This window comes from Boleophthalmus pectinirostris, unplaced genomic scaffold, assembly GCF_026225935.1.
Source record: "Boleophthalmus pectinirostris isolate CB_2022bp ecotype Guang Dong unplaced genomic scaffold, ASM2622593v1 HiC_scaffold_9, whole genome shotgun sequence".
In the NCBI taxonomy this organism is placed as follows: Eukaryota; Metazoa; Chordata; class Actinopteri; order Gobiiformes; family Gobiidae; genus Boleophthalmus; species Boleophthalmus pectinirostris.
The window spans coordinates 19,714,630-19,836,525 of record NW_026571541.1 but is presented as its reverse complement, the minus strand read 5'-3'; the positions used below and the strand labels follow the sequence as shown (position 1 = coordinate 19,836,525).

General features: G+C 38.6%; 1 protein-coding gene across 1 annotated transcript; it reads right to left on the bottom strand.

Annotated features, from left to right (window-relative positions):
* Positions 1 to 8,726: 8,726 nt before the first annotated feature.
* On the bottom strand, positions 8,727 to 83,098 carry kirrel3b (kirre like nephrin family adhesion molecule 3b). The gene is made up of 16 exons (XM_055166686.1): positions 83,053 to 83,098; positions 75,140 to 75,289; positions 68,194 to 68,343; positions 52,119 to 52,276; positions 46,161 to 46,311; positions 36,441 to 36,546; positions 31,040 to 31,188; positions 30,732 to 30,859; positions 30,147 to 30,273; positions 19,033 to 19,133; positions 17,800 to 17,998; positions 15,939 to 16,046; positions 13,882 to 13,965; positions 13,507 to 13,616; positions 11,839 to 11,925; positions 8,727 to 9,188 (listed from the first exon to the last, which is right to left on the bottom strand). The coding sequence occupies exons 1-16, from the start codon at positions 83,096 to 83,098 to the stop codon at positions 8,727 to 8,729; spliced, it is 2,316 nt and encodes a 771-aa protein (XP_055022661.1).
* Between the last annotated feature and the right edge of the window lie 38,798 nt (positions 83,099 to 121,896).

The window sequence follows — 121,896 nt, the reverse complement described above, 5'->3', positions numbered from 1 at the left end:
AGAGTGTTTAAGAGCAGTACAATTTGCTTGGCTTTGTAGTAGGTAGATCATTTTGACTTGGTCATTTTATAAGCAGCAGCAGCTCGCATGCTGAAAAAGTGTGGGCACTCCTGGGTTAATGGTCAGGCAAGTCTTCACATGTTAAGAATGAATGTTTTTTAAGGTATGTTTGAACTCTAAAACACCAAATGTGAAGGAAAAATGCATTTAATGCCTTACTGTGAAGCAAGTACCGGAGTCTCCCCCTTAGAAGTTACATACTGCACCTTTAAGACCTCTGCAAACTATTTAAAGTGAACTAATTCTGTTTTGATAGATATTAACAATCATCTGTCAAAACCTCTAACAAACTTACTGTGCATGTTTTACGTTGTAATTCTGTGTAAGTCTGTAGCTCTTTAGTTTCGTGTTGTTTTTGAATAGTCCTTGCTTACTTGATCGACTTTACTCAGAAATGTCAAGGACGCCCAACAATTACGTGAGCGAAAACAGCTTTGCCATCACTTTGTATATACTGTCTATAGTGACGAGTGATAGACATAGACATGAGTGTGGAGACATGCTTAATAATAGGTGCCTAATCTCCAGACTGCTGCCTCTGTAATTAAGAGTCTAACAGTGAAGAGTGAAAGCTAATTGTCCGCAGTGTGTCCAGTCAACAGCTCTGAGACGAACAAGAGCAAACCTTAACACAAGAAAAGGTCAGTCAATCAATAATTTATTTAAGATGCTCCTTGGGATTGACTCAGCGACCGCCTCGTAATCAGGAGGGGGAGATGTATTTATCTTAACCTGCTTTAAATCCACATTCACAAGAAAAACACTTTTGCCACTACATTCGATTTCCAATGCCCTCACTGGAGCATCAAATTTTCTTGCTTTATTTATCCCCCAGGAGCTGGCAAGAAGACATCATTTCAACTGATGACTAAGCACACAAAGCTGTAATTTCTGCGAGTGGAGGTAAGGTAAAAGCAAGGACAAATCTGTATAATTTCTAAAGTTATAGGAACTGTACATGAGGACACGTTTATAATTGGAATGGTTGTAGTTACCATCTCTCATAAGCGTTTACAATATACTCATTATTTTTGGTTTGTTTATGTGCACCGAAATGAAAGTCAAAGTCTTATTTTTTTCTAAAGTGGAAAGATAAACATACACAGAACTACCAAAATTAAACTAATACTGAAGTAATTATTATTTCTTCCTTTATCCAAATCTATGTTGCATTTTAAAATATGCAGAAAAAAAAAAAAGAATTACGGATGTTAGCACGCTGTTTATGTGGTTTAAGTACTATGGCAGTTTCTTCAAATATTAGGAATTGTTGACCATGGAATGTTCTAAAGCATGTTTCAATTCACCAAACAAGGTTACGTTCGGATTTATTTGTGTGATGTCAGCTGCAGGGAAGGAATTGTAATTGAAAGAAGAACTATTAAGCAGTGGCCAAGGTGAGGAATGGACAAATAACTGCAACTTTTTGTACTTTTTTTTCCCATCAGGATCTTCACTCCATCATTGATTTCCTCTGAGTCTGTCCTGGTTCATCTCTCTGGACATCTTGGTTTGCGCATTCAGTCTTTACTTGAAGAGGGAGCACCTTTTCAGAGCATAAATGTTTAAATCATAAAAATTATAATTACCAAGGGGGTGTTTTTATGTGCTCTGCAATTACAGGTCTACTGAAGTCAGAAATAGAATGCTCTCTGAAGTTTTCACATGCTTTTGCACATTTATTTCATTAAACTCTGAGTGCTGTGTGATTTTGTGTCTGTATGTGGATGTTATTGTTGTGTCTGGAATGTTCCTCTGTAAGGCATAAGGTCCATGAGACAAGCAGGTGACTTCAATATGCAAAGTTACAGGTAAAGTCTGTGGAGAGGCAAGCCTGGTCACAGTTAAAATTTTAAGATATACATTTTTATTTTTGCAGTAAAACCCTTGTAACTGAATACGCGCAAAATGGAGTTTAAAGGGCCCATGTTACGTTATTTTCTGATCTATGTTATAATGTTGTTTCCTCATCACAAACATACCTGGAGTTTTGTTTGGTTTCATTTACACATGTTAAACACATAAACCCTGCATATCTTGACTGATTTCTTCTCTCAGACGGAAAATACTCACGATGTCATGTGGTAATACAAAAAGTGCTCCACTGTGTTTTTAAACTCACTAGAATAATTTTTATGGTCTCAAACCTGACATTGCTTATCTCTCCTGAAGGTTAAAGGTATAGCTGTTAATTTGTTGACATCACAAAGCAGTGGTAGGGACTTGCAAGTCGTGACTTGGACTAGTCAATATTTTTAGGACTTGAGCCTTTACTTGATAAAATGGACAAAGTCTTGGGACTTGACTTATACTTGAAGATCATTGACTTGGGTCTTGACTTGGACTTAACTCAGACGTGAGGCCAGTGACTTGAAAGACTCTATGATTCTCCTAAAAAAAGTATGTTTTTAGAAAATAATTTTCTCTTTTCAGTTGATACATGTGGTGCTTAATTTTACAGAAACAAACTCAACCGTGTCCCTCCCACTTCTCTGTTTGTTACTTTGGATGTAACTGAAGTACTGTGATATGGTATCCTCAAATGTACTACAGTAATATACAGTACAATACAGTTATATACAATACAATACAATACTGTAAAACAGAGGGGGTATGATCCGTCCATTTCAGTGTAGACTACATGACAAAATAACTGTTATTAAGCACTCTTAAATCTTAATTATTTCTATTCTGACTGTAATGATTCGCAATACAATCTTGACAAGACATTTAAAAAGGAAAACTTAGCCTTTATTCAGCTCTTATATAAATACTGATATAAATATACCATGACTTTTTAAGTAAAATTTAGCATAAAAGTCACATAAATTGCAAAAATCTAAAGACATGAAACAACTTAAAGCTCAAAGCAGATGACTTGGACTTGACTTAGAATTTCCTGTCTTTGACTTGGGACTGGACTAGGACTTGAGGTCAAAGACTTGAGACTTCTTTGAGACTTGCAAAACAACAACTTGATCCCACCTCTTACACAAGGTGGAAAAACACATTGTTTTGGACATGTAGGAGAATAATAATTATGAAATAATGTAATAATAAAGGTTTACTGTAAATAAAACAAAACACAACTCCAGGTATGTTTTTGATAAGGTTACATTATAACATGGCTTACAGCTCACAAGAGTCAATTTAGCTAATATAGGGCCCTAAATGACATACTGTGGAATATTCTATGTAAACCAATAACAGTTCCAACGCATCAAGCAAGTGGTAGACCCCCTCAAAAGCTACATGGTGCGCACATAAGTTGATCTGAATGAAGTGCAGATATCATGTGGTGGAAACTCCTTGGTGGAAATGCCCTTGGATGTTTGAATCTCATCTTCAGCCCAAATAAAATATTGGATTTTCTCACTCGTGCCCTGTGAGTCTGAAAATACTCAGTGAAGTGTCAGTCAGTCCAAAGCCTGGCAGAATGACGGATGTGTCTCTTTCACCCACAGCTCAACCTCTCTGATTTCAATAATGCAGATGTGCTGAGTGAGGCTATGTCTGTGCAAAGCTAGCTACAAAACTGCATAGTCTAGTCAAGGCCAGGCATCAGTAGGGTTCTCTCAAATATACTCCCCCAGTGCACATACTAATAAGAGTTGCCTGTTTATGCCACCTACATAGTTTAAGGATATGCTTAATATTCTGCTCAAACCAAAGACATATGCTACAAAATAATAAAAATACAATAAAAAGGCATTTCATAGGCAATTAATTCCAGAAAGCTGCAACAACATGTCACTCAACCACTTTTCAGCATGCCACCATATGGTTCACAGTTTGGGAATTAAAAATAAGTTTGAGTGACAGTGAAATAGCATGGATAATTTAACCCAAGCTAACAAACAACATGCACTGTCTGTGGAAGAGTAACACAATGGGTTGTTCAGCGTGTACCTGACATTAAGGTCCCTTACTCCTGGTAAATACCTGGTCATGGGTAATTTCACAACACAAAGACTACTGGGACTGTTCTGATGTTATTAATTTGCACTTGGAGAAAATTGCGAGCTGTGAGGTTCACATTTGTCAGATATTTCTGAACAAAAGTCTCTGGAAAGAGGTCAAAAACATGTGGAGAATTGTACTACTACTATTACTGTCATAGGGGGTACAGTGCAGCCATTATTGCTTCTTCTATGTAATTTCTAGTGGTGAAGTGATACAGTATTAAAAGTACTATAGCAAAGTGGGTGTGGTTTTGATTCTCAGGTCTGCTGTCATTCAGACTCATAGATGGGTGAATGGCAAAAGTGCAGAGGGTTTAGCAGTATTCTTATCAGAATATAGGAGATTTAGAAAACATATTTTCCTTTTTAATTGCACTAAAACCATCTTTCCAAAAACCACCCATGTGTCCGTATTCCTCACATAGTTGAAAACATGCTTGTGTTGTATTAATAGTAACTTTACACATATGGAGATGTTTGACCATCCTGGTCCATGGCTGATGGAAGTCTGGTCACTCATCTCAAACAGATGTTGAAAACTCACATTTTCTTCTGTTTAAACACACCCCTCACTGATTTTAAGGCAGAGCTCGGGAATTGTGGTTGGAAAAGTGATTCTGGAGACTGGGCTGTCAGTGCTGTTGGAGGCATCATGCACAGTTTGTCATGACTTTAGAGTAGACTTGAGTTTGTCTCTCCTCTCACACAAAGCTGCCGTGGGGGACTATAGACTTCAGTAATGCCACATTCCCATGCAGCCTGCAAGTGGATTAATCCTGCTCCAGAGTAATTGCTCTTGCAGAGCATGGGCTGTATGCATGACAGAATTCAAATCACTTTTCGGTTTCACTGGTGCACGAGTGTGGCTGCTGCTCCAGGCAGCCTGGCTCTTTTATTAACTTCATTTAATTTAGAGTAAGACTGCAAAGGTCCTATTAATGGATTAAAGGCTGGTAAATGTAATGGTGTGAATCTGCTGACTGCTGGAGAGCTATATCAGCCACTTGTGGACAAATAGCTTTGAACCATTTGGATGTATTCTGGGTTTCAGTGAAACTCTGTCTGTATGCACTGTGCACTCAGTCATGGAGTAATAAAGGGGGGTGTTTTTACGCGTTTCTCATAGCAACACATTTGATGTTTTAGGGTGGGATATACCATTAGAATAGTCACAAATATTCATAGTGAATAAGCATGGTCAGTGAAACAGTCTTTAATTTTTATCTTGGTCTTGCCAATTTATATGCAAAACCCAGGCATTTGAAACGTTGTAGAGGTCAGATCAAAAATAATAAGGTTAATGCATTGTCTATTGTTCTCCAGATTTGCAGTCATGTTTTGGGCTGTGTAAATGTGAAAGACAATATAAATGTATAGTTTGCATTATACAGGCTATGATAACCTGATACACAGTGTAAGTCTATATATGTACATAGTAAAGATATAAGTGTGAATTGACTGAAGATGGAGTCCCCACATACGCACTAAAGTGTGAATGGAGCCTCTGCGTCTCATTCCCATTTAGATGTGTGTTAAGCAGCCGCAATCATGTACACTCACACCATCTCAAACATGAGGTTTATTCTCCAAATATACAGAGTAAAAGCATCAGAGTTCCACAGACCACAGTTAAAATACAACCATTTCATTTAAGATACAGAGGGCCACTGACTGATGAGAGTGGATAATCCAGCAGAATTTACAAGTCATCTTTATTACAGTTAGGCTTATGTTGTCATAGAAATCAAATAAACCACAGTCCAACTTTAGTTTGAGATCTGAATTAGTGTTTGTAAAACAGAGACAGATTTGGTTTACAGAGAAATAAAGCCTCCTCAAAGACAGGTCCAGATTTGACTTCCTGTAACAGTGACTCTCATATTCTATGTGTGACGCACACATTGCCTTGAGGTGAAGCATTATGAAAGGGGTTAATTGTAACACTGTACGGTTAATAAGCATGTAGGAATCAAATGAGAAAAATAGATGAGTGGAGAGAGGGTGTTTCTGGAGAGACAGTTAAATGGCCACTTTAATGCTTATTGCAGCACAAAAAAAAAATTCAATAGAGCCTCCGGAAAGAGTTGCCACTACAAACATTTACAAATGAGCTCTTTTGCCACACTTGTGGGCCCTTTCTCTCACTTAAGAAATGTCCTTATCCAGCCTGCCACTGGCAAGTCTTTATGTCTGAATAATAGACTATGTTTGTGCTCCTCTGTGAGAGGCTGCTGTTTTATCAGCAAAGGCCAGCAACCTCTTGTAATTGTGTGGGCCTGTATGTTTATTCATCTGTTCTACTTTGGCGTGTGTGTGGCCCCCACAGCCAGACCAGCTCCAAAGGGACAGTGCCCACTGTCCACAGGTGAGAGGTCACTGTCATCTATGAGGACAGTGTCCCAGAGACACACTGGACCTGACGGTCATGTTGCCAGGCCCACAGTGGGGGATAGGCTAGGTGCAAATATTGATGTTTCATTTGACCTGTGCATGTTCTGAGCACTGGGATCTGAACTATGGGTGGGTGAGTTCCCATGACATGCTTTTGACTAGGAAAACAGACAATGAAGGAGTTATTTTTATTTCATGGAATATGAATAATAATCTTTTTTTTTGTTTAAATGCCAGAAGACATCAGACATGCAAAATAGATCTGAGTTTATGACCACTGCCAAGCCAAACAAAGAGATGTGAGTGAGACATACTTAAAAGAAGAAAAGATTCATCTGCTTTCTGACTCATATTGTTCTGCTTGAGTGCCACTGTGGAGATCTTTCACAAGAAGAGCCACTGTAGAAGAATGTTGAATTTCCGGTGTAAAGCTAAACCAGCTAAGCTCTGCACTTTACCAATCTAGTGTGAGAATCTGATTTCCCAGTGAGAAATGGGGGAATAAAACTGCACACATAAGCCCCTAATGTAATTTGTGTGAAACAAGCATGAATAGAATATGTTGATAAGATTTCTGGATGGAAAACAAAGAAAAAGCGATTGTCTGTTCACACAATGCTGATGCCACATGGATTTGTTAAGCTCTAATATATTGAAATCTGACTCACAGAGAAGCCTGGAACAGAACAAAATATGTACACAGAGAGATGCATAAGACATGTATATACAGTCTACAGGTGCCAAGATGGATTATCAGCTCCCAAACACAGCGTGGCATCTTAAGATCTACAATGGACTTCAATTCATTTGTAAAATAGGATTACATCAGAAACCACTTCTGCAGAAATGAAAAAAATAAATAAAGTGCATTACAATGTCTAGTTTTCAGTCTCCTGTTTCTGGCCTCTCCTTTTCCATTTTCATTTAGTGTAGCTTTTTATGACAATGTGTGACCACCAAACATACAACTGAAATTATAAAATATACAACAAAAAAAAAAGAGAAAGAAATTCAGTGTTTAAAACCAATAATTATAAGAACCATTTTAGTCAAAAAGTTTGCAGTGTGAGAATGCCCCTATGAACTACATAAGTACATTGTCAGTAGTTAAATACTTAGTGCATAAACTAATTGCATTTAAACAATATCATCTATGTCACAGCAGCAGAAATGAACAGTGGTTAACAGAAACAAAACAGTAAAATATGTACTGTCCCTTGATGACCATTACACAGGATGTCAGATAAAGGTCACTAGTGAGGTTAACAAAAGCTGTGAAAAAACTCAGCTGCCCGGGTTAAATACAATGTCCACTCCAGTTTGGAAAGAATATAGCTTTAAAATGGCAGGCAAACTATCTGTTACATTATGATGTGTAGGGTTCCCTGTCTAAGTGCTTTTTGGAGTTGGGCACAAAACCAGTGGAAGAGGAAGTTCTCGTAAACAAAAGAGCTGACACTGTCATTCAGTTTGAAAGTTTCAAACAGACCCTCAAGGCAAAGTATTCATCACAACAAGAGGCGCTGATGTCTCATTTTGAGTCCACCAAAGTGAAGTCAGAGGCAATTAGAGAAATTATAAAATGATACTCACATATGTACACTGATAGTCTCTTATCATGTCTGTGTGACAGGGCTGCTTGAGCCTTATCTGCTCTGCGCTGTGACCCACTCTGTTGTACACATTGTTTTAGGCTCAACATCTATGGGCACAGGGAGAAAGTTTTCTGTCACCTCCAGGCAAAAGCAATTTCAACTAGCCCAACTTGGCTCCAGTCTGTAAAGGGACGCGTGGAGGGCCAGTTAAACAAGCTAGGTGCACGCTTGTTTCTTGTGCTTCAAACTCCAACAGAGCAGCAGGACACTGGCTCCAGCTCATTATCATGATTTTCATGCTGAGTGCTTCGCCAATTCACAGAGTTTCTTTCTGAATGACAATCTTCAAAAGGCTAAACAGTCTCTGCCTGGGGAGTTGATTGTCACACAAATCCTTGTGGTATTGTTGCATTCTGATCCACAAACAGTCCCACTGTGGCGAGCACCTTTTTCATTTCAAATTCCAAACTTGGCAAATAAGCTTCATGTGGCACAGTTCTTGAGATGTTGTAGAAAAGAGGTGAGTGTTGTGTTAAGCGTGAGGGGGGTATAAGGCTTCTTGGTCCATATTTTGGGACATTTAGTCACATTTAAAGCCGACCATCCCCAGGTCTCCAGGCATCCACCAGACTCCCTCTGTCCTATAGTTTACATAAGAGTCCCGGGGTATTTGACAATCCTGTGTTTGCTTCTCCGGTTCCCCCTCCTGTCCTGGAGGTCAGACATGAGTCTGCATGCGTTTCTGCAGAGGCCTGGTCAGGTCTGAGTTCTGAGAGGACGACTGAGAGTAGTGTGAGGAAGAGGACGCTGACACTTTACTGTCTTTGTCAAACTGCACATACCCATCTGGTTTACTATAGCTGCTCACGCTGCTGTCACACTGTGTGTCGATGAAGGAGCTGGAGTCGCTGAGGGAGGCGCGTTGGAACTCGCGCTCACACAGCTCAATGGAACTGCTGCCCATGCCCAGCACGAAGCGCTGGCTGTAGTCGTACAGGCGGTTGGAGCCTGCCCCCAGAGTGGAGTAGATGTTGTTGAAGGACATGCCTGTGGGGACCCTCTGCTTCCCAAGAGTGCCAGTGCTGCTGGGATTCCTGACCTCGGCCGGCTGGCTGCCTGTCATCGTGGGCGTGTGGTGCTCTTTAAAGGTGTTCACGCTGTAGTATCCATTTGTAGGATCCTGGAAAAGGCATTGACATAGTGTTGTTACTTACAACATAAACCAGTGTGTATTTAGGGGCATTTATATATTCTCAAGTTGTCAGTGCTAAGGCATAATATGCATAAATGAAAATGTACTGAATAGGAAAGAAGCTTCTATGTGCCAAGAGAGAGAGAAAAACAACTAAAAACAAAAACTAAATTAAAATAGTGGCAAAACCTTGTGCTGGGACTTAAGCAGCCTCAACACTAACCTCCAAATCATGTATTTTTCTGTTAATTAAGGAGCCTTGATGAATCATAGTTTGGCATTCAAGATGTCACTGCAAAGTTCACTCACAAGCAGGCTCTAATTGGACCTAAATGGATGCGAGTGTCTGTAATTTCACGTATTCAGAGACGTCTTGAGCTGTGCCGCTTGTTTCGCTGCTTGGCTCCGGGCTGCAGGCTGTTGCTAAGGGTCCGGTGGGGGCGTGTGTGTATGTTTGACGCTCTTGTGTGAATAGATGTGAATGTCAAGCACGGTGGTGGCAAGTCCCCAAAGAAGAATGCTGGTAATGGGCAAATGAGAGCGACAACCTGAGAGCGTGCTTGTTATGTTCATCATTACCAGACAGCAGACAGAGACATCTTTTGCATCTGGCCTTTATCCCTGCCTCCACCGCGGCTCTACACTCGCTCGTCATTAAATAGGATCAAAAGCGCGGCCCCCAAGAGGAGAGTGGTAGCAGGTAACTTAGCACAAGTATACTCAAGTGAGCTTCCAGTGGCATCCCATTGGACAAACACGTAAATGAAGAGGCCAGATCTGAGAGGTGCTGTTAAGCTCTGACGCAGGTGCAGATGTATATAATCACCTGGCCATGTAAACGTACTGCTCTGATGTGATCGTTGTTAACACTGTTTTTCTCTCAAAGCAGACAAACAAACATGACAATAATGGGTTGACTTAGAAAAAGACTATTCAAGCCATTATATTGTGTTGTGACATTCCTATTTATTTAACTGCACCCACATGTAAATATAATACATATATTTTGGTACCAAGTTAATGTTGTTGCCTCCTCAAAAACATAAGCAGAGTTGTATTTTGTTTCACACATATATGAGTCTACATCTCTAAACCATGTGATGTTACCTTTTGTTCAGTGATGGGCTATTCCAGGTCTGAAATTATCCAAATGATTCTAGTGAAGGTGTATTACTGCATTACCACGTGCCATCACAGGGTATAAAATAGTGTTTTCTGTTTGAGAGTAGAACTAAGCCTAAATATGCAGAGTTTGTGTGGATGAAACATGTGTGAATGAAACAAAGCACACCTCCAGCAGCGTGTTTGATGAGGAAACAACATTATAACATAGATCACAAAACAGCATAATATGGGCCCTTTAATTTGCCCTAATAAAACATGAACAAAAACTTAATTAATAATGAACAATACTTTATTAAGAATGGTTCAGGTTTAGGATTAAGGCTATAGGGTGAATATAATTAAGGAGTTAGGGTTGGAAGTTAAGTAGCTAATGAGCCTGAATCATTCTTAATAAACTATATGTTAATTATGAATTTGTTAAGAATTTATTAAGGCCATTTAAAGTAATAGTAGTAGTAGTAGTAGTAGTAGTAGTCATAGTAGTTATTAAGTGTTTGCCACATTTTGAGTTAAAACCATGGTTTAAAAAAAAAAAAAGAATGAATCTGAGGCCTGCTCAGGGACAACATGATGGACAAAATTGATGGACCTTTCAATTATTGATTTTTTCTTCTTCTTTGGTTTCTTCTGTCATGTAGATATGGCTGATTGTAAAATTAATCAAATGTGCTACCCAATTATTAAAGATCTTTTATGCCAAAATACTGTGTTGGTGAATGTTGAATAAATTCCAAATTCTGAATTAAATATTTTCAGAATACTAATTTGGAAAAGGGCATAGGATTTGTTTAAACTTGAAATTAAAATCTTTGTGAAATGCTTTTCTAATCATGAAATAATTTAGATGGAGGATATTTGGCTACCGAAAATTCAATCAGGTGTTCAAAAGGGGCTTGTGAATAGAAGAACCTCTACAAATGTGCCAAAAATAATTGGCTATTCAATACTGCAAACAGTAGTCTAACATATTAAAGAATTTATCAATAAGAACATAGAAACAGTGCAATGTCTGCTAAAGTGTACTATGTGTGCAGTCCATGGTATTATTGATTATACTATACTATTGTTTCTGTATTGTCATTTACCAAATCTGCCCTTATGCTCCGTGCACATGACACTTCCAGAGAGATTCTGTGTAACTTAAATAAAGGCTTAGGGGATTGCCAGTCCTGGATTACTCCAGAGCACCTTTGATCAGGGACTAATTAATAAAAGCAGACCATTAAATGAAGTCATTTGGTCGGTGGACTTTGAGAATCACACCAGAAGAGGGATTAGTGTTTCTGCACTCCTTCAGTCCCACTGTTCAAGACCACCCTCTTAGCCTTGGTCCCTCTCTCTCACTTACTCTCTCTCTCCGTCTTTCTGTGTGTGTGTGTGGGTGTCTGTCTCTCTGTGTGTGTGTCTCTCTCTGTGGGTCTCTCTTGCTCTATTCCTTTCTCTCTCTACCTCTCTCTTCTTTCTCTCTGTCTCTCTCTCAGTGGATCCCTCTGCTCTTAGTTAAAAATTGTACCTTAATGTGCTGATACTCCTTCTCTTCCTCTTGTAACACTTCCAGCTGCTTCAGAACTGACTCCTGCTGAAACTCGCCCCTCTCAACCTGCAATAAGAATAACAACACACAAGCAGATGTTGTATTATACCAATCTGTAACAAAAACATTGACCCAAATAACTGGCTTTGCTATATGTACAAAGCCACCTTTAAAGTCCACCATGTAACTTTTCAGGTAGGAGGTAGGAGGTGGACATTAATAATAGATCAGGGAGTATGTTTTATTTATCTTAACAAATTTCTCAGATATGAAGCAGTTTGGATCATTTTACGGTGTTACCTAATCTGAAAGAAAACTCCAAAGCTTTTACTGCAAATAGTCTTTCCTTGCAGTAGACCAAATGGAACACTTTATTTAGATCCAAAAAGGAAGCAGTTATTTGTGTGTCCTACAGGCAGACATACACCCACTGTTGGATTACGCACCATGCATCAGCATCTCCATAGTTACACTGTGATAGGGCACATTTAGCAGGAAGAAGCACATCATATGGGTAAATATAGTCCGCTTGACTTCACCAAATGTGCTCTCATTATGTCTGCATGCTAGAGTATGTGTACACAGTGTTCAGAGCCATAGCCAACAGCACATTGCACTTGGTTTGATGTCCAGTACTACTACAAAACAAGAATGTCAGGATAGAGGAGTAACTGTGAGTGACTAATCTATCATAGTTATACAAATAATAACTATAGGGTGCACTATATAACTTAACGCCTTAAAAAACATGCATTATTACACCAAGCTGGCCTGCCTCTTCACAGATCAGACCTGTAACTTGTTGGCCTGGTGCTCTCACCTGTTTGTCACCCTTCAGATAAATACGTTAACTTACTACAATAATGTGGAACATTCTAGGCAAAGCAATAATATCTCCAGGGAGACAAAAATATAGTGCACATTAAAAAAGTGTAAATAATGTATGTATGCAGATGATCATAGTTTGTTAAAGAACTGAGTTGGCAGTGTCACACCAAAGCAGAGAAGACATTTTGCAAGAATAATTGGTATATGTCTTTTATAAAATGTAGACAGTTTTCACCTTGAGTAATACCATTGTACTCTTCTGTGTTTAAAGGCCCTATATTACACAAAATTGCCTATTGTGAGCTTTAAACCATGTTAAAATGTTGTTGCCTTCTCAAAAACATACCTGGAGTTGTGTCTTGTTTCATTCACACATGTCTGAGTAATCCTTTATTATTAATCTGTCTACATCTCCAAAGCTCAGAATGCTCTGTTCCACCTTGAGATGTCATATAGTGTTAGTTTTCCAATTTAACAGATAAATTGAACTATTCATTCAGTAGAGATTGGCAATTCCAGGGCTGAACTTATCCAAATGATACCAGTGAAGGCGTATAGTGTTTAAAAACACAGTGGAGCACTTCCTGTATTACCACATGACATCACAAAGTGCAGTGTTTTCTGTGCCTAAATATGCAGAAACAAAACATAACTCCAAGAAAACAACATTATATAACAGAAGCTGGAAAATAGCATAATGTGGGTCCTTGAACAACGACAACATATTTGCTCATGTATGTGGAGTCAACACACAAGATTAAGTTCAAACAATCTTAAACCATAGAATTGAAATAGAAAAGCATTGACACTCACACTCACCATCAGCTGTTTCATGGACGCCTGTTCTTCATTCTCTCGCGCTGCATTATGGTCTTTGTGTACAATCTCTACGCGGATGTCATTTTTGGCCGACACCACTCCTTTCAGATCTGTCAAACCGAAATTATGAAATACTTCAATAAATTGTCTTGGTTTGAGTGTGTATTTCTTAATATTTGAAACCCCCTATTCAATTCTCACAAATACAAACAGTAATTTATCCAGTTGCCAAAATCTGAATTGAGATTTATCTTTCCCATGCAATACCCAGCGTTATTAATCATTTATCAACCCAAGACTATAGTTGTTGCTGTACTGCTGCCTACGGTGACAGCCCGTTCTCAGTGGGACAATGCTGATGTATTAGAGTCTTACTTTCTGTCTTAATTTTGCTTGCAAGTTCTCTCTGGTGAGCACAGATGGAGGCGGGCAGTGAGGGCATAACCAGGTGCGCTTCCTCTGTAGTGCACAGACAACAGACATGCTGAGGGACCAGAGCACACTTTGGACCTTTGGAGAGGGGCAGGGGTGGAGGGCTGCCTGCCTCTCACCTGAGTTACTGAGTGGTACATGAGGGAAGGAGGAGGGGGTGGTGATGGCTGTGGTGGTGATGTTCATGGGCAGGGATGTCAAGATAATTAATGGTCTTATATTACTCAAATTTGACTTTTGACTCTTCTTCTAGCCATATTATAACTTTAATACCTCATCAAAAACATACCTGGAGTTGTTTTGTTTCAGTTGTGCATGTTTGAGTAACCCTTTATTATAAGTGTCTATATCTCCAAAGCTCAAAATGCTTTGTTTCACCTTGTGATGTCATGTCGTGGTAGTTTTGAAGTTAACACCTACCTTTTAGCTTTTGTTCAGAAGAGATTGTAAATTACAGGGCTGAAATTACCCAAATGATTCTGGTGTTGAAAAAAACACAGTGGTGCACTTCCGGTATTACCACATGACATCATAAGGTGCAACAGAGTGTTTTCAGTTTAAGACAAGAGCTCCAACAAAACACAACTCCAGTCATGTTTTTGAAAAGAAAGCTACATAGATCAGAAAATAGCTTAACACGGGCCCTTTAAGCAACAAGTGTAATTGCTGGTGTAAACTAAAAAATCTATACTTTAGTATTCAGTTTAGGGTTTACATGACATTACATACAGCATTAGAATCAAGAGAGTATTCAGAATTGCCAAATTGCAAAGGCTTTGAATATTTAGATAAAAGAATGTCCTCTGCAAAGAACAAAATAGAAGATATATACATTGTGCACTTGGATTTTTTATTTATATTTTTTCTCAAAATTGTGCAAGCTTAAATAAATGTATACTCAAAAACAATAAGCCTAAATGTAAAAAGCTTTTTCATCAGGCTATGCCACATAAACTTTACTTCATCATTTACATAGTTAGACTTCATAAAGCTGCTCTTAGATGAATGGTGATCTATTAAACATATTAGACACTGAATGAAAGAAAGTGAGTTCAGGATTTCACAGTTTGGGCCTGGTGCCAATATTCATGAATAAACATAAACTTGGGATCTTTCTTCTGACAATAATCCTGACGCTAACTTATATCATGACATCCCGAGCGGTGGGGGGACTGGGTAATGCAGGATGTAAATTTCCAAAGCGAATGCCGTCACACTGAGATTGCATGAAATGAGCCCTGACACAATCCCTTTATCTCAGCACCACCAAAAATGTCTATCTCAACGAATAGCGTGATCATATTTTGTGGGATGGAAAAAGGCTATTGTTTTAGTGCAGAATAAATCTTGGAAAAATGTTATGGTATTTCCGAAAGATTTATTTACGAGAATATTCTCCCTACAGTTACTTTGTAGATTTCCAATTGTGGTAGAACTCAGTATAGTGCACATTTAGTTTTATGCTGCCAAGTCAAGAAATAGAAACTTTAATGGAAAGATTTAGTCTCTATGTTCTATAGCCTAATATATTTGACAAATACTGGCCTCAAAGGAACTGTACCCGATTTCTTTCCATGTAGTTGAGCAAAATTTGTCTTTCCCCTGTACAGATATATTGTATAAGGAGCTCTCGTGTTCAAATTTAGTCCAGTTTGTGAATGAATCAGGACGAGTTCGGTTAACATGCTAGTTGTTGTTAGCTTTACAGTGATGACATAACAGTAAAAAGACAGTAAGACAGTAAAAATCAGGTACAGTGCCTTTAAGTGTATTTCAATGTTTGAGAATGATTAAAACTACATAGAAATAAAGAGATTTGTTGTATTCTTACTGGCAGCAGCAAAAATTGTGTAGCAGTATTATATCTGAAAATATAAAAATAATAAACCCAATCAATGAATCCCATACTCCATTAATAGACATTTTTGTGTGCTTGGAGATACCACAATACTATGCTACACTGTACATGCTCTTATGGATGTGACAGGAAATGGGCGTACTTCTCTGGGAGCGGGTGCAACAAAACGCGCCAATGGTTCCCAGGAGAACGATGAAGGCCACGAAGGCTCCCACTGCTATTCCAATGATCACTGCCACGGGGAGAGACTCTGCACAAAACAAACAAATAAAAAATATATATGTACTTGTATCATAATGTACAACCGGCATCTCATATACTCAGTAAAACACAAAAGAACCCAACTCTATTTGTGTCCCTGCTACTGCAAATTAAAGCCAGACATAATATTTTAATAGACGTGACATCAGTGCTACTAAAAATATGTTTTTGAAATTATGTGCAAAGTAATTACTTAGCCTTTTGTTATGCTCTGTGCAAACATTTTTACTGCGTACAATAAGCTCATTATCCAGCTCCCTTATAACTTTAATTTACTTCTGTGCAGGCCTATAAAAGTGTTTTACTAAGCGCTGTCATTGGGTAGAGTGCGAGTATATGTGCAATATCAAACCAGGCCAGATAGGTGCGTTCTGTGACTCCCTGGATTAAACCAGAAGTCATTTGTCTCTGCAGAATCAGCAACCTCATTAAATTCTACCTTTAATAAGGAAGACTCAAATTACGACATTTATGACCTTCTCACATTTTAAACAATTGCCAAACAACCTATCTCTCTTCTATGGCCATTAAAGGCTGTTTAATGTCCCCATTGATCAATGTCACTTTCACATAAGAAGCTTATAATTTATAGTTTGGTACAAGGGAACACCAAACAGAGCTTCCCCAACATTAGAGGACACAGGGTCAGTCGATAAAAAGGGCGTATTTCATTGTTCTGTGAAATATATAAATAAAGTTGGCTATTAAAATGCGCTGGGTGAGACTCCATGTTTAAAATTCTTCTCATAGCCGTGTTAAAGGGCTGCTCTTTCAATTTGAGATGAAGATATACTTTAGGTTAAACCAGGGAGCTAATTTGGACTGAATTTATTGCTACCGTGTTCTCAATAAAGACACATCAATCGTTTCACAATTTGGAGCGTGCACTCGGGCGGCTGTCAACTGTCACTCCTCACAAACTTCAAATGAAATCTGATGGGGCTTTTAAAGGGCTTCTGACAAAACCTCGCAAGTGATTTCATAGCGACATTAGACAGAATTTTAAGTGTGAATGCACCAGAGATGGAGTTTTCGATTGCTGGACTTGTGATATGAACCTAGAATTCAATATATTCTGAAAACAGGCAATGGGGAAATAAAAGTAAATAAAAAAATAAAACATTTTTAAAGGGAATATATTATATAAATAGGCTTTTAAGAACTTTTCACCATGTTTTCACTGACCCCCTATCAACGCCTATTGCTCTGTATTTACTTCTTTGCATTCAGACTCTGGGTCACAGGGTTCAAACACTTTATATTGGCATTTATTAATAATAAAACCAAGTAAATAAACATCTGCTCCTTGCTACGGGGAATTGCACTTTGAAGAGGCTGGGCCAATCATTTCTGAACAGGAAATTAATGGAGCAGTTTATTTTCTTTAGTGTTTTAGATCAATACTGTGGTTTATAATGGACAAAATGTAACATAATGATCTACACATGTTATGGTTAATACTAAATACATGACAAATAGCATAATATGTCTTCTTTAATGTGTAATGTGTTCTATGGATTACGCCTTGATTAAAAAAAAAAAAAACAAAAAAAAAAACAACCTGGAGTGATACTGACACAACACTTAACTGTCCTTCCATGAAATCACCCTTAATATTTGGTTAAAAGTATGAAGACAAAAGACACAAAGCAGCACATTTCAACATTTCTACATTTCTACTGCTATCTAAAGAACACAGATAGAAAAGAGAAAGGTGGAACGGCTCAAACCTTGGCTCCCACCTTGTTCCTTCAGGCGTATGATCTCGGTGTCAGAGCCAAAGCTGTTCCAGGCCGTGCAGTTGTAGATGGTCTGGAAGTCTGCTGGTACGATGTTACTCATGGTCAAAGTGGAAATGACCCCCTCCTCTGTGCTCACTGTCTCTACTGTGTAACGGCCAGATGTGCCCGACTCCAGAACGGTCTCCTTCCACGACCAGGCCTGCAGATAGAAAAGAATTACCTCATTAAATCAGATAATAGCACTGCACTGCTGAAAGAAACTACAGTGTTAAAAAACAAAACAAAAAAAAACAACAACAACAACTGAATACATGTCTGTATTGACAGTAGACAATGGTTCAGTTCAATATTGGAGTATTACAACACATCACTCTGCAGGAGTTTTTGCCATAATTTGTTTTCAGTTGTTCCAGTAAAACTAAACTCCTGACAGTTTTCAAAGTCCTCTGAATGATGTGATGTGTTCTGGATCAACCCTTGTTTTGCACTAACAATGATGTGGAGGGCGGATTACAGAAACCAGAGCATATTTGCATGTTTTATTTATGCAGTGCGAAGTTTATTTAGCAATTTTATTGGCCCACTTCACTTAGTGTGTCAAGCACAGTTGTTTGGAGATAATATGGTGCTAACTACATGAGGTATTAATGTGTGAGGAAAAGAAGACAGTACACAGATAAACAACACATCGTGCCTCAGGCTCCTGATAATAGACAGGTGGCTAAAGCTAGCTGTGAACGTACAGTGTTACTCTTTCATTTTCCCTCAGAGTGCATGTGGTAAAAAAACAACACGACCTATGGAGCGTATGCAGTCCAGTCTCAAAGGCTCTCCTGTCAAATAAACTTGGTATTAATTAGGCTGCCTGTTGAGGCTGCATGTATACCACTATAATAAAAACACATATTAGATGACAAAGTATGGTAATTAGCCATATGCATATGCATACACAGACTCACAAATTAATAATAGGAACAAAATGAGCTCAGAGACTAAGCTGTTTATAAAGGCTTCATAAATCTTAATGGGATCAGAACAAACAGAACAGAGGCACATTATTAAAAGAGGATAGGTCCACATCTTCCTCTGTAGAATTTGATGTTTTATTCAAAGATTAAAATGAAGTTCAGTGATATCTTTATATTACTGTGGCTTATAAAAAATATAATCTCACTTTCTTTAAATGAAATAAAGAGAAAAAGAAGGAGATAATAAAAGTGTTGTTGTACTCACAATGCGGTCTGGAGGAGGGGTGCTCCTAATAAAACACTTGATTTGTCCTTTTTCCCCATGCAGCGCCTGCTGAGTCTGTGTACTGGAGATAGTTGGGGGCCCTGAAACAAGAGAACAACAGTAATCAAATCGTTAAAGAGGATTTCTTTGAATAAAACATGAATGAGCCAAAACAACAAATAGAAAAGGTCATTGAACAATTGCATTCTGAGTAGACATTTATTATGTTCCAATCACTCTCCTATCAGCAATTTTACAGCTAAATCCATAACAAGACATTATTATTTTGTTGATACAGCAAGGTGCAGGTATGCCACGTCCAAGGACAAACAAGGGCAGAGCTGTACAGAAAATAGGGGTCAAAGCTTCCTGTGATTCAAGAGGGTGGATTTATTGCCCACTTGATTTCTCCCCCTGAGGTAAATGCACATGGAGAGTCACAACTACAGATAGCTTTAATACATTTGTACTTTCTTGTCTGAGATATCTGTTTTTATTGTATTTATTTATTTTTTTCTATGCACTTTCTTTACCTTGATTGTTAAGCTGCATTATATGATGAAGGCAGATTTTGACAGTTTGAAATAAACACATATCTCTATCTCTGTCTCTCTTAATAGATAAACCAACTACAAACATTGCAATTTCACCTTGTTACATGCAGTCGATTTTTGAACTGGGCTCAGATGTTTTTGATTTGCATTATGAGAATTTTAAAGTTTTTCATTAATATTTTATAGTTTTTTTCATGTGATCTTGAGTTAATCTTTGGTCAGATTTCATGTTTTTGACAAGGGCAGCGCTGTGTAAAATAGTGGTCGTGTTGCCATCTGCTTCAGACTCAGTTCCCATCAGGTGACAGGCTAATATGACAACAGGGTGCCACGCTTGACCCAAATCTGTCTTTCAAACGCTTTCCGATTGGTTCTTAAGTAAATAAAGATGATAGAGTTCAAGTGAAATGAGAAGTTCACTGATGTTGTAGCTTCCCCCTTTCAGCATGACACAAAAGCGTGTAAGTTTTTGTTTTTTTTCCCCATATATATGTTTTTCAAAGCTATAAGAAAATACATAAGAAGTGATGCTTATTTCAGTTTCAGTCTTTTCAAACTACATGTCTAGACAGGCTTATTATGTAGTTGATGAAACACCTTTTGAAACTGTATACATGCATTGAGCAGAATAACTTGGATGGAAAACAGTTAGCACCGGCTTTCAGAAGACTTCAAATACCAGAACTATTTACCTTGAGATTGAACAGGTAAATGTGTAATAGTCAAATTACACTGCTTTTATAGAAATTGACCAGTGAACTTTGTCAAAAACCTGAACTACAAGATATACCGCAATGAAGTATTTTATGCCACTGAATTAAAAACAGGTTTTTAAGGTTTTTACATATACAGTATCATTAAAAGGCATGAGTTGCGACAAATACATAGACAAATGAAGCAATAATTAGCCATTGTAGTGACTTATTCAACCCTCTATAGCTCCAATATCATGATACAAAACTAACAAAAATCTCTCAGACTTTGCAAAGAAAAAAAGTACCCATGATAAATATTGAGCCCTAAAATATATTGTTCCAGCTTTCATGTACTGAATGATGAGTCGATAATAGTCATTTGTGAAAGACCAGTTTGCACAATGACATTTTTAGTGAAGCAGTTGCCACTTTTGAAACCTAAGATTCTGCACCACCCCGTGATATCATTTTAAAAATTGTAATAAGCCATTTTTCACTCAGTCTTTCGTGATTTTAACCTATATTACACAAAATTGACTCTTTCCAGCTTTAAGCCATGTTAGAATGCTGTTACCTTATCAAAAACATAACTGGAGTTGTGTTTTGTTTTATTCACACAAGTTTGAGTAAACTTTTATTATTAGCCTATTTACAACGCAAAAGCTCAAAATGCACTTTTCCGTCTTGTGATGTCACGAAGAGGTAGTTTTCATGTTAACAACTACTTTTTACCTTATGTTCAGAGATTTACCACAAAAATAACACAAATCTCTTACATTTTGCAAATAAAAAGTACCCATGGAGCCCCAAAATATATTGGTGCAATTTTTATGTATTATATAGTAATTATCATGACAGGCCAAACTGCACAATGAGATTTTTAGTGAAGTAGTAAACGCTTTTGAAAATTAAGATTCTGCACCACCCCACTGTCATAATTTTAGATATTGTAGCAAGCCATCTCTCACTCCGTCTTTCATAATTTTAATCCAAAGTCATGTGCACGTTTTGGGTTAAGAATGTAGGTTTAAGGGGGTGGCAAACTAGGCAGCTTCTTGATTAGGGAGCCAGCTTCCCTCAAACTCCCCTCATCTCTCCTACGATACATAATTGCAGTTTATTACCTGTCTCTTATTAAAATGAATTAGCATTTTAATGAGACTTTGCCAGATGGTGGCTTGGTATGCTGGAGGAGACCGCTGGAAGCCTGTGCCTCCTACAGAATGAAGGCTTTAATCAGAGCTGTTCTTCTCCTTATAGGAATTGGTCAACATGTGGTGACAGTGTTACAATAGCATGCATGTACAAGACGGAGGGTCATCCAGGGACACTTGGCAAACAGGTGGTGATGGTCGAGTCAAGTCATTGAGTTTTCGAGTAAAAGCTGGAGCTGAATTGTATTTTTGTGTCAAAGGATACTTATCAAACAACGATAAGAGAAGAAGAATGAGTTCATGGTCGAATCTAACATTTAATAAATCAAATACTGGGCTGCGATGAATGTGCAATTTGATGGTAATGCCTTAAAGGAACTATATTACATAAAATTGACTCTTGTGAGTTTTAAGTCATGCTAGAATGTTCTTACCTTATCAAAACACACCTGGAGTTGTGTTTTGTTTCATTCGCACATCTTTAAGTAATCCTTTATTATTACTAGACTCTCTACATCTCCAAAGCTCAAAATGCTCTGTTCCACCTTGTGATGTCATGAAGCGGAAGTTTTCATGTTAACTGCTACCCTTTATTTTTGTTCAGTAGCAATTCCAGGGCTGAAATCATCCAAATGATTCTAGTGAAGGTGTTTGGAGTTTAAAAACACAGTGGAGCACTCAGCAACATGCAGGGATTGTGTGATAAACATGTGTGAATGAAACAACACACAACTCCAGGTATGTTTTTGATGAGAAAATATTATAATCAGATCAGAAAATAGGATAATTTGAACCTTTAAAAGTTCATCTAATCCATTTGTGGATCATAGCAATAAGACACTTGCCAGCCTGGCTCCACCTAGTGCCTCCACTCAATTTAATTTCTCTCCTGCGACTAGGTCAGGAATCGGAATACACTAGACGGTTTGCAAGAACCCCGAAAGTGCAAGTCTGGGCACCAGCCAATCAGCAAAGAGTCATACATTCTGTGTTGGCAACGATTCCTGAGATTAAGGATTTAAAGCCGGAACAAAGAGAATGTTTGGTGAATTTCATCAAAGGGAAAGATGTTATCGTCCTTCTTCCTACAGGATTTGGGAAAAGCTTAATATACCAGTTAGCCCCGTTAACGGCGCATTACATAAGTCACGACCAAATAGCAGCAATTGGTTAAATAAAAAAAAGTCCCACCTACCGCAGAGCAAACAAATTCTAATGCTGCGGGTCAGATGGCTTCCACAAAGTGAGGCTAATAAAGAACTATCAAGCAATGGAAAGCTGTAGGTCATATATTTGGTCAAGATCGGTTTGTACAAATAAGCCAGTCTAAACAAGATAGTTAGAGTGATAAAAACACCAGGTAATGATATGTATTGTTACAGCAGTCTGAATGACAGAAATAAAAGTATTCTCAACCAAAGTTTGTTTAAAATAAATACAAAAATGTGTGTACATAATTCCTAACTTTCACCTCTGCAACTAAGTGAGACACGCTGTTATTGTTTGTCCCTCTGTAAACAAGCTTTAGATCAAGGCTGCATAAGGCCGGTGGAATGGGTGGGGAGGATCTTGTCTGCTGTGTGGCTCCTAGCAGTAAATGAGGAATATAATTACACAGTTTTATCTCACCGGTTCAGCCCGGGTTGCAAAGTAGGTGCGCAACTCTTATTGTGTGATCAAGGTACAAACAAGGAGAGGAAGAGGAGGAGGGAGGAGGAGAGGAGGTGGGTGGCTCTAAACATCAATGCAAGCAGCAGGGGATGTAATCAAAATGCGCAGTGCAATGTTGGGGTTGTGCGTTTTGAGGAGGTGTTAAGTGAGGAGTGGACATTGCAATCTGATTACACAACATGTGAACCGACGTGGAAAAGGCCATGGCCCGCCTTGTGTATCCACTCCCCAACAGCTCCAATCGACTCGGAACAAAAGGCTGACATTTCGTTTTTTAGAAAGACTTTTTTGATTTCTTTGTTGATGAAAGGGGATGCTGGTAGCTGCAGGGTAACTATGTCAGCAGTGGAATGACTAGCATGGTAACAATGTGGAGTCGCTAATAGAGAGTCCGGTGAGACTTTTTTCTATACAAGAGCTTGTTTTGGAAATGGACAAAGATGAAACATGATTTTGGCACAGATTTTCTCTTCACCTGTGGCACCCACGAGTGGATGAGGCAACAAATGAACCATGTTACTTTAGCTGGAGCAAAAATATTGGGTCAGAGCACAACCAAAATTGCAACTGTGCCTGGTTTGCTGTAGTCAACATCTAACACGAAAGTATGACCCCAATTTCAATATTCTCATAATGTGATTTCGTACATTGGTCCCCCTTGGACTACAGTGGCGCTCCTAATGCATGTGTTTGCCCTTTTGCCCAAAGCAGACACAGAAGCACTTTAGATGCACTTAAATTCACAAATAATCCTGCCTTTACACCTATTTTCCCCAATAATCACAATAGGTTACAATAGAAAAACACATGCACTTAAAACGCTGACAGCCTTATTGTGCATTCCCCCTGTTCTCTCTGCACTGTGTGATCCATGATGCCAATTCACAAGGACACATTTATATCGCACTACAGCCTACTACAAGCTTTATTTTTGGCTTTTTGGCACAAGTAATTTAAGCTCCCAATGCTGCTTTAAAGGGTAGTTGTAAAGTAATCAGCCACCATAAATAAAACTGTAAGGAGATAAGTGTTTAATGCTAATCGTTTATCTTGTTTTAAGATGTCTTTTCTTGCCCTTTCCCCAATAAGCCAATATGCCTTTCAAATTTAACATGACAAATGATGAATGTTAAAGGTCCAATCTTATGCAAAATCGACTCTTTTAAGCTATATGTTATAATGTTGTTACCCCACTAAAAACATGGACAACCTGGAGTTGTGTTTTGTTTCATTCTCACATGTTTGAGTAACTCTTTATTATTATTAGTCTGTCTACATCTCCAAAGCTCAAAATGCTCTGTTCCACCTTGTGATGTCATGAAGCGGTTGTTTTCAAGACATAGAAACAGAAACCTTTTACATTTAGTTCAGAAAAGCTTAGCAATGCTAGGGCTGAAATTATTCAAACAATTCAAGCTCAAGGTGTATGGAGTTTAAAAACACAGTGGAGCACTCCCTCTATTATCACGTGACATCACAAGGTGGTGTGTTTTCTGTTTTCTGAGAAGAACTCGGCCTAAATATGCAGGGTTTATGTATTAAACTGTGTGAATGAAACAAAACAGAACTTCAGGTATACTCTTGATGAGGAATTAACATTATAACATACATCAAAAAAGAACCTAATATGGGCCCTTTAAAGGTGCTTTTCTGGTGGAGGGTTTTCTGGGGGAGCCTCTGCTACATGACCTTCTAATGAAGATGTTATTGTTTTGTCTGAAATATTCCTCAGTATGGCATTAAACTTTTTTCTGATCTGACCTTTTTTTTGACCTGGTGGCATTACCTGTTTTTTTTCCATGGAAAGGTATTAATTATGCTATGCTGAAGAAAATTTCATGAAGAAATCCCATCTCCATGGAGACAACCGGGTGGGGGACCCTCGACCAGAAAAGTTAAATAGTTCACCTTTAAAATAGAAAAAAGAAATGTCTCGCCAGGTTTGTTGTTTGTGTTCTATTGATTAGGTGTACTGATTTTAAAGTAACAAAAAGGTCAGCTTAGTTTAAACAAATTCCATCTTGATATGAGATATAGTATGTCTTAAATTCCACTTCATTAACTAACATTTCCTCTCATATACTGTGTCATTGCAAGTTTAAAGAGGAGCAGAATGCTAATTAACTAGCAACATAAAGGCTGCCCACAAAGAGGACTGGCTGAGAAAAGATCTATAACAAGCCGATGCACAGTGGGACACAGGGCCCTCTCTGTCCCTTCCCTTTATCCAGCTGTGGTAATGGGCTTCTTCACAGCGGGATGCACAAGTACTCCTGCCATTAAAACCAATGTGCATGTCCAACAAAAGTACAGTCCAACTCAACCTGTGGATGTAATTGTGAAAATTCATAGCATTAATATTGTGCCTGTACAGAAGCTGCAGGCATATTCTGCAACTGCTTCAAGAATAACAGGACAGACAGGTGACTCTCAAGGAGCTGGACCCATCTTTTAAAATCTTTTTTTTTTTTTTTTTTTTTTTTACACATTGATTTTCTGCATCTACAGCAGGTTATAATGTGAAAAGAGCTATTGGGGTCAAAATCAGACAACCTGTATCTTATTATAAACTGTTTTCTTTTTTTTATTATTGATTGTAAACCCGAAGTAAAGGGCTAGTTATTGACAATACCGTAGTGGCTTAAATATGCAGTGTGTTGTGTTTCTGATGGAGGGTCCATCACCAGCTTCTCTCCATGGAAATGTTGCCTGGAATGTTCCACAGTATGGCATTATCCCTACACAAACAGCAGATGATGCCAAGTTACATGTCAAATCTGTTGAGAGGTGAGACAACCCACAGTAAGAATGCAAGTTACTGAGTAAATGCAAGATGGATATTTTAATGCCATACTGGGACATTTCAGACAAAGCAACTCTGTATATATTTTTTTAAGATAATAAAAACTAGCCAGACTGGTGCCACCTAGTGCCTCCGCTCAATTTAATTTCTTTCCAGCGACTAGGTCAGAAATTAGAATACACTAGATGGTTCGCAAAAACCCCAGATGTGCAAGTCCAGGCACCAGCCACTCAGTGAAGAGCCATACATTGTGTGTTGGCAACGATTCCCAAGATCGAGGATTTAAAGCCGGAAGAAAGAGAATGTTCTTTTATCAAGGGGAAAGATGTTATTGCCCTTCTTCCCACGGAATTTGGGAAAAGCTGAATATACCAGTTAGCCCCATTTGCAGTGCATTACATACGTCATGACCACATAAGCGATTTGGTTAAATGAAAAAAAAGCACCCACCTACCATTGAGTGAATTCTAACACTGCAAGGTCGGACAGTTTCTACAAAGTGAAACTGGCTGATGAATCAGGCTAACTAAAAACGGGGAAACACCACCGTTAATAACATACAAAACTTGAAGTATGTCTTAGAAAATAAATCACTTAGTAACTAGAAATCATTATAAAGAACAATGGAAAACGTGCAGGATACCATAATCAAATCACTGTAAGTAGTATGGGTCAAACTGTACATTTACTTCTTTGTATGGATACTGACAGCTCCTGCTCTTGTTGCCAGTAGAAAATCTATACATGCATATTAATTTCCCATTCTGAAATAATCTGACTAGAGTAAGCAATATGTATCCATTAGTAACTTAAACACAAACTGCCTTCCCTGCTAGCTGTTTGATTATAATTAAAAGGAGGAATCCCTGGGGAAAAACAGAAATTCTAATGTCTGTAGTGCGCCAGCATGTAAGCCAGTGACACAGGAAGAGAGGCAGAGGCAATGACAAATTATAAACACATGTAATTTAAATGAGGGCGTTTAGGAGTGCAGGGATAACTGCGGGGAAGACAAATAAAAACAATCCTTCATGCGCACAGACACAATATTACAAATACTCAAGGCCAGTTCTGCTGCTACTGTATACTAATCATTTTGATAAAGGGCTAAACACGGAATTCTTGAAATTTTCACAACGCTTACACAAAATAGTAGTTTTCATGATCAGCTATGCAGAATTACTACTACTATAAAACAATATCAGGTTAAAATAAAATAGAGATAAAAATCAAATCACAACATTAAATACAATCTAAATCCAGACTATAGATCAGGGGTGTCAAACTCAAATTCACAGAGGGCCAAAATTAAAAACTGAAAACCTTTTTGCCACCTGGTCCTGAGTTTGACATGTCTGCTATAGATGGTTGTCAAAAAAAAAAAAAAAAAAAAAAAAAAAAGAAACAGCAACAACAATAGATTCAAATTGATCTTAACTGATACTAATAGAAACTAATGAGTACTCAAAACTAAATGCTCATTTGAAGTATGAGTAAGAGTTACTATAAACAACAAGGTAATATTTAAATCCCATTATTATTTTGTGGTGAAAATTACATGTTTTGTTTAGTTTTTATCATTGCATCATTGGTATCAAAATTAGTATTGAGTTTTCCTTTGTATCAAAATCAAATCAAAATAAACGGGCCGATAAAACTAGCTAACTAAACTAACTAACTAATGTTTAAGGTCTAGTCAGTCATCCCTGATAACCATGTGGTCGCCAATGTCAACAGCCTCTCTGAAAACCAATCATAAAGGTGGGTGAATAAGCTGTTACATTTGAACCTCTAATCATACCACTGGAGCCAAAATCGCAAAGCAAAATCCCACCACATGCCAATAGAGCTTGTTCTCTCTCCACTGTTTGAGCTCTTTGACAAAACATAAACAAAAGTCGACAGTTTCTGAGTCAGATGAAATGCACGATTTGACCTCTGGAGAAACAACCTCCCCTTCATCTGCTGCGTTTGCACTTCCAGTTTCAACTTTGACAATCAGATTCACCTCTGGGTAAGAAATTACTGCACAATCCTCAAGTGACTCAGAGGAGAAGAGCTGATCGTCAATAATTCAGAGAAAAAGCATAAAATGGAGGACGGATTTGGAATGTCAAGTACTCAATTTCCAAACGGGCTGTGCAGAAATTAAAGTATGCAAAACATGTGATTTGAATGTAGCTGGACTGCACCATGCGTCCACTCATATATTTATGTGTATTTGTTCTCTTGTTCAAACATGCGTCTTCAAAGTCTGAGAAAGGCGGATGGAAATAAACTGTGGAGTGGTTTATTATGTATTCTGTTTACACATTTAGGATCCCAGCGTGGATTGCTTTGAACAGAATACAAGACAAAAAGAATTATTTGCCTTCAGCCTCTTCTGCCATAATTCCAACTCCAGTCTTGGCTGAGGAGGCAGGGTTTTTCGCAGTTCATAGAAAGTCATGGTTGTGATCTTGTGCTGCAGGGAACATGCTCTCCCATTCTCTCTGATATGCAAAGCTAATGTGTGAATTTGGAGAAAAAAATGTTTGCTATCCTCCATCTATCCCTGGATCAGTGGGGATGTTGCTTACAGGCTTTTGTTGGTTTTCCAAATGTATAATAATAATACGCAGAGGAAGAAATTGAGACTATATTCCTTATATTTCTGAGGTTTTAATGCTTACAAATGGACACTGAGTAGAATAAAGTACAGTATTTTCTGCACTATTAGGAGCTCTGGATTATAAGGCGCACTGTCATAGAATGGTCTATTTTTGAACTTTTTCACGAATAAACCACACCGGACTTTAAACGAAACACAAGTTCGATGGGTCAGTCGGAATTTGTTTGGCGCATTCACGGTGACTCTTGGCTTTGTTCGGTTGTGGCGTGTAGGGAGGGTGCTGTCTGGGACCGCTGGATTGTTGGCGTGTTCACAGTGACTCAGTTGTTCAGTTGTGTCTAGAAGTGGCACATTGCACTCACTTTTTCGGTTTGTTCAACCATTCCGTTCCTCGTCCGTGTCGAGGGATGAGTGTGTCTGCGGGTGTTTTTCGTTGCGCGGTCGCTATCTGCTCCGTGCATGTTTGCGTGCGCTGCAGGTGATGCGGCTTTGTAGTTTACTGAAGTCGTGCTGGGACACCCAAGTGGATTCGTGTATAGGGTGCTCTGGATTGTCATTTTTTGATGGGGTTGGGGGCTTAAGAGCGCGCCCAATAGCCCGGAAAATACGTTAAGTGTAAATCTCACAATAAAGGAGGTAGAGGTGCGCTAGATAATTATCAAGCACAGATAATTAATTATGATACTAATTTATCCTAACTACGCATGAATTAGCCTTCGACTTACTCTGTAATGAGCAGTTTAATAAGACATTATAAAGGGGTTCAGCTTTGATCACTAAGAGTCGTTATGCTTTATTTTAATAGCGTATGCATTTTAAAGCGTTACTGTTACCTTAAGTTACTTGGTCCCTCACCATGGCAGCTATTCATTAGTCAGTCTGCATCTCCAAATAGCAACTAAGTTATGACAAGTACAAATGCAATAAAAGTACATTTCCTCTCTTAATGGAATATGCAGATCTCTCAAAGGATGAATGCTGATATTTGTGGCTTGATGCACTGGCAAACGGAAAAAGAGCTTTATTGCGGCCTGTTACTTTTGTTGAGTTGTAAATCATTTGTAATTTCATTTCCAAATATATCAAACTTTGGAGAGCACCACTATATAACAATGTGGTCACAAAGTTTTAATATAAGGTCACGACTGATACAGAAAGAATGAAGAAAACTGCTGGACTTGACTGTCTCTAAACTAACATGGCTGAACCAGGTCTAAACAGAAACCAAAGAATTCTGTGTGTACCTGATTTTTAGTGTCTTAAAATTATACTGCATTATGATTATTCACAGCGATGAGTATGTAAGCACTTTTAAGAGTTTTCCGCTGGGTACCACAATTTGAGAAGCACTGTCTTTTCCACGGATGTCAAGTTGATGGAGTTTGGATAAAAAAGCCACAAACTTCACACATTTCCTATAGACTGTGTCAGCTTTTACAGAGTACACTATAGCGCCGGGCTGACTGCTGTGACAAATGGCTTGCTTCTTGCTACCACTGACCCAAGACCTCTGGATCCACTTCTGTATGTGCATCTATTTGACCATATTGTCAGAGTGCACTGCATCCAGAACTTGTTTGTCACTGAATTTATTAATAAAATACATCTGCTACAACCACAGCTTACCATTGACAGTCAGTGAAACCTCCTTCTCGCCTGCTCCGACTCTTGGGACCACAGCACGGCATACATATTTCCCAGCATCCTCTTGTCTCACAGACTTCAATGTCAGGAGGTTCTCGTTGCTCAAAACCTACAGCAAAAAACAGTCTGAGCTCATCAAAGGGAATGAGAGTAAAGTCACCTCTGCATTTGCGATAACAACACAGCGGCTCCCAGGCACGAGCAGAGGTAGCACCATTTAATAACTTAAAGGGCACCTCTTCTCAATTATTAAAATCCAATTTGGGGTTGAGCTCAGAAGTGAAAAGAGGGTTGGCTTTGGCCTTTGGTTCTGACAAAAGTAGTGTGGGAATGGTGTGGATTTGAAGATCAAAATAACAGAAGCAGGTCGCGATGAGGTATATATATCACTGTGTTATATGCCGAGTCAATGACTTTTGATATTTTAGAGCATTAAATTTATTTCAGGAGTTCAATTTAAAGTGAAATATTTTGTTGATTCGGTATATTAAGTAAGGTTATATAGAATTTGGTTAGTGTGAGTGGTTCATGGATTATAAAGCAAAAATTTCAGTAAAAGAAACTCACCACCCCTGAGCCTCTCTTCATCCACACAATGGTGAGCGAGGGGTTTCCGGTCCACGCACAGTTGAACACAGCGTCGGAGCCCAGGTCCACCTGTAACGACTGAGGCTCAGCAGCCATGCGTGGCCCAACTGTTGGAATAAACATCATTAACACTCCATGATTCATTGATAATTAAGCTCCCACTGAGCAGGCAGCGCCACTTACGAGCCAGACACAAAATATAAAAGACAGCTAATCCATAATCATTTGCAGTCATGCTGCTGGCATAACTCAAAGTATGCAAAAGAGAGATGAGCTCGCCCACTCACAGTAGACGTCCACATTACGACTGATGTTGGTGTGGCCCAGTGCGTTGGTTACTTCGCAGGAGACCGGTTCAGTAAAGAAGGAATGGTCCACAATAACTTCATATGTGTCTCCAGAAACCTCTTTAATTATACTGCCGCCTTTGGCCCACCTGGAGAGCACATTAGACATTACGACAGGTTCTCAGCGCCTTTGTGTCAATAGTCTTCTTTTATGTGAATAAATCATCATTCTGGGGCAGGTATGGAGGTGCTGGCTTCAGCATATTTTGGTGGCAGCCCTCCACGCTGTGACAAGCTCCCTGGCAACTCCAGAGGCAGACAGCGCCTTGCTCATTACGGCGAGCGAGTGGTGAGTGCAGCTCTTGAGTGCCAGGCAAGAACAAACCAAACAAATCACGCTATGACAAATGAGCGGCTCTCTCACCTTTTGAAGCAGCAGCCTGACATGCTCTGTAATATACCCAACACCTGACGTTCACAAATGACATGGGACGCTGTAAGAACACCTGTTTGTGTTTTGTGACTGATGGATCCAGCATAACGACACAATGCTACCATTCCCCACATTATTTTTTTTTTTTGTCCTATTTTGATGATGTCACAGCACTCTGCATGTGTGGATAGATCTCCACAGCTGTAACAGACAAGGCCCATTTATAAAACTAAAGGCACTGGCTTCCCTGCGTGTCTATTTGGAGCATTCTGACAGCTATGGGACATCCAATACATCATACATCTAAACACTGCCATCCTGGCATTGAAAAAAGATGTTGCAGCAAGACGCAATTGAAAAATGACAGTAAAAGGCGAGACTGTCTCAATTTTTACTTTTGCAAGACATTTTCTGCAGGTTCAAAGTGAGCAATAGTTTTTCATGACTAACCAGGACCCCTACTTGACAAAAATAAAACCTTTCAAATGAATTAACTTCATCATTAAGCACTGTTCTAATTGGGATTCATAGAGGTTATTTCGGCTTGTGTCTTAGCTAAAGCTTGCATTCCCAATTTGTGTGCGACAGCAAGGGAAATGTAGAGGCACAGAGAAACACCTGTGTTTCCTGAAATATTCAAATTGGGGCAGACTGCTGTTTATGGCCCGTCTGACCTTTACACAAGTGACTCTGGAGCAGGAGTAGGAGTTGTAAAATGTCTGGGTGGTAGTGCAAAGGAACAAGACTCACTTTGCTGGAATAGCCTGAGGAAAGATGTCTGCACTTTCCATCTGCACAGTTTGGTAACACTATCACTATACTGTATTTAGAGAGCAAAATTGTGTGACAGAACTTAATTAGAAATTTAATTTATTTAAGAATAGAGCCAGATGGATTATTATGATTGGCCTGGCTACAACTTGTCTGGACACAAATATCTTTTGTTCAAAGTGTTTTAATTTTGCCACATACTGAAAACAGTACATGTTATTTTAGTGTAGTACAACTATTGCTATAGTTCAGCTCAAATGAACAACTCCACCAAAAGCCTAGAGCTCTTTGTCTTGTTCTTTGTGCTAATGATACTTGACTTGGAGATCAAATATATTATAGATTTATTATAATGCTATTCACAACCTACACAACTGTCCACTTTGAGTTACTTAGGCCTGAAGACTCACTCAGACGATGATAGACCACCATATGCGATTGCAACAAGACATTAAAATTGCTGCCTCCGATGTCTCTATAATGAAGGTTGTGCACAGTACACATGTTAGTATGAAACACTTCCCGCCCACACCGGGGTCTATCTCCTGCTGTAAAAGGTGTAATATGATAAGCGCAGATGCTAGGAGGCGGGTGGAGGTTAAAGCTAGTGGGTTTGGAGGAACCTGACAGTATTACGAGAGAGGAGCATAGATAGAATAAGGTGGTCCATTGGGAGAATCTGGCTCTTCGCTGCTTTGGGCTTGGGTCTTGTCCAACACTCATGTCTAAACATAACCGACCAGAGGTAACAAAAACACCTGCATACCCAATGGGAGGTCAGGAAGGCAGCGGTGAGCTTAGTCAATAGCTGATTCACTTTGCACCATTGTCTGCAATCCAGGGACTTGATTCGACCGATGGGTGCGAATGTTCAGGTATAAGCGTAAGTCTATGTGTGTCTGAGAGGAGTTAAACGGATAAACAGGCCGGTAATGGAAGCAGCAGTTGAAGGAGAGTGAGAAGACTGGGGTGTGTTGAGGGTTGGAGGGGGGAGCTTTGTATGCGCTGAATGTGATTAAGCCAATAAAAAGAGTGACAATTAAATTAGGCAGGTATCGGTGCCATCAGCATCCAGGCCCACAGTAAATCAGGCCCTACAGTTATTATCAGCATGGTTAAGCACAGCAAAGTCTGTTCCATTCGCACTTACAAGATTATTAGATGTGATGTGAGAAGTCATTAGTGGAATATATATACTACCATAATGAGCAGGTTCAAGGATGACATATTGAAAATCGGGAATCAAGAAAATGTAGACTGACAAGTGTTAAGCAACGTTTTGCAATATTTTCAACTGTGTGATCAATCCAAGGACATTTTGACATCCATTTGCATTGGGCTGTTGGCAGGCACTGGTAAATCTGTGGTGTAAATAAAAGAGCATTTTTCATATTTTTAACCAGGCATATGATTTTAAAAATATCTAAGCACAGACTGTCAAATAAGTAGTAACTATTCATTGTGCCATTGTGTCATTTTTTACTACTATTATTATTTATATTTTAACATTGCATTTCTACTTCTTTTTTGTATTTGTATTTTTCTATTGTATATTTTAGCTTTGGATAAGAAGGTGCAAAAACAGGGTGTTTAGAGGTTGTATCAAATTAATTAGATTTTCTTTCTGAATAAATAAATAAATAAATAACAGCCTGACTATAATAGCGACAGTACAAAAATAATAGTCTCCCTTTTGCTAGTATTTTATCAGTGAAAAAGAAAAACATAAATGCAGTATTTAACAACGTAATGTACCAATATAAGGTAGAAATGTACACATATACAGAAGACATTTTCACAGATCTAAGTAAATTGCCAAAACAAGAGCGGCCCACACAGCATCATTACCTACAGACGCATTTCAAAGGAAATCTACCCAACAGTTTGAGCCTGAGACCAAAACAAACAACTGGATCAAACAATAGTGAGAATAGTGCAGGAGGATTGGGTTATTTGTGGCAATGCCATAAGGAGCTGGTTCTGTTGTCGCCTGGTGGCTCCACGCGTAGACGAGGGACCTGATTGGCTTTGTTTATCTTTTTCCCCAAACTCTTTCTCTGTTTGTCTCTCTTTTTTCTTTATCTCTCTCTCTCCCTCTCTCTCTCCCATGCCCCTCTCTTTCTCTCTGGTAGTGTCTAGTTTGGATCAGCAAAATCCCTCTGTCTCTCGATCAGAGGCAGCCTGAGTGATGTTTGCCTGTTTTCCAGTTCTCCGCCATCACAAAGCACCCCACTTATCTGTTCTTGTGGCGTTTTTGATTCAGAGCGCAAACAAATGGCCATTACTACTCTTCATTCACTTTTAGCACCTCTTTTATGTGCTCTTCAAAAGTCTCAGCACAACTTTATTCTATACTTTGAACTAGCTATCCCTGTATCTCCAAAAATATATATCTTTCTTTCCAACTGGCACATTTTTAAGATCGTATTGAAGTTGAGAGACCAATCTGAAGCCTAGAGCAATACAGGCCTTTTTTACTAGTGCCCTGGCGTGTGTATCTGGAGTGTCCATTGAATTGGGTGGCTTGGAGTGGAGCAGAGCATGCTGGGAATAGATGACTCTCTTGGGGATAGAAAAAGAGTCCATCTGTCTAAGACTTACTCTGTCCTTGTGCCATATCTGATCTGGGGTAGACACTGAGTATTAGCACTGAATAATGGCCGCACACAGCGCCTGACCAGCTTCCTGCTCTCTGCTGTGATATTACTCTCTGGAGGGGGGGGGGGGATGAGTACCGGGCTTCTTCCCTAGTGGAAAACCTCTCTCCAAAGCTCTGAACTCCAATGGTCCATGGGAGCACTGGGGCTCTTGTGTAAATTGCAGATAAATCTTAACATGGCCTATAAAACGTAATAATGGGTAGCGAGGGTAACCTTGGAATATCAAAAGTTATTAGACTGTCGGCAGAATATTTAAACCTATCCTTGACAACTAGCAGGGAACTGGTGATTTTCCAAGTCTAGGATGTAATAATGTCATACTCACAGAATGGGTTTTCCTACTTGCTACGCTGTATTCCACTATGAGATATCCAAACGGTACGTTCATAGACTTTGAACCTGATCATTTCCACTTAATGACCAGACTCTAGAACTCTCTCTCTCTCTCTCTCTCTATCTATATATATATATATATATATATGTATATATATATATATATATATATATATATATATATATATATATATATATATATATATATAACAGAGGTCTGTGTTTAAACAATATCCATTTTAGCTGTTCCCATCTGTATTAAATATTATTGGCTTACAGAAAGCTTTGAGGTCATCTGAAACCCTGCAATAGAAGCGAAAGGAAGGGAACAAATATATTACGCCGCAGGTAAAGTGGCAGTTCTACCCTCTCTTAGCTCCCATTTGGACAACCTTATTTCATTCTGCACTCTGTCAAAGTAACCGAAAAAGTCATCTCGAAGTGCCATTGCGTCTTAGCTCCTTGAAACCCCAGGGAGGGAGTCTGATTGTAGCATTGATCCAGTCTCATAACAATAGAGGTGAAATCCCCTCCGCCACAGACGTCCTGTCTGCGCCGCGCACCCACACAATCAAATACAAACCTTGTTTTCCACAATATCAGCGCTCACCCTCCTCCTCTTTCTCCTCTTTCAAAAGGGCAGAATCCATCAGAAAAGGCTACATCTCTGTTTGGCCACCAGCGAGTCTGTACTACATCCATTTCATTTCCCAGTGCTGAAGGAATCGGAGCCACCCAATCCCATTTCTTATTGATTTCACACCATTTAATTTTTCACTTGTCGTTTCCATAAAAGTCTCACATAAAAACACTTCAGCCGACACTTGAGGTGACTGTACTTTGAAATTATCTTGTGGTGATTTTTATCTTGAGGTTCGTCTCGCATCACACAATTATATTGTTTCAAACAGTACTAGACAGACAGTTTGTTATCTATTTTTGAAGCCTTCTGCCTATAAGTTCTGTACTGTAAACACACAATGTAATTAAATCTTAATAAGCTTTAAAGATTTCACACTGAGAAAATAGCATATACATGATCTACAATGCATTCTAACCATGTTTTCAAGTGACTGGCCACACATGAACATTTCTGCAAATTAAGGTAATGTATTGTACAGTATAGAATGCACCAATGATTAACTTTGACATAGAATTTTTTGTGAGTTTTTTTTTTTTTTTTTTTAGTGCACTTTGTTCTTACCTGTATTGTGTGACAGGGGGGTTGGCCTTGGCTGAGCAGTGAAATCTCACCAGGTTGCCTTCCAACACAGGCTGTGGCTCCACTGAGAGGTTGACAAGAGGAAGATCTGAAAAGAGAGGATAGAGTTATGGTTGTGGCAGCCTCCTCGCACACAAACACTTACTACTGGTTTGTTTGTGCAGCTGAATGCCAAAGCAAATACACAAAAAGTCACCTCTCTGAAGTAAATAACTGTGAAATTGCATAGACTTTGTGCTTTATGTTATTTCATTTGACAACTTATGTTAATATATTATGTTCACTGTAGTGTAAGCAAATATTAAAAAGCCAGGTGCTGCCACATGCAAGCAGGCGCAGTGAAAAGTTATGACATCTCCTCACAGTTACCGCACAGTTTCCCACGAAATAATCTGTAATTACAAGAATAATTAGCGAATCCTTTTTTAATCTTTAATTCGTCAAGCAGCTGGGGTCTATCGCAGTATCACAACAGTTTGTAGCATTTTGTCCCATTCTCACAGGTGTAGTACAATGCATGCTATTTTGATCTTAGTTGATTAATTCCTGCTATTAGAGGATGAAAATCAAAGCTAAACCTGACTGAATAATTAGAGTTTGTAAATAGCAATTTGCAGGAAGTGGATTGTGGAATCTGCTATTAAAACAATGCAAAACCTCCGTGGTACAATTAAGTCGGATCTCAGAATAAGAAGCATGTGTATTATGCAAATTGAATAAACAACTTAATTTATCCTAATTGACAAAGGTGGGATTCTTTTTGAAGATACATGTTCATTTCCATATTAATCCTGTCCCATGTGAGACAAAAAGCTATTTACATGGCAGACTCTGAATTTCTAGTAGGTTAAGCACTTTCAGGTTTCTAAATAAGCTCAGGATGTTGCAGCGAGGACTTGAAAGCGGAAAAACATGACAATTTCGAGCAGGTGTAGTCAAAATGTTTACAAGGGGTTTAGCATTTTCTATGAGACACACTGCAAAATATTGGTCAAGACATCCCAGTCACTTTAGTTGTTGTTTTCATGTTTGATTTCTCTGCTCACCCACACGTTTGATGCCATCTGTTTGAAAGGTGTGCTAACTTTCTGAGTCGTGCTCAAATTTACAAATGTGGAAAGTTGGTAAAAACGATCACATCTTCAATACACTGTGAAACATTTAAGTGTCTGTGTGCTTTACAACAAATTCACTTAATGGTGCGCTATGTCAATTTTCTGAGGAAGGGTCGCCATCTGTTTGTCTCCATGGAGATGCATGGAGTGTTATATACTATATTTAACTATATTTAACAAGGCCAAGTTACAGGTCAGGTTGGCGACAAATTACAGTAAAAAATGCATGTACTGGATTTTTGAGGAATAAATTAGGAAGAGTTTATTTGCAAAAACAGCTAAGTGCCATTTGAAAAAAAAAAAAAAAAAAAAAAAAAAGACACCAGAAGCTTATAGTTTACTCTTAGTATAGTAATATTTTCAAAAGTCAAATTTATTTTAGTGTTATGAAAATATAATTCCATCCCTTCTTGATAAAATCCACTACACATTATTGTCATCACTATAGCTCTAGAGGATGAAAAAAAACAAAAAAAGAACAATTTTCAAAACTGAGATATCTGTTTTTGCTTTTGGGCTTTTAAAATACACTTCACATTCAATTAAATATATAAGTTTAATGCCATGCTGTGGTTCCATCCAAGAATCTCCAGGCAGATAAGCAGGTGGTGGACCCCTCATCAGAAAAGTTGCATCTTTAAGTAGTTCTTAGACTCACATTGGGAGCAGCTCGGGCAACTAAAGTCTTATCAGTGCAGTGTTGAGCCTCAAGCATGCTACATCCTGGAACTGGGCCAGTTAACGGCAAAACATTAAGATAAACAGACAGACAAGCCCAAAATAATCCACCAATGACAATAACAGTAATGGTACAGTAATAGTATTGAATGTTGGGTTACTCTAATAGTTCATGTTCATTGTATTTGGTGGAATTTGGGGCAGTTTTTTAGTTAATTCTGAGTCTGATTTGGTTCTAGAGCACCCTGAGCTTGTTTATAGTTGTAAATAGCCTGACTGTGGTGTGTGGGCATGAGGAGTGGGGAAAGTGCTTTTTATCGTGTTGCAGTGCAGATGCTCAGGGCTGGCTCAGCTGCCACAGAGCCCCAGAGAGGGAGGGTGGTCCAGGTGGCATATCCTTCCACACACACTCACATGAACACACACACACAGACACACACACATGCCCACATCAGTACCCTTTCTCCCCCAGGACCCCCCCCCACCCCCTCCCCCCTCCCCCCACCACACACCATCCATCCACTCAGGGCTGCTCTGTTCAACCTGTACCTGTTATCCCTGACTGGGCTTGCAAGAAAACAACAACAAGGGATGATCTGGTGTCTCTGAGCTGCTAACAACCCAGACACAACAATGCCATTAATCAAGTAATAAAAACGCACCTTATTGTAAAACTTTCTGTGAGGTTACAGTTAGAGCTATTGTCTAGTTTATTACTCATGTTTGTGAGTGAATATATACATTTATATTCAATCACCCCTAATTAACTAATGCTACATGTATTTATTAAATTTATGTATTTATTTTGGGTAAGAAGTAAGTAAGAAATTTACATTCTTTTACAACAGAGCATATAACATTAATGAAATCATAGCAGAAATAAAAATTAAGGACTTATAGGCTTTGACTTACTTAAAAACTTATTTAATCCCACCCGTCTCTTCTAATCGAACACAAGCTTTCTTTGAATTTTTCAGACATTTTACATTAAACTATATGAACTATTTACAACTGCAGACAAAGAGTCACTGTTATAGATTGGTAACATAACTGGATACCAACAATGGTAAGGAAAATTAAAGATACCAACAATGGTAATGAACAGCACATACTTGCAATAGTAAGGAAACAACAAACATAAACCAGTGCTACAATTGCTATAAAAAATTTGGGCTTTGTAATATTGACATTTGAGGATATGTATTCATGACCTAAACAGAACCACGTGGTCCTAAAATGAATAACTTTGGATCAGCTTTAAAGTAAATTTGACATGTTTTTCTGTATTTCTAATTATGACTTTGTTTGTTGGGAAAGCACCTGTGGTAAATAATGTATCACAATTTTAAGTTACGTGGTGGTTTGTTTGAATAAAAGTTGAGAAGAAAAATATAAAAAAACAGTTTATTGTTAGAGTTTTCTGACTGATTAAACATTGATTTAACAAAATTAAAGTGTTTGGCATCTATTTTTATTTGTCTGATTACATCTATTGTGTAATGTAGACAAGTTTTGGCCCTTGTTAACATTATGGTTGCTAGGTAACAGTTATGGAATCACCTCTACGTGTCTCATCTGCTGCCCGTGTCCAACCAGGGAGTTACATTATAAAATGAGACAATACTTGGCAACATTTGTATTAAATTCTTGAATATAATGATGTTAATGTATTTGTCATATGCTCTTCACATGAGTACATTATTATTTTTTTATTATATTACTCTTTTTTGGTGGTAAAAACACATGACAGCCTTCTAACTTTGACCGTGATTCAAATCTGATTACACCTTGGCATGACTGAAGCTAAAACTAAAGCAAGTGTTCGCAGGTATTGTGAAGCCTTGTTCTCCTTTGTGTTTACCACATAGATTCTTCAGCGTGGATATGAAAGGCCATGTGGGCGTGTGTCATAATAAAACGGGAAACCTCTCTGTGCCTCAAGCAGCAGGGCTACCTTTCCACTAGGTGTTTTTAGTATCACTGGTAGTTAATTGCACAGACAAAATGGTGGGCTGAGAAAACCTTTGGGGCAAAATGACAGATGTGGCAGTGGTGGAGGTGGTAATAAAATAGCGCGAGAAGCCGGGGAGCCGAGCAACAGACATAAAAAGTGAGAGAGAGGTGCGGAGGTGGCGTGACTGCTAATAGAAGCCATAATGTAGGGACTAATTCACACTGCTTTTAGACTCAGAAAAAAAGCCCTATACTGTATTTTCAATCACGACAAGCAATCTTCAAGTCCCACCTCGTGGAGACTTTAAAAGACAAAAATGCTCATTACTGTCAACCTCCTTGTAATTAATGCGCTTTTAAAATTGATTGAGGCACGCTAACTGACCCTCCCACTAAAATGCGCCTGCCCCACTCTGCGAGCTTGCGAGAGTTATGATGACTTTACAACCTGTTTTATATTAGAGGAAGCAATTTGCCGGATAGTTCCACCTCCCTGTAAAAATCACCAGCGGAAGACAGTCATGGGAGTGGAGCTTGTCAAAAGTTTCACCGCTAATGTCCACAGTGGGAATTAGGGCTATGTCATCCTTGTAAACTCTGATCCTCACATGCTGACAAGAATCAAGTTTATAAAGTAGTCATCAGCGTAATGAAATGCATTAGTTGAGGCGTTAAAATATAAATATGGAAGACATTAGCAAAAAGATTCTAGTGCTTAGCTTGCAAATTAGACTTGTGATTTATGTACAAAAAGTAGGATTGTGATCAGAGTTCTAGTTTCAGATACAGCCAGGAGAAATGACTGAAATATGAACTGCTGCACAAGAATCTCATGCATTCTACAGTGTGTTTGCAGAGGTCCAGAGTTAGTATTTTATGTCTAAATAACAGGATATTTTGTTGTTTACAGTGCACATAACCTGAATGATTGCCGTCTTTGTGATTTGATATTGCACATACTTAGATTTCTAAATACTGTGCAGCCGTACAAGATGTCTCTCCTTCAGAAATAAAAGATATAATACAACTCTGGTAGAAAAGCACATGATGAATTGGAGATACAGTTATTTGACAGCTTTTGATTGGCCGGTTCAAAGTGGAGACCAGATGGTAGTTTTGAAATAGGCCTTCAGTTTCTTTCCTTTCCAGTATAAATGGTTTTCTCTGTTTCCTAAAGCTCATTTGACCATTTCTTCAGGTCAAGGTGGGCAGCTGTTCTCCAGTAGGCCTAGAATGGAGGCTGCGCGGGAGGGACTGGGCTGATGCTTAGCGGGCCAAAGCCCCAGCAGCATGGGCTCACTATCTTATGGTTGGGTGAGTATGTTACTGGAGGGGAGTGAAGACTGACTGACGTGTTGATCGCGCAGTATTCAACCATGCGAGGAAAAACTCTCTAGTTAAATGAACGCAGATGTTTAGCTATTTGCTCAGACTAAATGAATAACTTGATTTGTGTTAAATGTGGATATAACTCAAACTGTAGGTATCGAATACATTACAATTCTATGAAGATACATTCTTCCAAAAATACTAAATAATTCAACAAAATTAAAAATCCTGTCTCTCAAATGAATTTGCTATTACGTGCTTGATTAAGTGAGAAGAGCTTGTTGGTGAAGCATCTCCCAAAAACAAATCCATCCCAATTGCACATCTGCATCTTCTTTATTAATTAGTCTCAACAAATGGCATTCATTTTCTCCCCACATGCTCGGCTTGTTTGCTATGCTAACACACGAGAGCCCTGTCCCTGGTGCATTCACTTCCCCCTTTTACTGCTGAAATCATGTTTGTGGAGCAATGCACATGTGCTGGAATATTAATATATTTCATATGTAAATCCCTGTTGTGTTGAATGTGGCCTGTACAAACTAAAACTAGAGAATACATAGCAAAATGTGTGGATTGTTCTCTAAATCAAATCTGTAACTTAGACCGGGGTATTTCATTTCATATGGAGTATTAACTGCTAACTATGTTACCTTTATTGTTTTGAAAATGCCATATTCTCTGAAAACTATGTATTAACATGCTTATAAGTTTTGCTTTCGTTTTTTATGCTCTAAGTCTCCCCTCCCTTTGCTCTCCACCTCTCCTCTTCTCAGTTGTTGTTGCATTGTTTTGTTTTATGCTTTTGTATATCTATGGAGATTTATCGTGGGAGCATGGATGCCATAGGCTTGGGGGCTGAGCCTTGCACAGAATCTTACAGGTAGCTATAAGGAGGGTTTAAATAGAGCCCGGGAGAGATAGCTAAAATCCTCAAACATGCACAGATGACATCTCAAACTTCTTCAGGCATGTTTTGATGATAGAACAACCTTAAACATAGTAAAAAGCAGTAAGAGAAACAAAAATCATTTATGTGACTGGTTTATCTGTATTTTATGTTTGTGGTTGTCTGCTAACAAACTAAGTCAGATTAGAAGTCTAGAGCATAACATTGTAAGTTATGGGGCCATATAAGAGAGAGAAGAGGACACTAGGACGCTGCTTCTCTTCTGCTATCAAATAATTAAAGTGGGCTAATGGACTGGTTTGGACAACTGAAGTCAGCAGTCTGTCCGCTCCCACAATCACCCCGTAGCTGTTAAAGCCCTCTTATTCTGCCTACATTGCCTCAACATATTGTATTTAGATGCTAATTTGTCTAACCCTGGGTCAGATAACACTATATGGAATGAAAAGCGCTGAGCTTGATGTAAATTGTGACCACTGAAGGAATGATAAAAAGAAAAATAGTGTCATAAAATGCATTGGATTTGAGTTCTAATTTGACTCTGCTGCGTACATTGGCTGTTTGCATAGGGATTACTCTCGTGTGGGTTGTTAGGTGAATCGAATACTAAATAATGAGAGGCGAAACACACAGACGATTTTAATTAGTTTTGTTCCCATTAATATTATCTTGTTAATAGGGTCATTCTAGTCAGAGAAGAGAAAATAAATTACTTTAAATGTATTTTTTACACAGAAAAGGGAACTAGGCAATTGTCGTTCATTGTCATTTTATTGTAATTTCTATTCAAACGCACAATGCTATAAAAAAAAAATACAGTTGTATACAATCATTGGTAGCCCTGTTGAAGCATAATGATAATTTAAAACTTATATATAAAGAGGTTGGAAAATGCAAACCTCTTCACACTATAGGCTTTAATAAAAGGTAATAACTAATGCTCCTTGCTTTAAAAGTATAAAATATAGCCAGCAATCAGTGAACCTCACTCGTGATTTGGCCTAGTCTATTCTAGTATAGTGCTCCATATGCAGCCCTCTTCCTATGTGCAAATATTGTGCTGAATATGTCAAAAAGACTAAGTTCTAAGTTCGTTCTATTTAGAAGTCTCTGCAGAAAAGTTGGTTTGAATAATTCACCAAAGTTTGTTATTGCAAAACATTCACTGTATATTTTACTCAATCAGACAGATTTATTTACTCAAAACAGTTTCCTTTTGTTGAGCAAATTGCTACAGTAGAGTTATGATATAGAGTCTCATTCTGATCCATACTTTAAATTCCTATTATTTTTTTTTTGTTTTTTTTTTTACTGTAGAAGACTGGGAAAACCCCTCATATTTTTGGATATCTTTCAACTCATTTAAAAGTTAAAAGTTTACTTGTGCAATTTCTTTCTTTTTTTTTTTTTTTTTTTTTCTGTGTCCGCCACTAAAATCTGCAATGGAATGGAACTATGTGTGTTTATGACTTTACCTGTCAGTATTCATAAAACTGGGGCAGATACATAACAGTCTATCTCCAGCAATAACCAAAGTTCTAACATGAAACAAGTGAACCTCTCCATAGAATCAGATGACAGAACATTTGAAAATTAAAAGATGACATGGATGAGTCAAAGTTGTATTTCTGCCTGTTATATTCGTGTGATGTCTAATTTGGCTGTGGTTGTCAGCCCCAGCTCTGAAGGCTCTGCCAGACTTACCTCCCTGTCCCGCTGAGGGGATCGAGGCTTTCATGTGAGGGGAGGGGCCATGAGCAGATCAGCCTTGTGGGAGACAGTTTAAATCTTGACAATTAGTCAGTGCTGTCGCCCGGTGAGATCTCACACTGTGACAAATGACTCCGGCAGCTTTAATTGTGTAAAAGGCACATTTTTGGGGATGCTAATTAGAAATATGCTGCTCTCATTTTTCAGGGTTAAATCATGTGTCCAGGAGCCAGACGCTGATATGATGATCAGACGTTTCTAAAGCTCTGTACAAAAATACTTAAATTGGCTGTACCCGCTTTTTTTTTATGTTATAAAGTCAATTCTGTTTTATCCCAGTACAGATATATTTTAAAAGCAGCTGTAGGGTCAAAGTAAGACAGATGTATCCAGTCTGTATCTAATAATGAAGTACTTTACTGGTTCAATTGCTAACATTTTCCTGGTGGCAAAAACACTTTTAAGAATTATTCTGTAATGGGTTTGTTTTTACTAAACCTTTGGTACAACATAACCATCCACAATGGACACATAAAATGTAAACAAATCATCAAAATCGCATCTGAAAATGTTTCAGACTTTTAAAAATCACAATTTGAAACTTGGTAAAAGTAAAATGAAAAAGTAGTTTAAATGAATGGATGTGTGCCCTATGTTTCACCCAAAGTGTTTGAGAAGAACACACTCATCAATATAGAGAGGGACTAATGAGTTTACATGTGGGCCGACTGGCTCGCTGACAGCGGGTGAAGACAGATGATGAGGACAAAATGCAAAGGTTGCAAACACTAACAACTGTTAATCACATTGCAACTCCTGTGTCTGTATGAGCCCAACAGCGCCGTGCCCACTCTCCAAAGCAAAGCGCTGCCTCTTGTGGTGAACATAATGAAAAGAATGTAGTCGTCACTCATAATGGCTCTCTAAATAGCATTTTCTGCTTTATTAGTCATAGTTAATGATGTTGAAGGGGCTGCGAGTGATGCAAAACCCTTTTGTGCAAAGCCTTTCTCTCACAGTGAACGCTCTGTGATCAAAAAAAGATTCCTTCACAATTGAGCTTGAATATGTTTTACACGCTGGGCTAACTTTGCCTATTTTAGAGGGGGAATTGTACATGCCCCACAGAAGAGATTGATGGCACAAGTCTGGGAATAAAACATAGCGACTGGATGCCACTTTAGACAGACAGCTGGACCAGAAAGGCAGTCTCACTTATTGAAGATTCTCTGCTCCAATGCAAAACCCAATAGAAAAATGTCAACACAGTATCTGCACCTGGAGAATGAAGGGGCAAAATAGCTCCAATTATAAATTCCCATCAGACCTTAAATCTTTCTGTGTTGTCAGACAATTTCCTGGACTGCATTTTCAAAGATGAAGAGGAAAGCTGTCAATTTGTTGCAAATAATAATTTCTTAGAACTTCGAACATCTATACAATTGATACCTACTTTCTTGGTTTTGCATGTCAGTTTCAATCATAGACTGAATACATAAATGAACATAACTAACCCGCTAATCTCTGCGTTCCAAATAGAAGGAGAGCATGGGAGTGCTTCCGGCTCCATCAGCCTGAAAAATTGTCACTCCTCTCTCTGTAACGGCTGCTGTGAGCCTCATAATGTTGGTCTTAAAATGTTTGTATTAAACCACTCTACATGATCCTGTTAGTTTTATTTCGCTATTTTGTCCGTAAATAACTTCCTATTCCTAATATGAAACTTGACTCTAAATTCACCCCTATAATTACTAGCCTTGTAAGTACTGGGTGACGTCACAATCCTTTAGTCTGGTACAACATACCACATACAGTCTGGTTTCAACATATTACTGCCTCGATCAGCAGGAAGTAAGGATTACATCTCTCGAGGTATTTTGTAAATTGACATTGCATGGACTCAGAATCATACTTCTGTAAGTTGTTATCACTTACAAAGCATGCGTATAAAGCATGCTTATACACTAAAAACTAAAAAGTAGTATAAGATGATAGAAGGTGTCTTACGCTGGATGTCGATGGTGACACTGGTCTCCTTGCCGTTGGGCACTGCCTTGTTGGAGGCCTTACAGATGATCTGCTGCCCAGTCTCGATGTTTGTTGGGGATAAGTACAGCGTGCTCACTGTGCTCTCTTTTCTGCCGTCTCTGAGTAACGTCTGAAAAACAAAGGAATCGTATAAGTCTTGTGTCTTTGTTCATGTTGGATAGGCATGCATTCATTAAGAGCAGTTGAACATGCTGCACAATCCTGTTAACTTTCTCTATGGACAATAAAACACATACAGTCAAATGATGTTAAATGAAATAGTAACTATATAAAAAGCCATATATAGATCTATATCTGTAAAGGAAGATAAATATGAATAGGAAACACATCACAGATTCTACTGAGAAGAACTGTAGAAAAGAATTCTTGACAAAACTATCGCATAATCAATATTGACAAGTGAATATCTAAAGTAACACAATTGTTGTGGTTCAAAACAACTCCAAACTAATCCGAAGAAAGGAAAGAGATGGAACAAAGTCTATTGGATAAGCTTTGAAGGTGGTGTAAAGTAGTAAAAAGACAGGAAATTCATGAATATAAACATGTTGTCCCCTGCGGCCAGTGCCAGTGGCGAAGCACGGCAGATTGATTAAAAAAAGAGAAGAAATATGTTTTTGAGCTCCCTTTTGTATGTCTGCCGAGGCGCGCTCCAGTGCATGGCTTGTCATACAGCACAAAGGAAATCAATCTTCTTTTCAGCGTTCATCCTCTGAGCCCTACATTGTGGAAGCCATCTGGAATCCGCTGGTACAGTGTGGAGGGAGCCGTGGTGGGGTGCTCTGGGAGGGCTGGCCGCTCCATGTGAACCAGAGCGGGACAGAACTTAAGGCAGCCACTAGAACAAATAGTGTGGGCAACAGGGCACACTGCGTCCAGCAACAGAGTCAGAGCACGTTTCCAGGGAACATCTTTAAACAAGGCTCACTGGGCTCTGGGCTCTGATATGGGATGTAACGGTAGGATTTTGGCGTCATGGTTTTGGTAATTGTGAAATGCACTTTAATAATTCTAAGGGATATTTAACTATAAAGAGATTTAAACTGTTTCGAGTTGCTAATGTTTCAGATCAGATCTAGTTCAGATTTATTTTTATTTTTTTAAATCTGCACTATAACTTATGGCAGGGATGGGCCTACTGATTTGCCTAGAAAGTTCCACAGTATACCATTTAACTTATCTATCTTGCATTAATTCCTAAAACATACCATGAAAATATGCATCGCCTGGAGCTGTCACCTGCTTGTCTTCATGGTTATATTGTATATATACTGTGTAAGATTCCAGTCAAAGCACTTTTTTTTTTGTATTAACACTGAAAAAGAAATAATAATAATAGTCTTAGATCAAGAGTTGAACTTGTATTGTTTCGAAAAGGTTACTGTTCTTATACTGTAAGAGCAGGACTCCCATCGAGAGGGTAGAGCCATTAAAATGTTTAACTTTTCAGATCAATACAAAGGTTCTGCAGGTGAAATAACTAACTCATATATGGAAACAATGATGGCTAAAATATATAGCTTGAGAATATGAATTGTATATAAAAAGCTCCACAATAACAGACCATTAATTACTGGATACCTCAGACATGGGCTCATTGTCAGTGTTCTAAGTGGTGCTAATTATCTCCTCATTTTGCTACATTAATGCATGCTATACTTATAAGTTATGTGCCTTCTCACAAAACCCATCTTTAAGTGTGCAGTTAACGACTGCATACTTAAAATTTCCAAATACATCACCTATTGACACTTTAAGTAAAGTTCGGATACATACCGGGTAGTGTAACCATAAGTATGCCATTAGTGTTTTTTGGATCATTATACGCTCTTTTCAGGTATAGTCAAGTAATAGCAATTTTCATGCCCTTTTAACTCTTTGTAAAAGACTAATGCTTCAGTTTCTTAAATTTTTGCACACACTTTCAAAGCTTCCCAACAGGATTACCTCATACTGTAATGGTACTTGAGAGACTTCTTGAGATCAAGTTCTGATTTGGTTTGAGGGTGAGATTTGTTTAGCGTCTTTGTGGCTAAACCTCTTTGTCAAAACCCGATCTCATCTCGGAAGCAGGGCTGGGCATGGTTGAATCTTGGATGGGAGAAAGGAATATCTGTGAATGTGTGAGTGATTGATTGGTGGTCGGAGGAACTTCACTTCTGTCAGTTTACCCCAGGGCAGCTGTGGCTACAGTACTACAGTAGCTTACCACCACTGAGTATGGAGTGAATGAATAATGTTTGGAATTAAAGAGACTTTGAGTGCCTGGGAAAGTGCTATATAAGAATTTAAAAACTAATGCATTATTCTAAGGCAATACTCATGGTTCAAACCTGTCATTAAATTCCGATATAGTTTCTATCTTCCTCTCGTTTTTTTGTTGTTTCCATTTTCTCAAAAGTAACCCAGCAATGTTTGTGTTTATCCTTCAAAAAAAAAAAATAATAATAAAATAAAAAAATGCAAATCTAGAGATAACTTGATTAAAGTCCGAAAACTTGCTGAACTTTTCTTTCATATTTCAACTGTATCACTTGAATATTGAAGTTTGATTTTATTGCATGTTCATTCCCCCATATCTCCTGAACACGATTGAATAAAAAAGCACATATAATGAAACCTAAACAAATAGATCCTCTCTCCTGCACTGTGACGGTATTACAGATGCTGGCCGTGTTTCTGTGAACTTCATTTCCATGTGATGAAATTCATAGTTGTGCATGAGTCACTTCTAAAGCAGGAGGCATTAGCTGTCAGAGGCGGGATGTGTCAATGTAATATCTCTTCTGACACAATCAGGATTGTTTCCCTCGTCGCTCCGGACCTGTCTCGAGTCATTAATCTTAGAAAAGAGGTTAGCTGCCTGGCACATTACATTCAACACCATGCTACATTACAAATTGATACATTTTCCTATCCTCGCCTGGAGCTTGTGAGGAGATTTAACCACGCTCTGAGATGAATGTTAACGGTAACGAGGCTGAGATGGAAATGATCACCTTTTTACAGCATTTAAAAACGCATTTGTCTGATTCTAGCTGCTGTGAAAAAAGAAGGAAGTCTAATTGTGCAGGTTTGGCCTTCACTGTCTGTATGAGTCAGGCATGTCTGAGAGAAATTACAAAACTAAATTATATATTTGGCTTTTCTATGGTAAAAAAATTAAAATAAATAAATAAATATTATGTTAACACAATAAGATGAGCTACTCTGCATGCAAACAAAATACAGTAAATTCCAGTCTATTAGTACTAATATTAGCACCACCTACATTCTAACCACTTTACCCTGAACAATGTTTTTCAGGCAATTAAATGGAGCATTCTATTTAAAGATCAAGGTGTTTTCAGTGTTTTTATATAAATAATTGAGCCTAATGGTTCTTGAGATCTTTTAAGTAGAGCACTTGTCATGTCCACTTAGGAAGCAAAATTGTGTTATTATTCCTGAGTTTGTTTGATTAACATGCTATGTTTTTAGTAATTGCACTCATCATCCATTAAGAGACGGGAGCAATACAAAAGAGAACCAATTGAGGAAATCTTTCTTCCAAGAGGCACTGAGCGGCCGACAATAATATCTTTTTTCAGGCTGAATATTGATATCAAATTTTTCAGCAGAAAAGATTTCTCTCTGCAATGGCACCCTTACCTGAAATTAAATAGCACTGGTATTTCAAAATGGGGATTGTAGCAATAAAATGAAAAATGTCTTAAAAAAAAAAGAGCACTCTATGTTTTTATTGGGGCTAAAAGAGGTGTCGATTACATTTACTTGTGTAAAAACCTCTGAATAATTTGTATTTAAAGGGGCACTGTGTAACATTTCTGATGCTGGGTCCCCTACCATGGAGATATTATTGCTTTGCCTGAAATGTTACACAGTACTTAACTTAGCTTGGCATCACCTGATTGTCAGCATGGAGAAAAATAAGTTTAATGCCATACTGCGCAACATTCTGGGCATCTCCATGGAGACAAGCGGTGGTGAAAAAGATAACTATATATTTGTTTAGAACATACTTTTTAGTTTCACATCATTTTTAACAATGGATTCAATTTCTTTTTAGCTATAAACTATAAATGTATTCATGTACTAAAATGAAAAAGCTGCATATTTTTTACGATGTTTCTTATGTTTTTAGTGCGTAGCTGACACAAGAACAATTTGCTATGTGCTAAGTCTGAGTGTAAGTATAACATTAGACGTTAATATACCCTTTTAGCCTTCTTCTGCATTCTGTGTTGATATTCCCCCATTACCATTTACACTGACAGGCCTGCTGCTCTTCATTTTGTGGGTCACTCCGTTCGTGACACATTTTCTTTAACGCTACCCTCACTAATGATAAGCAATGCATCAGGCCTACCATCATTTTCTATGGTAAAATAACCGCGAGATGTTAAGTGCGAGACTTCCTCTTTAGCCACTCGTACCGTAAATAGCTTTTTGAGAGGTCACGCAGAGGAGTTTTTGAAGAGCACAGTAAAGAGTGATGCTTGGGTCACCAGTATTAGTCGATGCGTTTGACACCATCTAAATCCTCACAGGCACATCTGCTCACATTAGTCCCTTCTTCCTCTGTGGGATATGAGAGGCCCATCAGAGCGGATGATTACGCTGAAAAAATGTACCCCTGCTGCTCCTCGCACCCCAAAAACTCATCTTCTTTTAATCAAGGCCATTGCTTTTTAATGGCAGGCAATAGAGATAAGAGGGTAGAGGGACATACTTGGGCTCGGCGCGGACATGCAAAGATCCATCAGCACGTAAATGTCCTCATATCGGGAGGAAGTGCAAGTCAAAAATGCACTCTCCACACGCCATTAGCACGTAGGACCTCCAGCCATCATTTTTATTCAAATCGGAGCCTAGCTGGTGCCGAAACCCCCATCCCAATCAATGGCATTTATCTGGTGTGCGAGAAAAGCCGATAATGGGATGAGGCAGCTTGGGGAACGCAGGGAGACGCAGGAGGTGTTAGTGGGATCGCCAAAGTGCTGGGTCTCCCGATGTCGTAGGTTTTAATGGAAATGGAACATGACAGTGTTTGATTGCACGATTAGCCCTCGGGGTGGGTGTCAGTCACAGGGTCAGGTGATCAAGGGCTGCTAATGATTAGGTTCTGTGACATAGGAAGACGTAGTGTCATTTGTAATTATATGTATTTGATTAGAAGTGAGGATACATCTGAAAAGGAAACAAGATATTTGAGATTGCATATTGATCCAGTGCGTCAGAAGGAATCCAGAAAATAGATAACAAATTAAAGAACTTAACAAGCTCACTCCTCTGGATGTGGAGGAGCAGCTACATCATATGATATCAGTGGGATTTCCTCTGATTGATTCATAGAAATTATATTGTTGATGACCTGACCCGCTAAGCAGTCAAACCTTTGGGGACCCCTGCAATTTCAGGCACACCATCTACCCCCAGGTTGTAGTTCAGGAACCACGAAGACACCTTGCAGAGAAAATTCTATTCCAGTACTTGTATCTGGGATCTTGTCATGACCAGAGATGGGAGCAGGAACTTAGACTGACAGTTAAATCAAGAACTTTCCCTTTAGGCTTAGCTCCATTCTCACCCATTCAGTCCATTCCAACACTTTCAACACTTCGATACAATGTTTGCATATATAGTAGTGGAAAACCATTGTGAAGTAAAGTGAAGTAAGTTAAAATTAAAGTTTGAGTTAAAAAAGATGACTTTATGAGCTTTCCCACAATAAATCATATGATGGAAAATCTTTATCAATGAATGTGTACTCACATTTCAGCACAGTACTGTCAAATCATGCCGTGAACCTGTTTCCATATGAAGGATCCATGCAGACAGGCAGACATGCAGTCCCCTCCCTGCAAGGGCCCCCTCGGTCTACAAACCTGGAGCGACACACACCTCTATGCTTACCTTGGAGTACATGGCCCCGTTAAGGACCTCTCCATTACGGATCCAGATGATGGAGGCGGCTGGTTTGGCGTTGTCAGCGTGACAGGTCAAATTCAGAGGGTCACCAGCTCTGAGGCTGACCACCGGACCACCGCTGATCACAGGGTCATCAGGTGGAACTAAAGAGACAGAGAAACCACATAGAGTGATTAGTAAGTCTGGTAGTTACTTAAAAAAAAAACAAAAAAAACATAAAAATACAACAAATATAAGTCAACATAAGACATATGTAAAACTTGACTTAAATACCAATGAAAAAGCTCAGTATGCCAAACCGATTCAGTGGGAAATGTATCATAATTTTCAAGGCAAATAATGGCCTGGAATTGCATAAGTTCTTATATCAACTCTGATGTGTTCAAATGCCCTGTTTATGTGATGATCTAGTTTCAGTGCTAGCTTTCGTATCAATTAGTATCTGAGTACTGATGTGTTTGGCAACTCTATAGTACATGCATAGTTACTGCTGCTCAGCTGAATGACATTTGAATATAAGAAACCGACTAAGCTTCGCATAAACTATTCCTGTATTTGTGCATTTACAGATGGAGCCTCCTTTCTTTACATAACCTTTGCTCAGAACACATTGACTTTTGTTCTCTCCTCTAGAGTTGCCAGCAGAAGTAAGCAGCCCGACACGCCTGTAAAGCAACTGATCAAAGTCTTCTTCTGTCTTACATGAGGGCCGATGTATGTGCTTTTTTCTTCTTTCCCTTTTATATCTGTAACTGCGGTGAATTATTGATTGACCTGCGTGCTCATTACAATGCAGATCTGGGGCAGATGAAAATCAAAGGCTTCATGCAGCTGCCATATTGCTCTGCATAAGTAAGATGGGGAGTTTGAGGTTGTTAGGGGTTGAGGGAATGCAATTTTGTACAGTGCATTTTGCATTTATTGACATCATGCAGCAGTATGTGTTTTACTGTAATTTACCATAAGTGGTCATAGTGGTTTTTGCCTGGTATTTGCATCTTGTCTTTTCAAGTGAATCACGGCTGGTAGCATGTCAAATGACTAACCCTGTTTGTTTGTCGTTGTTTATCCAGTTTTTGAAGGACATACTGTACAGTCCCGGTCACACGTTTACAATGAGCCACTATGAATCAGGGTGTGGGTGTAGCAAATCTGTAACAGACTGGATTAGCCCAATGGTGTTAACAACTTTACGTCAACACTTTCTTACAAGAATATCCACAACTTTGACTAAAGCAACTGAGAGGTGTTCTTGTCAAATCAGTTTTACCTATGATTACAGAAACAAAGAGCAATGTTTATTTATTTATTTTTTTTTAGTCTGCAATTACTACAATAGACTGTTTTTATAAAATAATCTGAAATGAATGAAATGGGTTTAATCCAGGGCTGAAGGAAACTACTTCTAAATATCAAACTTTGTATGTCTTTTTTTTAGTATTATTATTTTTTAATCCTGACAAGCCCTTTCACTCATCCATAATATTGTAGTAGTAACATAATAATTATAAATATGCCACCGTATTTTGTACATCCCTTCACTCTGGATTGTTATGATGGGTCGCTGTGACAGAGATTGCCAAGGGCCACTATCATTGATTTACTGTCTGCATAATGTACATGGCTGGAGCAGTAATTAAATGCCATAGGAGGTGCGAAGTTAACAAGTTGGGTTGTCACTATCAGTCAAGGCAGTTTGTCAATTGGAGTTCATAACTGACACTTTGAGGTTGTTTTGTCCATAGTAATCAGCTTACAGGGTTATATCACTGGAGCTGAACCTAGGCCTGTCACGATAACACATTCTGAAGTAAATATTGATGAATAATAAGTGAGTAAGTAAATACCATAAATATGATGAATGATAATACTGAAATTAAACTAACCCTAAAGCAGGGTTATGCCCCAAAATCTACAATATTGTTAAAAAAAACAACAACATTGCAATAAATAGCAGAATGAAACTTTAATACTTAGTTTCCATCTGTAATGAGTAATAGAAGTTTTTACAGTTCCAATCTTATTATATAGCCAAATAAATGACCAACAATGTCCCAGTTGTACAAAGAAAACACACATACGACTGAACCCCAAAATATAACTTTCCAGCTTTTATATACTGAAGTCCATACAATAATTATCGTGACAGGCCAAGTTTAAACTAACCTTATTTGAAATACACGGAATAAAACATTTTAGTTTCACGGGGCAAGGGTAACAACTGTGGGTATACCCATTTGGAGTGCTTCATACATCACTAAGTCGCCCCCTTGACCTATACCACTTTCAAATGTCTACTTTTACCCTTTCAGCCTTGGGTTTCCTGTGCAAGCATCGCAAGAGGAATTTCTGATTTACAGTGAGAGTGAGAGTACACACGAGCAAGGGTCAGTGGCAGACCTCTCAGGGCAGCTGTACAATCTCTGGTCGTGTCCCAGTGGAGGGCTATCTGACTACCTGGTATCAGATGGAGCGATGGCTGACAACGGAGAAGACATGCTTGCTCAAAGGGGTCACTGAATATGAGATCTTAATCTATGTGTCGTGTGGTTTTTGTGGGTTTTGATTGTCCGTGCAAAATGGTTAGCACTTAGGAGCTATCCATGTGTGCTATTTAATCATCTGAAATCAATTTACTTCTAAAACGTAATAAGCAATAATTGTAAATAATAATAATAATTTAGATTAAACGTCCTATATTACACAAAATTGATTCTTCTGCGCTTTAAGCCATGTTATAATGTTGTTACTTCATCATAACCAGAATTGTGTTTTGTTTTATTCACATTTTGCGTAATCGTGGATTATGAGTCTAGCTCCAAAGTTCAAAATGATCGGTTCCACCTTGCAATGTCATGTAGTGGTAGTTTTCAAGTTCATGGCTTTCTTTTACCCTTTGTTCAGTAAATATAGGCAATTCCATGGCTGAAATCATCCCAGTAATTTTAATGAAGGTGTATGGAGTTAAAAATTACAGTGAAACACTTTCTATATTAGCTCATTTCTGTTCGAGAGAAGAACACAGCCTAAATACACAGGGTTTGTGTGGTTATAACATTATAACATTATAGATCAGAAAATCACATAAAATGTACCCTTTAACCCCTTGGTTGTGTTTGCACAGGGATTTAAGGATCATAGGTTAAATTTCTACCTCCCACATGTGCACACTGTAACTGTATCCATGGGCAAGACACTTGCTTAACCCACATCGCCTTCTGTGTACACAGTGTGGGTGAGTGAGAAGTACACAATGGTTGAGTAGTAAGTGCTTTAAGCCCCCAGTGGAGGTTGAAAGGTGTTTTATAAATTGAAACCATTTACCATTAGAACATTTGTCAAACGCAATTCCAACATATCGACATTCAGGACAAACGTGGCTATTCATTCACTTTATTGTTGTTAAAAGCTGTTATTACCTTTGCTCCAACATCAAAGAACCTAGCAATGGACCTGATGTAATTTTTTAGAAATAAATGTCCTTTTTGTCAAAAAGATATTATGCACTTTCCCAGTACTTGGATTTGACACTTTCTACTTTTTCTCCTCTTTGAGCAGCACCAGGTATAACTCTTTTACAGAGGCCCTGAACTTGAATTAGCCATCATCATTACTGGGCTGTTTGCAAACTCGGCAGTCCCTAATGGTTCTAAATTAGCTCTTTACTGCAGCCATCCAATGGACTTGGCATACGCAGTGTGGTCAGTAGTCCAGATTGATCGCTCCTCTTTAATTACAGGGCTGACTCATTGCTAGAACTGATCTACAGGCCATTTTTGTCAGAGATTTAATAATGTAATCTCGTTCAATATTTTTAGTCTCATATTAATGTCCAGGGCTAGGTATTCTTGGCATGTAAATCCCATTCATCTATTTCTTTTATGTTTAGTGCTTCTTGCTTTTTGTAATTATCCAGTCACATTTCATGTTTACTGTCCTCCATCATGAATTTGCTTTACTCCTAAATGGCCAGTGCTAAACCAATTCTACCTTGCAAAACAATATGTGATGCCAGAAAGCCTAGACTTCACTGAGATCATTCACTTTTACAACATAATCAAAGATTTCTATAAACAAAACCAAGGCATATTGATGGGTAATTAAGTCGGCTGTGCAAGAGACGCCATAAGTCTGTCAGCTCCAGGAGTGGCTGACTTAACTCAGTAGCTCATAAAACTGCCTTTTGTCTCAAGATATTTCTTCCAAACAAAAGCCCGTCACGAGACAATTCAAACACAAAACATGCACTTATTAGGCATATACCATCAAAAACATAATGGTTTTGAGGGTCATGTGATCTGCTGTCCCATTTGGGTAAATTGGTGTGGTAGGATATCATCAAATGGGGCTTGTTGCTTTTTCAAACTCATACCAAACTCCATTCTTGGCAGTTTTACAGCTTCTCTGACAAGGTAGTTAAATTTGAGTTCCAAAGGGTTTGTCAACTCAAATCCAGAAGTTCATATTACTTTCTGAAACCTCTTTGTGGTCCAAATTCATACTTAAATGTGCATTGTGTAACTTTTCAGGTAGAGGGTATTCTAATGCTTTTCTTTGTCTGGAATGTTTCACAGTATGGTATTAAACTTCCTATGTTCATGGAGCTATAAAACAAACGTAATAAATGTAAAGTTGAGTTGTTTAATGTGTGTTCACGTTCCAGGTAGAGCAATCACATATCCATAGAAACAAGCAGGTGATCGAACCCTAACCAAAAAGTTACATAGTGCACTTTTAACATTTTTACATGCCTCTATTCTTGTGAATTAATATATGTTTTCACCATAAAAGATGCACATTAAATAATCATATCAGAAGACCTAATGAGCCTAATCAGAGGAAAGATCATAATTGTAAAGCAGCACTTTTTGCCAAAGCTTTACTAAAATGAATGATATGTATCAAAGTTTGTGAAAGCTAGAATCTTTGAAATATTATATTACATATGTCCTTCATTGACAGTTAATTTATTCTGTCTGATTATGTTATTTTATCCACCTGTCAGAACAAAAATCATACCTTTTTATTTTAAATGAAAGTAGCCAGTCCACACTTGAGTTATTTTTTAAGTTCCCTTCAGCAAAGAGGTATTGATGTTTCAGGCATTATGTTTTCAAGGCCAAAACTATATTGGGCAAACTCTCCAACGTGACCAAATGCATCCTTCTACTATGGCTTTCTAGGAGCGTGATCTGGGCGAAAAAAAGCAATTTGAAGCCGAATGAATGAGAGTGGTCTTCTCACATGGAGCCTAGATGATGTAGGGGAGGGGAGGCCTGCCAATGAAGCTGCTGTAGCTCTGTGCTGTAGCAAACGTGTCCTGAACAACAATGAGCTCCCTGACTTGCCTGTCTATTTCAGAAGAATGCCTGCATGGGCCGCCTGTCACCCAATCGCGACAGCTTGCAGAGTTTGTGAGGGATAGATCAGGCTAGAGAAAAAAAGCGTGACAATAGAAAGTATAGGAAAGGAATAGCCTGCGCAGGTGCATATTGTATACATGTGTGGCTCGCTGGCCCAAATCAGCGTCCATCTTTAGGAGCTGTCATTGAACACCTGTCCGGGAGATGAGAGGCAAGTCCCATGTGCTCATGTACATCAGGGGAGTGGAGGAATGGAAGATGTAAATTAATCCTTTTTGTTTTTGTAATAATATGTGTATGTATGTATGTATTAGACCTGTCACTATTATTACTATATTGACTCATTGTTGATTTCATGACAGATAAGAACAATAATTTTTGAGGGTCAGTATTTACCGTGGGTAATTTGTCATTGTACTAGCATGGAACTTTGCTAGTATTTTTCTTTACTACAATACGGTTTGAGCTACAGAGTGTTGAATAAATGACTTGTATGGCTTATTATACAACAAACTAACTACTTAAAAGTACACTGTGCAACTTTTAACTTTTAACATTTATTCATTAGGGGTGTTTCTATTGCTCCAAAATACAATAATTCTTTCAGTGAATAGGGGCGACTCTACACAGATCTGAATTGTAATGTAGCGTAGTGTTGTAACTAGGGATGTAACAATAACCGAAATATTGTGATATTGTATCGTCAAAGTTCTTACAATAATATCGTGGACCATCACAATATATCGAATTACAAGTCTCTTCGCTTAAATTAAGAGTTATATTGCAGCAATAGCTAAAAAAAAAAAAAAAACACAGAGGGAACTACATAGACCATGATCCTTTGCTCCTTTTCAGTGTAGACTACAAGAAGAAATAACAGTTCTAAGCACTTTTAAGTCTTAGTTCTGTGGGTTAAGTCTTGTCAAGGCATTTTAAGAGGAAAAAGTAGAATATTAACAGTTTTGTTCACAAAATATCACAATAAATATCATACCGTGAGATTTGGATATTGTTACATCCCTAATCGTGACCTCCCCATCATATCGTGAGCTTTCCCATGATATCGCAATAAATATTGTACCGTGAGGTTCATACCGTGATGATATTGTATCGTGAGACTTGAATATCGTTACACCCCTACTTATTATACAACAAAGCAACTACTTAAAACTGTACTGCACAACTTTTCAGGGGCAGGGTTCGCTTGCCTCCATGGAGATGTGCATTGCTTTCTCTGGAATGTTCCCTGGTATGACATTAAATCTATCCATCTAGCATTTATTCATTAGGGGTGGTTCTGTTGCTCAAAAATACAATGATTCCTTTGGTGAATAGAAGCGACTCTCCACAGATCTGAATAGTAATGTAGTGCAGTGTTGTAACCTGCTTGTCCTCCTTGTGATAGATAGGTTTAATCTATGCTGTGGAACATTCTAGACAAAGCACAAACATTTTCATTTTCAAGTGAGTGGCGGGCCCTCCACTAAAAATGTACACAATACACAATACACCTTTTAGTTGTTTCATTTTGCTATTCTGTTGAATGTGTTCATTATTATTATTATTATTATTATTATTATTATTATTATTATTATTAATTTACTTATTTATATATACTTCATTTAGTAAGTTGGAGCAGCAGCAGGAGTAGGCCTTTTCCTTCTGCTATTAGAGTTACTTACAAAAACTAGAGATTTTAGTTTTGATACAAAATGGAGTCATGTTTACAGATTTTTGCTTACACGTCTTTATTCTTGAAGCAATTGGCAAATAAATTGGAGGAAGGGATGCATGAAGAGGAGATGCCAGTGCCGTCAGAGCTGTGCAGCCATGTACAGCCCCGCAGTTTGCTCTCAACAGATTGGGAAGGTGTGCACATCCAGACGGCCCCGCTCGTATAGAAACCTACCCGTGCATTGCTTTGTGAATAAAGACTATGTTTAGATCTTCACAAACCACTATATAGACATCATGGTGTCATAGGAGGATAATTGACAAACTAACAATTCCAGATCATTGTAGAGAACCTGTCGTGCAAATTAAAATCAGCTCGGCACCTGCACAGTTGGGAGTGTTTGCCGAGCACAGATGTATTTGTGTCAGTTGGGCTCCTTCTGTTGCTAGCCAGAAAAAGATAAAGTCCTCCATACAGTCTGTCTGCCATAATCATACACCTGCTCCCAGTTTGTGTGATATGATGGATGTAGTTAGCATTCTTCTCCTGTCTCCAAATCAGGGAAAATGAAAGACAAACACCTCCCCGTCTATTGAAGTAGATATTTTCAAGTTATCGTCATAGCAGCTTGTTTGGGGCGAAAATGTGTTTGTTAGATCATGGTCTGAAGGAGGGGTGGATGTGATTTTGACTGAAAGGTCTTATATTACACAAAATTGACTTTTGTGAGCTGTAAGACATGGTATAATGTTGTTATTTCGTCAAAAACATACCCAGAGTTGTGTTAGTAGGTATGCTCACGTTGCGTACATGTTTACATCACATACATGTGCCTGGCATGCATACCCAGTCGAATTCCACACAGTTTTGCGTCACAGTATGCACGATGATTTCCTTCCGAAAACCCTTGTCTAAATGCAGAATAATAAGTGAAGACACGATGCTACTTTTGTGACTTCTCTTCAGATTGTCATCATATAAACGTAGCATCAGTTCAGTAAAGCTTGGAAATTCCAGGGCTGAATTTATCCAAATTATTCTAGTGAAGGTGTATTAAGTTTAAAAACACAGTGGTCGCACTTTCTGTATTACCACGACATCACAAGGTGGAGTATTTTCTGTTTGAGAGAAAAACACTGCTTAAATATGCAGGGCTTGTGTGTTAAAATATGTGTGCATGAAATAAAACACAACTCCAGGTATGTTTGTGATGAGGAAACAACATAATAACATAGATCAGAAAATAGCATAATATGGACCCTTTAGAGTGCGTATGACAAGTTCTGATGATTTTCAAATTTTTACTTAATTTGGTGGGATAAGACCTGTTGAAAATCTAAATTATAATTTTACACCATTCAAAAAGTAAATTAAGAGAAGATGAAAAATATGTTGAAAATGACAGAAAGTAGAGCGTTCTATTTTAGAGTTACATAATGATGACATCACACTAGGGAGACTTCTACCCAAAACTTTGGCACAATTTATTCCCAACAAATGCATTTTTCTGATACTTTAAACAATATCTCAACAAAACAATGATGTTTTCTTATATTTTTATTTGTCAAATCAGAATATATGTGTACATTAGAGGAGTACTGACCTTGTGTTTATAAGGGTTAAGGTAAATAGTGTGATGTCAGGATTTGCAACCAGGAACATTTGAAACCTAAAAAAAAATTTAAAATTTGTAGTAAAACCTTAAATATAATGATTTTAACTGTGTTTCAGTGCAATGACTGGTCTAACCTGTCACTTGCAATATTAAAAAATGTGCTTTCATCCAAGGAGGTTCATTTGGTTTTCTGATAATTGATGTTATTAGGTTCTTTTTTCAGACCAAGAGTTTACTCACTACTGGTCTTCCTCAGAGTGGTCATGTGATGTTGCTATGACGTGTGACTCTGAAGAAGAGCCCTAGTGAGCAGTCAAAACTGTCAGGTAGGAAAACAAACTCTTGGTCTGAAAAAAAAGAACCTGATAACATAAATGTGCTTTTCATTTCACAACTTCCTGTCACTGAAGCACTACAATGTTCAACATGTGCACAATGACACTTCCTGGTTGTGGCAAAATGAGTTTGGCAATTACCTGCCCCACCACAGATCTGTAGTCACTCGGATATGCTACATCCATGACCACAAATGAAAAAAAAAAAAAAAAGGTTTGATTTTGTTCAAGGACATAATAATCTACATAATTGTGCTGAGCTTTCTGCATCCTCATTGTGAAATACATTTTGAGCCCCCAAAATGTGTTGAATGTCTCTCCCTACTTTTCACCCCCATTTCACACTTATTATGTTGTCTGATAAAGCTTATACAGGCCCACAAAAACGTAATTGTACCTCATACTAGCAGCGTCAGCCACCATAAAACACTGAATGGTTGAGCGGACTGAAAATACTTGGCTATTACTACATTACACAGCACTGTAACAAATGTGGAAAACACCTCTGCCTTGTTTCTCAGAACACGAAAACTTTTAATTCTTTGGTTATATTTTTTTCTTTGTGCCATCTAAGTTCACCTCCATTTCTGAACAGAGGACGACAACATCCTTGAAGAATAATGAACCAGTGACTTCTCCACAGAAATGGCTGATTCAGCTTCAACAGTCACACTCACACTAACAAAGAAGATCCTTGGGCTTTTTGTGTATGCGAGTGCTTTTGGCTTTAAAACACTAACAATGGACAATAATAAATAAAAAGTGGTGCACGATGACATTTTCACTATAATATTTGTCAAAAGAACAGCATTTCTGCCTATCCACTCTTTGAAGTTATCCTCCTTATAACCACTGCACATTATATCAGATATAGAGGGGCACTGGAGGTTCTTGGTAAATCTACGATGATGAAAGATATCCGTCTTCAAAGAAGGAGAAAAAAGTATAATAATGTAGTTAGTGTGTAGGCTTAGCTATAGGTGCTCTTACTTAAACACTTTATAAAATATATTATTCGGGTACATTCTTACTGCTTTATATAGGCTGCAATATATATATTTATATTGAAGCCCTGAAGTGTAAACGTAGTTCTCCAGAATACTCCAAAGTCTGCTTGAGTGAAGTAGTTTAAAATGAGGTCAGACATCTGCCATAAATTAAAAAATAATAATAATAAATAAGGGCCTATACTAAGCTATTTTCTGATCTATGGTATAATGTTATGTCCTCATCAGAAATACCTAACAGACCTACATCTCTCCAACTGGAAACACTCTTCAAACACTGTTCCACCTTGTGATGTCATGCGGTAATACAGGAAGTGTTCCTCTGTCAGTGTTGGGACAGTTGCTTTTAAAATGTATTCCCCTACAGATTACAGATTACATACCCCAAAATGTAGTTTGTAACGGAATCCATTAAATTACTTAAGGTGAGTAATGTAATCTGAATACTTGATTTGCTGTAGAGTAGCAAAGACAAGGAAATGTTAAAATAAGACATTTTGTCGGCTAAAAGACAATAAAAAAGCTCAATCTTTACTTAACCAAATAAAAAAAAATATATATATAAGAGGAGGAAACACGGTCCACGCAGCATGGTTTAGTCCTGTTAAATCCTGTTTTAGTCCTGTTTCAGACCTGGTTTTAGTCCTGATCTAGTCCTGGTTTAGTCCTGGTTTAGTCCTGGCTTAGACCTGGTTTAGCCCAAAATGTGAAAACAGGAAAATACCACCGTGTAATCCATTTATTTCAACAAAGTAACTGTAATCCAATTACCATTCATTAAAACTGTAACTGTAACTGAATACAGTTACTCATAATTTGTACTCTGATTACGTAACTCCGGTACATGTAATCTGTTACTCCCCAACACTGTCCTCTGTGTTCTTAAACTTTATGTATCTTCACTAGAATCATTTGGATTATTTCAGCCCTGGAATCTGTAAAATGTAAAAGGTAGCTGTTAAATTGAAAACTACCACTTCACAACATCACAAGGTGGAACAGAGCATTTTGAGTTTTGGAGATATAGACAGACTACATAAAGGGTTACTCAAACATGTGTGAATGAAATGAAACATAACTCTGGGTATGTTTCTGATGTAACAACAATCTAACATGGCTCAAAAGCTCCAAGAATCCATTCTGTATAATATAGGGCCTTTAATAAACTGAAATGTATGGGAGGTCAAAATGTATTTTCAGGTAAAAGGTATTTATTCTTTATTAAAGGATAAATAATACGCATTGTTGTATTGTTACTGGCCTTTAAACAAACTCACTCTCAATAGAATTACTTTGGAAACAAATGCTATTTTATCAACAATGCCAGCATGCAAATGTAATCATGCAGTTGAATGAATGCAATCTGACTGCACAAATGCTTAGAACGAGTTTGGCAATGATTTATGGACTTAGAAGCAGTGCATTAAACCTCTGGATTTCTACCTTTCACATCACAATCTGGGGAAAATAAAAACTAGAGTGATTTTTGAGGCTCAGAGAGAGAGGGAGAGGGGATGCACTATGTCATTTTTTGGTTGGGGGACCGTCACCTGCTTGTTTCTATAGATATGTTATGGTTTCGCCTGGAATGTTCCACAGTATGACATTAAACAGCTCTACCTTACATTTGTTCAATTATAGGTGGTTTCATAGCTCAAAAATCCCTAGAAAAACAGGCTTCTCCACATATCTGACTAACTTTGGTTTGGTCTCCATGAAAATAGAACGGTTTAACACCATACTGTGAAACATTCCAAAAAAGGCAATAACATCTCCATGAACAAAAGCATTTGACCCACCCTCTGCCAGAAAAGTAACACAATGCACCTTTAAAGGGTAAATAAAACAAGCGTGAACAAAGCTAAACACAACTCCAGGTATGTTTTGGACAAAGAACAATGTTACTGGAGCTCAAAGTAAAATTTGCACATTGTGTCCTTTATAAAGTACTATCCTTATACCATTTGAGTTGAAGATATTAATCAAACAGTAGTAGTTGACGCTTTGTTCTGGTAGTGGCTGACCTGAGCGAGACATGGAGCAAAGGTCTGGAGCAGAGCCAACCTGCTGTAAGGGATATAATTAGCCTCAGGGGTGTTTTTGGACCCGAATCCTCCATTCTCCGGCTTCATGACTAATTCACACAGACCTGATCTGATTTGGTCCAGTGAGAGCTGGGAGGAGCTCCACCGGTGTTCAAATGGGTTAAGTGCACCATCAGTTTGTTTGCAGGGCATTTTGATGTTGAAAAATACATAAATTATTCATATTTTGCGTTTACTTTGTTTTCCAAAAATCAATTATAATTCTCTCAGGCAGAATTTGAGATTAAAGACCAGCTTACCTCATCATACTGACTTATTTATCGTGCAGTTTGTGTTTTAACAGTTTTAATTCAATTTATTTAATAACTTATTTTTATTAAAACGCATTGGCCATGAATCCAAATTGCAATAACACACTTAAAAATAACATCACTCAACTGCCACAAATAAAGTCTAACACACAAACAGTTTCATATATATAACCATATATATATTTATGCCAGATGCCCTCCCAAACACATTAAGGAGGTTTGGGTCCAGCACAAAATCTCCACACGACTGTACCATGAGTAGATTTAATATTATCTGATGTTCTATGCAATTTCAGAACCCTTAGACTTCATGTAAATTCATTGGACCCTGTTTTGCATTTTAATTCTGATCAAAGAGCAGAGAGAAAAAAGTTTGTGTGGTACAGAGGAGCTTGTGCTGATGGAGAAAGATTGCTGGAGGACTTTTTTGTAGATTTATTCTGCTGTCTGCTTGAGAAAAAGGATACGATGTGCCTATAAAAGTGTGAGCTACGCATAGGTGTGCAGGGGCCGGAGCTGATAGACACACTCTGTCACCACTGGCAAGTAATTGACAGCTTGGAGTTTGCAGTGACACAGACCTTGCATATATTTCCTGCATTGCTGTATATTGTGTGTGTGCATCTGCATGAAGTTCTTCCTCACGGTGCATTCAGAAGTCAGCGCACACAACGGGGGATTAAACAAACACTTCCAATTCAGGCTCATGGAGAGGCATGATAAACTGTAGGCCCCGCGACAGGCAAATACTGGGTAATAAGGGAGTCCAATTTCTTAGCAGTGATTAGGTCTTTAACGATCGCTATGTACTACGCGGAATTGCTATGGGTATTTGCGAGTTTTTTGTTTTGTTTTGCTTGACGCACCAAATAGGCATTCATTCATTACTGCTAGGGCCACGCAGTAAAGGTTTTGTTTTACTTAATGTGGGCTTGATGGATTACTTTACTGATTATTTTTGGTTCTGTCAGAATTGATAACTAATTGTTAAGGGTGTTCTTTGGGCGACAGTGGCTCAGTAGTTAGAGTAGTAGTCCCCCAACCTGAAGGTCAGAGGATTGATTCCAGCTCAGACCAAGCTCTGTCATTGTGTCCTTAGGCAAGACACTTCGCCCACATTGCCTAGTCTGAAAGTGGTGTGCGTGGTTGGAGCGGCTGATGGTGCAGATGGTCTCCCTTGCTTACATCAGGCTTTTGAAAACCACTGCTAAAAAACATGATTCTATATTAAGCCAAAGATGTTCATTTTGTCTTCTTGTGTACTTTAACTTCTTGGGTTCTTTTTAAAGACAATACATTAATGTGTATTTACCTTGTTGACATGTTTCGGCTGCTAGCTGCAAGCCATCTTCAGAATTATCACCGGTGTTGGTGGTGACGTGTCGTATATCAGCGTTTGTGACTTCCTGACAGCTTTTGTTACTTCCTCAGGCGTGGTCAGCCTGATGGTCCTGGCAGGTCGCTCACACTGACCATGCCTCTTGTCACCCGGTGTTCTCTGTCCCAGGTGTGTGAAAGGAGGAACGCTCCATCATCACGGTTAATGCTGTCCATGCCTCGTTTCCTGATTTCAATGGCCTCCCTGATCCAGTGTTTGAACTTGTTGTTTTTCGATCCAGTGACAAGAGCCCTGTCCCATCTATAATGTGGTTATTTCTTTTACAGTGATCTGATATGGTGTATTTTAGGTTTTCCTGTTCTGTTTTGTCTTTTTGTGTTCTGGTGAGTCTCCCTGATGTTTCCTTTTTGCATTCCTTTTGGTGTTCCTTTTTTCAAATGTGGAATGCCTGGCCAGTATGTATGTATGATTTATTGCATGATTTGCACTGGATTTCGTATGTGGCGTTGCATTTTTGTTCTTGTGGGATTTTATCTTTGTTTTGTGTATGGAGTGCTCATGTTGTGTCTTTTCATGGCTCTCTGGATGGGCACACACACACCTGGGACACCTTCTTCCAGACAACACCAGGCGACGGGAGGTGTGGTCAGTATTAGTGACCTGCCAGATCCAACAGGCTGACCACACCTACAGGAAGTAACAACAGCTGATATACGATATGTCACCACCAACACCGGTGGCAGTTCTGAAGATGGCTTGTAGCTAGCAGCCGAAATATGTCAACAAGGTAAATACACTTTACTGTATTGTCTTTAAAAAGAACTCTAGAAATTATGATTCTATATTGCAAAAAAGTATATTTTTTGGTTTACTGAATCACATTGGCATCTACATATAGTACATACATTCATTGAATTTAGTTTTTAAAATTAAAGCTTGGTTTAGAATGGATATATTTTGTGTCAAAAGCACAATCTTGTTTCACGGGGAGTTGTGTTTTGTCAAAGTTGAAGCCGATTTGAACAGATCTGGCAGTGACACAGCAGCGCGATGGTGAGAGACAAACATTAAGAGCTAGTTTGATAGCTTTAGGGATTGTAATGGCACCAGACCTCTTTGCTCTGTGTATAATTTGCTCATGTCCATTTGTAAAGGGGGTCTGGCAGGCTGAGACATGTTATGCGGCAGTTTGTCTTCTCCTTCTTTTTCTACTCTGCCTTCTCCCTTCTCAAATCGTTATTTTCACTTTTCATTAGACTCAATCAATAAGGTGGATCAGTCACTGGTCGTGGTGAGGAAATTGCGTGGCAGACAACTTTCTTACTACAGTTTTTCTCCCCTTGTCCTTTTTTGCATTGTCACGGACTCACAAGGCTTTTCAAAGATAATCTTTTCATGATTGAAAAGAACTGAGACAGTTTTTAGAAGTTACAGTATCCTTCTTGCAAGTTATCCAAAGAACCAAGGCCAACATTTGAAAACGATCCCTGAAGAGTTTTGTCATCCAGCCCAAGTAGCATAGATGGACATATAAGATAGAGGAAAGATCTTCCTATGGTGAGAGCTGCGTACCTTGTCTGATTGGGTGGGGGTGAAAGCACTACTTGCCTGGAATATTCCACATTACAACATTAAACTCAGCTCTCTTGCATTTCAATACGGGTGTTTCTATTGCTCAAAAATACCTTGTAATACCTGTAACTTGGCCTGATGACATCACTTACTCGTATATATAAAAACAACATAAATAGGTTATTGCCATATTGAACAACATTCTAGGCAAAACAATAACATCTCCATGGAGTCAACCACATGGGGTACCCTCTACAAAAGTTACATAGTAGGGATGTAACGTGATACCGTATCGTCAAAAGTCTCACAATAATATCATGGGCTGTTAAAATATATTAAATCACTAGTTTCTTAGCTTAAATGCATGGTTTTATAGTAGCAGCAGCTTATAAACATAGGGAACTACATATCCCATGATTCATTTCAGTGCAGAAAACATAAAGAAATATTCAAGAGTTACTTGAATTCTTGGGATTATGGTGTAAATAATTCACACCAAAATCTTGTCAAGGTATTTTAAATGCAAAAAAGTGTCCCATCTACAATTAGCCTCTTCAAAATATTGGAATAAATATCGTACCATGAGATGCATATCATTATAATATTGTACCATGAAATTTGGATATCGTTACATGCCTATTACATAGTACAGCTTTAGTTTCAAACCATAGCACTAAACCATACCACTAATAACTATGGACCTTAAATCCTCGACTACAGAATACAATTGTATTGTATGTAATAATGTGAATAATAATAATAATAATAATAATAATAATAATACTACATGCGTCTTACCTAGTACAGTAAGGCGGGCTGGGCGAGACCTCATTGCAGCTTGGACAGCTTGACATTCAAACACAGCATCATCCATTAACTCTACGTGCTGTATGCGGAGATGGTGCTCTCCTGAGCCGCGGTCCCCAATCACTGTGTAGCGAGGATAGCCTGTAATCAACATCAACACAACAATCAACACAACAGTTCATGTCAATGTATTTATTTAAGTCCAGTTCATATGTGGACATGTGATTAGGTCAAGTAAAATGGTAAAAAAGACAATATAAGGTGTAGAATATTGTTGGGTTGAGGATAAGCTTTGGGGTGCACGAGGAGCACTTAAGCTCTCTTTGGATGTGCTTTACATTATTTTATTTATTTGGATATCCTTGATGCTGTTGCCTTCTTTCTTCCTGATCTTTTCCCTTATTTCAGTCAGATGTATCTGCTCTCCCCCATATATGAAAAGAAAATGTGTTAATAAATGTTAATAATAATAATAAATGCATCATACAAACACACCAAAAAATGCATATGTTAATAAGATGAATGAGGTGGTTTATATTTTTTGGCTATAAAAATAGTTCTGATTGGCCGAGGACAGAGCTACTGAGAATGACCAATGCAGCAGGCTCTGGAAAGTAGAATGAGACTAAATAAAACGCCAAAAATATTTAGATAGTTATGGTTTGAGTGTGTTATATGTGAAATTGTTCTAAAATTGCCCCAAAATATTATGAAGTTGCTCTGCTTAAGTCCATATGCAGTGTGGATATTGCTGCCAAGTCAATACAAACCTGAAATCCCATGTGATTTTTTTACATATGTCCTGGATTTGCTTATGAATTGAATACAGTGTGTAGATTGATGCTGTCTTCTACAGAGCCAAAAATACACACAGGCATGTTTCAAAGTGCTTCACCATTTCTCTGTCAAATGATTTATGTTTTAATAACACAAGAAAGCAGAGCAAGGGCCAACAGACCTGGGCATTTTACACAACTCCAGCAAGATGGTTTTAAAGATATCCCCACAACTATTATTGAAATATGCAATGAGAATGTGTTTTGCACTGCTTTCCTCCACTGGGGCACATAACTATGAAGAGGAATGAGTTGACTGGCAGTTTTATGGGTAGCATCTCGGACTGGAAGATTGCTTAGATTTAAAGAACAGCTCTTTATATTACTAACCAACTCATGAATAGAATAAAAATGAACACCGTATAAATATTAAACACAGCATTTGAATGATTTGAAATATGAGTATTATTTTACAATAAAAATAAAAATAATAATAATTAAAAATTAACATGGGTACTGTCACTATCAACCACAGAACTCATTCATGTATACATGGTAAATGTATAATTATGCAAATTATTGAGCTTCAACAATGGCAGTGAAATACTATATGTGCGTTATTGTGGGAAAAAAATATCCTGAGTGGCTTTTGAGGAGCAATACAGGAATGAAACGATAATGCAACTAAAAGCTTTCATTAATAACACGTATACATGTATACATGGTATACATGAATGGACACAATGGCAGAATAGGTTGTTGTTTCCACCAAATGAGCAACAGCCACCATCAAAAAGGGACTAATTTGCAAACATTAGGCAGGACTGCTTCATTGGACAATACTGGCTGGTGAATAAAATATGCATATGATGCATATGGCATAGATTTACAAACACTAGAGATTTCCATTGAGAAGCTTCAATACAATGGAAATATTCCTTACATACACAAAGGAATCGAGTTACTAAAGCCTCAGCATCCTTGGATTCCTCTCCGGCTTAGGCGTTTTCCTCCGGTCCAATTACTCATGTTTTTTATAAGGGGTCTTATGCACTTTACCCCATTATATGTGTGTCTGAAGTGAATTATATTTGCCCAAGCCACTCTTCCCATTTCATCCACAAATAGGTTTAAAAATAAAGGCTTTACTGTAAGCGGTAAAGAACTGCACAACATCATGTCAGAAGCAAATTATTGAGCTTCAACAATGGCAGTGAAATACTATATGTGCGTTATTGTGGGAAAAAAATATCCTGAGTGGCTTTTGAGGAGCAATACAGGAATGAAACGATAATGCAACTAAAAGCTTTCATTAATAACACTGATAACCATTGACTAAAAGGGTCCCTGCTATTTGAAATAAGGCCTTAAAAAAGGATGTCATTCAAGGTTACTCCTGAAGCCATTTTGGTTCAATTTTATGTGCATTGATGAGATCCAGAGCAATATTGCCATAGCCTATTATGGGGCAATGATGATGGCACTTTGGGGTGGATAAAAGGTGACCTTGGTTTGACTCCAGTTTCAACAGTTTTACCAAGTGGTTTGTGTATAGCACTGCTAACGCAATAGACTTTTTAATAAGCTTTTGTTTTGCTTCTCCTAATTGCAGCAGCACATAAACCATGTAAATTCTGTAACACAAACAGATGATGTGGCCAATTACCTCATCTGCCTCCGGCAAACTAAGAATAATTTTGCTGTGTGAGGAAATGGCGCTGTTCCAGTTTCATCTCTGAGCAATTGTTGGATGCGAAAGGAAAAGTCATTTGCATTTGGAGCTGATAGTAAATGATAGGGATTTATAAACTCATTTCCCAACTATATAAACATCATAATGTGTTTATGCCATCTTATAACAGTTCCGAGCATGCGTTTTGTCAATATGACCGAATTTGAACTGTCAGACATGAAGACGGATCACCAAGCGTCATGTGATGTGCTCCCATAAAGGCCCATTGATCTTAGACATCAGCGCATTCCAAAGACACAATGTGTTACTCAAAGCAAACAATGTAAAATAGGCCCATTAAGGAGTAATGAATCCATCAGAGGAGAATGGATTTGTCTTCAGGCTGGATCAATGCTGTACGCGGACGTGCGTGTGCCTGTGTGTGTGTGCGCGCACACGCACGCGTGTGTGTGCCTGCATGTCTGTGTATGTGCGTGGGTGTGTATGTGTGCGTGTGTATGGAGGCATACAGACACTTATTGCCTGCCCTGTGATTTATAGCCTTCACCCAGAATATGTTTCACACTCTGTAGACATCGGGGTTACCAAAGGTGAGCAGGATCCACAATCCTCCAATGAGGTTAGATATATACAGTAAGTTACAAAAGTGAATCTACATCAAGTCACTGCTGGAACACTGTGGTAAAGCACACAGAGCTATAATGTCACGAATAAGAAAGACAGAGAACTAAACACAATGTAAAACATGTTAAGCACATAATTAACAAATAACTTGACACTGACATTAATTTATCAGACTAAGAAAAGTGGGCTCTGAGGTACAATATGTTTCAGTATGTCTGAGTATGTTATGAATTCTCAAGTTGCTGTTGTGTCTTTCTGTTCATAGAACAGGTATACACACCATGCATATTCATGGAATTGATTGGTATGTTCTCTGGCATTGTGGGCATACTTTGCTTTTCTTTAATTAGAGGCAAAATGCAGCACAAAAGGAAATGAATAGGAATTGAGGGACAGATAGAAATCATGAGCTTTTGTGTTGTGATTTCTTGCTCTGAATGGTGAAAGAGTTCTCTGGGTTTAATCACTGTGGGTTGAATGGGAAGAGGTCTCAGCGCAGTGCCGCTGCACACGCAGCTTATTTCTCTGAATAGTGGAGCAGACCTATATTATTGAAAGGCTCTGAGCAACATTTGATTCGTCACACTTTTTATGTATACAGCACTTTCCTTTTCATTGTGTACATCTTGTGCTGGATGTACCATCACTGCGTTTACTGCCATATGCAGGCCTTGATTATGTAGGCTGTGATAAAAAGGACAGCTGTGGAGCGCTTCATTTGGAAAGTGTCATCTGTCTCACTGCTAGAGTGCATAGTTCCTGTCCGTATTTATGGAATTTCTGCAACACATCTTGACATCTCCTTATATAACTTCTGTAGTTTACTTTTTGGACCAGGTTTTTGTTCAGGAAGATGTTTGATGTTGACATTTCTTGTACATTTTGTAGGATATGCATAGTTGTGATTTTGCTCCATAAGCATGAACTGTGTCTGAAAGTGTTCCCTGTGCATTCTTTATAGCCTATACCATAGACTTTATGGTTTAAACCTCAGTGTACTGCTTTAGTTGGTAAAAGCAGAAGTTCAAATAAGATTCCACATTTGTGCTCCGCTGACCCAAAATAAAACAGTTCTTTGCTCTTTAACTCTGCCTGTTCTATCTCTCCCAATCTTAAGCGTGCAGAGAGACTTGGTGAGGACTTGTGGACCATTGTTTACTAGGCCCCGGCCGCTCCCCTGGCTCTGATAAGGACCTGTGCGGGGAATGGGATGGCTTTACTGGCTCTGTCCACCTCACGCCTTTAATTACACACCATATCAGCAACAGCAAAGGCCTCCTGGAGAATTGTCTAAAGGTCAAGGGGCACCAAACCCTCCATTTCTCTTGGAATACAAATGCAATCACTTGAGATCAGAAGATTCTCTGTGTTTTACAAGTCACTGCTTTAAGATGACAGTGCACAATGGATTTTAATTTAGCTATGTGGTTAAAAATAGACCTTGTTTAGACACATGCAACAATAAAAGGAATACAAATAAATATCACCATTACACCTAAGAGTAAGATTATGATTACAGATAAATTATGACATGGATAAGTGCAAGATGGAAACATTACTTAAAAAGTGTATTTAAATTTCCAAACAAAAGTGGTTAAAGAAAAGATGAGCCCAAACATTTATGCCAAGTGGTAAGTGTAACTAAACACTAACTAAAAAATATAACGTTTTTTTTTCTCACATTGATCAGTCACGATTTTAACTCGCTTTTATTTTGTGTTATGAAAAACAAATAAATATAGCTTTCAGTATATATAAATGTAAACAATACACACTTTTATTAATTACCAATTTAGACAAAAATAGTGTTCATTCTGCCTCCAAGGTCTCAACACTGCTCCAGGCCACATGCAACCTCAAAAGTGTATCAATAATGCAAAAAAAAAAAAAAAAAAATATTATTATTATTTTGTTCTCATCTATTTTGAGGAAGTGGGTTGACTGTTGAGAATAGAGAGGTGAATCAGCCTGGAGGTGGGTGTACAGGGGTCGTCAGAAACACTGCAGAACAAATAGTTTTAGTCGGATTTGCATTTTGATTATTGTCAATTAGTAAGATCAGATTTCATATTTTTAAATGCAAAATATATTCGTTTTGTGGATGCCAAAAAAATATATTTGGTATTTCCGTATATAGACATTGGTATGCATTGCTTTAAATGTATATTGTTTCACACAGAGAACACTTCAAAAGGTTTATTTATACAAGCAATTTTGTGTTATTGGAACTCATCAAGATCATGAATAAACATAAGGCCTTGACTGGTGCAACAACAGGCAGCTAAATAACAGTGTAGTAGTCACTTTTACTCCAAATTAAACAATTAAGGCAATTATACATGAGGTGCAGTGTAATTAGAGGACTCCAGCTCTTCACAAAGCAATTGAGCTGCCTGAAGCACCACGGAAAGGCCAGCTCTGCTATTGATTCTACATTTTATTCAGTGTTTCTTTGCCAAACATGAATTATGCCACTCAGTGGGTTTTACACACAAATATTGGGACACAAGCTCCTCATTCTGTTTACTCAGGTGGACTGCTATGATGTTATTATTCATGTTTTTATAGCAGTTCCTGGATTAGCAGCATGACACGTCTCTCATCTGGCTGTTAAAGTGCTAACTGGCAGACACAATGGTGTTATGGATAAACAGGATGGAAATATTGGTATTATTGCGATATGGCAATACCAAACCTGTTTTCATAATATTGCCAACTTTTACATTATACAGATTTTTATGTTGAGCGTCTGGAAGGCATTAATATTAATGCACTGGATTTATATAGTGGCTTTCCTAAATTGCTTTACACTGCATTATTCATTCACTCTATGCTCAGTGGGGGTAAGCTACTACTGTAACCATAGCTGGCCCCACCACCCACTCACTTACCACATTCATACTAGGCAAACTACATGAAGTGTCTTGCTCAAGGACTTCACAGTTTCCACTAGAGCCTCTGCTGCCCCTCAGTGGCACCTGGTATTCCTGGCAGTCTCCCATCCAAGACTAACCAGGCCCTGCCCTGCTCAGCGTCCAAATGATGGGGCTTTGTTTTATTGGCACATAAAAGTAAAGTGCTGATTAGAATCCTATGCTCCTTTTCAGGGCAGCTAACATTTACTGTTATAAAACATTTGCTGAGCCTTGCTATAATACAGCAATATGTTTTGTGATTCATGTTTAAAAGCCACTATAGATTCAATTAACAACGTTTTATATATATAGCAAAAGAAAAATTCTATCCCATCAACTGGACAAAAGTTTTTAGAGCAGAGGTATCCAACGTTTTTCCGTTGTTGAACTACCTTTATAAAACAAAAATGCCTGAGAGTTACTCATTTTAGAGGTTGGAGTAAATATAACAGCCACGGTGAGCCTTAGATGAAGACTGATGCCTATAAAGCATAAACCATTATCTATGTATCAATGCACAATGATAATAAGCATTTGATTCATAGGATCTTAGTTATTCTGCTCAACACATATAATTCAAAAATCCCTTAGTGAGCTGCTTGGAAGGAAGTGGACAGCTACTGGTAGCTCCCGAGCTACAGGTTGGAGACCCCTGTTTTACAGTGATGATGTTTTGAAACTCATCCAAAGCAGATTCTCCTGTTCTGCCCAAATTGCCAGTGGACACTGTTTTATATTTGCCTAAAGTGAGGAGCTAACTACATCATAACTAAGACAACTACTTATTTGTCCCCATTGGATCCTACATGGATGATCTGAGGGGCTACACAGCTGTTCTTCATATTTTGCAGAGCTGAACAGTTCAATAATAAATAAGATCCAAGTGAAAATGACACCAGAGAGTTTGTTTTGTGGAGGTGAAGTCATACCTGAGAGGTCTCGGCCCACTCCCAAGGCCAGACCATCTTTGATCCACAGCACCACTCCTTGGTATCCCGGGATAGTGCAGGGCAATGTGACAGGCTGACCAGCTACCACCACCAGGTCCTGGGGCTGCTGCGAGAACATGGCCGTTATACCTGAAAAAACACAATAAACAATAAGTCAGCTTTTATGGAGAAAGGAAATCAAAGAGAGGAAGGGAATGCTGTAACATCTATGATCATTCCTCAAAGAAAAGAAAGATGTAATATGATATACTTTGGATTGAAAATCAATTCATTGTATCAATGGTGGTTACTAAAGACAAGGAGTTACATTGAAATGTCCAGTGTTGTTATTGGGCATATTACTGCACAGAAGCCATATTTAGGAAATTCAAAAAAGAGGAAAGCCAAAAACAGTACTACCTATAGTTTATGAATGCATGCACACCCCTTTTAGCACCTTTATAATGTGGAATAACAGAGAACCGTACCCCATTCTCACCAATTTCAGTCAAACTCTTGTCAGGCACACGTTAAAGGCAGCAGCCAAAGGGCACCATTCAAATGAGACATGTACAGTTTTTTTGTATTTGAGACACTACAGTACATTCATGTGAGGTGAAAGTGAAGCTGTGTCGCTCATAGACAGACATCAGCCCTCAGCTAGCTTCATTTATGAAAGTAACCGTGGAGATGCGCCAAACTCATGCACCACAGCACTGAGCAGGAGATCGTCTGCCAACACCCTCCAGTGACATACATTAGCTCCCCTCGCACCCTTGTATTCTGACTGGGCGACTGCTATTAGTGGCTCTGTGCTATAGCGGGTGTTCAAGCAGAAAAACTCCATTAGTGCTTGTGTTATTTGGTGTACAGTGGAGATAGAGAGGGGAAGGTAGGCTTTTGCATTAGGCTGATGTGTAGTTAATAGTGAAGTGCTCTGGCAGACTGCCTATCAGCTAACACCTAGCACACAGCTGCGGTGCTGCAGATTCAGATGTGCTGTTGAATGTGCACACGCCACTAATTGGGTCTTGTTTTCAGATAAAATTATACTCATCATTTTGGTGATGCCATTCGTAACCTTTGTTTTGACCACAGGCAAATTATTAGAGAACAAACTGTTTTGCAGCGATGTGGCCTTGGAGAGCAGGAAAGCATTTCAGAGAGTCCATGTTATGTTTTAAGAGCAAGACTTTTAGCTTTTTTTTTTTTTTTTTTCAAATACACATTTTAATTAAACATCAGTCTTTTTGTTAGTGAAAAATATTGTGAGTGCAAGACCTAACCTTTGTATATTAAGTTTAAATGTTAATGTAGTACTTTGTTATACTTTGCCGTACTGTTATTATCATCTTTGTTTCCTGTTGCTGTTTATGAAATGGTTTCAAGATGATGCTATAATTAAAATGATAAATTATATTTTGTATGCACAATATGTAATTCACATCACTATATGTAAATATTTGTTAAGTTCTGTGATCAATGTACAGAAGTAACCACATCATTTTTGAAACTATGTCATGAACAGGGTGGGTTCAAATAAGTTTTTCTTCTTCCCACTCCTTTTCGAGAAATGTGCTTTTCTGTTGTTCACAGTGTGTATGGAATGTATATGATTATTGTTTCTCTCTTGGCACAAACTAGAAATAAAAACAAATCAATCGATCAATCAATGATATAGATATAAAGGACAGGCCTAATAACCTTAAACTTTAGTTTACACCATTTACCAATACTATACATCCATATATATTTGTTGTTGGCATGTATGCCATGCCTATGATTTACTGTCTGTGACATGTTATTTTTCATACTGGATTCTTACTGTACGCATATAAACTGTAAAGAAAAGAAGATGACAGAAAAATGACTTACTGTATGCTAATATAGACATGGGGACCTATTAATCTGCTATATAAATTCAAACCCCACTCACAAATTATCGTCATCTTAGCAACTAATCTGAATTAAGTTGGAAATGCCATCAGAATCCCTTTGTACATTTTCAGCCTAAGATCGAACTGTGTAATATATTGCTTGTTAAATATGGGAGCAGTCGTTTCATATTGATTCATGTGACAGCTTTAGAAATGCACAATGTCAGGGAGTGGTTGATTTGAATATACATACATAAATAAATAAACATTTAAATTGTGAAATAGCAGTGTGTTTTTTTTTTATCATGCAGTAGCTCTTGGCTGGTTAATCATGCTTTCAGAAGTGCATGGTTGCTATGAGTGATGTGGCGTGCTTCAGACATTAATCACTATAGTACAGACTGTATGTTGCCCTTCACAGCAGACACCTTTGTTCAGCCTTGACTCTGAACATGCAGGGCTTATCTGGACTGTGCTGGGCTGTGGGGCCATAATTCAGATGGGGTGTGCTATCGGACAAACAGACAGCTCCTGAACACATGTCTTGTTTTGGTAAAACACTGAGAATCGTGTAGCTCAGTCAAAACTGATACCATCAAACTTAATGTAATTGGGCAATTCTGGTGCACTTTGTCTTCTGGCAACATGTGTGCATGCTCCTGCCTATGATATGTGGTCATGTTAGGCAGAAAACCACAGCCCTGTCGGGAAACAGAGGCAGGCGCTATGCCAGAAAGTTATAGTCACAATTTTCTTGAAACCAGATCAAAATTAAATGGTCACGTTTTTATATAGCACCTTTCCACCTTTAAGGCACTCAAAGCGCTTTACATCAAGGAACCACCCACCCATTCACATACTCATTAATACACCAGTGTACGCAGACTCTAGGGGTGAAGTGGGTTAAGTATCTTGCCCAAGGACACGACAGCATTCATCACAAGCTCTACCAATGATGCTTATGTTGAGAGTGGTATTCGAACTGCCAAACTTTGGATCAGTTGAACACTCTACCGACTGATCCACTGTTGCCCATTACAATTAATTAAAATTGAATTTCAGCATATTTTCTCATTTATATTCATCTTGATGTTTTTGAGTGCCTATTTCTATTCTCTTGCTGTTCTTGAACTGTGCATTGCAATACTGTAATTTACTTCATACTGGAGGCTGACCAATAGTAAGTGAGACCATTTGTGTCTGCTCTACCACATTGACTTTGGTTAGGTGTTTCGTGTAAATCAATCACATCGAGATAAGATAAGATAACTTTATTTGCCCAGGTTTGAGGTTGGCACAAAAGCTACACTGGTCTGTAACTGCTTCACATTAATTCTAGATCGGTAAATAAAACTCAAACTTTCACAGGTAGCAGACTTCACTTGTCACTGGGGCTGTTAAATAGTGACCTCCTTCATTCAATTTAAAGCCTGACTGAGTGTGTAGTCACAGGCGTGCAGGTGCCAGGGAATAGTGATGCGTTTGAGTCCAGTGCAGCTTACATCAAGGTGGGTACAGTCATTCATCCTTTACACTGAATAAATCTCTGTCAAATCGGCCAAGTTCAAACCTCAATGGGAATTACAAGAGCCAGTGAATGCAGCACTTTGGTAACAGAGTACACCAAGTGCTACCATTTTAGATCATGAAGTTGGCTTATGTTTGTTTGGCTGAAGAAGGATTAGCCAAGGCAAGAGGGTACCTGCTGAAACCTTATATTTACAGTCAATCAGTGTACAAAAAACAAACAAAAAAAACAAAACAAAAAAAGAGAGTACAAAATATTAAAGGTCCCATATTACACAAATTTTAGTCTTGTGAGATTGAATCCATGTTAAAATGTTGTTACCTCCTCAAAAACATACCTGCAATTGTGTTTTGTTTCATTCACACACGCTCAAAATGCTCTGATCTACCTTGTGATGTCATGTAGTGAAGGTTTTCATGTTAATAACTATCTTTTACTTTTATGGGATTGGCAATTCCAGGGCTGAAATCATCCAGGATTCTATTGAAGATGTGTAGAATTTAAAAACACGGTTAAACGTGTGTGAATGAAACAAAACACAACTCCAGCTATGTTTGTGATGAGGAAACAACATTATAACATGGATCAGAAAATCACATAATATGGGTCCTGTAAGTATTTTCATTCTAGGTAAAACACAATCTAGCTGATTGATTTGTGAGTCAACAAGTGAAAAATAAAAGTTGTTTCTATTTGAAATTCGGAACATGGTGTATAAAGCTCAGGATTGTGTTGTCACACCTCAAAGAATTTTCTATTAACCTAATGTTTAACCAGGCAGTTAATTAGGCTGATCCATGGCTCTTTTGTTTACATTTTTATGTTGTTTTCTACACGTATATGAACGCTTGGCACATCTGACAAGCAACAAAGTTTTTGAAGTTTGATTACAAGCTTTATTGGCAATTAAAAGTCCTATATTACAGAAAATGGATTCTTGGAGCTTGAAGCCATGTTAGAATGTTGTTGTATCATCAGAAACATACCTGGAGTTGTTTTTTTGTTTCATTCACAAGTTTGAATGATCTTTTATTACTAGTTTGTCTACATCTCCAAAACTCAAAATTCTCTGTTCCACCTTGTGACATTATGTAGTGGCAGGTTTCATTTACCTTTTACCTTTTGTTTAATGGAGCTTGGCACTTCCAGGGCTGAACTGACCCAAAAGATTTTAGTGAAGGAGTTTTAAAACACAGTGGCACACTTCCTGTTTTACTACATGACATCACAAGGTGGAACTTTTTGTATGAGAGAATAAATCTGCCTAAATGTGCAGAGTTTGTGTGAATAAAACAAAACACAACTCCACAACATTATAACAAAGATCCAAAAATAGTGTAATATGGGTCCTAAGCTTTCACATTGACTTGCATTCAAAATGTTCCTCATTTTGCAATAATTAAATTGATTGGTTAAAATGTTGGCTTATTCACTAGTAGAATCTCACCTCAAATGCCATACATATCAATAACAATGTGTGCCCAAACTGCCATATTCCTGATGTGGGGCAGGACTCGGCGATACCTAATGTTGTCATTTCACTTCACATAATTTGTTTACTATTGGACAGCGGCTGCATTTCCACACACTTGTCACTATTTTCCCCTCACTGCTAACTGTCCCCAATTTCAGCACTCTTCTCCAATCAGGCCTGGAAATTACCATCACACACGGAGCCAGCCCACTCCAACAGAAATAATATGCATCCATGTGACCACACCACACATAGCTTAGCACAGGGTCGTTATGAAAACTATTACCCCCTGTCCTCAGAATTCCAGACCTGCTATTTGGTAGTACAAAAGTCATATGTTTTAAAGTATATGTTAGTCAACTGTGTGGAATGAATCAAACAGCTTCTGAGATTTCAGCAATTTACTGCCAGTAGCTATCATGCTATACGGTAAGTGAAGAATTTTATTATGTTGTGTGCTGGAATTGGGTTTAATGCTAATTTGGCTGGCAGAAAATGTGGTTAACAAAGGTTGTTCTATTTTGTATTACTATTGTTAAACTGACATGCTATACTGCAGAGGTGGGACTTGCAGGTCGTGACTTGGACTCGAGTCAGACCTGAGTCACTATTTTTAGGACTCAGCTTGGACTTGAAGGTCAGTGACTTGGGACTTGACTTGACTTGACACTTGAAATAAATATATTCTGACCATAATAATTCACACTAAGAACTTGTCCAGACATTTAAAAAGGAAAAAAAGTACAATTTATCTTAAAAGTCAAATAAATTGCAAAAGTCTAAGCTATATTTGGTACTTTGATTTAAAGAGTTGAAATTACTTGAAGTTCAAAGCAGACGACTTGGATTTGACTTCGATTTATAAGCCAGTGACTCGAGACTCGACTTGGACTTGCCTGTATTTGACTTGGAACTTGACTCGGACTTGAGGTCAAAGACTTGAGATTTACTTGAGACTTGCAAAACAAAGACTTGGTCCCACCTCTGCTATACTGTATTTTGTTTTATTTGAACAAATGATACAAATACAAATATATGTACATTTACATATTTTCTATTTGAAACCTGACAAATTAAACCTGTGAATATTTCTTGTGCAATAGACTCTTGGTTTAAGTTACATAAGCTGTAAACAATCGCCACATATAGCACTTTTTATAGACTGTGACAGTGTTGGCAAAAACATCAAGCGTTAACAAGCACATATCTCATGCTCATCTCAGTTAAGACAGACAGTCGACTGACAAGAAACTTTCAGATGACACAAGTTTACTTGGCATTGTTCAAACTTCTTGCCGAAGGTCAGCTTCAAACAAGAGAAAGTCCAATACTTTCCATCAAAGAAAAGAATGCCATTAGAAATGACAAGGACTCACCCATGTCTGAGACTTTCCCAGTAAGCAATGGATGACCTACAGAAACATTTTCATTTTTGAATGTTATTAAAATTCCAACTGCTTCTTTGTGCAGTGCTGTGTGGATACTGTTTAAGATCATAAACAATAAAAGACTTGTACATTGGCACATGCTTATTTCAATATAAACAAAACTCATATATCTAATTCAAATAGACTCTTCCAATAAAACCTCCGCACAAGTGACCATTATGTCCCAAATATAAATCTTTAAAAAGTTGTTGTTTTGAGTTTGATCATTGGCAACTATTTCTTCCCTATTTTTTATAAGAGCTTTCAAAATGATGCACCTTTCTCATCAAACTCACAGTCTATCCACTTAAAATGGCCCAATCCTTTGCATGGGGGTGCTGTAATGCCTGTCGTTGTGAGTCAAATGTGAGCGTGCTAATGCTAATTCACAGAGCAGTGCAGATAAACGTGACGGGCGCCGGAAGCCGTATTCATGCCCTGCCTCACACTGTGCATTAGTGGAGCATGACAGTCGGCAGAGCACAATCAAGATGGATGGCCTCAGATGATGACTTCTAAAAAATTACAAATGGCAACAGCGGGAAGGCCTGGCGGGCACGTGCTTTATCATCCACTACATAGCCACGAGACACAAGATTTCACGGACACAGAAAAATGGAGCATTAAAGGCGACAAACAGTTTATGAAATCTCTCGGGGCGGTGTCGTTGCTGTCTTTTTTTGTCACTGTAATGGCAAAGTTCAAAGGTCATGGACAAATTGAAGCTGTGGAACTTGTACAAATTGAAGTAACTTAAATGGTGTGTATTGACTGTTGTGTACCAGGAGTCTAAGTCATCGTAGTCAGTGTTTTAATATAAAACTTCATACAAGATTTAAACGCAGTGGTTCTCAAACCGTGGTACGGGTTGGGTTAGGTCCTTCTTCTGTTGCATGGATGCAGTTCAAATATTTACTGTATTTAGAAGTGCTTTAATGCGCATTTTGTACTCCTTTGGGTTAGTCCTGGTGTAGAACTAGTATTGCAGTTTTGTAAGACTTATAGTAGCCCTTAGTTAGTCCTGGAATTGTCAAGTGGTCAAATCATGCCTTGGCTTGGAGTGAAAAGTTTGATTTTAAAGAAATATTGATTTGAGTTTTGTGTTAGTGTAAAAATAAATCCTTACAATTTTGTTGAAGTTTGTATAAAACCTATAATAAAACAGGATGTACTTTCAGAATGTATGTTATGAGCTTTGTTATGTAAACAAATGCCCAAGCTTGACCGCTGATTGTAATTACTGCTCTATACCCCCCATTCTGGTGGGCAGGTTTCCAAGGTAACAGCAGTTCAAAGCATAAGCAGTTATCATAAATGCACCCGAACACAGCCGTAACCCTTGTCTCCTCGCTGGTATTGATTAAAAAACTGTGAAAAATGAAGCTTCACAAAATGGACCAGTTTTTTGGCTTTCACTTTGGCATAATGGGGAAGCTTGGACATGAAAGAGATGCAAATGAGTGCGGCTGCCGAGAGGAGGAGTTTGGGAGTTTAGATCTGATTGAAAAGGATGGGACCCTTCTGTTTTTTTGCTTCATCATTAAAAGCCCTTTTGTACACATTTCCACACTCATCCTATGTGTCTTTCTTTTAGTGTATTCTCTCACCTGAATAGTTGTTTGAATATTTGCGCTCAGACTTCAAGGCCGACATTGTTATTGTCTCAGCTTTGCCATTTTTGCACTTTAGAATTGGCAAAATAAGAAATCACGTGTTCCGAGCAAGAGCCTTGAGTGGCACTAGAAGAGGTTTTAGCAGGATTGATATTGATATTGAAGTCCATTATAAACTAATGAGCATCTGAAATAGACTCAGGTGTCTTATTTGCTTGATGCATTGTCAAGAGGGCCATAGTCTGGTACCGTGCGTTTGAAGTAGGAATCTTGTATTAACATGCTGGGTCACTGTTCAATTTAACAGCCTTTTGTCCAACGCTAACACAATACTAGCCCTGGAGATAAAAGTGGCCTTGACATTTAAGATTTACAGATTTCTTGGAGTGAGGTGAAATCAAAACTGAGATCAAAGGACTGGGTACCTATGTCCTATTTTAAGTTTTCCCCAACTGAAATTGAAGATATTTACAACACAAATCAAAGTGTTACATATGCACTGTGTGGAACGAAACACTTATATTCATGGGTTTTAGCTTCCTGTTTTAGATCAAAGATAAATTTGATCTTCATTTTTTATATATATATATATTTTTTTTGACAACTGAATATCTTAACAAGTCTGACCTCGCAGGATTCAAAATGGAAACTTTCCATTTTACTTTACTATTCTCAGTGTCTCAAGACTCAATATAACATCACCTACATTTGATTGCTACCGGATGCTTTTGTTAAAAAAAGAGACTAAAAATGAAAAAGCAATAAAAATATGTTCTCATTAAACAAGACGCTCAGCCTGACTCATAAAATTCCAATTCAACATCTTGCAGACAGCAGAGACATCCATTTTCTCCTGGTCGTCGCCAACTCTTTGCTTCCCTCAGAGACAGACTCCTCTCATCTGTCTTGGCGCTGCTGTGACATTGAAAGAGACCCCTAATCAAAACATTTGTCTTTCTTTGAGCGCGCCGCTCCGACCGCTGAATGAGAGCTGACACCAGAGGGAGACGTATTTGTCCCAATCACAGGCTCATCTCTGTGTCACCGCCGCCTGACTCTCTCATCTCCACAGGATACTGATGAATCCAGCACTTAGACGTGATTTGGAGGAGCAGCTCACCACCACCAAAGTGCCAGGTTAAATCACAAGCTGCACTGCTCCACCACAGCCATCACCTGACACATACATACAAGCACTACAGGCTTTACAGGCATTAGAGGAAGTGTGTGTAGATGTGAGATAGGTATTACAGTGAACACTTGTGGATGTGAGATAGACATTATAGTGAATGTATGGAGATGTGAGAAGAGCACAAAGAATACCCCATGTACTGAGGTATGAGATAATGTACTGTAAAATGTGACGCTCTGTGTTAAATTAGTAATTTGGCCGACTCTTTGATGAAAAGTATGCATTTTTAAGAGAGGTGTAAAGCATGTAATTCAATCCATACTCGAAAATCCCATAGATATTCTTCAAAAGTATATTTGATGAATACCAGAACTTCACTAATCTAGTGAAAAAATGTCTCTTTTGTAACCTCCACTCAGCACACTGTAAGGGCTTAGCCTGTTCAAAGTTAAATAATGTAAAACAGCTAAAAATAAAAGAACTTTTCTATGTTTAAAGAAAACAGAATTAGCCCAAAGCAGGAGGTCGGGCCCTGCCATGTTCCTGTCAGAGAGTGGGATGCTGTTACAGACCAGTGAGTTTCGGAGCTTTATTGAGGTGAGGCGATCTGCTGATAGAAGATAGAAGATAAAGCATCAGTGTTAGAAGTACATTTTAACACCTTTGCTAAGAGAACCTGTCAAGACGAGAGCAAAGAGATCCATTTCAGCAGGAGCCACCATAACGCTGCTGAAAAGCCATTATCTTTCAAGTACATTCTCAGATTTAAGTGCATATAAGGCTATAAGCAGACACTATAATGTGTAATTTCATTTGGATCCCCAATGCTTTTCTCTGAAAATCTACACTTAAATGGACAAAATTGTTCTTTCCTGAGAGCCTCTGGGGCTGTCCATAATCTAACAGCAATGGTCAAAAGTGCTAAGAAATTGTAAAGGAACTTATAACCCGGTTAAACAATAAAGGAAGCATCTAATTCAGTCATTCTCAAACTTTTCTGACTTTTTTGCCATGCACCACCTTAGAAAAAATGGCCATTTCGGTATCATCTTTGAATACTGTAAGTGAAACTCCAGTGCTTACAGTCAACAGTTAATGCACTTCACATCACGTGTAATTCCAGAGTGCAAACATGTAGAACTGTAGAATACCACAGTGTGTGATCTGTCACTGCTATAAGAAGTTTAACAGTGTGTCCCACAAAGTCCTCTCTGAGTATACAGTTTTACCAGCACTTCATCTCCAATACACAAATGGGACCACAAAACATCTCTCCTCAGACTTGGGCTCTCAAACTGCCATCTCATGCTCTGCACCTCCATTTTTAAATAAAATAATAAAAAAAAACTCTCAATCAGAGCTTCATTTGCATTTCAAAGTAGCACTTTACAGCCATGGCACAGGCATAAAATCGCATCTGCCTTCAAATAAATAAATGGGAACTCAAAATGGTGTAAAAATGATATAAAGGCAGAGCTGGCAGAAAAACTATGGGCCTGTCGTATTTTATGGCGTTTACAGTACATTAGCAAATGCTGTAAAAGTGCAGCTGTGAGGGAGGCAGTGGTCAGAGGATTTAGGGGACTTAAGGAGCAAATGCAGATGGGCTTGATAGAGAAAAAAGCTGATCAGGGAAAAAAAAGCACTTTCATAACCACAGATTTAATGTAAAACCCATGGAATATTTCAAGTACGTATTATTCTGTTTTGAAATCATTGCCACTCCTCAGCTATACTCAGTCAAAGGTTAACTGCCACCAAATAATATGTGATGGTCAGTCTCTTCTTCACATTTACAGTCTCCTCAGCCCTTGAAATCATAACAAGTTGAATTATGGATGCGAAAGGGTTAATCTCTGGAGCATGGGTCAATACAACATTTAATACAGTCAGCCAGGTCAGAAAATTATAATAATACACACAGAATCAACACACAGTATATACACACATAACCTTGTAAACGTTTTCTCATGAATGCAACATAAATACAACTATTGATACACTGCAAAAATACAGTTGAAAGACATAAAACAGTTGCCTCTAGGCTCTAAGCGCTGCTTTCAAAGTCTACATCTGTGGAGGAAACATAAACTTCTTTGAATACCTTCTTATGGAATTTGTACATTTTCTTTAGCAGTTAAAAAGGCTGTACCTGATTTTTACTCTTGAAAGCATGAAAATCACAACTATAGTTCATTTTAAAATGTCCAAGGTTATTCCTCACTTACCTAACGTATTCCAAGCATCCAAATTATTCGCTGTTATGAGTTTAGAATTTATTTTGACAACTTTCAGTACGCAGAGCGGAGTTTTGACATCACAGTAAAACTAACAATAAATAGCATGCTAATGTGCAATTCCTGATTATCAAGCAATAAAATGCTTCATTAGTAAATGCAGACAGTACACAGCTGACTTATTTTGACCCCAGGAGCTGCTTGCTGCTTATAATATAACTACACTGGGGCAAAACACATTTTGCTCAATTACATGAGAGAAATTGGGTATAGGGCCTCCAAAGGCAACAAAATGGACTTCTGTATTTTGTAGACTCGACACAATATTATTTCTTTCTTTTTTTTTTTCTTTTTTTTTACTGTTATAGAAACCAGGTCTAAAAAGGTGGTGAGGTGTGGGCCAGGCGCAGGTATAGATCATAAGAGTGTATGGTCTTTGCTGTTTAGTGGATCACAGAGGGGCTTGATGTCAGGGCTCAGTTAGCTCTCATCGTAGGTTACTGTCTGCTGGAGCTGCTGGCCTCCCCCGGGGCCCTTCACCGAACCCCACTCAGCATCCCGCTAACCACACCATGAAGCTTCCAAGAAAAACCCTCTTTTTCAACAGCGGCTCCTCTGCCTTTTTTCCCAGCCCTCTTGAACTTTCTTTTGCTGTCAGCATCGCCTTGGGCATAATTCAACTCCCAACGGTGCTTTGAACCCCAGCACTCCTCCCATCACAACCTTCAAATCCCTATTCTACATTGTTTTAACTTCCATGGCATATCGCTATAGCTCCTTTAGGGCTTTGGCTTCAGTGTGTACACTGTAAAATCCAGCTGCGCAGCTTAGTAAAATAAAATCTTTTGACCCAGTCTAAATATGCAGTTTTATTCAATCTGACTTTTCACTTGCTTTTGATTTACACATGGGATAAAAGGGTTGGGGTTTAAGTAAATATAAGACTGAAAATTACAGAAAACAGTGAAATGGAACACACTTTTGTTAAGACATCCTTAACTTTTTGTGACTGTGATATCTTCAAGTCATTGTTTATGTATTTACCAGAGTAAAAAAACAAAACAAAACTATGCATCGCAAAACCATTAGTTTCAATCTTTAGAGAATTATCAATATTCAATATTATTCAATTCATTGTCGATGCAACATTTTCATAGATTGATTTGATTTGATTCGGAACCCCCTTTAGCTGATGTCTGTCACACCAGCTACTAACATAATACCTGTTGTTGAATTTGTAGTTGAATATATAATGGAAATATACTGTATATTTAAAATGCAACAACTATTTACAGGTTTTGTAGTAATTTTCTTTAATAAAACATCTGACATAAAAGGAGTCGGCTCATCTGACTAATGACTGTACGTAGTCCTCCCACCGTACAGTGTTTGTAAAGCCAAGCTGAGCCGTTTCCAAGGTGGAGGTTACACATTATTAGGTCAACTTTTTAAAGCTCTAAAGTTCACTAACTAACTCCCACCGCCCCCATGCACCATGATGAAGTATGTGACAGAAGATTTCCCTCCACACTTTGTACACCATTAACTCTGCTGCAACAGTCAGGGGCCTCGTATATTTAGGTGTGAAGAGGAAAAAAAAAAAAAAAAAAAAAAGGCGCTTTGGCAAGTACAGATAAGGGACAGGAGGCTCAGCCAGGATAACTGACCACTGTAGGATTTAAGGAGTAAAAAGCCTTAATGAGTAGCACTTATTGAGGATATATCCCAGAATGCCAAGCGTGAAATGCAGTCATAAAAACCGTCCCATCTCCGGAAGAGTCTTCTCCAGAGACGATACTTCATTATGTCAAATGAGGTCCCATTTGCACCTGTTCATGATCCAGGATGGCCACTTTACACTTTTCCACTTAATGCACGAGGCTGTTGGGGCGTGAAGGCTTGTCTTAAACTACATCATAATGACTTGATGCAGTTAGACCCCCAAACCTCAACGTGCTTTCAACAGTATCCCTCTATCTAAGTGCGGTCACCAGGATGCATCCTTCATTATCCTTGGCTGCCCTCCTCTTGGTTGTCATGGAGATCGTCACATACCTGGGCTCGGTGCCAGGTATACCGTACTTGCTTACAAACAGTCATAAAAAGTGCTATTTTCCAAAAGTTAGGGAACTGCAATATCAGAACTTGTCTTGCTTGTCCCAATGGAGATGTTTCTTAGCCTGGAATGTGCCACAGCAGGGCGTTTAACATATCCCTTCTGCATGTTCAATTACAAGTGTTTTATATCTCAAAAATACCTTTAAAAAAAACATGAAATCTTACCATATGCAGCCTTGCTTTTCCATAGATCTGACCATTAACCTGTCTCAATTGTGATTACCAAGTTTATTTCCATACCGTGGAATAAAAAAGGAAGCAAAAGTACATAGAGACCAGCAAGTGCCCTCCACCAGAAAAGTTACACAGTGCATCTCTACAAACTTTTGTTGCCTAAAAAACTTTATTTAGAAACCACTGAATTATGGATTCTCGACCAACAAATGGACATAGATTCAAACACAGATATGAAGACTGTTATAAGTGGATTGCCATTTTGCTAACACCAGACGAAATCATGTTTTCCTATTGAAGTTTAGGTCGGAGGAGATGAGACCACTGCCCTATTCTGACAGTTGACCTTTATCTCCGCACTCCTCCAGTCGTTTGCGGTCTTACAGCATCTTCCCATGCCCAGAGGCTCGCATTTATGCACTGTATCTTTCAGGTAGTAAAAGATTGAGATGGAAGAAACCCCAACCCTGATATTTATAGCTTTTAAAAGGGAACTTGTCCAAAAGTCTCCTACAGAAGACACTGAAACGCGACTTAATCAATACTAAAAGTCCAGCTATAACCGGTCAGTGGGTTGTAAAGTTGAGTGGTTCAGATGGAGAGTTTGCGTCTTTGTGATAGGGTGCCCTTTGGGAGGTTATGGATCAGATTCACCTTTTGTTTTGCCACTGCAGGCGATGTCTCTGTCTGCGCGGATTGGGTTGGGTATTCGTCAGCTGTATAGAAACGCACTACGAATGGAGAAGAGCATCGCCATGACTTTGGAAAGAGTTTGAAAGAAGCAGAGGAGCAATTAACATGTCACAACACAGACCTGCAGAGTAAAGGCTCTCCTGGCTGCCTGTACATATTTTCTGTAACTGCAGTTTTCTGTTAATGAATACTTGCATGCACTTTGGACATAGGTGAAGAAAGCAACAGCTAGCGCCTTTAGCTCAGTTTAACCATTGCAGATCAGCGAGCACCTCTGCGCAGTGAGACTAACCCAATGTTACACTATCATCAGCTCACATTTCGACAGAAGTGGGTGGTGTACCGAAATAAGAGGTTGTAATTGATGTTTTGAAGATATGCAAAATAATCTGTTTTTTAATAAGAAAAAACATCAAAAAGCCGCAAGTTAATTAAGTTGATATTTCTGAACTTTTAAACTCTTTTTAACCTTTATTTTACCAGGCAAAATATTATGAACAAATTTGTATTTTTGTTATTTTGCAGTACTTAATTCTGAAGGCATTAACAGAACGTGTTTGTACATTCTTGATGAATTGCTAAAAGAAAATGATCTGAAATTATTGTGTATTTTGTTACAGTTTCCCACCCCCGGCTACTCATAACAAGTGATGATGTTTTTTTTTTTTTTCTCCTGATTCTTATTTACATCTCCAACATTTCAATATGACAGTGATTCGTGTTTTTAAGTGCAGTACATCATGAAGAAATAGGTTAAGACTCCTTAAAGTGTCTCAAACTTCCTTTCATACCCATATCTCAACATACAATTTGCAATTCAGTCGTAAATTTCTTCATCTCGATATATGCAGTGTACATTACCATATCCCTTGTACTGACATCATTACTACCACTTTGTTCTCTCACACCCACATTTAACCTTGACTGAAATAGTGCTGAATATGATAATAGGTTGCAGGTCTTAACCCATAGGTCTCTGTTACCCTGTGTTAAAATACCATCAGATACATTACAAAGGTAGAAGAATATGCATAATGCCATCTCATTAATTTGTAGGTGCTCGTTTTATGAATAATTATGGAAGAGCTGAATAATGGGGAGGGGAGGAGATAATAGGGGTGAAGGCCAGTGGAAAATAGTTCCTGTCTAGTTCCACATAAGACAGCACTGTGAAAAGCTATATTTATGCAAGTTAGAACAACTTTTAATTTATTTAGTAGATTCAGCTTGACAAGTAAATGATTGACCAATGGAATAAGTGTGTATTTCTTAATTCAAGCAATATTAGATTTTGTTTCTTATCAAGCGCAAAGAATTGTTGTTTATTTTTAGCCTGAATGTATATAGATGTATATAAAAAAAATATGTGTGTGTGTCTTTGCCTTTAAGTAGATGATAAATTACATTGAGATTATTAATTTGACTAAAAAAAATAACAGAAGAAGAAGAAGAAGAAATTTGGATATGTTGCAAATTTGCGACAACTAGAAACAAGTGCTTGCCAAAGGTTCCTAGGAAGGTATCGCATATGCACTAACCGACGATGGAGGAATGCAGTCGCTACCTCGGCTTATATCTTGATCCAAACAGTTTGTTGTATGTAAGAGTCGGCGTTAAGGGGTTAAAGGTGTACTAAGTAACTTTTTGGCTGTGCATCTGTCACCTGCTTGTTTCTATGGATATGTCACTGCTCTGCCACAGTATGACATTAAGTTTACATTTATACAATTACAGGTAGTTTTATACTGCAAAAATACCTACAAAAACAGGCATTCTGATTGTTAGCAGGGTTGCCTCTCCACAGATCTGACCTGTAACTAGGCCTGGTTTGGTCTCCATGAAAATAGAAAGGTTTAACACCAGAGAAAAGCATTTGATGGCTACTCCACCAGAAAAGTTACACAATGCACCTTTAAGTGTAGCATCGTTTACTGTAGTTTCATCTTCGAAGTACAAAAAGTCTTGTTCCATTGATAGATCATTTTACAGAATTTTACTCAAATCCTGACAAAACTTTGTTCATTCAGCTCATTTTGCACAGATTTGAGTTTTTACAGTGAGACCTGTTCCTGTCTGCCCCAAGCTTGGACGATTGATGTAAAGATGTAGGAAGAGGAGTGTAAACTGACAAATTTATGCCAAGAGAAAGACAAAAAGAATAAAAGTTTAAAAGAGTCTCCAGATTGTTTATTGAAAACAAAACACAAACACAGAAAATCATTGTCTGAAAGAAACCTTCTCACAGCATGTTGCTACCAGCTGTTAGAATAATGTGCTTAATGATGCTCCTAATAACTGCATATTTCACACCTAGTGCTTCGTATTTCGAATGCCACCATTTGTTCACTGTACTTAACCTATATACATGACATGTTCATTTGGAAGACAAGACATACGGACAAGGTAATTCACTATAAATCAATAAAATACATTGGTCTACCTGTGAAGTGCATATATTAAGAACTTTAAAGGGCTCTTCTTAAGCTATTTTCTGATCTATGTCATAGTGTTTCCTCATCACAAACATACATGAAGTGTTTTGTTTCATTCACACATTTAACACACAAATCCTGCATATTTAGACTGTTCACTGTTCATGTTCACTAGAATCATTTGGATAATTTCAGCCTTGGATTTACTCAAACGTGTGAATAAAAAAAAAGAATACAACTCTGGGTATGTTTTCATGATGTAACAGCATTCTAACATGGCTTACAGCTCACTCGAATCCAGTGTTTTTCTAATATAAGTTCTTTAAATCACCTATACGTTCATGTAGCACTGGTAGCTCTAACCAACACTCGTTATCCCTTGGTTATCCCCCTGTCTGTTTACCATCTACATGAAATGTAACGCAAATATGTGGGCTTTACTAATGCTTTCTTACACAACATGGGCTAATACTGCACTGCTGCTTCGCTAATGGATGTTTGTATTCATTGCCACAGTTGGCTTGTAAGACTCAATGTGATTTATTTGCATACTCTGTCTACTACATGGGCGGCTATCAAACACACGGCTAGTATATTCCACTTCACGTTTTGATGGAGCGGCCCTTTTGCCTACAGTAAATATCTGCCAGTTGCCTTGACTATGGCATGCATCAAAAACATGGCCGACGTGATGCGACTTTTCATCTCCAGGCACACTGAGATTAGGTCCTTCGCTTTTCTCTTAGCTGTCTCTTTGGATCGCATTCCCGGCTTCACTTTCCTCAAAGCAAATCATTTTTTATCTGCAAAATTGTTCGCCTCTCTTGTGCCATCATCTGGAAGCGTATTTCCGTGATCTTCAACATCAAGGGCTTTTCAGTATTAAAAACGAGGGGGAAAAAAAAGTCATCCACTGACCCCAGCTTCGTGCCGCGAGGTCCGTAATGAGCCCTCCGCGAATGGGCAGTTTTTTTTTCTTGTTCGTGCCAATTGAGCTGTGACCTGGCGAGGGCCTTGCAAATCAAAGACATCTTAAGTCTACTCATTATTTACTTGTGACAGCCAGCAGCGAAACATGATTAAAGTAAGCCAAGAAAAAGAAAGAAAGAGGAGAGAGGGGTTGAGACGAAACTGCGCTGTCTAGATACTGTATGTGGGCCGATTCCTATCTAATGTTTGTTTTGCACTTCAACGCAGCTGAAGGTCAAAGCTGCCAATTAATAGAAAAGAGAGCGCCAGGTTGTTTACGCTGGTGTTTTATCTTAGCTATAGATTTGCACGGATACCACATAAGCTCCTATTGCTTTCCTATTTATCTTTGGCTTTAATTATTCCTTAAGAAAAAAAACTTTTGAAGAGGATGAGTCTTTTATCTGACTGATGATGTTTTAGTACAGAATTGACTGCTAAACTTAAAAAGGCTACTCTTTTTGACATGCTTGATTAGCCTTCAGTGGATTTTATGTGCATTTTTGTTATAGTGATTGTTACCTAAATTCATTTTAAATATGGGATGTATAGTCTCTGGTTATGGCCATAGAAACAGTACGCATACAACCACAAATTTGTAAGATGTGTTCTTGTATATTTTTATCATCCTTGCATACCATCAAATATTACATTATGATCCAGCTAACACTGCAGAAAGATTCAAATCTTTAAAGTGTCATATTACTCTATATTCTGATCTATGTTATAATGTTTCATCATCAAAAGCATATCATAAACATATGTTGTGTTTTGTTTCATTCACACATATTTACCAGACAAATTTTGTATATTTAGACTGAATTCTTCTCTCAAACCGAAAACACAGGCAGTACAGAAATACAGGAAGTGCTCCACTGTGTTCTGAACTTCATACACCTTCACTTAGAATCATTCGGATTCTTTCAGCCCTGGAACTGCCCACCTCTCCTGATCAAAAGCAAGGGTGTAGGTTTGCCCTCCTCCCCCACATCTTTATGAGAAAGGGTAAAATGGGATAAGAAGTTGCGTATATGTTTTATGAATCCTTTCCAAAAACACACAGTCTGGGCAGGTTCAAAATAAGTGTGAGATGGTTTTACTTCACACTCACTTTACAGTTCGCAAAATGTACAGTTTGTGTCCAATGCCCTAACAGCGATGTAGAGGTTTGCAGCAGATTTCCCTTTGCTTGTTGGTGATGAGATATTTGTGAAGTCATGTCCGTACATTTTTCCATGGAATATTGTCAATAGAGTCGGGCTGCTAACAGTGCACGAGTAGGGCTCTGTTTGGGAGGTGCACTTGTGATAGTCGCTCTTTTTCCACAGCGACTCATTATAAGGCAAGTTTAATTGAAGACGAAGTCAATTAAGTTCCTTTTGAAAAGTTTTTCAAAGTTTGGTGCGCCGCGTCCTCACTCATGCCTGCTCAAGCCGCCATCTCCAGGTGCGGCCCTGTCCTGTCACTTCCTCAGTTTAGGCTCCTGGCTCCACTAATGACATCACTCTGTTGAGGCCAATGAAATAGCGGCGGGGTAACCCTGTCGTCATATCACTGAATACATCTCAGAATGTCTAATAAACAAAATGTGAACTAAAATGTGTTAAATTAATACTACTGAGTTTGGAAAAATACCGCAATAAATCTATATTTTTGTTTATTAAAATAAAATGGTAAATATTGGGAGAGACTACTTTGTCTTCCCCAAATATTGGTTGTGATATGTCCCCACCGTTCCTATGCAAACCTACACCCTTGAACAAAAGGTAAAAGGTAACTTAAAAACTACTGCTTCATGGCATCACTAGATGGAACAGAACGTATTGAACTTTGGAGGTGTGGACAAGGTTTACTCAAACGTGTGAATGAAACAAAACACAACTCAAGAGCCAATTCTGCCTAATATATGACCTTTAAAAGGACAAAATAAAATATGTGTTAGAAATGTATGCATCTCCTTCCTTGTTAAATTACCTATTATTTTCCACAACTTCTAGATCTTAAGCATATGTTTACACTGACAAACAAACATACATGCCAATCCCAATATAACCATTAGAAGTGAGCTTTTAGTCATCAGGGCCACACTTGCTGAAGAAAGACAAGGAACAGGCCTTAGGGGAACAAAGGAGAGAGAGTGGAGCGTGTCCCAGACGATGTGGAGAGGCCTTAATTAAGCCTGGGCATTTCATTAAAGAAGCCATTACAGTCAGCTCCAGTTAGTGGCACACTGCGATGCCACACGGGGACACTTGAGCCATGGCACACACACGCACACACACACACACACTAGGAACATGCATGCAGCTGTGACACGCCTCAGCCAGTGGACCAGGACAATGTGGAGTAGGGCAAATCTCTCTGACTATAATTAATCTGAACCACTTTCTCTCTCCCACTGCGGAGAAAGCACATGTACGGCCAGTCAGCTGCAGCTCAGAAGAAACATGACACATATATGAAATGAAGAAAAGTAATAAAACATAGAGAAAAAAAAAAAAAAAAAGATTGGTAATTTTTTTTTTTTTAAACTACATCTAATTAGTATAAAGTAAAATAAAGCAAGAATTCATAATGACCACATAGTCAGCATAGAATGATTCAACCTTATTAATTGCTCAAAGGTCCTCTCTCTCTCTCTCTCTCTCTCTCTCTCTATAAATATATATATATATATATATATACATATATATATATATATATATATATATATATATATATATATATATATGTATACATGTTAGAATGTTGTTGCCTCATCAAAAATATTGTGTATATTCTCTGTTCCACATGGTGATGTCATGAAGCGATAGTTTTCATGTTAACATCTACCTTATATCTTTTATGTGTTTTCTAATTTAAATTATTTTAATTTAAACAAGTGTGAATGAAACAAAACAAGTCACATTTTTGATGAGGAAAACAGCATTATAATAAAGATAAGGAAATAGCGTAATATGGGCCCTTTAATTAACATCTTAACTCGAACCTCTAACCCTTTAATTATAGTTGTTAACTCTGAACCATTAAAAATAAATATGACATTATTTGATGATTAGGATTTAAATCTTTCTTCATGCTTTATTAAGGCTAATCAAAGGTGCAGTTATTACTAAGTGTTACCAAATAATTGCTTTTTTAATGACACTTAACTTCACCACAAAATTACACTTGCTCTTATTCTAGTCAAGTATCCGATTGGAAAACAACTTGTTCGCTCGAGTTAGAGATGCTAAAAGGAAGCAGAACAAAGAGCGCGTAGCATACCAAAATACGAATGAGAGATACAGTCACAAATCACAATTAACGTTGGCACTCTCCCTTTACCTTGGCATTGGGATGAAAGAGTGCATAAATAAGGAATGCAGAGAAGATGTCAAGCTGCCCTAGCAGAGTGGAGGAGACAGCGCAGCAAAGAGTCAGGAGGAGAAACAGAGGAGGGATGAAGCCCGCTTGGACACCGTTGGCTAGATTCCCTCGCCCATTACCGATTCTGGATCTCACATCACATGTCATTAAAGCCAGTGTAAATCAGCAATTAGGTGCACGAATGAAGAAATGTCAGCCATTACCTACAGCACTGCAGGCTGACAGAGCAGACCAAAACACATGTCTTATATGCAGTGAGATAACACGCTGAAACTTCTGAACAGATAACAACTTCTGATTGGTTTGGGTTAACTTTACATATGGTTGGTTAAATGTTCCAGCAGAAGATGTCAGTTATCATTTTCAATATGGCCACAACTTTAGAGAGATTTAAATGTTGAAAAGACTCTTGGACAAAATTCTAAGATGTATTTCTCTCCTACAGTGAACACTAACAGTCTGCTTTTAGAGCTATTAAAAAGCCACGGGCCAGAACCAATTCATGAAGTAAAGCATGTGTTGAATTTGCTCATATCACAATTACACCACATTTCCAGTATTTTCAGTATTTTTAATTCAAAATTCCAGAGTGTTACACAATGTTATTTTTATATGAGGCCACCTATAAAGCAGTTGGCTGAACAGTGAACAGAAAAAGAAAAATGGCAGTGGATAAAAGAGGGGCACTCTGCAGTGTACTGTCAACACTGTTGTCCTAATTATGCAGCCACCCAAACAGTGGCCTCTCTAATCCACAGGCACACTGGACCATCAGAATTCTTATAAAAATCAAGAACACACACATACCGAGCGACCACTTGAGCCAACCACCTCCTGCTCTATGAGTCTAGAATCTGTCTACGCCTAAAGAAAAACTATGTAAGTGTGATTAGATCCAGCGTGTGCCCTACATTTGTTTCCATGTGATTGTCGGCGGTGTGAAGGAGAAGATGGTGTGACCCCGGGAGACAGAGGAGGAGACTTCATCTTATAGCACTGCCCTCTGGGGGTGTGCTTACTCTAATGCGAGTTATTAAAGTAAACAGCTGCAGCAGTCCGAGGCAGGCTGTGTGCTCTGCGTGACAATGTTCCAATGATACAAACATATGCCGATTTACATATGTAACATGAGGATCTGTGACATTCGGCTTAGTGTGCAACATTAGATTATAATATAGTTTAGTTTAGTCTTTATTTGAAGGGACAATGCTCAGAGACATTAAGCTCATAAAATATGTTCCAATGTTCTGCACCAGATTATAACTAAACAGCTAGTTTCCATCAGCAGAATAAATTATACAGTGCAGTTACATTTGGCCAACAACAATTCACACTGTTTACTCTCTGACCCACACACAGTCATACGACATCACACATGTACAATACAATCATGCATCTCAACAAAGCAAACATACTACATATTACATATTAGTAGGGATGTTATAATATCTATGTCTCACGATACAATATTTACTGCAATATCATTAGAAAGCTCACGATATGGTGGGGAGGCTCACGATTAGGAATGTAACAATATCCAAATCTCTCAGTACGGTATTTATTGCGATACGATATTGTTAGTGCGCTTCCTTTTCCTCTTAAAATGCCTTGACAAGACTTAATCCAAAGAACTAAGACTTAAAAATGCTTAAAACTGTTATTTCTTCTTGTAGTCTGCACTGAAATGGAGCAAAGGATCATGGTCTATGTGGTTCCCTCTGTCTTTTTTATATATCTATTGCTGCACCATAACCCTTAATTTAAGCAAAGAGACTTGTAATTCAATATATTGTCATGGTCCACGATATTATTGAGAATTTTGACGGTACAATATCACGATATTTCGGTTATTTTTTACATCCCTTCATATTAGTAATTGCATGTGTTAAAACTGCGCAACTATTCTGTCTTGGTGATGCCTCCAGACGCAAACAGATGAAAAGAAAACCTGAAAGTTTGTAGTATAGTGGAAAGACGATTTGACCCACCATTACAGTGCTATTTGCATGTTTTTCTAAAATCCAAATAAACGACTGCATATTACGTCCAAAACTGATCATTATGCTGTGTTAGCGAACAGCTCCAAATGTGCCCGCCTGTGCCTGTATTTATACCTCCCTTTGACATCGCAGCTGCGTCCCATTCAGGTGACAGAAGAGTGGAGGAGCTTGTATGGAGGTAGCAGACACGAAACATGCTCCTGAATGAAGGCATGAGCTTCGGCGCAGTACACACATGCATTTTTCAGGCCAACGCTGGCAGCAAGTTTACAATGAGCCTCCCAATTGGATGACAGCTGTGACATTCTTACAGGAAAAAGCCAGAACGTACAGACGGGACAGAAAGGGCTGCCTTGTGAATACTGTGGTGAAAGGTGTAGAATGATTCCCCCTAAAATAAAATCGCTAATCTAAGCATGCCTTACATTGTGGTTGCGTCTCCTTCTTTATAGTGTCTCTCTCACGCGCTAGTTTGCTGAGTAAGCACTGACGCCCGAATGAGTTTTTTACCTTTGCTCTTTCTTTGCTTGCCAGATGCTGTTTGTCTTCCAAAACCTGCATCTCAGGCCATCTCCACATTAGCGCTTTTTGCAATGGTAGCTTTAGTGTAGTGTGACGGGAGATTAATCTGACAGGGCTGCGCACATGTGCCACTAAACCATCATCTTTAGCGCTGGCAGCTAAAAAACGCACACACAGGGAGTTAGCAAGACGGGCTAACGTGCTGGCTGCAATCTACCGCAAGCTCCCACCGCTAAACCGGGGCTTTGTATGCTAATCAAACTGTGCAGATAAGCAAAAGCAAGCTAGAGAAAGTGTGCCAGGCATTAAATCATGTCATTGCAAACACTGAGGAATAATAACAATAAGAAAGAACACTGGGACATTGTTGTGGATGTCTTTTACGATTCGCCGATGTTGGTGATGCTAATGTATGCCCTTCAGCAGAAAACTCGCGAGGTTGCATTGGCTGGTTTATTTATTTGCATAAAAAGTCAGTAAAATACTTCCATAATTTAAAAACCCAATTTAGTCCCTTCTGGCGTGACTCAAGAATATATCTGCAAAACTGTGGCATTTACACAGCGCTTGGTTATCAGTTCTCTTTCAGATAGATGCGTCGGAAAATGGTTTTGGAGATTGGAAAAGATGAAATCAAAGCAGCTCCAGGGAGGACACATTTGATATTGTTGTGGGTTCTTTTTAACAAATCTGTGGCCTTATTGCGGCGGAGTTTGCCTGAGGAGGTTAGCGCAGGTGTCACGCAGTCAGTGTTTGGCTCACACAGGTCTAGTGCACCATTTCTAAAGTTGGCAGCCTCCTCTTCCATATGCTGTGGAATGGCCTGGCAATGTGGGACAGTCAGCTGTGGGTCAGAGAGGCTGAGTCCTGCGCCTCAGGCTACTGCCCAGGCCTGTTTTTCTTTGTTATGAATGGTGCTTACTGCTAATAGAGGTCCATCCTAACCAGACGCAGGGAGATTTAACACAGAGTATGCAAATGTTTCACACCACTTTTCATCGTGAACCGTTAAAATATCTGAACCATAATAAAATGAATGGATTTAGCGCCAGAAAATTCTGAATATAACACATTAGTGGCCATGCATTTTTATCATATCAGCGTATATACATGAATGATCCAACTGTATAAATCTATTTCTTTTTCAATAAATCCATACTGCACAATTCACATTGTATACAATTACATAAAGGGACAGTGTTTAAGTCAAACATATGAGACATGATGGATAAAGTGTTTAGTGTGTAGTCCAAGACGATTATCAAAGTGAACCAAGCAAAATTACACACATTAATCTCTTATTTTGGTTTGTTTTCGTGTCTGCCAGTTTCAGGTGTGAAAACAAACTCTTGGTCTGAAAAAAGAAACTAATAACATAAATTATCAGAAGACTAAATGAACCTCACTTGGCTCTTTGGTTTGCCAGTTCCAATGTCTAAATAAATCAATCAATCCAAGCCACAGGCCAGTTCATGTTGCTACTTCAAAGAATAAAATTTAGTTGGGAAGGGTATCTGAGTTAAATCATGGTATCCCCAGGTTTGACTACCCCAAATTTAAGACTTTTTAAAGACCGTTTTAGGACCTCTTAAATGAAAATTAAGACCAACACTGCACCCATTATGTGGGCGTAAAACACCGATCCAAATCTAATAATGACCAACCAACTACGGTACTATATCTAGAATCTAAGAGCCACTGTGGATTAAACCTACACTTCCCATGATCCAGCCAACGTCTTTCTCCACTGTACTGTACTGACTCATTGCCGCCAGCACCAGAAACCAAAGTATTGTTTGTGCATACTCCAAATTAGACGCTCATTCACGTTACATGATTTCATGTTGTTGTTTTTTTTCCTCCCTCCATTTAACATTGCACTGCAGCCCAGTTGAGTATTAAAAAAATAAATAAATAAATAAAATAGGCTAATGAAATTGAAGCCCTTTGTGAAAAAAATAAGACTTGGACAACCTAATTTAAGACTTTTTAAGGCCTTAATTTAGAAACATGAAATTTAAGACCTTTTTAAGACTTTTAAGACCCCGTGGCTACCCTGTAAACACTTTGCCACTGGATTCACAGATGTAGATGTTTTGCTAGGGTAATATCTCTAAAGAAGTATAAGAAAGTAAAGAGGCTAGACACTACAAAACCAAAATCACATCTCACCCAGCTCAATCTTTATTCTCCCTCTGCTGGACCATGTCTTTGTGCAGTGGCGTACACCTGAATGACCACATCTCACTGTGAGCTCCCCCTTGACATCATTTACGGTTCAGGGGGGCGGAGCTAATGGCCCTTTTCCCCCACTGTAGATGGTAGAGAGCATTGTTAAAAGCATATGAGTGTGTTCATTGGAGAGGGAAGCCGGCCTGTACCAGAAAGGCCAAGCTTTTATGGGGACAACCTTTGGCTATAAGTGCAGGCAATCAACATTTTTTTCCTGTCACAGCCTCTTAGGATTCATGTTTTTACGTCCTTCTACCCAGTGTGTTCTTTTGATAACTCTTTCTTTCTGGATTTCTTTCTTCCGCTCTCTTGTAGACATTCTTGGTGCATGAATGTTGGAACAGTGCATGGGAAAATTGCTGAACTGCCAGGTTAAAAGTCTCTAATAGGTTGTTGGTACTTAAGACACAATAAAGGAACTGATTCACGTTCTTTATAACACCACTGTGCTAATGGGGGCCAAGGGTGACGGTAACAACATATGAAAATAATAGTGTTGGCTTTGTTGATTTGCTGCCTGATGGATTTTTAATATTCACTGCCGGGTCGTTGAGGATGGTTGGTCGTGGCCATTTAGCAAGTCAGTGCTTTTGGACAGGGACTGGGCTGCCAAATGCAGAGTGAAGTGAATGAGGTAGTGATGGGACGGAAATACTGTAGATGCTCAAATTAATGGGAAGTAGTCCAAGTTGAAATCCCTTGCAACTTTGACTTTGTTTGAAGGAAAGCCAATTTATGCTCCTTTTCTGTCCGTTCTGAGCGTAGTTACTGTCACTAAATTTTTACTTTCAACAATTTATATCACGTCGCTTACATAACCACCAGATCAAAGTGCTGAAAGTCAGATAGGTAATTGACCAAAACAGAAAAAGGCTTTAGATTTTTGTTGGAATGAAGTCAAGAAAACAAAGTGAAAGTAGTGCTTATTTGTGGTTTACAATTTGTTCTTTTTCTAGGAGTTTGTTCTCCCTGGAGATGTTACTGCTTTGTCTGGAATGTTTCACAGTATCTTATTAAACCTTTCTATCAGGGTACAGGTCAGATCTGTGGAGAGGCAGCCCCACTCACAGCCAGTGATGCCTATTTTTATAAAGGTATTTTTGAGCTATAAAACCATTCGTAATTTAATAAATGTAAATTAAAGCTGGTTAATGTCATACTGTGGAACATTTCAGTCAGAGCAATGACTTTCAGGATGGATTCCACAGAAACAAGCAGGTGACGGACCCCCAACCAAAAAGTTACATAGTACACCTTTACAAAGAGAGCTGTGTTTTCTACAGTTATCACTGGTTAGGAGATGGTGTTCAGAAGTTACATTACCATTTCAAAAAACAGACAAACAAACTAAAAGACAGCAGTGATTCTGAAGTACAAGGTACACTTTGTTAATTCACCAACTGGATTGCAACAAACTCAGTTAACAACACATGGAATAAAAATTGCAACCGAAATTAGCTATGACAAGTGATAAAGTTACTCTACCAGCATTGCAATTTGTCACTGCTAATTATGAGCGCAACACTATTTCCTCCATAAAAGGAAAAGATGCTACAAGAATAAGTGGGTGGTTATGTATTATAAGATAATGATAGCAACTTTTTGACTTTTTACTAAAATACATTGTGCTAATGTGTATTTCTCACCATTATACCAGGCTGTAGTTATAGGCTGAAAAGGCAGCAATTTTCCAGAAACCTGTAGAGGGATTTTACATTTTTAATCAACCTGACCACAGAACAATTTTCTACTTCGCCTCAGTCCATTTTAAACACCTTTGGCCTTGAGTAGACAGCAGTATTTCTGAATTAAGTCTGTATAAAGTCCCCTCCTGGTCGTGGACACAAGATGTATGCTCACAGACTAAAAGAGGGTTTGTTCTAATTAAGCGGGTGTCTGGACAGGGAGGCAATAATTGAGTTTGGGAGGACAGGACAGGACGGAGAACGGGGACAAGGTGACCCGCGAGAGGAGAGGGATGGAGGACGATCTGAGCACCAAGCACTGGTTAACCGAGTGAGACAATCAAAGTATAAGCCTTGTAGCATGTGACCTTCAGCCACTCATTGGTGTCCAAACACGTCCCCTCCAAGGCACAATATGGCTGTTGTTCACAAAGCAAAATGCAATTGAATAGATCGTTGCTTTTTAAGGTGTCAAACTTAATATCACTTCTGTCATGGCATACACGCATTCGTCTTGGGTTTCTGAACAAGCCTCAAATAAATGCACTTCTAGTTTTGTTAAAAGCAGTCAGAGTTAGTGATGGGAAGTAAATTAACACATTTACTGAACATACGTATTCGGAACACTAATTCTGAGTATCTGTGTTCCGGTACAATTACTTTCATTTACACATTTACTTTCCTAAATTAAAAGGAATACATGATGGTACTTCATCATGCAATTTTGGTTTTGAACTCTACAGTATTAGTGAGATTAAAGAAAACACAGCTATTTGTTTTTGGTAAATGGTCACATTTTTCTATAGTGCTTTTCCACCTTCAAGGCACTCAAAGCGCTTTACAACAAGGAACACCACCCATTCACACACACATTCATACACCAGTGTACACAGATACTGTTGGCAAGGTGGGTGCCCAAGGACACAACGACAGCATTCATCTGTGGGAGCTGGAATCACACCAGCCAATCTGTGGGTCAGCGGATCTGACCGCTCAACCAATGATGGTTGGTGTCAAGAGTGGGATTTGAACCACCAACCTTCAGATCAGTGGACAAACACTCTACCAACCGAGCTACTACTTCCAAATATTCAGAATACAGTACTCTAATTGGATCATTTATCAGAATACATTACAAAGTACGTTTTAGTGCAGGTATTCTGTATTCTGTAACTAAATATATTTTCAAAGTATTCTTTCAAACACTGGTCATAGTTGGGCTTGTGTGACACTGTTGGGGGCGAAGAATTGTGCAGCCAAATATTCATAATGTGAAAATGCTCATGTTATTCCCTCAATTTGAAGTAATCGCTCCGACTGAGCGCGCCATGATTTCTCCTTCGTTTGTAGGTATAGTTCTAATTTGACACCTGCCTCATCATTTACAATTAGGCATTATGGATTGTAATTGGCCATCTGCCTCTGCCATCTTGTGTTGTTGGAGGGCGGCCATATTGTTTTTTTTTTTTTTTTTTTTCTGTGTACACTCTGCATGTACATTTGGGGACATAATTAAAAAGGGGACCATTTATTTCTGATGACTGTACTATCAATTTAATTTGTATATATGTGTCTGCATTTATGGCTGAATTTTGATTGTTGTATTAATTATGTACTTAAAATATTATGGTGATCTGAGAGAACGTTTTTTTTTTTTTATTAATTTAATTAATTTAATTTTAACCAAATGTTGCTCAAAACTCAAAAAGATTCCAGATGGGTTTGAAAATTAAATACTTAGTTTAAGGTTAAGGTACACTGGTATATTTCGTCCTCTGCGTTTGACCCATCCTCCAATGCCAATGGGGCAACATGGAGCAGTCTGAGCTCAAGGACCATCTCGACATCTTGAGCTAGGCTTGGTCATGACTAACTTTGATGAAAGGATTTTACCGGCTAATTTTAAATACCAAATACATTTACTTTTGCTCATTATCCTACTTTACACTGTGCATACCAAACATGCAGTACTGTACCTCTACCAAAGGAAAGAATCTAGTAAAATAAATTGCTAGACAGATCATGCTTTCTCAATTATCCTCACCTCTGCTGAACTTCAAACTCCTGGCAGCTGCTGTAATTGCTCTGTTCTTCCTGTCAATCATGGTTAGCGCTCTCCGCAGCACATCCCAGTTTTAGCTCCACCTGTGCCCCATCGTCTCCAGACCAATGACAGGCGACAGGCGAGAAGAGCTGCACTGACACCACCTTTCAGCCCTCCATCCCTGTCAATCATGGAGTCTCGCCACTAGGTACAAGAGTTTTGACTCAGCTGACTGTCTGAGTGTATTTTCCACACTAAAGAATTGGTTTGCTACAGGATCTATACCACACAAAACTGGCTTGAGTTTTAAGCCATGTTGTAATGTTGTTACATCCTCAAAAACATACCTGGAGTTGTGTTTTGTTCGAGTAATTTATTATTATTAGTCTGTCTACACCTCCAAAGCTCAAAATACTCTGATCCACTTTGTGATGTTTCTATGTTAACAGTTATCTTTTACCTTTTGTTTAGTAAAGAGAGGGCTGAAATTATCCAAATGATTCTAGTGAAAGTGTACGGAGTTTAAAAACACAGTGGATCACTTCCTGTATTACCATGTGGCATCACAAGGTGGAACAGGGTGTTTTCAGTTTGAGAGAAGAACTCCGGATAAATATGCAGAGTTTATGTGTTAAACTTTGTGAATGAAATAAAACACATCTATAGGTATGTTTCTGATGATGAAACAACCTTAAAACATAGTTCAGAATAGAGTAATGCGGCCCCTTTAAGCAATATCAGTTTACAATCAGAGTTTATGGATTAGAGTGTATGCCCTTCTTTCTGCACTAGCCAGTTGCCATGCTATACCTGCTTTCTAGGTTAGATCTAATCAATTCTGGTTGGCATCAATATGTCTCCACCTGCTTCAGTAATAATGAATCAAAAGCCTGGCTGTGGGATGAGCACATTTCTAAAGCTATGGTAGTGCTGTTTTCTGGGAGATTTGGACACAAACAGCGCAAACCCAGTGGTCAGAACAAAAAGAGCTCCATGTTCACAGATAAACTTGTCTGGCGGGGTAAAATAAATGAGACCACAGGGTTAGTAGACGGCATATTTGGCTGGAGTAATGAAATAAAATGTCCCTCTGGCTGCAGTACAAGGCCAGGGTGAGTGTTTGTTTGGGCACAGTCTGTACTGGAAGTGGCACAGAGGTGTGAGCTGGCTGGTTGCTGTGTCACTATGACAAAACATGACAGATGTGTTTAGGCAGCGGAGTACCGGACCTGCCACACAGCATTAGACTCACAACCTCAGTGAGTAGTGTGCAGGGATTCCCTCACAGAGAGCCCAATCATGAACATAATAATGGTTTGTCCACAGCCAGGATCCAATGTCTGCCTCTGAGACCGCTGCTGGAGGAGAGCTGTAACTCAAGTCTTCCTGCGAGTTATGGATGCGCCGTGGGGTGGTTGGCGTGGGAGTTTCTGAGAAACATTTTTAGATTTTGACAGTGAATTTATGGCCTTTTTGACAAGCTACACTGACTGTAATCGTATGCTAAACGACTAAAAAGAAGGAGCAGGCGAGAGATCCGGCGCTGCAGGGACACTGAACTGGGGGGATAAAGGGTACTCTTCACCCAGGGCCCAGTGCAGGAAGGGGCCTCTCACAAAGTCTGTAATGTGCATTTTTCATTAGACGACATGTAGTGCAGGCCCACCAAGATCATTTGTATCCAGGGCCCAGAATTTGATGCTTACACCCCTGTCTGGCAGTATTAAAAATGTATGAAAATGTCTAAAAAAATAATAATAATAATAAAAGGTGCTAATCAAAAACTAGGCAACAATAGCTTAAAATAATAGAAAAAAAAAGTCTTGCATGTACGTGCATGTACTGATGCAAAAAGCATTCAAAAATACTTCTGAGGCACCCTTTACCTTTTCACTATACAAGTCTTTTATTTAAACGTGGAGATTTGATTCGCAATATTTCTACTGCATACAGAGTTACCCTTACGCGCTCAACAACGTCAGTTTATTTGTAGTTTTCTTTATCTATTTTATCAAAACAGGTTCAGATTCATATTCTTTCTTTTATAAGAAAGATAAATTAAAATTAGTTCCATTCATAAATAACCTTGCCCTAAATGCAAAGCTAAATAAAATCACAAACAAGTTCCAAGTCATTTAATTACAAGCCAAGTGACTCTCCTCAGTGTTGAATAGAAATGGTGTCTTTCTGGATACAATAGATGTGCTGGTGGGTTTGTGGATGTGGAGGTTTTTTGTTTCAGGGATTTGAATATCTGAATTTTGATGACTTTCCTTAAATTACTGACACGATCTAACATAAAATGATCAAAGGCAGCCTCATTATTCTCCTGTCATTCTTTTGGAAATTTTCAACCCTCGGTTCATCTTTAATTCATTATAAAGAGGGCCATGCTCAAGGTTTGGGGGAAGTGACAGGTATCCTAATGCAATCTTTCATGTTCATTTCTCATTATCACGCAAACTGATGGTGAACCAAGTTGTCAATAAAAATGTTCCAACAGTCCAGCACATTTAGTGTATTCGAGCTATTCGATGGCACAGTCCTATACACAGCTTTTTGGGTTCAACTTTTCAGGTGAACCATTATGCAGGATGATTTCTCCTTACATTGTTGAACATCCTTGATAACAACATTCAATTTTACTCTGAAATATGCAAGAAAGTATGCTGTCTGTGACTTTGTGGTTAACCTTGTGCCTAGGAGTAGCATAAAATTAACTGCCAGATTCATTACACAAAAAAATCATGTACATAAAATGAGAGGAAAATAGGCTTGCTTTGAAAACTCCACTGTGGTAATGTGATTACTGTAGACTTAATTACCATGGGCGAATTAATCAGGCAAAAAAGTCAAATTCCAAAAACACATGGGACATAAGGGACAGAACTGTGTTTGTATGGATATTCTTATAATACACAAGTCTGTATTTTGTCCTTCACATATACATTTACATTTAAGGATTTTGTATGGCCTGTACACATACATATACTTACTATTTACTTATAGACTAGCCTTAAAAATAGCCAAATTTGCTCAACCTTTAAAATATGTTTCTATATTATGATCCCTGTACTTTGGCATTAGTTAACACAGATTATAAAGGCATTTTAAAGACTTTTTAAAGTGAAAATAAAACCTTCAGATGAAAAAAATTGCATTGCATTTTAATGTCACACATTCCACATATGTATTTCTTCACATTACATCTTGTTCCCCCCTCCAGTCTACTTTAACACACTGTCATGACAGTGTGTGAAAGCTCTAGCCACAGTTAACCAGAGCCAGTAGCGTAGGGCAGTGTTCATAAGTGAGACAACACAGGGAATTGTCGGACGCCCCCATAGATCCTCCTGTAATCGGCCTCCCTGCTCCCTGTTCCCAGCTCCCTCCTCCTCTTAAGGACACTGGACACATGTGGCCTGGGGGAGGCCGTGTGAAGTGCTGCTGCTGTCAACACCACTGTGGGTCCGGCAGAGGTCAGCCGCCCCCAGGCCCGCAGGGGGACAACCGGCCCCTCTGTGCCCGAGCATGAACCAAGGTGCCGCTTACACTCACACTTACACACAAGCCTGGAGTTTACAAGAACAAGCTGGAGCTAGAGAGGAAAAGGGCATAAATATAGTTGTTCTCAAGTTTGTTGTTGTTGTTTAGAAAATCTGACTCTACAGTAAAAAAGTGACGAAATTACGTCTAAGCGTGAACCAATCCAGAACTATCTAAACAATTTAAACAAGTTCAAAACGAAGATGAAAACTGATCAGACCAAGGTCTAAACTAGGGCTTCTGTTCTACTATTCTACAACTATTCTAAACCACACTAAACCAATCTAGCTGTACATATAGTTATGAGGACTAAAGTGAAACATAAATGTTGGGTTTCCATGATTTTTGAGGACATTACATTGGTCATCTGAACTCAATACCATGCTATTGGTCTAATAATAAAGGATTAACGTTACAGAGATATGATTTTTGTCCCTATAAAGAAGGCAGGTCCCCACTGTGTGTGTGTATACAGATTTTAGTCCCCACATTAGCTCTAAACTTCAAGCTCCACTGATAACGAAATGACAAGTTGAACTCAGGAACCAATCAATTGTCACCACTCCACAGTTGAGAACCATTTGTCTTAATTAATCAAACTCCAACTTCAGTGATACACCAACAGACATAAACAGAGACTATCAGTCTGAGAGCCACAGCTACAAGTGGCTGCCGATTTAACACATGTGCCACAAGCCCACCCACTGTTCTCATATCTGAGTCACACACCGGTCGCTATGGCAACCCGCAGTTAAAGACAGCCCACCAAAAGGATGTCACTCCAATCAGTCATACAGAGATGTTGGATTTTACTGCTCAATATATATAACCACTGGTATTTTACAAGCAATCTGGATGAGAGATATTTCTGTTTCTGCATGTCCGGCTCTGTTCTATCACTCGCTGTTACTGCAAATGAGATGAACCATAACCATTCTGCTTTGGATTGAATGTATAAAACATTTTAGTTTGGGCACACTGCACAGCTAGAGCAGTGGTTCTCAAACTTTTCACACAAACTACCAGCTAAGAAAAAATGTTTGGGGTTTTTGTGTACCACCAAATCTAAACCAGGTCTTTATCAGAAGCAAGCATACATTTAGGGTGAATCATGATCTAAAATACAACTACAGTGGTTCTAAATAAGGCTAAAATATTGATGGTATCACCTGAAATACCTTGTGTACCGCCAGGACATATACCACAGTTTAAGGAGCACCGATCTAGATAAATGTTACACTCTTCTTAGCTTTACCTTATACCATGTGAGTTTAATGAGCGAAGTTATTTCTAAATAAATAAAACAAACACTGATCAGTCTCCTTAAAATTCCAGTGTTTTTTTTTTTTTTTTTCTTGAGTATATTTTTATATTCACCATTTGCACATACAGATGTTCTACAAAAAGAGTAAGGAACTGGTTTTGACTTTTACATAGGTCTAAATTTGGCTCTTGATGTTATGGTTGCCTCTGTGACATTTCTCTGCAAGGGCATATTCACACACCTTTCACAAACTCCTGCTCCTGGGATAAAGCACTAAAAATAATCAGAGGATGTAGCCATGAAGCTGTTGAACAATAAAACCTCAGCCCTTTACGGCTCCCTAATTGGCTACAAGACCTTCTCACCTAATTTGTTAGCTGTTTTGACAGTATAGAAGTCGGGATACTGCCAACAGGGGCAACCAGGCTCTCTGTTGGCTCCAGGTTACCCATCTGTGATAACAAGAACAAAAATGTATTTCAAAGTTAAAAGTGTGCTATCTGAGAACTCATTCCATTTATTTTTTTTTTATTCTTAGTTAGTTATGCAATTTGCTGGCCTTATTTTTCTGAAAACTGTTCACAGGTGGTACTTCTTCCCATTGTTGACATTCTACTAGGTCAGTAGTAACAAAATAAGCCTGCACATTTACTCCCGGTCTACTAATTTTAATGAATGAAGTTTATTTAGCTAGATTTAGTCAGTTTCATTTTATAAATTCAGTAACACAACTTGCATAATGTGGCTTATAAAACATTGCACACAATAAAAAATCCCATCTAAAACTTCACATAACCAAAAAATACAAATTCCTGAGACAGTATTTTTTTTCAATGATGCACCAATTAAATGAAACACAGCTCTTCCTATGTTCTTGATGATGACACATTCTTTAAAAGCTAAAAAAAAAAAAAAAATCTTGCAAACTATGCAGTAGGTTTATTAAGATCACCTAGTTTTACAAGATGAAACTTCTCCTCAGGGTGTGTTATTGACAGCTCCGTCCAGCTTGAATGAGGAAAAGCAAATGGCTAATAGAGTAACAGGTCCGAAGGTGTGGCTCTGTGCCCCGTGGTCATATTGTACCATAAGTCCCCGAGAAGCGCGAGTATTAAAACAACAAGCTCTGTCAATTTTCATTATGAGGTGCATCAGGTGCACTGCCTGGTCCAGCCTTCACACTCCGCTACTCCCAGTCACCCTTTGAGCCTTTTAACCCTAATTGACAGCCTTAAGTCGACCGTCCTGGAGCGAGGTGAGCACACAGACAGAGGGGAGAGATGGGAAACAGACATACTGAGTGGACAGAGCCAAGCTGTTCTCAATCCCTATGGAGTACTAGCAACATGTGCTCAATGAGCCATCTGATCCATGCAAGTGAGTTTGTCTATAACTGCTTGGAAACAATGTCCATTATGTGTATAGGTGCAGTTTAGGTACACAGAGAAGGCAATCATGTTCAAACAAACTTAAAAATAAACTCAAAATATCAACGGTTGAATTAAAGTAATGCATTGATTTTTACATGTTTGTTTACTGGTATTTTACTCTTATTTGATTTGACTAGTTTTAGTGTCTTTACAAGGACTTGAGGAGTTTTATTTTATATTCCCATTGTATTGTTTTATCTGTATTGTGCAGCACTTTGGAAGCTGTTTTGTTTATGAAATGTGCTATATAAATAAAGTGGATTGGATTGCCTTGACTTGAGTGGTTGTTTAAAGCTATTACTGTTTGACTGCTTTCACTACTTGAAGCAATGCTTTAAATTTAAAGGTGCACCATGTAACATTTTTAGTGGACAACTGATCGTCTCCATGGAGATGTTACTGCTTTGCCTGAAATGTCCCTCATGTATTTAACTCATCTTATGTCGCAGAAGACAAGGAGATGACACCCCCTTGTATGTGTATGGCCATAAAATAAAATCCATTAAAAATCTAATATATATGCACATTGTTTCCTTCCCTCCAGTCCTCTTAATGTCCACGTTTCCATCATTAATATGAGCATAATCTCCCTCTGATTTCATATGACTCCTTGATTGCATCTTTGGGTGTTTACCACTCAACAAGGTGACTCAGAGGGTGTGTGCCCCCCGGTGCGTCCTCGTCTCCTCTCCGCTGAATGCTAAACTGGGCGAGCTGTGCTAATCGGCGGGAGGAGGCGACTAAAGCTACTGCTAATCCATTCTGAAATTACGGGGGAGAACAAATTAAGAAACTTCAACTCATTAGCGGCGCTTTAATTCGCCGCCCCTCCTGAAGTAATCCCTAAACTCTGCCTCTCTAGTTAATTATACCGAGGCTATGGCTGAGAGCTCCTTCTTGTGCCTGCGTTGTTGCCTATAGCCTTGAATGGTGTCTATGTTTGTGTTTGTCTAGGTGAGATAGAATGGCTTCTCTCAACTCTCCGAGAGGTACACTTCAGCTCAGAATCACCAAATGTTCAATATTCATCATGATAACTGCAAAGAGCCAATGATGTATTTATTCAAGGGTCTAGACGTTTGAGGAAAATCAAGCAGTGGGGCAGTGTGTTTGTGCAGAGATTTCTATTGGGCTGTCTGGAGGAATCAAAGCAAACTACATGAAAATATAAACACCTTCCATCCAAAATATGCACAGATGTCTCTCCTTGATGCAGGTTTAAAGGACGAGGTCGGGGGGGCTCCTTATATGGAAATGTGAAATGTGCCGCAGTGGGCCGAAAAGGCAAAGTTGGATGAAATCAAAGAGTTTGCTTTCGTGTTAAGAAAATAAATAAATAAAAATTCACCTCACATCAAACTAGATCTTTTATGGGATTTGGGTGTTTTTGCAGATATTTGCAGATGTTTGATAGTGGACTGAACATACTGTTTGGTTTTATAAACCAACTGATGACAAACTCCATATACAGAATAGACCTGAAAATCTGTACAATATTGCAATCTTTGCCTATAATTTGAGTTAAATATTTTCATGTTACAAGACTTTATTCACATTTAAAGGTCAGAATATGGTATTGAGTTTCTTTTACCCTTTAACTGAGCAAAAAGCAGAATATATAGTTTTTGCTTTTGCTTTCTATATGACACACCACACTGTGAGTTAAAAGTATTTTTTGTGACCACTTGTACCTTTCAGAGAGCATTTCAATGGTTTTCAGAGCTCTGCAGATGGTTTCACATTTGAACTTTATCGTTACATGGGTGGCGAGCCAACCAGGAGAGAGGCTTTCGTAACTCCAAATATGGCCAAAAGGCGCCAGGGGATCAGCCTCTCGGTGCAATGGATTGTGGGAGAGAGATCCGCGGACCTGTGCTTTAAAACCACTTCATCGCCCTCTTATCTTGGTTCCACAGTGATTGTTGTAATCAGACAGAGACGATGTGAGGCGTCCCTATGTAATCCCCGCTTCGTTTCTTTGTTTATGCTCCATCCGTACAAGTGGTCTGACGGACACGCAATCACCCCCTCAATAATTAACCCTTGTGCAGTGTGGACTAGCGACTTGGGCTACCGCAAACCCTCCTGAATCCTCCTGCTGTGTGCTTATTGATTTATGGGCTACACGGGGTTAGCGTTGGGGCGTCGTGCCATAGATCTCCCTTCAAACTAATGAGCCGAGATGTGGCAGCTCTGGTGATTGGGCGAACAAAGGACGATGTTTGTGGCATGTTCTCTCACCCTTTTCCTTCTGTGCTCTGGCTCTGGTCCTCTTATAGCACCATTGAACGCAATCATATTTCCTGCAGTTTTTGAAGTTTATGTTTGCGAGAAATAAAGCGCCGATGTCCTCCACCCACAGCAGGGGTTGCTTTTTTGTGAACATCAATAACGAGAAATACAAAGTGCTTTTTGAAGGAGGTGTAGAAATATTGTTGTGTTTATGTGCATGTCACACAAGTAGTATGTGCGCAAAATAAAAAGAGGAAGCAAAGTTGTCAACTCCTATTGGAACTGACAATCGCTGAAAAGAATAGACAACCTTGAGTCTTTCAAGTTTTTAATTAGTTGTTATTCACATTTTCTTTCGTCCTAAATAGGCTTTTGTTCCATGTGCCGAGGCATTGTTCCAGGTTCATAGTATTGGTGTGAAAGATTTCAAGGTGCAGCGATGCTATTGTTACAACATGAAGCAATCGTGACGCTATAAACTAACAATATCTCTCAATCACACCATTCATAGTGTAGTGTAGTGCTGTACTTCATAGTTACTGGATTCCATCTGACTGTGAAGCCTAATCGGACCTTAGATCTGTACTTAACTGACGCAACATATAGCCCACATCCAGCCTGCAGCCAGAGACAGACGCAATAATCTCTTCGCAATACCTGCACCTAATTAGCTCAGAGATGTGAGGTTAATTAAACAAAAGAGGTTAAATTAAGTGACTGGGATTTAAGTAGTTGCATACAGGCTTATAACGCCTCCATCTTCCTCTAAATCACAATTCAAATTCTCCTCGCTCTTCCTCTTTATATCAACATTTAGAGTAACTGTTAACCACTGACAGCTAATGTGAAAAATCTTGCTTAAAACATATTGTATTTCAGGCCTGACATTGTGTTCACTGAAAGGAATATTTTGGGAGTGGCCTGTTTTAAGTGATGAAGATTTTGTCCATAAAGTTGAAATAGGAACAATGCAGCATATCAACATTTAGAGCAGGGGTCTCCAACCTGTAGCTCGGGACAATCCCTTCCAAGAAGCTCACCACGGGATTTCTGAATTACATGTATTGTGCTGAATAACAAAATTTGGGTTAATTAAATGGCTATTATAATTGTAAATGTATCTTTTTGATGCCTAACTTTGTGCACTAAGAAATGGTTTATGTTTTATAACCGTCAAATTGTACCATACTTAAGGTCGTGGCTCTTTTATTTACTTGATTTCTTGCAACTGCTAAAATGAGTAGCTCTCTGGTATTTTCATTTTGTAAAGGTAGTTCAGATTAACAAACCCTCCAGCTCCACTGCCACTAGAACTAATTTCCACATCTAAATGTAATGAGTTTGCAGTTTTCTTTAATGACAAAGTTCAGGGCATCAAAAATGCCATCAATTCCACAACACAAATAACAAGCATGCAGCCACAGAGACACTTAGAGCTGAATCACTTTGCACCTGTAACTGACAAAACTGTTTTAGAGATCGTTACCAGTCTGAGTTCATCTACTTGCTGCCTGGACATGTTACCCACTAGATTTCTAAAGTCCGTCCTCAACAGTTTACTTTCACCACTCACTCACATAGTGAACATGTCACTTCAATCTGGAACATTCCCAAACGCGTTGAAAACTGCGGTCATTAAGCCTCTCCTAAAGAAGAGCAGTCTTGATGCCACAGTACTGAACAATTTCCGACCCATCTCAAATCTGCCGTTTTTTGGCAAAGTCCTTGAAAAAGCTGTTTACCAACAGCTTACGAACTTTCTCCAAATGAACAACTCCTTTGATGTTTTCCAGTCAGGTTTTAGAGCCCACCACAGCACTGAGACTGCTCTTATCAAGGTGACAAATGACATCCACCTGAACACTGATGCAGGCAAAGTCTCAGTCTTGATCCTGTTAGATCTGAGTGCTGCTTTTGACACTGTCGATCATGGGATCCTCTTACAGAGACTAGAGGACTGGGTGGGCATCTCTGGTACTGTACTAAACTGGTTCAAGTCCTATCTAGAAGACAGGAAGTATTTTGTTGAAATTGGAAACTGTGTCTCAGATCACATGGCCCTGACCTGTGGGGTGCCTCAGGGGTCAATCCTGGGCCCCCTGTTGTTCAATCTCTACATGCTGCCATTAGGCCAGTTAATAAGCAGCAATAATGTGTCCTACCACAATTATGCAGATGACACTCAGATCTACGTCTCTCTGGCAGCAGGAGACTATGGACCAGTGGAGTCACTTGGTCACTGCATCCAACAGATCAGTGTGTGGATGCAAAACAACTTTCTCCAGCTAAACTCTGACAAGACTGAAGTCATAGTCTTTGGTCCACAGAAACAAAGGGACAGTGTCAGCAGTCACCTCCAGTCTCTCTCTCCAAAACCTTCAAATCAGGCAAGAAATCTAGGGGTAATAATGGACTCAGACTTGAACTTTAACAGCCACATCAAATCAATAACATCTGCAGCCTTTTACCATCTAAAAAACATAGCAAAAATCAAAGGTTTACTGTCTAAAGCAGACTTGGAGAAACTTATCCATGCGTTTGTCTCCAGTAGGTTAGACTACTGTAATGGTCTGCTCACTGGTCTCTCAAAACGAGCTGTGAGACGCTGCAGAACATCCAGAACGCTGCAGCTCGGGTCCTTACTCGAACTAGGAAGTACGAGCACATAAGTCCTGTGCTCAGGTCTCTGCACTGGCTTCCTGTGCCTCAGAGAATAGACTTTAAAGCAGCTCTGCTTGTGTACAAGTCTCTCCATGGCCGAGCACCAAAGTACATCTGTGACATGTTAGTGTCATATGAACCATCTCGCACTCTGAGGAGCTCAGGGACCGGCCTCCTGCTGGTGCCCAGAGTCAGGACTAAACAAGGGGAGTCAGCGTTTCAGGTTCATGCAGCTAAAACCTGGAACAGTCTTCCTGAACATGTGAAACAGGCCTCTTCTGTGACGCTGTTTAAATCCAGGCTCAAAACATTTCTGTTTAACTGTGCATATAACTGAAAGGTTTTCATTCCGCACTCTTCTCTCCAATTTATGTCTCTCTTTTTTAATTTTAATCTTCATGATTATTTATGTTTTGATTTGTTTTTATTATGATTTTAATGTATTTCTTATTCTGTAAAGCACTTTGAATTACTTTGTGTACGAATTGTGCTATACAAATAAACTTGCCTTGCCTTGCCTTCAAGGAAGAAAAAAGTTGGAGACCCCTGATTTAGAGTAACTGTTAACTACTGACAGCCATTGCATAATCTTTGCGAAATCTTACTTAAAGGGCCCTTATCTTCTTAGATAAGTTGTAATGTTGTTTCCTCATCAAAAATAGACATTAAATTGTGTTTGATTTCATTCATTGTGTTTTGTTTAGGCTTCTTCTCTTAAACAGAAAACACTTTATTCCAACTTGTAATGCAATGGTAATATAATACATGAAACAAAACACAACTCCAGGTATGTTTTGAGGATGTAACAACATTCTAACATGGCTTAAAGGTCACAAGAGTCAGATTTGCGTAATATAAAACCTTTAAACACAATGTATTTCAGGCCTAACATTGTGTTCATTGAAACGAGTTAGGTAGTGGCATTTTGAGGGATGAAGATTTTGTCTGCAAAGTTGAAATAGGAACAATGCAGTATAAGGAAATGTGAAAGTTTGAAAACAGGAAACTAGGTGGTGGGCCAAGTGGGTCAGGGTGTCTCCAAAACTGCAAGACTGTGAGGCGACCCAGGACAGCATAGGTCAGTACTGAACAAAACTGGTTCACTGGAAGAACAATGTAAGGCAGTGCAAAGGCTGTTCTAAAAAGCCCTTGTTATATGAAATCCCACTGGATGTTCTAATAATGTTGCTAACTTGCAAATCATTATAAATCTTACATTGTATCAGAGTGAGCTAATGATTACCTGATTGACATATGAGCTAATGTGGGGACTACAGCGGGGGCTTTGTCTTATTGTAATCAACTTTGATCAGTATTCCTGCATTGTCAGCACGCCGGTATTGTTCTGCTCAAGAGCTAGGCTAATTGAAACTGGCTTTTTATCATTACGCGATTCCACCTGAATTTCCAAATGAAAACATTAATTAAGTGGGACAAATTGATATTATGTTGCAGCAGATTTTTGTGACAGTTATACCAGTGGGCATATTAGAACACTTCATCGTAATAAAACTAGCATTTGACTGGTGCACTGTGTAACTTTCTTTGTCTCTTCACATGCTTTTCTCAGTGTTGTCGCTTTACCTGGAATGGCAAGAAACATATTTATATTGCACTTTGTTGCTTAAATATGGCTTGAAGGACAAAAGCTGTTACGGTAACCAGGGGCAACGTATTAAAATGTACATGTTTTTTGTTTCCTGTGTGTAAAGCCAATGACATAGATTTTGCAGCCTATCTAAATTTAGTCGTTTGCATATATTAGCCCTTCTTAAAAATGCTTCTCCATAGATCCGACCTATCGCTTGGTGTAATGCCCTACTATGGAATATTCCAGTGGGTGGCAGGTGTCAGAACCTGTAACAGAAAAGTTACATAGTTCACTTTTAATGTCTTTTTATGATATTTGGATCGGGGAAAGTGCACAATGAATGGGCTGAACCAGTTTTGGACAAGGTACTTTTCCCAACAGCCCTAGCGTCTAAAACACTGTCATTCTGTCATATGATGGCCTTTAGTGGGTGGATAGAAGAAAGAAAATGGCCACTCAGTCTGTTTTAGAGACATAGGAGACATGATGATAGCTGTGACATCACTATCTCTCTAGTGCAGCCACCTGTGTTCTGAACAGGTTGCTTTGCTGTTCAGACTTTGTGCAGACTGTCTCCATAAGTGCGTGTTAATTATGATCAGGAATATGGCACGGCGTAATAGCCAATTTTCATGTTCTTATTAAGAGAGTGCAGGAGGGGACGATGTTCCTGAAGTGACATCTTGAAAATAAGCTACATAAAGGAAGCAATTTGCACACGACATGTAAAACTATTATTAAGTGTCCACCTAAATCCTATAATTACAAAGAGTTGGTATACATTTTTAAGAAGAGCCAACATATGCAAGCAGCTAAATTTAGATATGATGTAAAGTCTATGTCATTGGTTTTACACTCATTGAATATTATGAGACTGATAAATTTTGAATATGTTTTCCATGAATACCATATTTTTCGGACTAAAAGTCACACCAGCCAAAAGATGCCTAACGAAGAAGAAAAAAACACATCTAAGTCACACCAGGAAATTTGGGGACATGTATTTTATAAAATCAGAGACCAGAAACAGACATTTCATTCTGAAAGGCAAGTTATAGTAATAACAGAATTGAGAACAACAGGCTGTTAATGTAACATATGAACAGTTATAGTTCAGTTCAGATAACTATAGCATAAACAACAGAACATAACAAATTAAAAAAAACTCTCCATCTCACTCCAAATCACTAAATCCATTAAATTTTTCATCCTCGGTGTCACTTCTTAGCAACTCCGCGACTTCCAGAGATAAACCGCTTCCTCTTCTGCGTAGTTGTCGACAACCACAAAGCAATCACTTCGTAAAATGCATGACACACATTTTGGGTAACACTGCTCTTGCCATACACTGCTTTGCTTCGATACAACATGCCAATTGGGTCATGACTTAATGTGTGTGGGGATGGGCATTTATCACATTGTGGTGACTAAAATCCATATACACACTCTTATCATGAGGACCTGCCTCAGTATTTAAGTATTGTTAAATCAACTAAATACTTTTAAGTTCAGACATGGCTCAAAAGGTTAGGATTCAGGTTAAGAATAAGATTAGGCAAGTCGTGACTGTGGTTAAGTTAAGATTCATTCTCCAGGAAATTAATGTGATGAAAGGAAACCCAACGTGTGTGTGTGGGCACAGGAAAGTCTGGTAGTATTGAACCTCTTTGTATAAGCGTGCTATGTTTTTCCCTCTTCACAGACTGAAAGCATTAGCCGGAGGGGGGTCATTTGTATGTGCTGCTCCAGCTCTGTGTCCAGCCTGTAGGCCATTCAGTCACATGGAACCAGGTGCCAAAAGGAGTAATGGCACCGATCCATGTCAAAGATGCAATAGGGAAATTTCCTGTTTCCTTTCGACCCACATCTGCAGGGACTTGTGCTCTTTGTGTCCTATGAGATGTCAGACCCAGAATGTTACTGTCACATACATGCCTCCACACATGGTAACTAGCCATTCTTCTGAACTGCATAACTGGGACCTCCCCCTTTACATGTTTTAGTCTACATCGAGATTCAGTGATTTCAAATAATAAATGATCTGGTTGGGTCTTTTTACTTTAGCAGTCCTCAGCCTATCCTCTGTCAGTAACTGTACAGAAGGTGTCAACGGTGGTCATCTGGACTCTGTTTTTGCCATCAAGATCCCATCCAGAAGCCATTTTCAATTGATGGTACTGGCTTGAATCACTGGAGGGGAGCTGGAATGTTTTGATCACAAAAACAGAGTCCAGATGAAACCTTCCCTACAATGAATCACTCTTGGACAAATGAAGGACTACATCATCTCTCTGTCAGTAAAAGCATGTAGTGTGGAGTAGAGAGCTACTTTTCTCTCATTTGGCACTGATTAAGTCTGTATTGTTTATGATGATTAAAAAAATCAATAAAAATCTATAATCAAAAACCAAGATAAATATGAGGGAGCGAAATCACAATATTTTTTTTTTCACAATATCGAATAGTTATAATAGCAAAGCACCACAGAGGAAGACACAGACAACCTTTAACTTCCACACACTTGCAATTTAGAGACACCATTTCTAATATTAGAGCAACTCAATATTGTTGTTTATGTCTGCTATCATAGGTTAATTTCACACTTCTTATCCCCTTGAACGTATCCAAAGCACCGTTCTGTGTCGACATATCTACCAGCCAAAGCCTCAGAAAAGAGATTACCCGAGTAATCATCAGACTGTGGTTCCACCAGGAATCAGCTATGAGAATGAATGGATTACATGAAAGTAATTCCAAGCTCAATATCAGAATCTATCCCGAAGCCAAGAAAACAGATTCTAATCTCGGAGCGTTGCCGAGTGTCCTCCGGCACAGTGCTGTGCTCGGAGCACCTCTGAGACTCTCTGGCACATAAAGCACCTTTGGTTTATGGCCCTCCCAAGGTCAGGAGTTCACATAGATTCTCTCTACTATATCTTTGCATCCACACACAAAAGCAACATCTCATTTTGTTTTCTCTAATACCAACCTTCAATAGACCAAAGTATGAATTTCAATACAACTCCATTACATGCACAGAGTCTCAGACATTTTGATATAAATAGAATGGCAATACTCCACTTACACTTGTTATAAAGAAGTATAACCGAATGAATTAAGATAGTTTTGGCAACTGACAACCAGTCGCCTACATGCACACAAGTCAGAGCCAACAACATTAAACCAATACATATCAGCATAACTAATTAGCATTTATGCTAAAGGATATATCTTTCTCAAATGTATGTGATATTATGTGTGAAAGATTAAAACATGCTATGAAAACCACCAAGTATGGAAGGATCTATTTTAAAGTTTCTTAGTTATATAAAACGGTGGTGGAGCTCTACAGTATACATGCACATTATTGTATGCAACAGTTTCTCTTATAATTACAGGGGCTCACATCTGTCTCTTTGTATCCATGGTAACAGGCTAATCAACTGCCCCTGATATCTCCATCACAACATGGACACGACGTCCACACGTTCTCCTGCATGAGCCAACAAACAGACCCACACTGTGCTCGCTGATCATAAGGATCAGGTCTGAGAGGCTGGTCCACAGAAGACAGATCAGACAAGTTCAAGTCTTTGTTTAAAAAAGACATCAAAGTTCATATTCTTAGTATTTGTTCTTTATCTGAAATAAAATGATTAATTTGGGTGAAAGCTGAAACTGGCAAAATCTCATCCGCAAGAACGCTAGAAAGTAAATAAAGAATTAACAATGTTTAAAAAAATACATAATAAATTAACAACCTTGAAGATGTAGGCAATAAAATTTAATTTGCAACATAGACGAGGCTCTCCTCCAGTTTCATCATGAAAAGGAATGACAAGTTACAAGTTGTTTTTTACTGTTTTCGCTTTGCTGTCTGCTCCATTCTGGTCCATAAAAAGAAATATTTGCTTTGTGAAATGTCTCTTTTATAAATGTTTCAAAACAAGCGCCTTCTATCAAGAGACTGGCTCTGCACTTGATATGATGATGCTTTCTGGTGAGAATCTAACCCAGCAGCAGACACACAGCGTCTCGTCACATTGGACATGAAACACAAAGATGGGCACATGGAGCTGAATAGGACTAAAGTGTTTTAACAGTCTGTGGAAGTCGCTGGCTGCAGTGTGAATGGCCCTTGATGAGAGGAGAAAACAAAGGCGCTGACACAGGGCTCTGGTGATTAGCCCTGCCCGGCCACGAGGCTGCACCTGCCCTGTCTTGAGACTGCACCTGTCGCAGACTGTGGGATCAGCATTAGCCCCAGTTTAGCCTGCGCTCTGAACCCTGGTGTCTGGACACAGGGCAACTGTCTGTGTGTGGCACTGTATTCTACCTGGAGCAGCTGCTCAAATTCTATCTGTTATAATAGGAAAGCTATTAGGAATGAAATATCCATCACGGCTTCCTTAAACTCCAGCTCACCTCTCCTCATGTACCTGCACCTTCTGCGACAGTTCTGCTCCTGCTTTATCCAGCACATCATGCATAACAAATGCATGATGTG

Bases quoted from the DNA above. Each gene is read 5' to 3' on its own strand.
- kirrel3b (XM_055166686.1), bottom strand. From the start codon at position 83,098: ATGTCGGCCTTGAAGTCTGAGCGCAAATATTCAAACAACTATTCAG. The intron at 52,277-68,193 runs GTAAGACGCATG...CTGTCTCTTTAG, and splicing joins AGCCCGCCTTACTGTACTAG to TTCCACCTGATGACCCTGTG. The intron at 36,547-46,160 runs GTAAGACACCTT...CTCTCTTTTCAG, and splicing joins TGTCACCATCGACATCCAGC to ATCTTCCTCTTGTCAACCTC.